The sequence below is a fragment of the Lynx rufus genome, unplaced genomic scaffold, assembly GCF_022079265.1.
Source record: "Lynx rufus isolate CCGP_SWC_20201006 ecotype Redwood Valley unplaced genomic scaffold, mLynRuf1.p SCAF_17, whole genome shotgun sequence".
In the NCBI taxonomy this organism is placed as follows: Eukaryota; Metazoa; Chordata; class Mammalia; order Carnivora; family Felidae; genus Lynx; species Lynx rufus.
The window spans coordinates 48,973,853-49,118,031 of NW_025814831.1; the positions used below are offsets into that span (position 1 = coordinate 48,973,853).

The following is a 144,179-nucleotide window of genomic DNA, read 5'->3' on the forward strand; positions in this document are numbered from 1 at the left end:
CCCCTCCCACTCTCAACCCCTGTCTCCAAACTTTTAACCCTTCCCACTATGCCCTCTGCAGCCACTATTCCATAAAAAATGCTTCCACATTTTTTCTTTACAATATTACTCCACCACCATAAATTGAAGCCTACCTTCTCCCAAAGGTGCATGGTCTTTTGCTTCCATCTCTAGTGGAGGCTCCTGTTTTTCCTGCATGTCTGGAAGCAGGGCTTGGGGTCAGGATTCATCCAGCTTCCTGGTGCTGCTTTTACACGATGTGCAAATTCTGCCAAAGTTTATGCCTCTTGATGCTACCATTTTCTATTTCCCATAAACACCGAAAATATAGATATGAGTTTTTTCATCATTCCCAAATCCTGACGTAATTCTGGGATATTTAAACATATATGTGGATGATTATCCAACACACTAGTGTTTAGTTTCTTCACCTTTTTGAGCCTCAAAGCTGAGTTAGTTACAGACTGGAAATGCTTGACAGTAAAGGATACCAGTCCTTCTAGCTCTCTCACTACACTCGCTCTTTGAGGGATTGATTACCAGGACAACATTCCTTTTCTTCCTTATTCAGTCCTTGTCAAAGTTTAACAAACATGAGAATCACCTGAAGGACTTGTTAAGACAGACTGCTGGACCCCAATCCCAGAATTTCTGACTCAGTAGGTCTGGGGGGAGGGGATCAATGCAAAGTTGCATTTCTAACATGTTCCCAGGTGATGCTGATGTGCTGGTTTGGGGGCCACATTTTGAGAATGCTCTGCTAATGGATGTGCCCAATGATTCCCAAATTACCTTCATATTAGAATTACCTGGGGAGCTTCAAAAAGTAATGGAGGTTTGTGTCTGCGTTCCAGGCCCTCAGACTGTGATTTAATTTACCAGAAATGTAGCTTGGGCTTTGAAGTTTTTAAGAGATCCTAACTGAGGTGATGCTGTGAACAGATAAGTTTGGAAGCAGTTGGTACCAAGACCTTCTATCTTCCCTTCCTCTCATATCCTTCCTGGTACATGTGGTTAATCATCCAAACTATACCTCCCACATGGATATTCCTCTGTAGCCTTGTATTGGCCTCCTCCTCTCGGGAAATGTGTGTCCAACCTATGTCAATCTATTTGCTCCTTGTTCCTAAATGCTAGCCGTCATGTGTGGCTGGAGAAAACCACATAGCTTTCTCATTCTGTAGCTTACCCTAGTTGTGCTCCCTCATTAGCTTTTAACTTATCCTTGATTCTCTCTAGTCTTCATCTCCCTCACTAAAATAATCATTATTCATAATTAATAATAATTTCAAAACTTAACCATTCTAATATCCCTATGTGAACTCTTCAGGTGACCTTCTACTTCATCAAGTAAAATTCATTCCATCCAGCATGATCTCTTTCAATTTTATACTCTATCCAGAGATCAAATTTATCTATAGCCACACCCTTTCATTTTGTTATTGCTTCATCTCAGAGGATGCACCCCTACTCCATTTCAAGGTCAACACTTCCACCATGCCGCACAAATCACCTCACCTCGCCAGCACATAGCATTGATTAATTATATGCTCTTTCCATATACCTTCGCCTTCCCCTCTCTGTTGGCTCTGGACCCTCTGCTTCAGTTCTTAGTCTTTCTAGACTCTGACTCTGCTTCCTTTCCTTATTGCTCTTTCATATACACCCCAGCTACCGTTTGTCAGCCCTTGCTGCCTACTGATGATTGATTCAAAAGTAGGAGTAAATCCTTCCAGATGCCTCCTTTACAGGCTTTTGAATTTGGTATTCAGAATTCTTGGTTTTGATGTTTTTTTGTTTTTTACGTTCCCCCTTGCCACGTGACTCTGCTCGTATTGTCAACACCACGCTTCTCTTATTTCTAGAACATAACTTCTTTGTTCAATATGCTAGGGACTAATGAGAAAGCTGCCTCAGAAGCATAAAGCATTGTATTAATTGTATTTTGCTTCCAACATGTATTTACTGCTCAACAAAAGGTGAGCATATAGCTCCTGTCAGCACAATGAAGAAACAACAAATCCAGCAACCCTGTGGGAATCCGGTTGTCTGGGGATTTGAGGGTCTCCTATTCACACAGTGACAACTCCAGAAGAGGCAGGGGGAAAAAATGAAGGAAAATGACAAAAACACACACAGGAAGCACAGTACAGGAAGGAAATCAACAAGGCAGACAAAAGAGTGTCTGTGTAGTTTTGTTTGCTCAGCTAATACAATTAAATCAACCCTGGTTCAGGAAGTGTGCTTGTATTCGTACTGTGGTCCAGGTGTCAGATTGGGTCTTCAGTACTAGGTGATACATAGTGGATTTCTTTCATCATGGCTGTGAAAAACCTTAACACTAATTTATAGCAGAGTACTACTGTTTCCATTCAAAATACAAAGTAAGTTAGGAGGGATAGCAGAGAAAGCTTTGGTACTAATTTTCCTCATAACATATATTTAATATAACATCAAAGATTACATTCACATAAAATTACATATTATACATATGATACTGAATGTTATATTTATGTTAAATTCCTTATTTTGACACAATATAAAAACAGTGGACATCAAAAGCATGATATTTAAAAGAAAAAACTGTTAAATTGGACCTTACCAAATAAAAAACTTCTGTGCTTCAAAAGACACCACTTAGAAAGTGAAAATATAAGCCACTAGACTGCAAGAAAATATTTACAACTCATGTACCTATAAAAGACTTGTATCCAGAATATATAAAGAACTTTTACAATAAATCCATAGAATGGAATAATATTCAACAATTAAAATGAAAGAACTACTGATTTATGTTACCACAAGGATGAAACTTGAAAACATTATTCTAAGTGATGGAGGCCAGATGCAGAAGAATGAATACTGTATGTCTGATCCCATTTACATGAAGTGTTTACAAAAGGCGAATTAATAGAAACAAAAACAGATCAGTGGTTGCCTAGGGTTGGGGGATAAGAGCTGTGAGTAACTGTAAGTGGGCATGAAGAAAGTTTCTGAGGTGATAGTAATGCTCTAAAACGAGATTTTTTAAATTTTATATTGATAAAGCTATATTTTATTTTATTTTTTAAAATGTTTATTTATTTTTGAGAGAGAGAGCTAGAGAGCGAGCAGGGAGGGGCAGAGAAAGAGGGAGACAGAATCCCAACCAGGCTCTGTGCTGTCAGCACAGAGCCCAGTGTGGGACTTGAACTCACCAACTATGAGATCATGACCTGAGCTGAAACCAAGAGTCGGACACTTAACTGATTGAGCCACTCAGGCACCCCAATAAAGCTATATTCTTAAAAAGTGACCAACTCATAGTTCTTTAAATTACCATTAAATCGAATTTCCATTTTTTTAAGTTTATTTACTTATTTTGGGAGAGACAGAGAGAAAGATCAAGTGCAGGCAGGGGACGGGCAGAGGGAGAGGGAGAGAGAGAATCCCAAGCAGTTTCCACGTTGTCAGCACAGCGCTCAAACCCATGAACCATGAGATCATGATCTAGCTGAAATCAAGAGTAGGACACTTAACTGACTGAGCCACCCAGGCACCCCCCAAATTTCCATTTCTAATTGCTAGAAATAAAACATGAGTAAAGACTTTTAAATATGGTATATAAAATAACTACCCCTCCCCACAACCCCAGGATCAGTCATTTACTACACACAGGAGAAGAGGCTTCTGGGAGCTTCCAGTAGTTCATGAAGATGGTTAACCCTGCTTCTGACCAGACCACTCATACTGAAAAGTCTGCGTTCCTCTGCTCTCACTGCCCCTTTACAAAGGAGAGGAAAGCCAGGCGTCTGGATAATCCACAAATTGGATCATGAGTCCTGAATAATAAGGTAGTCAACTCATTTTTTCTTTTTTTTTTTTTTGCCAGATGCCAGCTACTTTTCCCATGATTATATATTAACTATGGTTAAAACTTGTCATTTTCGTCCTTAAAGGCTGTTAAACAGCATGGAATAAATGTGCTTGCAATATTTTCTTATCTGGGACTGTACTGAAAGGTGTGGGTGAAGCACCAGGACCATCTTCAATATTTACCAAGTGTCTTTCACTCATTAGGCACTTAGGGTGATGGGCCACACAACGAAGATGATGCAGCCTCTCCATTCAGTGAATTTGTAACCTGTCTGGGAAAGAAAGCTAAGAAACGGTAGACAATTAGTAAATAATAAAAAACACTGTAAAGTCAAGCTGAAAATCTCAAAATGTAAGACAAGGGAGTTGCACTACAATATGTTTTGAATTCCATCCTGCTTGAACATTCTATCTTTTTTAGAGAAAAATCTGGATAGCTTGCATATAGGCTGTGTCTGGGTAACTTAAGGATTTGTTATGTTTCTGTGACAACTACTTATTTAGTGATGTTTTTTGGTCTGTTTTTTAAATTGTATGGATTACAAAATTGTTTCATTTCCAAGTCAAGATCTCATCAGTAAGGCTGAGCCAAACGTGTGCGTGTGCATTCTTATGCATGCAGCTGCAAAAATTTCTCTTCTCTTCTCTTCTCTTCTCTTCTCTTCTCTTCTCTCTCTCTCTCTCTCTATCTTGTTCCCTCCCTCCCTCTCTCTTTTGCTGATGCACTCAGCTCTGCAAAATGACAATGCTGATATTATTATTATGGGCTTACAGGCAAATTTCCTAGTACTGTGCAGGGGTATGTTAGCTTATCTTGGCCTACCAAACCACAGAGGTCCTTGTTTAGTGATGTTAACTGTTGTACTCAAGTTTCCCAACAAAATCCAGATCTGTTAAGTGAAGGCAGACCACCATCATATGTACTGAAACTCTTGGTCCTCTTCTGTGGTGAAGGGAATGGCCTCATTAGTGATTCCTTCCCTGCTGTTAAGTCACCTCAACTTTTGAATACATATGGAATTGCACATGTTAATGATGGCAGCCCAGATTTTTGCAGACAAATCTCCATTCAGTTTATGCAGCATTCCTATGGACTTTTCTATATTTAGCAAGTTATGGAGAAAGGAGTCATTGTTTAACATAAGATTAGGATTGAGGTTTGGGTATGAAGTAATGCAAATTAAAATTATATCTTTCCCATCTCCTTTTTTTCCCCCATCTCATTGTATTTATAGACCACCATAGGAATGGAAGTGCCCACAACATACCTAGGCATCTCTCAAATAATCCTTTTATGTGTGAATACTCGTAGGGTTGAGGGGTTCTAGAAATACATTCCTGCTTTTTCTATTTGCACCGGAACCTGCCTGGAAGGTACTTCCAGAAATGAGATTCTTCCTGCTTCCAAGATCTGTCTCATACTTGGCCTCAACCTGCCCCTGCCTCCTAGAATGCCATACTCTTCACTCATGTTCCAAATTATATTATAAGGTTTTATTTCATCAGAAACATTACCCTGACTTCCTTTTAACAATCCTGTCTTGAAATGCAATACAATGCAGAATATTATAATGTTATATTATTATAAATGATGCTTACCCAACTGCTTAACTCTTGGGAGAAAAAAATCAAGTTAGACCTTTATTTCTCATGACATGTAAAAATAAATTCAACTGGATAAAACTATTAAATATGAGTCCATCAAAACATAAATATACTAGAAGGAATGGTAGCTAAAGGTTTATATGATTTATGAATAGAAATGTCTGTGCTAGAAAAGGTTAAAATCAGCTGAAGAAATCAGAAAATAAAATAGTGAATTGACTACATAAACAGCAAAATCTTTATGTATGTAAAATTATTAATAAAATTAATGAGTAAACAATAAGCTAAATTATAGTTGTGAAAATATCAAGAAAAACTAATAGTTTTACATAAAAAACTTAAGCAGGAAAACTGTAACATTTCTATAAAAAACTAATATCCCAAAAATATGAATAAACAATGTTTAAAAGAAGCCAATTTGTAAATGGCCATTTTATTTTATTTTTGTCTTTTTTCATATTTACAGATTTTTTAGAGTAGATTTAGGTTCAAAGCAAAATTAAGAAGAAGGTACAGAGTTCCCCTGTATGCACTGCCCCCCAATATGCATAGCCTCCTCCTATAAATGGCTATTTTAAAATGTTGACATTTCACCCTCATTAGCAATGGAAGTAATAAAAATGAAGGCAATAGTAAGATCTGAATTTTTTTTTAAAGATTTGTCAACCTGGTAGACAATAACTACCTAGGGTTGAGGGAGAGGCAGCGAGAAATGCCTTCTCTTGTTTGTTGAGAGAATGAACTGGTCAAAACTTGCTGAAAGTTTTTGACAAGATATATCAAATGTCTTGAAAATATCCATATGTTTTGATAGATCAATTTGCCTGCTGCTAGGAATTTACATTATGAATGACACACAAATGTACGTGTAAGAATATTATATTATTTACAATAATTTCTAACAAATCACAAGTAGCCTTTAGGTCCAACATTAGTGGAGTAGTTAAGGAAATTAGGGAGCAACCATATGATAGACTATTATTCTGTCATTAAAAAATATTTGGAAAATATTTCAAATGACACAGGAAAATATTTCTGATTTCATAACAGCTAAAGGAATTTGCAACAGTAGAAAATGTTGTTCTGCCATGGAAAATTCATTTTTAGTAAGTATAATAAAACATGTACAATATTAACTACACCTTTGAGTAGTGGGATTATGGTTGATTGTTATTTATTCTTTATACTTTCTGTACTTATAAAATGATCTACCATCGGTAGGGATCCATTTATAGTAAGAAACAAAATTTTTTTCATGATTCCATGAATAACAATACAAACTATTGTATTATATTAATCTCAAAATAAATAAACTTTTTTTTTAAGTTTCTACACAGTAAAAGAAACAATCAACAAAATGAAAAGGCAACCCATGGAATAAGAGAAAATACCTGCAAACCATATATGTGATAAGGAGATAGTATCTAAAATATATAAGGAATTAATATAATTTAACAAAATCAATATGCTTTTAAAATGGGCAGAAGACCTGAATAGACATTTTCCCAAAGAAGACACACAAATGGACAACAGGTGCATGAAAAGATGCTCGACATCACTCATCAGAGAAATGCAAGTCAAAACCACAAGGAGATATCACCTCACACCTGTCAGAATGACTGTTATCTAAAAGACAAGAGATAACAAGTGTTGCTAAGGATGTAGAGGAAAGGGAACCTTTGTGCACTGTTGGTGGGAATGTAAATTAGCACAGCCACTATGGAAAACAGTATGCCAACAAACCCACATGCACGCGCATATGCACGTGCACGCACACATAATGGAATATTGTTCAGCCACAAAAAAAGAAGGAAATACTGCCACCTACAACAATAGGGATGGACTTACTTCAAGGGCATTATGCTAAGTGAAATAAATCAAAAAGAGAAATACAAATTCTATTTGATGTCATTTATAGAGGGAAACTAAAAAAGTCAAGTTCATGGAAACATGGTTGCCAGGGGCTGGGGGTGGGGGAAATGGGAAAAATGTTGGTCAGAGGATACAAACTTCTAGTTGGAAGATAAATAAGTTCTAGGGATCTAATGTACAACATGGTGACTATTGTTAACAATATTGCGTATGTGGAAGTTGCTGAGAAAGTAGATCTTAAATATTCTCACCACATTCACGCAATGTAATTGTGTGAGGTGATGGAGGTGTTAACTAACCTTATTGTAGTAACCATTTTGCAATCTATATGTATATCCAGTCATCACATTGTACATCCTAAACTTACACAATGTTATATGTCAATTATATCTCAACAGAGCTGGAAAAACATACTTCACGATATGAAAAAAAAATATGATATTCTTACTGGAAAAGCAGAATACAAAATTACAAGTACAGTATGATTATGCTTAAATAAAAATGAATTTTATCCATAGACGTGAAGATTTAAAAAATACCCAAATATGACTGTAGTTCAGTTTGGGTGGTGAGACGATAAGTGGTTTTTCCCTCTTTTCCATTTAGATCAAAATGTATTGATGAATTTTTATGGTACAAAAATGTCAGCCATTTGTCAAACAATTTATATAACAAACACTGATTTCATAGCTACTGTATGCCAGGCCCTATGTATGCCAGTTGCTGGAGATTCTGAAAGTGTTATGACAGAGTTTTTGCCTTGAAGAAAATCACAGTATAGAAAGAAGAAGAAACACATGATTAAAGACCTAGTCATAAGTTCTATCATAGAAGAAGGGACTGGCCACTATTGGTGCTATTGGATCCCAGAAGTAGGGCAACTGATTCAGACTGGCTTGGAGGAGAAGAGACAGCAGGGGAGTATTTCACAGGAGAGCCACCAAATAATGACATGCCATGATGGAAGGAAGGTTCAAAGAGGAGGTTAAGTAGGTCACATATTCAGATGACAATATCTTAATAAGGTGACTGTCACATGAAATGCTTACAAAAGAGAATTGTAGGATAACTTTCAGGCTTCTGGCTTAAAGGTGCTGGTGTCCTCTAAAAAGAAAGGAATCCAGGGGCACCTGGGTGGCTCAGTTGGTTAAGTGTCAGACTCTTGACTTGGACTTAGATCCTGATCTCATGGTTCATCAGATTGAGCCCTATGTTGAGCTCTGTGCTGGCAGCACAGAGCCTGCTTGGGATTCTCTTTCTCTCTCTCTATCTCTCTCTCTTTCGAAAATAAATCAAAAAATAAACTTAAAAAAAAAAAGATAGGAATCCTGTTTGTGGACAATATGTTGTCCCCAGTCTCAGTCATGTTGAGTTCAGTGTACCTGTGGGCTATACTAATGGAGATGTCTCATAACAGGTAGAGTTGAGAGACAGAAGCAGAGATCTTAGTTGTGAATTTGGCTGAAGGACCCAGGGAGGATGTAGAGAATGAGAAATGGAGCCAAGGACCTGGGACAGGCTCAGAGGAAAACACACATTTAAAGAGGCACCCGAGAAGAACTCAAACAAAAGCCAAGAGAAAGGTCCAGGAGCCAAGCGGGAGAGAGCTGTGGTTAAAGGTGCTGAGTGCTACAGAGAATGCCAGAAAATAAGAGCTGAAGTGCCACATCAGGAGCCAGACCTTGTGTCCAATCCATGTATGAGGGAAAGCAAGGTAGAAAGAGAAGCTGGAAAGGTGGGGAAAAGATGGGAGTTGGGGAGTGGGGGTAACAGCTGTTAAGGCATTGTGAAGGTCCAGGAAACTCACATGTGCCAGACATTAGGGTCATGGTATAAAGGTAAGTAAGACATATATCCCTGCCCTTACCAAATTTGTTATGGGAGACAGGAAACACCCAAATGACGAGCTAAAGAATAACTACTTTTCTTAAACTTCTTCCAAGCTTGACTCATGGTCACAGAATGGAATATGGCAGTTAGATGGCTCTCAGCAGGACCTGCCTGGCCTTCTGAAACCTGAGCTGAGAGCCCAACCAAACTCAGATGTCATTGCCAGAGGTTTTTGTCCTCTTTGTTACATTCAGTTGCACCTCAATGGCTCTGCTGCTACGCTCATTAAATGTTCTCTATTTCCAGCCACCTTGAACCCCTGCCAGGGCAATACTGTCATCCAAGAGCCTCTGAGACATTTATCTGTCTCAACAGAAAAGCAATTCAAGGGACAAGTAGACACAGATCTGCTCCCTTCAGGTATGCAAGCCACCTAGGCGTTGGCATGCTTCTCATGGTCCTGACATTGTTTTATGGTTTCTAGGGTATGTTTGGTTTCCCCATGTGAATTGTAGACCCTTGTAAAATTGGGAGATTAAGTCTAGTTTTTCATATGCCCCACAGACTCCAGCACTCGATACTTTATACAGCCCGTGCCCCTTCCCCCTTTCTTTCTGCTTTGAATCTGGACATGACGTACGGATCTGAAAGGGTGATCTTGGGACCAAGAGGTGAAAAACACAAGGGAAAGGTCAAAAGCATCACCAAGTGTCTAACCATGACATCATCAAGCTGCTGAATCAATGCCAGCATCCAGCTAACACAATAATTTAGGTTATGAGGGAAAAATACTTTTTAGCCTAATCTACTCATAAATTGAGTTTTGTTTCCTGCAACTACATGTTATCTACCCAGCATCCATCCTCCTACTTGTTCACTAGCAGAATACCGACTGTGTTCAGATATCCCTCCCTGCCTACTCAGCTAGGTGCCTCAGGTGAGACTGATTCCACCTCTAGTTCCAGGGGAGGCACTGACTGGGCAAGTGTAATCCCATTACCCTTGTCCTTGTCCTTGTCCATGTAAAGGAACTGGTGAGGCACGGGGGTGCTGAAATCTGGGGCTCTTGAGGAAAGCTCCTATGACAGAACAGCAAGAAGAGTCTGTCTCTCTCTCCTTCTGGAGAATAGTGCTGTGTCCAGGTTTGAGACCTTGAACTATTGCAGTCACCGTGAGGCTCCCCGGAGGAGGATGCCAACACAAAAGATGGTGGAGTGAAGACACAAAGATAACCTGGGTCTTTGTGGACATTGTTGCCCCCACCCCCCCCCGAGTTAACCGGCTTGGAAGCTTGCACTTCCTTGTACCACCACAATGTAAATTTCTGTATTCTTTCATGTAGTTTGAGTTGGGGAGGGGGGGGCAGGTTGTTGCTTCCCCACAAAGCACCTTTGCAGATAATGAGGTATTTTTTTAGTTGAAGTATGCTTTAATTTTATTATTATTTTTAAAATTTATATATTTAAAATAAATGTATTTATGTAAATTCAAGTTAAAATACAGTGTAGTATCGGTTTCAGGAGGGTGAGGGTATTTTTTAAAGTTTTGTTTGTGATGCTCTAACTCCAGCTTTTCATAAGAAAAGGTACATCATGCATCAGTGTGTGTATTTAGCATTTTCAAATGCTGAAGAGTATTAATTTCCGCCCTCCTGAAGGTAGAAACTTTGGATACAGACAAAGGTTGAACTCAACATGTGTCCTGAAGCAAATATTAATTTTATCCCTGGTCAGCCTGACCCAGCCAGAAGAGTGGTTTGATTTATTAAACTTGCCCAGCCAATAATAGGTTATCTTCTTTCTGATGGGGTTTTAGGGGGGAAATGAGCCAATGAGAAATAAGACTCTCACTTCTGATAAGACCTGAGGGAGAGAGACCAGTGATTCTTTCATCGTGGGATCTGGGGCTGGTGTAGATGGTATTTCCCTGACCCCTAACATTCCATTCCCTTCTGGGACTATAAAGATGGGAACCCCAGGGTATGATCTGTGGTTGGTGCAATTAGTACTAATTAATGAAAAGGACAAATAAATACTATGTCTCTGAGTCATTTCAACCCAAGGAGGAGAATGCCTTGAAACCTGCAAGGTTCAGACAGCTGGCACGGTGCCTGGCACATAAAAGGCACTTGAGACAATGTGTTTAATGGATAAATTAGGGAAGATAGGCAAGTGGAGCCATTTCTCTATCTTCCTCTCCCCGCCGCTGCATTCGCTCAATCAATTGTCCTCTTTTCCTTGTTTAGACGTTCATTGCTGAATATAGCTCAACTATGCACACAGGTGATTTAGGGAGACTTGGAGTAGCCTGCCTAAGGTCACTGAACAATTCCCAAAGCATTCTATAGCACAGCACCTCAACCCCTGGGCCAAAACTTTAAGCCCAGAACATTTTTAGAAGCTGTGGGCTAGAAAAGGGCCTTTCCCAAAATGTTGCTTAGGCACCCAGAATTTAAACACACACTCCAGTCCCCAAGTCTATCATGCTTTTCTGAGAAGATGGCTGCATGAGTCTGTCACCATCGCCATGACAGATCCTTCAATAATGAACTTGGAACGTTCCAGGGATATAGCCATGTCCCTCACCCACTCATGGTGAGATAATCTGGAGACTATGTTCCAGACAAAGCTATCAAATGTGCACCTTACCTTTGAGGCTCTTTTTTTTTTTAAATATATGAAATTTATTGTCAAATTGGTTTCCATACAACACCCAGTGCTCATCCCAAAAGATGCCCTCTTCAATACCTATCACCCACCCTCCCCTCCCTCCCACCCCCCATCAGCCCTCAGTTTGTTTTCATTTTTTAAGAGTCTCTTATGCTTTGGCTCTCTCCCACTCTAACCTCTCTTTTTTTTTTCCTTCCCCTCCCCCATGGGTTCCTATTAAGTTTCCCTTTGAGGCTCTTTGAAAGTCCTGTCTTCTTAAAGGGCTTAGATCCTACATTTATTTGAATGCAGGTTTCCCCTGCTATCTGAAAGTAGAGTATTCCTATGAAAGCTTTTGTGGGATGCTTGGATGGCTCAGTTGGTTAAGCGTCCAACTCTTGCTTTAGGCTCAGGTCATGATCTTGCAGTTACATGAGTTCGAGCCCCATGCTTGGGATTCTCTCTCTCTCTCTGCCCCTCCTCTGCTTGTGCTGTCTCTCTCTCAAAATAAATAAATAAACTTTAACCAAAAAAAGCTTTCATAAGCAGAAATGGAATAAAGTGAAGAAACAATTCCCACTAATTTACATGAAAATTTGAGCATTCCCAGACCCCCCAAATAACCTCTCATGCTTTTCTGATACCTTTGGATACATCTTGCTAACTGACTCATAAACTAAGTGGAGGTAAAGCCCATATGCTCAGAGACGCAGTTCAAAGCTAAGGGAGCACGATACTGAGATGCTGAGTATAGTCCCCAGGAAGGAGCTGGGTGGGAACACTCTCCCTGCTGTGGGTCCTCTGTAACAGCTGCTGCAAAACAAAACACTGAACGCTGTTATCACTTTTTACTTTTTGTGTTTTTGTAAAAGAGAAAATCTTCTTTGGATTTCTTTCAGTTAGTGAAAACAGGTACCATCTAGGTCTTTAGTAAAAGCAAAGTGGAGTAACTTGAACTTTCAAGAAGCAGAGGAACCTATATTAGACTTGCTAAATAAGCAGCTAAATAGGGCTGGTTATAAACCAGGCATGTACTCCCATTTTCAACCCTGAACAATATCATAGGGGACTAAATGGTTTCAACTTTCTCATATATATGTACCTCCTGTGAATGCCCATGATCCAGCATAATGAAGCATAATATAGTGCTCAATATAATTTGTAGAATTAATGAATAAATTTCATGGATAACTAGAGTGGAAATAGATATGGGAGATTCTTTCCTACTAAGTTCCTCACATTCAAAGCAATATATCTCTCAGGCAGTCTAGTTGACAAAGTGGATAAGAAATAATGGGGGTGCCTAGGTGGCTCTGTTGGTTGAGCATCTGACTTTAGCCTAGGTCACGATCTCATGGTTCATGAGTTCAAGCCCCACATTGGACTTGCTGCTGTCAGTGCAGAGCTCACTTTGGATCCTCTGTCCCTTTCTCTCTCTCTCTGTCTCTCTGGCATGCTCTCTGTCTCAAAAATAAATAAACATTAAAAAAAAAAAGAAACAATGTCATGGGAGGGAGGATCTAAATGCTGAAGCTATAAGGGTTTTCCATCTTATATCATCGTAAATAGATATAACATTTGTTGTTTATTCATATATATGTATATATATATGAATTATTGGCATCAGATTCGGTGCTACATGTATGACATTGCACGTTATTCTTACAATACCTGTATAGTGGCTACTACCATTGTAATTCTTGTTCTAAAGATGAGGAAAGTCAGGACCTAGGGGACTAAGTAATTTTTCCATAGCCCCATGGCTAGAAGTGTGGTCTGTGCATGCACTTGACTTTACAATCCCATTAGGAGGAGCAGGGTACCTCTAAGAAATTGATCAGATCTGAAAGAGGCTGCAAGAATAGAGAGAATTTTGAATCAGCTAGACACTGAAAATATTTCAAAGCTATAAAGATCTCTTTGGACTCTACTAAAACCCATCTTGGCATGGGTTAGCTGATATTCTGTCCACTTCTCAATGAGAAATTTTCAAGTCTTTCCCCATAAAAAATACGTCTACTGTTTTCATCCAAGTCATCAGCAACAGTAGACTGCGTATGAAGAAAAATGCCATGGAAGACGGATAGAAGGTAAATGCTTACTCTGAGCTACAGTGCTATCATAAGAGCAGTCTTCTCTAAGCTTCACAACATAGATACCACCCTGCTCCACAGGCTCACTCACACCACTTGTGCATCTTGAACTCTGTGCTGGAGTGTCCTTTCTCCCAGAGGGCCCCTCAGTGCCACCATCAGCCTACATTCTCTGCCATTAATGTTGGCTCAAACCTACTCACCATTCCAGCCTGCAGTGACAATTCCAATAGTTAGCACTTATTGAACCTGACTGTATGCCAGACCCTGCGATAAACACTTTAATGATTACTTAACTGCCACAACAATGCAATGTGGAAGGAACTACTGCTAGTCTATCAATGAGAAAATCAAGTCACAGAGCAGTTAAGTAACATCCCACAGTCATATAGCAAGGAAGTAGCAGAAGAGAAATCTCTTTTTTACTTGCTGGTCAACCATATTTTTTAAAAATCAATTTTATTTGGGGGCACTTAAAATAGCCCCTGGTGTTTTGTTTTGTTTTTCTTTTTTTCTACCTGGTGGTTGTCTTCAAGACACTAGAGAACCTAGATTCAAGGAAACACATCCACTACAGTAACTAGTGAAGTAACTCTCGCATGAATATACTGTCTTTTCGGCATTTCTGTTTTCAAGGGATGTGTTCATTCCATGGCATCATTATTTTTTTTTTATTTTTTTAATGTTTATCTTTATTTTTGAGACAGAGAGAGACATGAGCTGGGGAGAGGCAGAGAGAGAGGGAGACACAGAATCGGAAGCAGGTTCCAGGCTCTGAGCTGTCAGCACAGAGCCTGACATGGGTCTCGAACTTGTCAACTGCGAGATCATGACCTGAGCTGAAGTCAGACACTCAACCGACTGAGCCCCCCAGGCACCCCTGCATCATTATTTTTTTTTTGATACTCAACTAATGCCCTAATTCCTCCACAGAGCTCTAGCATGTAGCTTAATAGCTGTGGAATGGTTTTAGTTTTATCACAAAAGGTAGTTGTGATGCTCTGGAAAAGATTAAAAAATTTGGTTTCTGTAAATAAAAACATTAAATAAACATTAAATTTATTCTATAAATAAAAAATATTACAATAATGATTTTAAAGAACATCTAATGGCATGGAAATAAGTTCATGATATATAGTCTATAAAAGTATGGTATAATACCAAATACATAATATCCATCCGCAATTTAAATATAAAATATTCACCTATAGATATATATTTTAAAAACCTGGAAATAAGTACAATAAATGTTAAGAGTGGTTAGAATAATAGTGCTTTTCATTTTCTTCTTTATATTTTATTTTTCAGATCTTCTATGATGACCTGTATTGCTTTCATAATCAGAAAACAACAACACAAAAAGATTCTCCAGTAAAAGGCACTTTGGGGGAAAAGGCTGAGTCTGTGTCTAAGGCAGGAAAAGTACAAGGTGAGTCTTGACATATTGTTTCAGAAGAAAGAAAATGCATGCTCACAGGCTAATGGGAGTGTGTCAAAAGGTTTTCAGAACCAGATCAAAGGGCTCTCACTAGCCAAAGTCAGAACAATTAGAGCATCAGAAATAATAATGACTATCACTAATGGCAACACATGGAATAATAGTGATAGAAAAAAAAGAGAAAGGGAAACGAAAGGAGAGAAGACTTGCTGGATTAGAAAAGTTGACATAACGACAGTTACAAAAATAATCATTTTGCCACCTCTAATGTAATCACTGATTAAGGCAAGAATGATCAACAGATACTAAAACTATCAGGAAAGGTTGCTGGAGGACTGGTCACTGTCAGTGTACAGACCTTTTATTTATTGCAAAGAGAAGGTTGTTCCTTTAACAAGGAAGGGATTTGGCAGATTTTCCCTTAGACAAAAGATCAAACTTCACATCACTAAATGTGTGGCAATCTGACAGCATGTTCCTTCTGATAGGCTGCAACATGAAGCTCACAACATCTCTGAAGTATTCTTGCCAAAAATATTTAACCTGAATCCAATCAAGCCTCTAGACTTGAATTAAAGAGAAAGAAACAAGTCAATAATACCATGAGCAAATAGTAAGACAAGTTCAGAATATGATATACTCTGTAAGACAATTGTCTTAGTTTCTTCCAAACAATGGTATGATGAAAAGAGCAGGACTGTACTTTTTTCAAGTGTAATATACCTTGTTTTTTTTTAGAGCAGTTTTAGGTTTACAGAAAAATTGAACACAAAGCACAGGATTCTCATATACTGATATATGTGTCAGGTAGTCGTAAATGTTATGAAAAAAAAAAAAAGCATGGTAAGACAGAAAGTAACTGGGAGTGCAAATTTTAGGCAGGGTGGTGTGGTAACCTTGGCCCTGGGGGCAGAGCCACAGGTCTACCTTGAGCCACAGAAGATTATTTTCAGGCCTTGAAACCTTACTGGATTTTAATATTGCTTAGGACCTGTGGCTCCCTTCTGCCTTCCATTTTCTCCCTTTTGTAACAGTAATGTCCATAACCATTACCCTATTCCTGTCCCATCATTGTATTCTGGAAGCAGATAACTTTTCTAGTTTCATGGATCACATGAGAGGAATTTTGCATCAGGATGGATCATACACAGAGTGTCCCCCATTCCTGGTTTAGATAATTTAGATAATGAGATATGGGACTTGGAAGCTGATAAAAATTTAGATGAGATTTTGGCCTTGAATGGATGCTTTAATGAGTTGAGACTTGTAAATGTATGAATTGGGTACAGATGTGGGAGACGGACGCATCAATCTTTGGGGGCCAGAGGGCAAACTGTTGTAGGCTAAAAAATACTTCCCCCCACCAAAGATTCACATCCTAATTCCTGGAACTGGTTAATTTTACCTTATTTGAAAAAGGTCTTTGAAGGTGTGATTAAGGACCTTAACATAGGGAGACTATCTTGGTTTATCCAGGATGGGCCTTATATCCACTTATAAGTGTCCATAATGAGAGGAAGGGGAAGATGATTACATACAGAAGAGGAAGAGGCACAGATTGCAGTCATGTGGCTCCAAGTCAAGGATTGCTGGTAGTACCAGAAGCTGTCCAGGGCAAGGAACCAATTCTCCTCTAGATGATGAGCCTCTAGATGATGCACAGCCCTGCTGACATCTTGGTTTTGGCCTAGTGATCCTGATTTCAGATTTATGGCCTCCAGATTGTGAGGGAATACATTTATGTTGATTTAAGCCATCCAGTTGTGGTCATTTGTTACAGGAGCCACAGGAAACTAATCCAGGCAGTCAGGGAGGTCACATTTCAAGGGAGAGCAAGGGAGTGAGCCACAGGGCTATCTGGGAAAATGGCACTCCAGAAGGAGATAATAGCAAGTGCCTAGGAAGGCCCATGTTTACATAGCAAGGACGGCAGTGTGAATGACTGGAATAGGCAAAGAGAAAGTAATAGGAGATTAAATCAGAGAGCTGAGGATAAGGGACAGAAGATGGTTCCAGACTTTGCAGACAGGAAGGCACTAGAGAATCTGAGCAGAGGAGTGACATGATCTGACTTACGTTAGACTCCTTTTCTAGGTGCTGTGTCCAGAAACGACTATGGGGGACCAAGGTAGAATAGAGGACTAGTTAGGGGGCTCTTGCTAATGTGCAGGAATGAGGCGATGGTGACTTGAACATGGACAGTAAGCAGAGGAAGTAGTGAGAAGTGATTAGGATTAGGAAACATTTCACAGAGATCCGGGTTTGCAGACAGATTGTATGTGGAATGTGAGAGAAAAAGAGGAGTCAGGGATGACCTGGCCTGTTTTTTGGCCTGAGCAGCTGAAAGGACAGGGTCACCATTTCTTGAAATGAAAAGACTGTGAGAAGAGTACATGTGGAGGGGGAGGAATGAAGACATTAGTTCTGGGGATGTAAAGTCTGACACGCCTATTAGGCATTTGGGATGGTTAGGAGGCAGTTGCTTATCTGAGCATGGCATCAGGGGAGACCTCCAGGCCGGAGATACAAATCTGCAAGCCATCAACAAAGAGGTGGAATTTAACATGTTGGGACTGATTGAGATTAGCTAAGCAGTGGATTCAGATGAAGAGGAAAAGACATCTGGAGAACTTAACCGTGAGGCATATCAACACACAGACATCATCAACAAGAAGATAAACTGGCAAACAACAAGAACAACAAAAGAAAACAATACAAGATGAAAACCAAAACCAACCAACCCAACAAAAACCAGCCGAGAACGAAGGGGCTGTGAAATAGGAAAAGAACTAAGTAGTGTTCTGCACTAAAAGACAGTGGAGCAGTACCTGAAAATATCCCAGGGGAATGATTTTCAAACTGGAATTCTCCATCTGGCCAACGTGTCAACTGAGTGTGAGGATGATCTGCCAGGGAGTTGACCGCTTAAGAGGACATCATGAAACCTAGCAAATAGGAGGGCAGAGGGAATTCCTGGGAATCATCCCAGGGAGGGACCAGAAATCTCTGGGAGAAAGGTACTTTCCCTGGGGGGAAATGGAATTGACAGTTGTTTGATACACTTGCAAATGGATGTATGCAGGGGTGTGTGTGTGTGTGTGTGTGTGTGTGTGTGTGTGTGTTTGGAAGGGTGGGGACTAGGAAGGAGAGGATGAGCCAAATTTTTTTTTTTTTTAATTTTTTTTTTTCAACGTTTATTTATTTTTGGGACAGAGAGAGACAGAGCATGAACGGGCGAGGGGCAGAGAGAGAGGGAGACACAGAATCGGAAACAGGCTCCAGGCTCCGAGCCATCAGCCCAGAGCCCGACGCGGAGCTCTGAGCCCAGAGCTCGAACTCCCGGACCGCGAGATCGTGACCTGGCTGAAGTCGGACGCTTAACCGACTGCGCCACCCAGGCGCCCCGAGGATGAGCCAATTTTAATCTACTATACAATGGTGGGAAGTCAACTGGTGGGAAGTCAATAGGTAAGAGTTAAAATTGATAAATCAAAATTACAATTTAAGAATTATTCACTTAAATATTGGAAGAAAGGGCCAAAGAGGTGAATGTGGTTGCCACTGGGGAACAGGAATCAAGAGAGGGACTGAGTGTGATGATGGGCTTTGGTTTTTTTACTTACAAATCTTTAAGTACAAAATAATTGTTAAGTATGTGCACATAATACTTATTTTAAAACATTAATTTAAAAAGGGACAACTGGGTGGCTCAGCAGGTTTAGCATCCAAGTCTTGTTTCGGCTCAGGTCATGATCTTATGGTTCCATGAGTTCGAGCCCCACATCAAGCCCTGCATTGGGCTCCACGCTAATAGTGTGGAGCCTACCTGGAATTCTGTCTTTCTCCCTCTCTCTCTGTCCCTCCCCTGCTCTCTTTCTCAAAATAAATAATCTAAAATAAAATAAAATAAGCAAAAGATAGGTATTCTGTAATCAAGTGAACACAATTTCTCGAACTCACCAACTGTGAGAGTTAAAATCAAGAGCTGGACAGTTAACTGACTAAGCCATCCAGGCGCCCTGATGCACAAAAGTTTTAATTCCAGGGTAAACTTACCAATTTCCTTTGTGGTCTGTATTTAGTGTCCTCTTTAAAAGAGCATTCCTTCATTTTCCTCTAAAATTATTGTCCATGCTTCTTATTAAAGACCAATAAATTTGTTAAAATGAAGACTTTATTTTAAAATAAAAGATGATGACAAATTCTCTTTTCCCACAGTTCTCTAACTTCCTTGGACAAAAGGTCAAATCACTTTTTCTCAAAGAGGAGATATCTATCAAATATTTCCTTTTTGGAATGTCTCATGGAGTACTTTGAAACAGCCCTCTAGCAACTTTGAAATATGAAAGTATTCATTGTATTTTTATGGGATGATAGTTCTGTTGAAGGAAAGAACAATAAAGTATATACTGGTCTTTACTAATTATCAAAAATCTTTATTCCTGTAACTGCTGAATTATAACAGAGTTCCAGAACTGGAAATGGCTGCTTAATCCTTGGCTGCTTGAGGAGTGGTCCATGAGCTAGTAGCCTCACCAGGGAACTTGTTAGAAGTACAGAATCTCAGGCCCTACCCCAGACCTACTGAATCAGCATCTGCATTTTAACAAGGACCCCAGGTGATATCCATGCTCATGAAAGTTTGAAAATTGTGGGCTTAACCCACGAGACAGAGAAGTGCCCAAGAGACAAATCTCTAATAATTTTCCTCTTCTGAGTGTGGTGGTTCTCAAACTTCCTTGTGCAATGGAATCACCTGGAGAGCTTTCAACACCATTGATAGCTGAGGTCCACTCCCAGAAATTCAGATATGATTGGTCTGGAATGCACACTGGGCACTGACAAATTTTAAAGCCCTCTCCCCACCCCCACCCCACCATGTTCACACAAGGTTGAGAAGCCCTTCCTCAGAAAACCTATGAGTTAGAAATGCTCTGAGCTGCCAGTAATAACAAACCCTGGTAGTGGTGGCTTAAGCCAGTGGCTCTCAAACTTTGCTGTACATGAGAGTCACTTGTGGAAAATTTTAAACTCCTGATGCTTAGTTTACAACCCAAGAGATTAGTATAGTCTGATGGTAGATATTTACAGGCTGGTTTAGTAGTTCCATCATGTTAACTAGTACCCAAGTCCTCTTTCTCCTTCTGTCTTCGCTGAATGGAACTGTAGCTGGGATTTTCCAGCCCTCTTTGCAGCCTCTGTGGCCATGTGCCTAAGTTCTTGCCAATGGAATGTGAGTAAAGTGTGTGCCACTTCTAGATCAGCCCCATAAAACTTCTTAGATGTGCTCCTCCATACTCCTTCACCTCCCTCCTGCTGGGAATGGTCATGACCAGAATAACCTTAACTCCAGAGAACAATATAGATGGTTACCAGAGGGAATGTGGTGGGGGTGGGGGAGGGTGGAGGCAGGTGAAATAGGTGAAGGGGAAAAACAAAACAAAAGAAAAAACAAAAAAGAAGAGCCACCCACCAACCTGAAACTCCTAACATGAGCTGCTCTGTGAGAGAGAAACAACCATCATAGTATTTGTATTACTTAGGCACCATTTACCAACCATCACACATCAGACATCATCTGTCCCTATTTTGTAACACCCACAATGAGGCATACCATTATTTGCACTTTACAGGGAGGAAGGTAAGACATATCAAGGTGCAGTAATTTCTCACAGTCACACAGCAAGAAGGTGACAGAGAACAGACTTACAACCAAAGTTTTCTTATTTCAAAACCCAGGCTCTTAATCACACACCATGTATCTTCCCATGAATGTTTGAAAGTAAGAACACTCATCGTTGGAAAAGATAAAGAGTTAATGGAGTCTATAGTTAAGGCAGAAAACATCTGTGCCTTAAAGATGGAATATTTGATTCTGCCTTTTGTGGCTTCTTGCTCAGTAATTTTTAACTGCATGCTTTTGGTTCAGCAATCAGGTCTTTCTTTCTTCTTCTCTCTCACATGTGTTCTGTATGTTCACGTCTGTTCCATATGCTGCTGCTATGTTAATCTTCCAAAAAAAAAAAAAAAACCAAAAACAAAACAAAACCAATCTCCTCATATCACTTCCCTCCTCAGAAATCTCCAGAACCTACCAGCTACAGTTCCAATTCCTCGGCTTGGCACTGAAGGCCCTCCTCATCTGGTCTCAACTTACTTCTCGGTCTGGCACTCTGCTCCACCCAAATATGCTTATCTCACTTCATGAGCCATAAACTTTCAGCGCAAGAAGGAACTTTAAGTTCAAGTAATTCAATAACCATCTGTATCAGTTGCTTGTTGCTGTGTGACAAACCATTCTAAAACTCTGTGCCTTAAAACAAGATTTATTATTTCTTACTCTATCATGGGTCAACTGGGTGGTTCCTCTGTTGGTCTCACTTAGAGTTACTCACATGATTCCATTTGGCTGGCAGCTGGGCTGCACTCGAAGTCCATGAAGCCCTCTCTCACAGGACTGGGGGGGGGGTGCTTGGTACTATCGGCTGGGGTGCCTCCTTCCTCCTCCACATGGTCTCCCCTCCATGAGATGTTTCATTCTCCAGTCTTCTCCACATGACCTTTCTCTCTCTAGCAAGATACTCTGGGCTTCCTTACATCTGACTTCCAACAGGAGAAAGGCAGAAGCCACTAGGCCTCTTAAAACTTAGGCCTGTGTCTCATACTACGACCCTTGTGCCACATTCTACCAGTCAAAACAATCACAGGGCCAGCCCAGATAGACTCCATATCTTGAAGGGAGAAGTGGCAAAGAACCTGCAGCCATCTTTGATTTCCTGTGTCGTCTCATTTCTTCTACTTCATCCTTCCCTTATTCTCACCATCATTGACCAATATTCCTTCTTAGTATAGCCACACCACAGCCTTTAAGGGGTGAGCTATGTTTGAATCCCAGCTCTGCCACCAATCTACAACCTACAAGGAGTCACAATACCTCTCTGTGTCTCATTTTGTTCAGCCATAAATGGGGCAGAAGGGGGATGTAAATCCTATGTCATTGGGTTGTTGTGAAACTGAAATGAGTGACAACAATGTGTTGGAACAGTGGCTGGCGTTAGCACAGGCTTCATAAATGTGATCTGTTGTTGGTGTTGGTTGATACAGAACACAAATGAGTCAGACTAGGCCTGGGGTTTAGGCTCCAGGCCAGAGCATATTAGAGAAAGGGATATATATAATCCCTAAGGAGTCATCCTTGCACCAAAATGCCTTGACTTAATTGATCATACGAGGAATATATTTTTTGTTTGTTTATTTTGAGAGGGGCGGGGGCAGGCAGAGAGAGAGAGAGAGAGAAAGAATCTCAAGCAGGCTCCATGCTGTCAGTGCAGAGCCTGATGTGGGGCTCGAACTCACTAACCATGAGATCATAACCTGAGTCAAAATCAAGAGTCAGATGTGTAGCTGACTGAGCCACCCAGGCACCCCAACTACAGGAGGAATATTTTAGGAGAAGGTGTATAGGCTTCTTTCTCAGTTTCTAAAAGTGCTCCCCCTAAGATAGAACCCCTATTTCTATAAAGTTGGAAATCCACATCCTATGCCCTAAAAGGTAACCTCAAAATCATCTGAAGTTTAGTTTTCCTGATTGAATAGTGCTTTAGAATTCATCCTATTAAGACTTAGATGCCCCTCCCCCCCCCCAGTATTTCAATGCCTTTTTTTTAAGGGTACTTTTTAGATCCAAAGAAGCCTGCAGCAGAAGCTTGTCTGCGGTATTCTAAATATTGGCAGTTCCAATGTCGGCACACAGCACACTCAGCCCTGAGCAGCCATGATTTACAGCAGCAGAGTCTGGGCAGGGAATCCAGCGGCTCTCGCCACACATGACAGAACGCAGAGCCCAAAGCACACAGACCATGTGGCATGAGGACCGGGGCAGAGGCACAAGAATAAATGGGGAGCCAAGGACAGAGCTCTGTGGATATTGCTGGTCCCTTTCTCTGACCATTAGTCATGCTCTGTGGTCATGAGTCTTATTTTTCCAGTTCCAATCTATCACAAACAGGTTAATCATTGCTTTTCCTAAGAGAGAGAGGAAGAAGAAAAATGATTTAAATTCACCCAGAGGCTGAGAGTAATCATACTAATGCATTAGTTCAGATGTTATTTTGGGGCAAGATGGCTATTAGTCTGCCATAATTCATCTGAAAGGTCTGTGATAAGCTTTCCTGACATTATTTATTATTTGTTTTACAGCACAAAATATGCAAAGTGTAGTCTGAGAAATGAAAGTGGTATATAGAGCTTGTGCCTAAAATTCTGGAGTAAATTTATTTAGTGTCTTTATTGTCTTCAATTCAAGTAATATTTTTGGATTACCAAGTATGGGCAGAGCATCGTGGTAGGCACTGGCAAGGGGATGGGATACAGGAAAAAAGAATCAGATGTTTATTGAGCCCATACTCTGGTCAAGGCAGATAATAGGGAATTTCTTTTTAAGTTTATTTATTTATTTATTTATTTAGAGAGAGAGAGAGAGAGACAGCACAAGTGGGGGAGGGGCAGAGAGAGAGGGAGAGAATCCCAAGCAGGCTTTGTGCTGCTCACACAGAGCCCAACGTGGAGCTCAAACTCAGGAAACCACGAGATCATGACCTGAGCTGAAGCCAAGATTTGGACACGTAACCAACGGAGCCACCCAGGCGCCCCAATAATATGGGTTTTCTAATGGCTCCTGGGAGTCACAGACTGTCTTTAATACTCTAAATGTGGACATGGCACCACCAGACATGAATGGGTAACATTTTTTCCCAGCTTTACTAAGATATAATTGCCAAATAAAAATCATATATACTTCAAGTGCACAATGTGATTTGATGTATGTGTACACTTTGAATTGTTTAATCAAGCTGATTAACATACCCATCATCTCACTATTACTACTTTGTGTAAGAACAATTAAAATCTGTTCTCTTAGCAAATTTCAGGTATACCATACAGTATGGTTAACTACCATCACCATGCTGTATCTGAGCTATTCAGAATTTACTCCTCTGGCATATCTGAAACTCTATGCCCTTCAATGAACATTTGCTCATTTCCCTCACTACTCAGCCCCTGGCAACCACCACTCTGCTCTCTGCTTCTAAGAGTTTGACTCCTGTAAATTCTACACAGAAGTGACATCATTCAGTACCTGTCTTTCTGTGTCTAGCTTATTTAAATTTTTTTTAACGTTTATTTATTTTTGGGACAGAGAGAGACAGAGCATGAACAGGGGAGGGGCAGAGAGAGAGGGAGACACAGAATGGGAAGCAGGCTCCAGGCTCTGAGCCATCAGCCCAGAGCCCGACGCGGGGCCCGAACTCACGAACTGTGAGATCATGACCTGAGCTGAAGTTGGACGCTTAACCAACTGAGCCACCCAGGCGCCCCTGTGTCTAGCTTATTTAATTAACTTAGCATAATGTCCTCCAGTTTCATCCACATTATTGGAAATGATGAGAATTCCTTCTTTTTAAAAGCTAATATTCCAACGTGTGTGTGTGTGTGTGTGTGTGTGTGTGTGTGTGTCTGCGTGTGTATTACATTTTATTCGTTCATCCATCAATGGACACTTATGGTGCTCCAGTATCTTGGCTATTGTGAACAATGCTGCAATAAATAGGTGAGTACAGATATCTCTTCAGCATTGTGATTTAATTTTCTTTTGGACATCTACCCAGTGGTGGAATTGCTAGACTTACAGCTCTATTTTTACATTCTGAGGAACCTCCATACTGCTTTCCATAGTGACTACCAAAAGTGCACAAAGGTTCCCTCTTCTCCACATTCTCAATACTTACATTTTGTTTTTCTGTAGCAACAGACCAACAAATATGAGGTATGTAGTTTCATTTGTATTTCCCTGGTGATGAGTCACATTGAGCACCTTTCCTATACTTGTTGCCCATTTCTATGTCTTCCTTTGGGAAATGTCTATTCAGATCCTTTAACCATTTCTAAAATTCAGGCTCTTTGCTTGCTTTGAGTTGTCTGAGTTCCTTATAATATTTTGGATATTAACTCCTTATGAGATACATGGTTTGCAAATATTTTCTCCCATTCTGTAGGTTGCCTTCACTCTGTGGATTGTTTCCTTTGCTATGCAGAAGCTTTTTTACTTTGATGCAGCCTCAGCTGTCCATTTCTGTTTTCATTGCCTATTGCTTTTGGGGTCACATCCAAAAAAATCAGTGCCCAGACCAATGTCAATAAGTTTACCTTTATGTTTTCTCCTGGTACTTTTATAACTTTAGGTCTTGTGTTTAAGTTTTTAATCCATTTTGAGTTGATTTTTGTATATAGCATGAGATAATGGTTCCATTTCATTTCTTATGATATGGATATACAGTTTTCCCAATATCACTTGTTAAAAAGGTCATCCTTTCCCAATTGTTTGTTTGTGGCACCCTGTCAAAGATCAGTTGACTATACGTGCATGTATTTATTTCTGTGCCCTCTATTCTGTTCCATTGGTCTAAATGTCTGTTTTTCCATCAGTACCATACTGTTTTGATCACTATGGCTCTGTTGTATACTTTGAAACCAGGCTGTATGATGTCTCCAGCTTTGTTCTTCTTGCTCCAGATTGCCTTTGCTGAAGGCAACATATTCAGAAATACTTTGAGGCTAAATGACAGTGTGGGTTGTAAGCATCAGCTCCCATTGTCATGGAATGCCTTGCCCAAGGAGCAGTGCCCTAGAATTTGAATATAATCTAGAAGCATGGGCTCAGCATCCAGATTCAGGTTCTGGCTCTACCAGGTACCAGCGGTGTGAACCTGGCCAGCTACTGAACTCCTCTGTGCCTTGGTTTCTTCATCTGTAAAACGGACACGAGTGACATCTACCTCACAGGGTGGTTGCGAAAAGTAAATGGAAAAGTACTCAGGCTAACCACACCACGAGTGTCATTCGAGTGTGAGATATCAGTATTCTTACTGTTTTATGGGCACAGAGGAAGGAGGAGCGACATCAAAGGCTCATGGTAGAAGATGACAGAAGCCATCTGTTACAGGACAGGAGTGACGAGCACGGGGTTGTCAGTCTCCCACGCTCCATCCTTTTGCTCACTTGGCTCTTGGAAACGCAGTGTGTGGGCAAAGAGAAATGAAGGGGGGTGTGGGACTTGTTCTAATTGATCTCTTGTGTTCCCTTTGATACTCTTCAGGAGGTTCTGGTAGGGTTTGAATCGCTTTTCAATTATTCTTGCCCTCTTACAGCTCTTTATATAAAGCTGAAATGGGGTAGAGACTGTCAAGAGGGACTCCTGGCTATTTCCTCCTAATCTGAAGCGATCCCAGCCACATCTGAACCCTGGGGCCACTTTGCTTGAACTACATTTTTAAACTCTTGCTTAGTCTGCAACATAGTATGTTCACTTCTGCACATATGATATGCCTCTGAAAAACCCCATAAGGGTTAAGGCTAGGCCTTATTTGCTTGGCATTCTGACCACATTCCTTTACAGAGTAGCGTTTCATAATCATTGTTGAAATAAGGAAAAGAGTATTTTCTAGGGTCAGTGATAAGACCAACTACTTGGAAAAGAAGGTTCCAACCTTAAATAGGGGAGGTCCTAAGAATTGTATAATCCTAATCTTGAATGGGATTTCTATTCATTCCAGAAACTGAACAGACACCTTTAACCTGAAAGCAAAAAATGTGACCACTTGCTTTCATTTCAGATGCCGGCATTGGACAGAATCGAGAAGCCTCAGCCAGCCCTGGTTTCCTCCCAAGGTATGGCACTTGATTAAGAATGTGCTAGAGCTGAGGCTGTAATACTGTTAATGCATTTGGCTTCCTAGTCAGGTAGCTGTGAGCAGAATTTGAAGGCAGGGCTAGATATTTTCAGATCAAGTGCACTTTCAGACTGTGGTGCTAAGAAACCTCTTCGTTGTACAGTGTTTACAAAGCAAGTCATAATCCACATCACGGTTCAGAAAGTATCACAGGAGAGAAAAAGATCCAGATAAATTTTGGATGTCAATTATCCTTCCCAGTGCTATTATTGCATAAGACATTCTTATAATTCAAAATAGAGGTTTAGAGAAATAGTTCCACATTTATAGCATTTCGTTCCACTCTTTCCCACTAACCCCCAGGCCAGTGGGGATTGGCGATGAGAAGGCAAGTTTCAGGGTGGGTCCACTGAAAGAAGGGGTTCAGAGAAATAAGAGGTACAAGGTAAATCTCATTAACAAAGCAGAGCGTGACCTATTTGTTAAATGCCGTTTTGAGGCTGCAGTCTACAAAACAGTGGCTTTCAATCCTGGCTGCCCATTAGAGTCATTATGTTTTTTTCCTGCTTGTTTTTATTTTTACTTTGTATTAAAATATGACACATGTTCAGCGAAGTACACTAATCTCAAGCATGCAGCTTTGTGAATTTTCACAAGGCCAACTACCTGGGTACACCATCAGATCAAAATATAAAACATTTCTAGGACCCCAGAGGCCTCCCCAGAGGTAACCACTCTCTTGATACCTATCACCCTGGACAAATTTTGTCTGCTCTTAAATTTCATTTAAACAAGATCATACAATATGCATTTTGTTGTTTTTTTTAATTAAACAAAAATTTTTTGGTTAATGTTTATTTGAGAGAGAGAGAGAGAGAGAGAGACAGAGTGTTAGCAGGGGAGGAGCAGAGAGAGGGAGAGAGGGAGACACACAGAATCCGAAGCAGGCTCCAGGCTCTGAGCTGTCAGCACAGAACCCGATGCGTGGCTCGAACTCATGGACTGCGAGACCATGACCTGGGCTGAAGTTGGACACTTAACCGACTGAGCCACCCAGGCACCCTAAAGTGTTTTTAATATTTATTTATTTTTGAGAGAGAGAGAGGGAGGGAGAGAGAGGGGGAGAAAGGGAGACACAATCTGAAGCTGGCTCCAGGCTGTGAGCTGTCAGCACAGAGCCAGATCCGGGGCTCAAACTCACGAGCTGTGACACCATGACCTGAGCCAAAGTTGGATGCTCAACCGACTGAGCCACCCAGGCACCCCCTCATTCTGGTTTTTTAACTGAATATAATGTCTATGTGATCCATCTATATTGTTGCATGTACAGTTTGCTCTTTTATATTATATGTAATATATACATTATATGCTAGGTAGTATTCCAACATATGAATATATCACAGTTTATTTATTCTACTGTTTGCTTTTTTTTCCCGGGTGAAACAGATGGGTCTTTCTGTGCATGAAATATCTCTGGAAGACACTGTTAACAATTGCTCTGGGAAGGGAAACCAGGTGATTACAGGGCAGGGATGAGGCGGAAACTTACTTTCCACATACAACTCTCTATAGCTTTTTATTCTGTCCAGTGTATCTGCTATAGATAATACATAAATTTAAGTAATAAACATTTTCTTTAAAATCAAGTCCTTCTTGTGTCTCAACTCTAGAAATTCATTCTACTGTTGATGGCCATTTGGATTGTTCCCAGTTTTGGGTGATTACAAACAAAGTTTCTGTGAATAATCTTGTACATGTCTTTTGGTGCTACAGACACCCAATTCTCTTGGACATATACCTAGGAGTGCAGTTGCTTGGTTGTAAGGAAGACATTATGTCAAGCATTTTCCAAGATGGTTATATTAATTCATATTCCTACCAGCAATGGATGAGAATCACAATTGCTCTAGCTCTTCTCCAACAGCTAATGTTACTCGATTTTTAAAGGTTTAGCCTAGGGAGCTTTATATGATACCATCCCCAGAGAATCTTCCCTAATTCTTCTGGTTCTGGGGCAGCACTCGCACATGGGTACTTCTGGAAATTCTCCCAGGCTATCCCAATGTGCAGCCAGGGCTGAGAACCACAAATTTGAATAATGTCCTTACTTGACTGGCCATCGGAATCAGTGGGAGAACTGGAAAACATACAGGTTCTTGGGTCTTGTCCCAGACCCACTGAATCAGACGCTCCAAGGGAAAATCTGTGGTCTGAACTAGCTCTTGGAGTGATTTGGATGCAACTGGCCCTACATTTGACAACCACAGATTTAAGACATGTTTATTAAAAACTTCAGCTACTTTTTTTTTTCACTGAAGAAGACACACACAGTTAAAAGCAAAGAGAAAATAAAAGCAGTTCATTTGCATACACAATGGAAAGGAAGCTTCTCCTAACCTAGACTCCTAGGGTCCCTCTACAGAGGTGACTGCAGGGTTGGTTTTCATGTTTTGTGTGTTTTCTAAAGATTTGGGGAACATACCATATTTGTTAAGATACTTTATGTTGCAAGTCATTGAAAACTCTTCACATACTGGCTTCCATTTTTAAAAGAACATGGAGAGAATTCATTTCCAGAACTGAATAGTTGGATTTAGCCCTGGCTCTGGGTACACTAAGAGCCCGAGACTCAAACTCCGAGTCTCAGGTTTTTACACCTTTTGGCTGTTCCTTTATCATCAGGTCCCTTCCCTTAATGGCAGCAAAATGGCTTCATGGCTGTTTCTGGCCTGAGAACCTCGCCCCTTCACACTGTGCCACCATTTTCTGGTCCTTTTCTCTACAAATCCTGGCATTTTCTCTGTCTCACTGATCTGAATTGGATCACGCACTCATCCCTGAACTAATCACTATGACCACAGGAAATGGAAGGTATCCCCTGGCACTCAAGACTAGGTCATTTTACCAAAATATGTGATTATAGATGTGAATTTATGTCCCAAAGGAAAATCGAATGAATGTTCACAGGGTAGTCATGGCTAACCCTTAATATCATTTACTATGTAACAGCATACTCTATCAAAAACCCATTTCAGAAAGCATGTTATAGACCTTTGGTCATGACAGATTGTCCCAGGAAGTCTGGCCTAAACCCAAAAAGGTCCTTGCAATGTTTTTTTGTTGTTGTTGTTGTCTTCTTCCTCCTTGTCTTAGAAGCAGGGAAATGGAGGGGATGCCCAGGGGCAGAAGCTGGGGGAATCGTGGAAGTGAGGGACGGTTGGTTTGTGGAGTGCGTGCTCACTCTTGTGTTCAGGCCTCCTTCCCCCCCCCCCACTTGGAAATGAGTTAGCTGAATTCTATTTATTTCTTAATTAATAGGCATTCACCTCTTTCTGAAGTTGAAGTTAAGCTAGCTTCATTAACAGCTGGCCTTCATACACATGCTCTTGAACAGCTTCACCATTGACAGTATCCCCTGGTGTGGCAGGGTTAGTAGAACAACTCTGTGACATTAAGGGTTAGCCTTACGCTCCCATTTAGCTCCTCCAGACAGTCTCCCGGTCACCTTTTGTTAGGACGGGTTCATCCTTAAGGTCATCCATTAGGAAATCCAGGGGTCTCCTACCCCAACACTGATGCTGGACAGAACTATAACTGACCAAAGCAAACCAGCTTCTATTCTAATGTTTGTTTGTTTTGAGAGAGAGAGAGCTCAGGGGAGGGGTTGAGAGAGAGAGAAGGAGAGAGAGAAAATCTCAAGCAGGCTCCACGTCATCAGTGCAGAACCCTCTGCAGGACTCAGTCTCAGGAAGTGTGAGATCATGACCTGAGCCAAAATCAAGAGTCAGGTGCTTAACCAAATGAGCCACCCAGGTGCCCCAAAACGGCTTCTATTCTAAATGATTAATATATGTCCTAGTAACGACTTACTTAAGACTTACAAGCAACTCTGAAATTGTAAGATTTGTATAAGCAGTCCTAAAAATGGTTTCCTTCCTATTTCTATTTATCAGTTGTGATTAGTATATTAGGTGTTATCTAAAATTAGAACGGAAATTGTATTACTTTAAATAGATTAATAAACAGCTTTGGGGAGGGTGCAGAAGGGTTTGTAACAATACTGTAAACTGTTGTGTGTACTACAAACTTCCTTATATATTCATTTTATGACCTATTTTTATATCATAATGCTTTTGATAGACATAACTTATCCCAATGGACTCTATTATTACTATTAATTATCTTTATAAATTTGTTTAGTTTTTCTCTACCTTAACAGTAGTTTTCCTCTTTTAACACTAATCTAGAAGAACTTTCTAAAAGTGTTCTTACTTTCTGACAGTATCAGAATGTTTTCAGCCTATCTTGCTTTTTCTCTAAGACTGGGTCCAATATCCACCAAGGAACTCTGGCTCCTTTTCATGGAAAATAGTGAGATGGGTCAGAACATGGAGTCTATGTTGCACTGCAGACATTACTGTGACTTTTGGAAGTAGGAATGGCAGAACCAAAGATACAATATACCATAAAGCATGGGTCTCAACCTGGGGAAATTTGTCCCCCACAAGGCATTTGGCAAAGTTTGGGGCCATTTTTACTTGTCATGACTGGGGAGAGGAGACTTGGTACTGGCATCCAGTGTCTACACACTAGATAGCCAGGGATGCTGCTAAATTTCCTATAACACGCAGGACAGCCACCACCACCAAAGAATTATTTGATGCCAAGTGTCAATAGTGTTGAGGTTGAGAAACCTTTCCGTAAAGCATTAGCTCATGTTGATGCTTTCAGTTTACCTGCTTAAGTTCCTGCCCTTTGTTTTTGAAATATCTTATTATAAATATTGGTAAGTTTCCTACCATTTTGTGCATACTCATGCATATATATACACATGATATATACACACATGATATATACACATTATATATATATCCCTATATATATACATGTATATCCCTATATATATACATACATGATATATACACACATGATATATACACATTATATATACATATATATATATATATATATCTCCCTATCAAATTTGACATTTTGTGTTCTTTATTATCACCCCCCAATCCTGTATTTGCATTACAGTGCTGCAAAGAACAGCGCATATCCCCACTCCCCATGTAAGAGCATTTATGGTGCTCTAGCGGCTATATTTTAGGTTTTAGGGTGATTAATGTGATTTACAAACAGAATACACACGTGGAAACGTCGTGGGAAAGCGTCATGGCCATGATTTGTTTTTCTTCTTTTTTCTCCCTTCCTTCTCAACCCTTAGTTAAAAATCTGTGAGCTGATTCCAAATAATGCAAAGTCTGTGATGTGCTGGTTGATACTATCAGAGAGTAGCACCAGCTGTCAGAAAAGAAAGTCAAGGGGCGCCTGGGTGGCTCAGTTGGTTAAGTGTCCGACTTTGGCTCAGGTCATGATCTCACGGTTCGTGGGTTCAAGCCTTGAGTTGGGCTCTGTGCTGACAGCTCAGAGCCTGGCGCCTGCTTCGGATTCTGTGTCTCCCGCTCTCTGTCCCTTCCCTGCTTGTGCTCTGTCTCTCTTTCAAAAATAAATAAACATTAGGGGCGCCTGGGTGGCTCAGTCAGTTAAGCGTCCGACTTCAGCTCAGGTCACAATCTCGTGGTGAGGTCCAGCCCTGCATCGGGCTCTGGGCTGATGGCTCAGAGCCTGGACCCTGCTTCCGATTCTGTGTCTCCCTCTCTCTCTGCCCCTCCCCTGTTCATGCTCTGTCTCTCTCTGTCTCAAAAATAAATAAACGTTAAAAAAAATTAAAAAAAAATTTAAAAAATAAAAAAAAGAAAAGAGAAGTAAAACCCAACCTCTCTCAAGAGGACCGTTCCTCAAGGGAATCTTAAGGGCGTGCCACTCCTAGCATGACAAGTAGAGGCCCTGTTGTGGAACCCATTTTTATACTTCCCTGTTAATAGTGTCATTTTCCTTCCCTCCTTATTTTACTTACGTACTTACTTATTTCCTTTTTTAATGTTTATTTTTAATTTTAAAATTTTTTTATTTATTTCTGAGAGGCAGAGAGAGAGCATGAGCAGGGGAGGGGCAGAGAGAGAGGGAGACACAGAATCTGAAGAAGGCTCCAGTCTCTGAGCTGTCAGCACACAGCCTGACATGGGGCTTGAACCCACCAACTGTGAGATCATGGACCTGAGCTGAAGTCAAGACACTCAACTGACTGAGCCAACCCAGGTGTCCCAATTTCCTTTATTTTATTTTATTTTTTTAAGATTTTTAAATTTTAAGTAATCTCTACACCCAGTGTGGGGCTCAAACTTACAACCTGAAGATCAAGAATTACATGCTCAAGGGCTCCTGGGGGGCTCAGTCCCTTTAGCATCCGACTTCAACTTCAGCCCAGGTCATGGTTTCATGGCTAGTGAGCTTGAGCATGTCAGTGAGGAGCCTGCTTAGAATCCTCTGTCTCCCTCTCTCTCTGTCCCTCCCCCACTCTTAGGCATGCTCTCTCTTTAAAAAAATAAATAAACATTAAAAAAAAAAGTCGCGGGCGCCTGGGTGGCTCAGTCGGTTAAGCGTCCGACTTCGGCTCAGGTCATGATCTCGCGGTCCGTGGGTTCGAGCCCCACGTCGGGCTCTGTGCTGACAGCTTAGAGCCTGCAGCCTGTTTCAGATTCTGTGTCTCCCTCTTTCTCTGACCCTCCCCTGTTCATGCTCTCTCTCTGTCTCAAAAATAAATAAATGTTAAAAAAATTAAAAAAAAAAAGTCACATGCTCTCCCAACTAAGCCAGCCAGGTGTCCCTCATTCCTTCCTTATTTTTAAAAAACTTTTTTGAAATACAATATACATACCGGAAAGTGCACACATCTTAAGCGTGCTACTTGATGGATTCTTTTTTTTTTTTGTTAAGACTATTCATTTATTTTTATATATATATATATGAAATTTATTGACAAATTGGTTTCCATACAACACCCAGTGCTCATCCCAAAAGGTGCCCTCCTCAATACCCATCACCCACCCTCCCCTCCCTCCCACCCCCCATCAACCCTCAGTTTGTTCTCAGTTTTTAACAGTCTCTTATGCTTTGGCTCTCTCCCACTCTAACCTCTCTCTTTTTTTTTTTCCTTCCCCTCCCCCATGGGTTCCTGTTAAGTTTCTCAGGATCCACATAAGAGTGAAACCATATGGTATCTGTCTTTCTCTGTATGGCTTATTTCACTTAGCATCACACTCTCCAGTTCCATCCACGTTGCTACAAAAGGCCATATTTCATTTTTTCTCATTGCCACGTAGTATTCCATTGTGTATATAAACCACAATTTCTTTATCCATTCATCAGTTGATGGACATTTAGGCTCTTTCCATAATTTGGCTATTGTTGACAGTGCTGCTATGAACATTGGGGTACAAGTGCCCCTATGCATCAGTACTCCTGTATCCCTTGGATAAATTCCTAGCAGTGCTATTGCTGGGTCATAGGGTAGGTCTATTTTTAATTTTCTGAGGAACCTCCACACTGCTTTCCAGAGCGGCTGCACCAATTTGCATTCCCACCAACAGTGCAAGAGGGTTCCCGTTTCTCCACATCCTCTCCAGCATCTATAGTCTCCTGATTTGTTCATTTTGGCCACTCTGACTGGCGTGAGGTGATACCTGAGTGTGGTTTTGATTTGTATTTCCCTGATAAGGAGCGACGCTGAACATCTTTTCATGTGCCTGTTGGCCGTCTGGATGTCTTCTTTAGAGAAGTGTCTATTCATGTTTTCTGCCCATTTCTTCACTGGGTTATTTGTTTTTCGGGTGTGGAGTTTGGTGAGCTCTTTACAGATTTTAGATACTAGCCCTTTGTCCGATATGTCATTTGCAAATATCTTTTCCCATTCCGTTGGTTGCCTTTTAGTTTTGTTGGTTGTTTCCTTTGCTGTGCAGAAGCTTTTTATCTTCATAAGGTCCCAGTAATTCACTTTTGCTTTTAATTCCCTTGCCTTTGGGGATGTGTCGAGTAAGAGATTGCTACGGCTGAGGTCAGAGAGGTCTTTTCCTGCTTTCTCCTCTAAGGTTTTGATGGTTTCCTGTCTCACATTTAGGTCCTTTATCCATTTTGAGTTTATTTTTGTGAATGGTGTGAGAAAGTGGTCTAGTTTCAACCTTCTGCATGTTGCTGTCCAGTTCTCCCAGCACCATTTGTTAAAAAGGCTGTCTTTTTTCCATTGGATGTTCTTTCCTGCTTTGTCAAAGATGAGTTGGCCATACGTTTGTGGGTCTAGTTCTGGGGTTTCTATTCTATTCCATTGGTCTATGTGTCTGTTTTTGTGCCAATACCATGCTGTCTTCATGATGACAGCTTTGTAGTAGAGGCTGAAGTCTGGGATTGTGATGCCTCCTGCTTTGGTCTTCTTCTTCAAAATTCCTTTGGCTATTCGGGGCCTTTTGTGGTTCCATATGAATTTTAGGATTGCTTGTTCTAGTTTCGAGAAGAATGCTGTGCAATTTTGATTGGGATTGCATTGAATGTGTAGATAGCTTTGGGTAGTATTGACATTTTGATAATATTTATTCTTCCAATCCATGAGCAGGGAATGTCTTTCCATTTCTTTAAATCTTCTTCAATTATCTTCATAAGCTTTCTATAGTTTTCAGCATACAGATCCTTTACATCTTTGGTTAGATTTATTCCTAGGTATTTTATGCTTCTTGGTGCAATTGTGAATGGGATCAGTTTCTTCATTTGTCTTTCTGTGGCTTCATTGTTAGTGTATAAGAATGCAACTGATTTCTGTACATTGATTTTGTATCCTGCAACTTTGCTGAATTCATGTATCAGTTCTAGCAGACTTTTGGTGGAGTCTATCGGATTTTCCATGTATAATATCATGTCATCTGCAAAAAGCGAAAGCTTGACTTCATCTTTGCCAATTTTGATGCCTTTGATTTCCTTTTGTTGTCTGATTGCTGATGCTAGAACTTCCAGCACTATGTTAAACAACAGCGGTGAGAGTGGGCATCCCTGTCGTGTTCCTGATCTCGGGGAAAAAGCTCTCAGTTTTTCCCCGTTGAGGATGATGTTAGCTGTGGGCTTTTCATAAATGGCTTTTATGATCTTTAAGTATGTTCCTTCTATCCCGACTTTCTCAAGGGTTTTTATTAAGAAAGGGTGCTGGATTTTGTCAAAGGCCTTTTCTGCATCGATTGACAGGATCATATGGTTCTTCTCTTTTTTTTTTGTTAATGTGATGTATCACGTTGATTGATTTGCGAATGTTGAACCAGCCCTGCATCCCAGGAATGAATCCCACTTGATCATGGTGAATAATTCTTTTTATATGCCATTGAATTCGATTTGCTAGTATCTTATTGAGAATTTTGGCATCCATATTCATCAGGGATATTGGCCTGTAGTTCTCTTTTTTTACTGGGTCTCTGTCTGGTTTAGGAATCAAAGTAATACTGGCTTCATAGAATGAGTCGGGAAGTTTTCCTTCCCTTTCTATTTCTTGGAATAGCTTGAGAAGGATAGGTATTATCTCTGCTTTAAACGTCTGGTAGAACTGCCCTGGGAAGCCATCTGGTCCTGGATTCTTATTTGTTGGGAGATTTTTGATAACCGATTCAATTTCTTCGCTGGTTATGGGTCTGTTCAAGCTTTCTATTTCCTCCTGATTGAGTTTTGGAAGAGTGTGGGTGTTCAGGAATTTGTCCATTTCTTCCAGGTTGTCCAATTTGTTGGCATATAATTTTTCATAGTATTCCCTGATAATTGTTTGTATCTCTGAGGGATTGGTTGTAATAATTCCATTTTCATTCATGATTTTATCTATTTGGGTCATCTCCCTTTTCTTTTTGAGAAGCCTGGCTAGAGGTTTGTCAATTTTGTTTATTTTTTCAAAAAACCAACTCTTGGTTTCGTTGATCTGCTCTACAGTTTTTTTTAGATTCTATATTGTTTATTTCTGCTCTGATCTTTATTATTTCTCTTCTTCTGCTGGGTTTAGGCTGCCTTTGCTGTTCTGCCTCTATTTCCTTTAGGTGTGCTGTTAGATTTTGTATTTGGGATTTTTCTTGTTTCTTGAGATAGGCCTGGATTGCAACGTATTTTCCTCTCAGGACTGCCTTCGCTGCGTCCCAAAGCGTTTGGATTGTTGTATTTTCATTTTCGTTTGTTTCCATATATTGTTTAATTTCTTCTCTAATTGCCTGGTTGACCCACTCATTCGTTAGTAGGGTGTTCTTTAACCTCCATGCTTTTGGAGGTTTTCCAGACTTTTTTCTGTGGTTGATTTCAAGCTTCATAGCATTGTGGTCTGAAAGTATGCATGGTATGATTTCAATTCTTGTAAACTTATGAAGGGCTGTTTTGTGACCCAGTATATGATCTATCTTGGAGAATGTTCCATGTGCACTCGAGAAGAAAGTATATTCTGTTGCTTTGGGATGCAGAGTTCTAAATATATCTGTCAAGTCCATCTGATCCAATGTCTCATTCAGGGCCCTTGTTTCTTTATTGACCGTGTGTCTAGATGATCTATCCATTTCTGTAAGTGGGGTGTTAAAGTCCCCTGCAATTACCACATTCTTATCGATAAGGTTGCTTATGTTTATGAGTAATTGTGTTATATATTTGGGGGCTCCAGTATTCGGCACATAGACATTTATAACTGTTAGCTCTTCCTGATGGATAGACCCTGTAATTATTATATAATGCCCTTCTTCATCTCTTGTTACAGCCTTTAATTTAAAGTCTAGTTTGTCTGATATAAGTATGGCTACTCCTGCTTTCTTTTGGCTTCCAGTAGCATGAGAAATAGTTCTCCATCCCCTCACTCTCAATCTAAAGGTGTCTTCAGGTCTAAAATGAGTCTCTTGTAGACAGCAAATAGATGGGTCTTGTTTTTTTATCCATTCTGATACCCTATGTCTTTTGGTTGGCGCATTTAATCCATTTACATTCAGTGTTATTATAGAAAGATACGGGTTTAGAGTCATTGTGATGTCTGTATGTTTTATGCTTGTTGTGATGTCTCTGGTACTTTGTCTCACAGGGTCCCCCTTAGGATCTCTTGTAGGGCTGGTTTAGTGGTGACAAATTCCTTCAGTTTTTGTTTGGGAAGATCTTTATCTCTCCTTCTATTCTAAATGACAGACTTGCTGGATAAAGGATTCTCGGCTGCATATTTTTCCTGTCTAGCACCCTGAAAATCTCGTGCCAATTCTTTCTGGCCTGCCACGTTTCAAAAGAGAGATCAGTCATGAGTCTTATAGGTCTCCCTTTATATGTGAGGGCACGTTTACCCCTTGCTGCTTTCAGAATTTTCTCTTTATCCTTGTATTTTGCCAGTTTCACTATGATATGTCATGCAGAAGATCGATTCAAGTTACGTCTGAAGGGAGTTCTCTGTGCCTCTTGGATTTCAATGCCTTTTTCCTTCCCCAGTTCAGGGAAGTTCTCAGCTATTATTTCTTCAAGTACCCCTTCAGCACCTTTCCCTCTCTCTTCCTCCTCTGGGATACCAATTATGCGTATATTATTTCTTTTTAGTGTATCACTTAGTTCTCTAATTTTCCCCTCATACTCCTGGATTTTTTTATCTCTCTTTTTCTCAGCTTCCTCTTTTTCCATAACTTTATCTTCTAGTTCACCTATTCTCTCCTCTGCCTCTTCAATCCGAGCCGTGGTGGTTTCCATTTTGTTTTGCATTTCATTTAAAGCGTTTTTCAGCTCCTCGTGACTGTTCATTAGTCCCTTGATCTCTGTAGCAAGAGATTCTCTGCTGTCCTGTATACTGTTTTCAAGCCTAGCGATTAATTTTATGACTATTATTCTAAATTCACTTTCTGTTGTATTATTTAAATCCTTTTTGATCAGCTCATTAGCTGTTGTTATTTCCTGGAGATTCTTCTGAGGGGAATTCTTCCGCTTGGTCATTTTGGATAGTCCCTGGTGTGGTGAGGACCTGCAGGGCACTTCCCCTGTGCTGTGGTGTATAACTGGAGTTGGTGGGCGGGGCCGCAGTCCGACCTGATGTCTGCCCCCAGCCCACCGCTGGGGCCACAGTCAGACTGGTGTGTGCCTTCTCTTCCCCTCTCCTAGGGGCGGGATTCACTGTGGGGTGGCGTGGCCCGTCTGGGCTACTTGCACACTGCCAGGCTTGTGATGCTGGGGATCTGGCGTATTAGCTGGGGTGGGTAGGCAAGGTGCACGGCGGCAGGAGGGGCAGGCTTAGCTCGCTTCTCCTTAGGTGATCCACTTCAGGAGGGGCCCTGTGGCAGCGGGAGGGAGTCAGATCCGCTGCCGGAGGTTTGGCTCCGCAGAAGCACAGAGTTGGGTGTTTGCGCGGAGCGAGCAATTTCCCTGGCAGGAACTGGTTCCCTTTGGGATTTTGGCTGGGGGATGGGCGAGGGAGATGGCGCTGGCGAGCGCCTTTGTTCGCCACCAAGCTGAGCTCTGTCATCAGGGGGCTCAGCAGCTCTCCCTCCCTTTGTCCTCCAGCCTTCCCGCTTTCTGAGCAGAGCTGTTAACTTGTGACCTCCCAGACGCTAAGTCGCGCTTGCTGTCGGAACACAGTCCGTCAGGCCCCTCCGCTTTTGCAAGCCGGACTCGGGGGCTCTGCTTGGCCGGCGAGCCGCCCCTCCGCCCCGGCTTCCTCCCGCCAGTCCATGGAGCGCGCACCGCCTCACCGCCCTTCCTACCCTCTTCCGTGGGCCTCTCGTCTGCACTTGGCTCCGGCGACTCCGTTCTGCTAATCCTCTGGCGGTTTTCTGGGTTATTTAGGCAGGTGTAGGTGGAATCTAAGTGATCAGCAGGACGCGCGGTGAGCCCAGCGTCCTCCTACGCCGCCATCTTAGAGGGAATCCACGCTACTTGATGGATTCTAAAAACCTGATCACACCTGTATAACTAGCACCTAAACTGAGATGCTAACCAAGACTAGCACCCAGAAATCCCCTTGCATTCCCTTTCAATTACTGCCCCACCTCCCAACCAAGTCACCTTTGTAACTTCTAATAGCATAGGCTAGTTTTACCAGTTTTGATAATATAAATAAGTGAAAGCACACAGTATGTATTCATTTGTATCTGGTTTCTTTCACCCAACAGTGTATTCGTGAGATCCATGCACACTGTTGTGCGTTAGTTAGTAGAAGCCTCATTGTTACTGTGATTCGGCATGTGAATGGTGCGCGAACATACCACACTTTCTCCGCCTTACTGTTGAACATTTGTGCATTGAGTTTTCATTTGGGGGCTATTTGAAATAGTGCCGTTATAAACATTCTTGTAAATGTCTTCTGGTGAACATATGTCACACACGTAAGCATTGCTGTTGGTTCCTAAGAGTGGAATTTTGGGGTCATAAATACACACATGTTTAACTTCAGTATATAATGCCAAACAGGTCTCCAAAGTGGTTGTGCCAATTTATACACCTGTCATTAGTGTAAAAGGGTTCCATTGGCTCTACAATGTCACAAATACTTGATATTTTCCATCTCTTTTCTTTCCAGCCACACTGGCATGTGTGCAGTGGTATCGCAATTGGTTTCAATTTGCATTTTCCATATGATGAATGCAACCGAACACCTTTTCATACGTTGGTCGGTCATTTGGATATCAGCTGCTGTGAAATATTAATTCCCTATGCTTTATTTAAAAAATCTTATGGGGGGCACCTGGGTGGCTTGGTCGGTTAAGCGTCCGACTTCGGCTCAGGTCATGATCTCACAGTCCGTGAGTTCGAGCCCCGCGTCGGGCTCTGTGCTGACAGCTCACAGCCTGGAGCCTGTTTCAGATTCTGTGTCTCCCTCTCTCTCTGCTCCTCCCCTGCTCATGCTCTGTCTCTCTCTGTCTCAAAAGTAAATAAACGTTAAAAAAATGTTTTTTTTTTAAATCTTATGGTATTCTCCTCCCCCTTCTATTTTATTCCCCTTGCTGTGTAAAGACCTTCTCCCTCCCCTCACCCTGGGGGTGGTCATTATAACATTTGAATTTTTAAGGTAATGTTCTCTCATTTCATTTTTAAGCCTGTGCTAATTCACTCTTTGTTCCTTTTTCCTTAGGAGCATTTTAATGTATTTTACTGATCAGTTGTTAGCATACTAAAGATATAAAGGACTTCATTTGTTCAGAAACTGGAGATGTAGAAGTAGAGCCTAGTAGACAAGAGAAGTCCCACTCACGAGGTTGGGTTTCTGGAAGCTGTTTCAACTTTAAGCCAAACCAGCGCCAAAGAAATATGTAGTATTGAGGGCTTTCTGATAAATCTTTAGTTTGATTAATAAAATGTGATTAAAATGCATATCAAGATTTTTTTGGGTGAAATGCATAAAAGATTACAGAATACAAGATTACTTTCTTAGAAAGCTTGCATAGAATGATTTCTACTTAAGCTTTCACAAGGTAATCTGAGTTCATAATAATTGGTTACAAAAAAAATACACGTGGAGATAAATTAAAGCACATTTCAGTTAAAATTCCACCTTCATATCATATTAGTTCAATTTTACCAATATTTGGCACATCATTTTGAGCCATATTTTTTTAGTCTCTGATATTTTGTATAAGGTTCAACAGAGAACGACTATACTGTTTTGATATAAGTATCCGTTTTCTGCATCATGATAATATACTGTGCCTGGAATCCCCCTAATTTTACATTCTGTGGGAATTGTACATTATATAGTTATCATCAATAAACTTTGCTAGTAGAAATGTATTCCCAATTTCACATGGACTTATCTTTTTAAAAAGTTTTTTAAAAAAAATTTATTTTATTTTGAGAGACAGAGTGTGTGTGTGAGTGAAGGAGGGTGAGAGAGGGTGAGAGAGAGAATTCCCAGCAGGCTCCATGCTGTCAGTGCAGAGCCCAACACGGGGCTCAATCTCACAACCCATGAGATCATGCCTGAGCCAAGATCAAGAGTTGGATGCTTAACTGACTGAGCCAATCAGGTGTCCCTGGACTTATCTTTAAAAATCCCTCATAGAGGGGCTCCTGGGTGGCTCAGTTGGTTAAGCACCTGACTTCAGTTCAGGTCATGATCTCATGGTTCATGAGTTCAAGCCCCACATCAGGCTCTGTGCTGACAGCTCAGAGAGTCTGCTTTGGATTCTGTGTCTCCCTCTCTCTCTGCACCTTCCCCCACTCACACTCTCTCTCTCTCAAAAATAAATAAACATTAAAAAAATCTTTAAAAAGTCCCTCATAGCGACCCAGAAATAAAAATCACACATATATGGTCAATTAATTTATGACAAAGGATGAGAAAGGATGGTCTCTTCACTAAATAGTGCTGGGAAAACTGGATACCTACATGCAACACAGAGAAACTGGACCACTGTCTTACATCATACACAAAATTCAACTCAAAATGGATTAAAGACTTGAACTTAAGACCTGAAACCATAAAACTCCATAAAGAAAACATAGGGGATAAGCTCCTTGATCTCAGTATTTGCACAATTTTTTGGATGTGAAAACTAAAACAAACAAGTGGGATTACATCAAACTAAACAGCTTCTTTAGAGCAATGAAAACCATCAACAAAATGAAAGGGCAACCTATAGAAGGGAGAACATATTTGCAAACTATATATCTGATAAGGGGTTAACATCCAAAATATATAAAGAACTCATATGACTCAACAGAAAACGGACAATTTAATTAGAAAATAGGCAAAGGACCTGAATAAACATTTTTCCAAAGAAGACATCCAGATGGCCAACAGATACATGAAAAAGTGCTTACCATCACTTATCATCAGGGAAATAAAAACCACAATTAGATACCACCTCACACCTGTTAGAATAACTATTATTTATTTTTTTTAACGTTTATTTATTTTTGAGACAGAGAGAGACAGAGCATGAACAGGGGAGGGTCAGAGAGAGGGAGACACAGAATCTGAAGCAGGCTCCAGGCTCTAAGATGTCAGCACAGAGCCCGACACGGGGCTCAAACTCATGGACTGTGAAATCATGACCTGAGCCCAAGTCGGACACTTAACCGACTGAGCCACCCAGGCGCCCCTAGAATAACTTTTATAAAACAAGACAAAAAGTAACAAGTGTTGGTGAGAATGTAGAGAAAAGGGAACCCTTCTGCACAGTTGGTGGGAATGCAAACTGGTGCAGCCACTGTGGAAAACAGCATAGAGGTTCCTCAGAAAAGTCAAAAATAGAAGTTACCATATGATTCAGAAATTCCACTTTTGGGCATATATCCAAAGGAAATGAAATCAGTATCTTAAAGAGGTATCTTCCCCCTCACATTCACTGCAGCATTATCAACAATAGCCAAGACATGGAAACAACCTAAGTGTCTACCAATGGATGAATGGATAAAGAAGATGTGGTGTATAGATGCAAAATATAATAGTTAGTCATGAAAAAGGAGGAAATCCTGTCATTTGCAACAACATAGATGAACATAAGAGAAATAAGACAGAGAAAGACAAATACTGTACGATCTCACTGATAACACGGAGCTAAAAAGAAAAGCCAAACTCAATAGATACAGAGAACAGGCTGGTGGTTGCCAGAGGCAGAGGGTGAGGGAAAACACCGGTGAGGAGGTCAAAAGTTACAAACTTCCAATTATAAAACAAGTAAGTTCTGAGGATGTGATGTACAGCCTGGTGACTATAGCTGACAATACCGTATTATGTATTCAGAGTTGTTAAGGGAGTAGGTCTCAAAAGCTGTAATCAAAAGAAAAAAAAATCTGTAACTGTGTGGTGATGGATGTTAATTAAACTTATCGTGGTGATCACCTCACTATATCTACGTATATTGGTCACTATGTTGACCAATTGATACACCTTAAACTAATATAATATTATATGTCAATTATATCTCAATTAAAAAAATCTTTTAAAGCAAATCCCTGAACTGAAATATACGAGATTTTTTTAAATTGTTAGAGTATTTGTTTTTTACCATCTTTTAATTTCTAATTTCTAATTAAATTTCTAATTACCATCTTTTAATTTCTAATCAGTAGTTTCATAAAACAACAACAAAAACGGGAAACAAAGTTGTCACTCTTCCCTGCCCACACTATAGCTTAGCAGGGAAAGCACTGACCTCAGGACAAAATCATAAAAACTTTCAGTTAATTAACGATCGCTGGTAAATTTCCATTTAAATATCTTTGCCTTGTTATCTCTGGTTGCTTTTCAAACTGTTAGGTCACTAAAGTCTGCTTTTGAGACAAAGACTATTCCTGCCCCAAAAGTCAGGGGAAATATAAAAAAATGAAATTAGTGATTAAGGATATAAGTTAATTAATGCAATCACTTTGGCTTAATCATTTGAAGTCCAGTTTTTTTTTTCCTCCAGCACACCTGAAAATACACTATCCCCCAGCTATCAGAATTACACCGAGATCTGTAATTTTTCAATGATGAATTTATAGCGCTCACATACACGAAGAGAAGAAATAGAATCTGGAGGGCGAGTCATACAAAATTATTATATGCTGACATATATATGCCAAGTTTTGCATACACATGCTCCTACATATTTTTAAAAGATTGGTTCTCTAATACTAACAATAAAATTTTTGCTCCAACTAAACAATTTTGATAATTCTTTTGAGACACATTTACCTAATGAATAATCACCTTTTAACCTTATACTCTTTGAACACTAATTTTCTTTTTACCATCTTACCTGTTTTTAAGCGTTCAAGTCAATGACATTAAGTATATTCACATCATGCATCTCCAGACCTTTTTCACCTTAGCAAACTGAACCTCTGTTCCCATCAAAGAACTCCCCATTACCTCCTTCCCCCAGCACCTGTCAGCCAGCTTCCTACTTCCTGTCTCTATGAATTCGACTACTCTAGGTACCTCGAGTAAGTAGAATCATACGTTTGTCTTTGTGACTGGCTTAATTCACTTAGCATAATGCCTTCACATTTCGTCCATGTTGTAGCTTGCGCCAACATTTCCCTCTTTTTTTACGCTGAATGATATTCCGCCGAATGGCCGTTGCTAGACCTTGAGATGGCTCTGCCTTCCGGCTATTGTAAATAATGTCGCCGTGAACATGAATGTGCAATATTTGTCGGATTCTCTGCCTTCACGTCTTTGAAAGAAGTAAAGGAATCCCAGAGGTGGAATAATCGATCGCGTGGTGATTCTATGCTTTCTTTTTATGGGGAACTGCCGTGAGTTTTCCACAGTGGCCGCATCATTTTACATTCCCCCACAGCAGTTCACGAGGTGAACACTACATTTTAAAGCCATACCTCTGAAAACCTTGTGTAAAAATCATGTGACCTCAAGATGAGCATTTGTTTTTTTTTAATGTTTGTAATGTTTATTTATTTTTGACAGAGAGAGAGATGAGGGAAGTGGGGGTGGCAGGTATCTCTCCCTAGCTCTGTAGCCAGAGGGGCATTGCTCAGCAAGTCCTGGTTACCCACTGTCCTAGGTGATGGAGACCTGGCCCCTTCTAGAAGCCTTTTCTGTAGGCTCGTAAGTGTATTCTAGAAGTGGTCTCCAAACAGCACTGCCCAGAATGACTCCATTTGCAATTTCCTTCATCTTTGATAATCTCATTGGATTCTCCTCTTTTTTCCCTTGTCTAGACTTCCCATTAATTTCATCTTTAGCCTTTTAGTATTTTTGCCAGTACATGTCTGAGAATTCCTCCGGGTTTCCCTCTACCCAGATTTTTCACACCCTCAGCAGGAAGTTGCTCTCTGAAGGGCTTCTAGAAGATGATTACGTTTTGATTGGGATTTGTGAGGTATAATTGTTGTGACCATCAGAAAGGCAAGAGGGGCTTTTATACCTGAAATACGTGGTCTGTAGAAGTGACTTTTGTCACTTAGGGTTAGGAAGAGGTCATGGAAGAGATGGAGGTGACACAGAGGTTCGTCCTCATGGGAGAGAGGGAACTTCTGGAGTTTCACCCTCATATGGTGCCTGAGGATTCTCCTGTGCATCCTTCTCTAGCTTCTCCTGTATCTTCTCAAAGATCTGTCCTCTAAACAGGACTGTGGCAAGGACTGGGACTTAACAGTGATCATGTGTATGTTTCAACGCTGTCCTCACTGACAGCCACTCCTGAGTCTTCTGTGCTAGATCCCATTCCTCACAGTCTCTAAGAGGTAAGGTGCCCTGACCACTGTTCTTTTCTTTTTTTTTAATTTTTTTTAATGTTTATTTACTTTTGAGACAGAGAGAGACAGAGCATGAATGGGAGAGAGAGGGAGACACAGAATCTGAAACAGGCTCCAGGCTCTGAGCTGTCAGCACAGAGCCCGATGTGGGGCTCAAACTCACGGACCGAGAGATCATGACCTGAGCCAATGTCGGCTGCTTAACTCACTGAGCCACCCAGGCACCCCTGGACCACTGTTCTTAGATCTCTTCTCTGCCCTATTCACTTTCCCTAGGTGATTTCTACCAGTCCCATGCATTAAATAGATCTTTATGCTAGTAACTTCCAAGTGTATATATCCCATTTTGTCCTATTCTTAAAACTCTAGATTTGTTTATTCAACTTCTATACAGTTATCTCAAAATGGATATATAAGAAGAATATTAAATTGAATGTATCTAAAATCAAACTCTTTACTTTTTCCACCCACGTTAATTTTCACCTTCTTCTGTCTTTCCTAGTTCAGTAAATGGCTCCAGCACTTACCGGTAGCTCAGGCCAAAAATCTTGTCATCTTTAACTTTTCATTCTCAACTGTTACATCGAATTCAATCTGTAAAATCCTGCCGCTTTTACATCCTAAAGTCTACCCGTTCTCACCTCCTTCAGTGCTAACAACCTTGCCTGTCACCATCACCTCCTTCCTGGATCCTGCCGTGGTCATCCAACTGCCCCTCCACCCGCTTCCAAGCTGGCCCCTCTACAGTCTCACCTCCCTAGTGTTCCTAAGGCTGATCTTTCATCACATCACCTCTGTTCTCAAACCTCTCAGTGCTTCTCATTTGACTCCCAGAATAAAACTCAAAGTCTTTGTCATGTCCTGTGGGTCACATGAGGCCCTATGTCATCTATATCTGGCTGCCACATTCATCTTATCTCATACTGTTTTTGCCCCTGTTCCTCTATTGTATCCACACTGGACATCCAGACCTTCTTCACACACGCACCCAGAATTCCCACCTCAAAATCCTGAACTTTGCTTTCCCCTAAGTCTGGAACACTCTTCCCACCATTTTTACATGGCTCCCTCCCTCCTTGCATACAGGTCTCTGCTCATATGCCACCTTCTCTGAGAAGTCTTTTCTCATGACCTTATGCAGAATCTCCACTCTCCCCACCCCAACAATACAGATGGTCATACCACAGAAAATGGCTATCCTTGTAGGTCAAAATGGTAGAATATTGTCAATTTCAATTGGTCTAACACACACATACATGTTATTGTGCTTACCTGTCATCCTTTATGTTTTTATGGTTTTACTATTTATTTATTGGCTTATTTTTTCTCCTCCCCGGGAGTGCAAGTATCTTGAAGGCAACAACTTGGATGGCTCACTTCTAGATAGTACCTGAAACAAAGAGGCATCTATACATCACCATCTGCTGTACACTTCTCTCATCTTTGGCCGAGCCCTTTGATAAATTAAGTGCATTAAACGGCTCTCTGTACAGGCGCACTGCCATTTTTGGAGGCTGATCCCTTTCACTCCTTATCAAGAGCCATCCTCTTCTGTTCTCAGATTCTCAGTTTTGAGATCCTGTCATCCCTCTTATACTGTTTTCTCTTTCAGATTGTCTGCTTATAGGATCAGATTGTACTTTCCTCTGAATTTCTGAAAGCTGTGTGCTGACTTTAGGATTCATGTCACAGTCCCCCGAATGGTTTTTTCCAGGCATTTTAACCTCCCCCCCCATGTGAAAGATTCCAGCCCCCAGCTTCCTACACTTCTGCTTCAATTACCAGCTCTTTCTCAGAGGTCAGAATTAAATCTAGGAGAGAAGTTCCTTGTGTTTCTTTCTCTTCCTCTGCAAAATGAAATTATCAGCAAGACAAGGTCAAAAATATACTGTATGTTCTGCTTTTACAGAAATGAGATTTCCAGTTGAAACTCAGTGGCTGGTAAGTTCCCACTACTGCTATGACTTGCAAATGTGTCAATTCTGTGATCTTTTTAGGAACATATTAATCAGAGCTCCATCTTATTTAGCTGAGGCTATTATATTCACTTATATTATGCCAGGTACTTTCCAAACCATTTAACAGTGGATGGAACTTCAGTCATCAATATGATAATGTTTAGGACCTACTCCAAGGGATGCACCCAAAGACTATAACTTGAATCTCTACTTATACTTGATTCAGAGTGTTTTTTGAATGCCACTGTTGATGAAAAAAATTAATGATATTTGTTGAAGATGATGGAAGACTTTATTTAGGAACATCATGAATATATGGAGACCACTGCGATGAAATTTCACAGGGAGAGAGATTGGGCTCACCTCTGAACACAGGATGGGCAAGTGGGAATTTATAGCCAAGGAGCACAGTGGGGATCAGTGGATGAAAAATTACTGAGACGAAACATCCAGGGTAAGGGTGGGAGGGTCCAGCTAAAATGACCTAACCGGGTTCTTGCTGAAGACAGGCCAGGATGATCAGACATCCGCTGGGGGGGATAGTGGAGCATGAGGAACCTGATCAGTTATGAACGGTGGAGGGCTCTGGTTAAACTGACTTAGCACGGTTCTTGCTAAAACTAGGTTTTATAAGGTGGTGCACAGGAGAAAGAGACTGAGTAAAGTTTGATCAAAGTAATGTATTTTTGCCACAAGTAGCGAAAGGGGGTGGGTGGGAATAGCACAGAGTAGGGATCAAGGGCCTGGATTTGGAGTCAGACATACTTGATTTTGAGTCCCAGTGTTCTATGTATTAGGAAAACAGAAACCAAACAAGTAACTTTAACAGAAAAGAATTTAACGGAGAGAATTGGTTAAATGGGTATCGGAGATGCAAAAAGGTAAAGAAGGAAAAAAAAAAAAGAGGACACTGAGGCACCAGAGGGATAATGACTTTAGGAAGCAGCTTCTTCCCTAGGGCTAGGGGACCAAGAGAAGAAGATGAGGGTATCAGAACCTCGAAGCTCAGAGCAGGGCCCTTTATAATTGGGACCCAGACCTCTGGGAAAGGGGTGCCCATTGACTACTGCTGGTATTTGTGAGGTGCTGGTCTGGGAATGTGGAAAGTTACTGCTGCTGAGGTCAAAACCACAGCTGGGGTGAGGCTGACCATACCAGGAAGCAAACAGGAAGAAGCAGTCCCTACTCCCTTGCCCAGCCTTACAGTCTCCTGCCAGCATGCCAACAGAGCACCTATGACGAAGCAGAAATGCGGTTTGCAGAGTCCCAGACTCAGCACCTCGGAGAAGATTGGTTTTGAAACAGAAAGAGATCACCTAGTAACCGGGATAATGGCCTTCAGGACTTAGAGAAGCTCTCTTGGCCTCAATTCCTCTACCTGTGTAACGGAAGGAAATGCCTCCCTTCCAGGTTTTGGTGAGGATAAATGAATGGTGAATATAGATTGCCCAGCAAGTGCATCAACAGCAGCTCTACATGTATGTTCCTGACACCCCATCTTCAGCCTCAATCCAGCAGCCAGAGGGTAACCAGGAAAGGTAGAAAGAAAGATGGTAAAGAGGGAAGAAGAGAGGAAATGAGAGAAAGAAGGGGCAGGGGGAGGGGGAGAACGGAAGGCAAGTGAGATGCACCCCAGGCTTGTGTAGCCAAGTCTAGGGGGAGATTTTACACCACCGGAGGGAAGGGCTGAGGCTCTGTGGACCATCCCTGGTCTTCTTGGGCGGGCTTTTCCCATTTGGAACAGATTACGTGCTCCAGGTGCTTTTAATGACTCCTGGGTGTTGTTATGATTTCTGCAAAATCAAGGGAACTAATAAGGGTAGTTGGAGGTATGTGACCATTTTCTAAAATGTGAAGGCCCAGTGGCGTGGCAAAGGATGACAGCAGGAGGTCTTAATGAGTTAGACAACACATTAATCCTGGCTTGTTTCTCCTTTTAACTGTTTTTTTTTTTCTTCCTTGTGTGTCTTTGGCTGGCTCTAACAGCTGTTCCAACTGTGTAATTAAGTCATTTCTAAAAGAGCTGAGCAGCTGGGTCAGTACTATATGTTCCAGTGATCATTGGCTGTCAGGCTCAAGCTTAAATTAATATTCTAAACAGTTATTGAATTTCTGCTGCCCCATCTTCATGGAAACCAGCAAGTGGGATGAGACTGCTATTCAGGCTTCTACTTCTATCAACAAATTCAAGGAGGGATAAAATCCAGAGCCAGCCTGCTATGTCCAACAATATTTCTTAGACTAGCTGTTGATGTGAAAAGTAGATAAGACTAAATTTAGTCTGAGGAATTGGAAATGTGGCTGTTCACTGTAGGCTGACAGGACAATCATCACTCCACCACGCTGAGCTGTCTCTGTTTGCCTCTTGGCCTCATTTCCTTCCTGGATAATAAACATAAATTCCTTATAATGCAAAAGGGTTACTTTCTGGAGGTGCAAATTGAAATTTGCTAGCTGTATAAACTTACGAAATTAGTTTTGCTGGTGGAAGAAATCTTAATTAAAGGACTACTTTGAAATAATGGAGAGTAATAAAATATTTTTTGTTATGTTCACCTTGGCACCAGCCACATTCATTTAATGATCTACTTTTCTTATTTAATGGATGGCATTAGATTAGCTTTCCCAACAGTTTCATTTCCAAAAAGTTAATGAAGTCAAAAGCTAAGTATATATAGTAGATCATTAGGTTTTCTGCTTTGAACAACCAATATTTGGGGCGCCTGGGTGGCTCAGTCGGTTAAGCGTCCAACTTCAGCTCAGGTCATGATCTTGCGGTTCATGGGTTTGAGCCCCGTGTCATGCTCTGTGTTGACAGTTCAGAGCCTGGAGACTGTGTCAGATTCCGTGTCTCCCTCTCTCTGCTCGTGCTCTCTGTGTCTCTCAACAATAAACAAATGTAAAAAAATAAATAAATAAAAAGAACCGCCAATATTCCATAGTTCTTGATTCTGCTTTGTGTTTTGGAACAAGATGAGATTTATTAGAAAAACTAGTCCCTCTTTTTATTTTATTTTTTTTTAATTTTTTTTCAACGTTTATTTATTTTTGGGGGACACAGAGAGACAGAGCATGAACGGGGGAGGGGCAGAGAGAGAGGGAGACACAGAATGGGAAGCAGGCTCCAGGCTCTGAGCCATCAGCCCAGAGCCTGACGCGGGGCTCGAACTCACAGACCGCGAGATCGTGACCTGGCTGAAGTCGGACGCCCAACCGACTGCGCCACCCAGGCGCCCCTAGTCCCTCTTTTTATACTAAATGCTCTATACTAGGAAATCATTTTAATGATCAGAATTGCAGAGGAAACAGCATCTCCTCCAAATAAGTAAATTGCCCAAATATCAGGTGTTTTTTGTGACTTTTCATAAAAAGAATTGAATGAAAATAATAGATTTAATGTATGAGAATCAAAATTTGGGAATGTAAAAATTGATGTGTCACAACCCAGTCTTACCAGGGAGCCGGGGACAGGGTTTTAAGCATTTACTCAAGGCAGTAACAGGAGTAAAATTTAACTTTTTATAAAATCATTTTGTTTGCTTGTTTTCTTTTAATTTTTTTAATGTTTGTTTGTTTGTTGTTTTTTTTTGAGAGAGAGACAGAGACAGAGAGACAGAGCACGAGAGGGGGAGGAACAGAGAGAGAGGGAGACACAGAATCTGAAGCAGGCTCCAGGCTCTGAGCTGTCAGCACAGAGCCTGACATGGGACTCGAACCCACAAACCGCAAGATCATGACCTGAGCTGAAGTTGGATGCTTAACCGACTTCAAGCCACCCAGGCAGCCCTTGTTTGCTTGTTTTAAGGTGGGACTATATCCACGTCTCTTCCATCAGGCTTCTTAAGGAAAGAGCACAGAATTTGGGTTCAAAGGCCTCGGTTTGCTAGTCAACAGGGACTAGATTTACAATTCCTGCCTGAAACAACCAAAAAGCAAAACAAAATAAAACAAAACTCCAAAAAAAAAAAAAAAAAGAAACAATGGTCTTCAAAAATTTGAACACTGGGGAACAAAGGATTGTTACTCTTGAGACATGATAAAAAGTGAAGTGAGTCTTACAATCTATGTAAAGTCAGTGCTATCTTACATAAAATCTCAGATGTTTTTCTCGTAGAAATCAAAAAGCTGATTCTAAAATATGTATGGAAATGCAAAACAACAAGAATAGTCAAAATAACTTTGAAAAAGAAGAGCAAATTTGGAGGACTTATACTACCTGATTTCAAGACTTATCATAAAGCTGTAGTAATCAGACAGTATGGTATTGGCCTAAAGATAAACAAATAGATCAGTGGGATGGAATGGAGATTGGAGAAACGGGGTTACATATATCTGACATGCAATTGACAATCAAAAAAGGTGCAAAGAAAACTCAACAGAGAAAGGACAGTCTTTTCTATAAATGATGCTGAAAAAATTGGCTATGCATTTGCAAACAAACAAACAAATAAGAAATTCAGCACACTCTCACATCATGTAAAAATTAACCAAAATGGATCAGAGGCTTAAATCATAGAACTTCTAGAACACATAGAAAAAAAAAAAGAATCTTTGTGATCTGGGGTTAGGCAGGCTTCTTAAATATGATCCATAAAAGACAAAATATGATCCATAAAAGACACATTTTATAAATCTGACCTCATCAAAATTTAAAAGGTCCACTCTTCAAGAGACATGAAGAGGAGAACGAAAAGACAATCTACAGAGTGAGAAAACTATCTGAAAAATCACATCTGATACCCAAAATATTTAAAGAACTCTCAAACCTCAATAATTAGCAAATAACCTAATTTTTAAAATGGGCAAAAGATTTGAATAGACACTTCACTAAAGAAGATGTATGAATGGCTAATAAGTGCATGAAAAGATACTTACAGTCATTAGTCATGGAGGAAATGCAAATTAAGACCACAACGAGATCTTACTACATGTGAGAATATATAAAATGGAAAAGACTGACCATAGCAAGTGTTGGCAAAGATGTGGATAAATGAACTCTCATACACTACTGGTATGTAAAACATATAACCACTTTGGAAAACAGTTTAGCTATTTCTTAAAAGTTAAAGTTTTTTTAGTTAAAGTTAAATAAAGTTAAACTTTATTTCTTAAAGTTATATGATGTACCTATCATATAACCCAGATATTCCATTTCTAGCTATTAACCTAAAAGAAATGAAAGCCTATGTCCACGGCAAGGACTTGTACATTAATGTTTATAACAGCTTTATTCATAATAAACCCGAAACAGAAATAATCTAAATTTCCAGCAAAGAATGGATAAGTTGTGGTATATCCATACAAAGGGATATATGTCAACTATAAAAAATGAACCACGGATGCACACAACATTAATGAATCTCAGGATAAGTGAGATGAAGCCAGACCAAAAAAAAAAAATGTGCACACTGTATGTTTCTATTTATATAAAATTGTATAAAATGAAAAGCATAGTAATGGAAGGCAGGTCAAAGTTTGCCTGGAGATGGTAGCATAAGGGTGGACAGGAAGGTGGGGTGGGGCAGGGGAAGGAAGTCTAAAAGGGCTGAGGGGAGGCGCCTGGGTGGCGCAGTCGGTTAAGCGGCCGACTTCAGCCAGGTCACGATCTCGCGGTCCGTGAGTTCGAGCCCCGCGTCAGGCTCTGGGCTGATGGCTCAGAGCCTGGAGCCTGTTTCTGATTCTGTGTCTCCCTCTCTCTTTGCCCCTCCCCCGTTCATGCTCTGTCTCTCTCTGTCCCAAAAATAAATAAACGTTGAAAAAAAAAATAAAAAAAAAATAAAAGGGCTGAGGGAATTTATGGGGCTGATATGTTCATTATCCTGATTATTGTGATGGTTTCACCATTTTATACATATCAAAACTTACCACATTTTACTTTAAATATGTGCCGTTTGCTGTAGTTCAGTTACATTTCAATAAAGTTGTGTTTAAAAAGGCCTATGTTGGGGCATCTGGGTGGCTCAGTTGGTTAAGCGTGACACTTGGGCTCAGGTCATCCTCTCGCAGTTTGTAAGTTTGAGCCCTTGCCTTGGGCTCTGTGCTGACAGCTCGGAGCCTGGAGCCTGCTTCAGATTCTGTGTCTCCCTCTCTCTCTGCCCCTCCCCTGCTCCCTCTCTCTCTCATTCTCTCTCAAAAATGAATAAATATTAAAAATTTTTTGAATAAATAAAAATAAAAAAATGAAAAGGCCTATGTTCGAGTCATAGTTATGTGATCTCGAACGAGTTTCTTGAACAAGTGTACCTGAATTCCCTTCGGCGGCAAAGGAAGGCAGTAATAACAAGCATGTCACAGAGGTGAGAACCTGTAATGACAGCCCTTGCTTGGAAAAGTACTACATCGATGGCGGGTACAGCATCTTGTCCTCCCTGTAAAGAACCTGATTTTACAATTAATCCCTCAGACAGTGTTCTCTCTCCAGGCTGTATCTTTTATCTTCAGAAATCAAAGGACATGATTTTTGAAGCAGAGGTAGTTCAATCTCTTAAAATGCCTTTATAAACCAAGTCCGATGAGGAGAAATGAGAACACACAGGAGATTAAAAAGCAACAGCATAGCATGTGTAGCACTCAGGTGGAAATCACACTTGCCCGATCATCAATGCGCACAATAAATTCAAACCATCTGGCCTAGGTGTGAGCCACCCCCCCTCCAACTCTCCCACATTCATATGACAAAAAAGTATAACAATTAAATAAATAAATAAACAAGCAAACAAATAAATAAATAATAAAGATCGTATGCTTTGGAGTCAGACTTCAGATCAGATCCTGACTCGTCACTCACTGAGTCTGTGATTTGGACAGCTCACTCATTCTTGCTGAGTCTCAGTTTCCTCACTTCTTTTTTAAAAAAAATTTTTTTTAACGTTTTATTTATTTTTGAGACAGGGAGAGACAGAGCATGAACAGGGGAGGGTCAGAGAGAGGGAGACACAGAATCTGAAACAGGCTCCAGGCTCTGAGCTGTCAGCACTGAGCCCGACGCGGGGCTCGAACTCACGGACCGCGTGATCATGACCTGAGCCGAAGTCGGCCGCTTAACTGACTGAGCCACCCAGGTGCCCCTCAGTTTCCTCACTTCTAGACCCATTACCTGTATGGCTGGCTATGAGGAAGAAACATGAAAAATACCTTGGACAGCACCTGGCACAGGGGAGGTGCTCAGTAAAAGTTTAACAGACTGGACAGTGGTAGATCTTGAGTAGCAATCTCCTGGCCCCAGTTCAATACTCCTTCCACTATCCTCTGCTGCTAGTTTCCTTTGCTACTCTGTGGCAGAGGGGCAATCAGATATCAGGAGTCTTAGCTCTCAGTCTGGCTTGTTACTGTGCAAGGTCATTTTTTTACACCACCATGAATCGGAATTCATTTATTAATTAGGGAAAAGGGCACGTAGAGATAAAATCATATTAGTTGCAGGAAAAAATCCCTTTGGCCTCTCGTCCAATGCCATTAATTACCAGCTCAGTTCCCAGTGTCTCTCTACTGAAGCATTCTCTGACTGCTACTGCCCCTCTGAGCCACAAGCCTTTCAACAGCTTTACACCAGGTAGCCCTGGTGCTGGACTGCAAAGGATGTTCTTCAGGTGCATAATTGCTGCTGTGGCAGCTCTCAACCACTAGATGGCACACAACTCTCTCCTTTCAGATGAGAAAAGCTAGCGAAGCCATGGAAGGAAGTCTGAAACCAGGCATATTTCAAATCGGGTGAAAATGCATTTATTTTAAAAAGTTGCCCCCTTCGCTTTCAAATATGGCCAGGACAAACCAAAGAGCATGGAAGGAGATCATGCTAAGGCCTGAGAGATGACGGGAGAAGGGAGGCTGCGTTGGGGACACCCAGGAGGGTTGGCAGAAGAGAGGATGTGTCTTATTGGTGTTTGCACCTGGTCTTGTTGCCTCCCTCCCTGCTCATATGCTGGCCAGAGCTCCTAACTCCAATATGGGTTATAGGGTTCCCTGTCCCTGACTGAGGGTCTACTTGAGCCTTGACGAGACGTCAAGGTTCCTGAATTCCTCTTCTACTCCCATAAAGATGTGTTCCTTACCTCTTTTCCCATAATGGCAAGGACATGGTTTTTACATTTTCCCGCATGTTCTCTGCTGCTGAGCAGCCACTCCAGGTAGAACTTATTGTTGTTGTTACGCCAGTACAGGGATACACGAGTCTATTTTATCTGTATTTCACCTGAATACACCCAGGCCCGGGCAGCAGTGGTCCTGCCCCTCCTACCAGCCACAGCTCCCTGCAGCCCCCTGCTGAGAGGGTCAACATCTTCCTTCCTTGTCCTTCCTCCTCCCTCAGACTCCACCAGCTGGCAAAAGGCGTATTATGGAACCCAAAGCATTTGTAATACCTCCCCCAGGAGCTCATAAATCTCACTTGCAAAGAAGAGAACATTCCCATTGCCTTAAGTAATTCAAAGCCCTGCACTTAAATCTGGTGTCATCATCTTTCCTATCAAACTTTGAGGGAACGTGGTACGGACATACAGACAAATAATTGCAACATAAACCTGAGGGAGTGAGGAGGGCAGGTTAGAGATGATCACCAAAGCCGAGTGAGTGGGAGTTACCTAGTCCCTAGGCTGAGGAGAGGGGCTGGGATGAGGAAACACGTTCTCCTTGGACACAACGGCATGCGGGCTGGAGGCAAGGAATGGCAAATGCAAGCAACGGGCACAGGCAGTATTGTTGTGCTAGAGAGTGAAATGCAGACAGTCACTGAGGAAGCAGCCCCTGCGACAGGCACTTGCTAGATAGAGGGCCTCTTGTTCCAGAGGGAAAGGCTAGGCCTCTGGCTCTAAGTGGTGAACTGAACCACCGAAGAGTTTGATAAGGACAGTTTATATTCTATTTTTTAATTAAAATTTTTTCATGTTTATTTATTTTGAGAGAGAAAGAAAGAGAGAGAGAGAGAGCAGGGAAGAGGCAGAGAGAGAGGGAGAGAGAGGGAATCCCAAGCAGGCCCTGTGCTGTCAGCACAGGGCCTAATGTGGGGCTCAATCTCACGAACGACGAGATCATGATTTGAGCCGAAATCAAGAGTCAAATGCTTAAGCGACCGAGCCACCCAGGCACCCCACGACAGTTTATATTTCAAATAAGCTGCTCTTCCCCTAAGATGAAGGACAGATTTAGGAAAGATATTCCTGTGTCCTGGGAAACCAGTCGGGATGCTACTGCAGTAATTCAAGCAGGAGATGATGTGGCCTGAACTAGGACAGTGGTGAAGGCAGAGAGGAGCATTGAGAAGGTCCATATAAGAGGACCCCATCAACCAACTGAATGTGAGGGACCAGGGCAGACCCCTAAGTGTCCAGCTTACAAGAGTAAGGAGATGTGGGATCAAGAGGGAGAGCTGATTTGGAAGGAAGGTGATAAAATAGGACGTGTGCATGTTGAATCTGAAGTGCTCAGAGGACATCCAGCTGGAGATGACCAGCAGGCAGGTGCAGGCAAAACCTGATCAAGGGCCTGGGCCAGCAATATTTATTTGGGAGACAGCAACAGATGAGTGTGGTTAAAACCAGGACAGTGGATGACCTTGTTCTGGCATGGAGTGAAGAGGAAGAAAAGCAGAGGGTCAAGGAGTGGGTCAGTGTTGATTCCTTTACCATTGACATTGAGGGGATAAGTAGCAAAAGAGAAGCTATTGGAAAGAGAAATCCATAAGGGAGACAGAGAAGAAATGGCCAGGGAGGTGTAAGTGGGAGCAGGAAAGTGCTTTGCAATAGACTCCAAATGATTAGAAGGAAGGAGTCAATGCATTCAGTGCAGCAGAGAGGCCCAGCAAGGTGAGGAGTGTGGACTCTCCACACTGCCTGGTGATGGGGAGGCTGCAGAAGACTGATGGCAGTGGACTGGAGAGCCAAGGGAGCTTGAGAAAGTGGAGACAGCGAGGGCAGATTACCTTCTGGGCGCACTGGCTGAGAAGAGGAGGAGAGAGGTGGGCGATGGGGTGGTGGCCATGGGATGGGGGCCTAGCAGGGCTGAACTGAATATAAGGCAATGAAGCTTCTGTTACTTGCTTGATTTTAAAGTACAGGCATTTATTTTTTACCTTGTCTTTTGAAATCATTATAGATTCACAGGAAGTTGCAAAAACAGTACAGAGAGATTCTACGTGTCCATCACCCAGCTTCACTCAATAGTAACAGCTTACTTTGCTGTCGTATATATTACCAAAACCAGGAAATTGACATTGCTAAAACCTATAGACCTTCAACAGTTTTTACATGCACTTATGTGTGCATGAACAGTTCTGTGCAACTTTACCATCAGTATAGATTTGTGCCACCACCACCGCAATCAAATACAGAACTGTTCCAGCACCACAAAGGACTCCCTCAAATTGTCTAACCTCTGGTGACCATGAATCACTGTAATTGTCATTTTGAAAATATTAAAGGAATGCCATTACATCGTATGTAACATTTAGAGACTGTCTTCTGTCACTCAGTCTAATGTCCTTGAGACCATCAATGTTGTTGCAGTTATCAAGAGTTTGTTTCTTTTTATTACGGGGTAGCATGTGTATATGGGAATATCACCCTTAGTTCAGCCATTTACTTCTTTGCAAGGCATTTGGGGTGTTTTCAGTTTGGGGTTATTAAGGATAAAAGCTGCTGTGAACATTGTATAGAAGTACGGGAGACATTTTTGTGATATTAGTTTACATTTCTCTGAAATATTTGCCATATTTGTATCGTATGTTAAGTGTATGTGTAGTTTTATAAGAAACATCAAACTATCTTCCAAAAGACTATACCATTTTGCGCTTTCAATAGCAATTTGTGAGTGATCCAATTTTTCCATATTCTCACCAGCACTTGGTATTGTCAGTATTTTTCGTGTTAGCATTTCTAATAGGTGTAGGATATAGGAAGCTTTTGTCTGTGTTGTGTTTTGTTCGTCTGAAGTTTTTTTAGCAAAGGTGAGCCTTCGGCATGTCTGTGGGTGGAGGGGAAGCAATGAGCAGCGATAATGGATCGGAGGTCCAGGAGAAAGGAGATGAGCGGATGTAGTCCGGAGAAGAAGGAAGAGGCGGGGCGGGATGAGCTTGGACAGCAGGATGTGAGCCTTACTCTCTGACACCACAGGAAAGAATGTCAGGATGGCTAAGTGGGTAGAGATAAGCTGTAAGTGAGAGGGTGAAGAGTTGACTCTAAGCAACACGGCAGATGAGACAAGATTAGAGGTGGAAGGCCCTGGAGAACATTGTCACCTGGTGGGTAGCAGCGTAGGCTCTGGAGTCGCGCTGATCTGGACTCCAATACCAGCTCCCCCAGCGCTCACCAGCTATGTGACCTCGGGCACACTACCCGATGTCCCCAAGTACTTGGTGTCCTCATTCATAAAACGGGGCAGTAACAGGCCCTCTCTTATAGGACTACTGAGAGAACTGAGTAAGGTTCTCTGCACCCTACCAGTGTAGAGTGGCAATGATGATGGTAACGCAGCAAATCAAAGAACTAAATACGCCAGAGAAATTCATGGTCCAAACAGTTTGATAATTCGGGGTTTCTCTGCCTTTCTACTGCTTCTCACAAACTAAAAATAACTTGAGGGTAGGCAGCATATGTCTTCCTTTTCTTTGTTTCCTAAGTATCCAGTTCAATTCATTCCTCCTAGAGGGCTCTGAATAAAATGCGTTAGGTGATGGAATAAATGGGTGGCAGTCATCCGGGCAACAGCTCAGACTCCTGACTCTCAGGCTGCGTTCTCTTTCCACCACACCACCCCTCCTGGTGGGGCTCTCACTTCTGTGGTTGCTACCCCCAACAGACTAATCTCTCTCTATGATCACCAGACGAATAATGAGCCCTTGAACTGGGTTCTAGATCAGTTCTGAAAATGCAAAACTCTATTATTATACACGATTAAAGTCAAGTGACCTATTTGTGTTGGTTACAAATTACCCAGTATTAAAAACGAAAAAGAAAAGACAGATTGTTGGACAGACTTCTTTGAAATTCCTGTTTTTTTTGTTTTAAGTTTATTTTGAGAGAAAGAGAGTATGAGCAGGGGAGGAGCGAAGAGAGAGGAAGAGAGAGAAAACCCAAGCAGGCTCTGCGCTGTGCGGAGCATGGGGCAGGGGGGGGTCTCCAACTCACAAACTCGTGAGGTCATGATGTGAGCCGAAATCAAGAGTCCCACGTTTCACTAACTCAGCCACCCAGGAGCCCCTTGAATTACCTGTTTTTAGGACCACTTGCATCCTGGGAGGGCTTTAACTTCAGAAAGTTCAACAGGTTCAATGTCCGAGGGTTGAGTAGACCCAGCTCGCTGGGTTGCATCCTCAGTGGGTTCAGGTGCGCAGACAGGTGATGGCCGAGTGCGGTCTAGGCCAAGGAGAGAAAGGCCGCGGCCGGAATATGGCCGCACCCATGCACACCTGTGTCCTGTGTCGAGTTACGTTTCTTCAACCTTCGTCCCCACCCCAACCTTCAAAAAAAATAATGTCTTGTAAAAACACCCAACTTCCTGTCCATCTCTCTCTCTCTCTCTCTCTCTCTCTCTCTCCCTCTTCCCCCCCCCCCCCCCCCCCCCCCCGCCTCCTCCCTCGGATGAGATACATAGAAATGCAGCTAAAATGCCGCCTGCAGGCGTTCAGGGGAGAGGGGCTCCGACAAAACGCGTAAGCAATGGAGGCAAACCAAAGAAGTTGGAAAATCCACAAACTGCAGATCATCCCCTCCTCACGACGTTCCAGTCTTGGCAACAGAGGCTCCGCCGGCGGAGGTGGAATTTAACTTTTCCCGGGACTCTCTACAGCCCAAAAGCACCGGGTCCTGCCCAGCAAACCACTCACTCTGGCCACCAGGGGTCAGGCTGCGGCCGGGACACCCCGGGCTGAGCTCCGCCCCCCCGCTGTCCCCCAGGCCCCGCCCGCGTCCCGGAGAGCTCACCCACACTGGGCCCAGCGCGCCCAGCCCTGGCCTGTGGGATTCCTTTCCCGTTTGTCACAGAGGCTGCCTGGGGTTGAGTTAGGTCCGCGAGGGAATCGTGCCCTCATTTCCATTTAAGTTTGAGAACCACTCACCTAAGGATCACGTGGGGCGGGGGAGGGGGACGGAGGCGGCGCTTATTCTGGGTCCTGCTTGTGGAGGCAGACTCGGTAGGAGGGTTTGGGCCCCAGAATCTGCGTTTTACGCAAACTCTTTTGAGTAGTTCTGAGGCGGGTGGTGCAGGGCCACACTTTGACAAGACGCTGCTTTAAGCGATTGCTCAAACGAGGGCAATCCCTAAGTGGAGGGATTTTGCTCTGTGCCTTGCCCTGGACTTAAGTAGGCAGGTGGGATGAGGCATCAGATGTGTGGTCTCTGGCCACTTGAATAAACACCCAAGGTGAGGGGCGCCTGGGTCGCTCAGCCTGTTGGGCGTCTGACTTTGGCCAGGGTCATGATCTCGCGGTTGGTGAGTTTGAGCCCTGCGTGGGGCTCTGTCCTGACAGCTGGGAGCCTGAAGCCTGCTTGGGATTCTGTGTCCCCCCCCCCCCCCCCGCCCTTCCTCTGCCTGCGCGCTCTCTCTTAAAAATAAATAAATAAACATTAAACACACACACACACACACACACACACACACACCACCCAAGGTGGGATGAAGGAGGGTGAGGATGAAGGAAAATTCTTACTCCCTGGTGCCAGATGAAGACCACCACTGCCGCTGGCTCTTGCCCTCTCCTGATGTCCTTCATGGTCTGTGTTCCTTCTAATTTCCGGGCACCGGTTTCCTTGTTTCATCCCCTTTGATGTGCCTCCCTCCTCCTCATTGCTCAGCAAAAGCATCCTGGATTAGAGGCAGCCAAGCTCTCTGCTCAGGAAAATGTGTGTTGTCCTCATCTGGTGCTAAGATACAATTTGCTCCTGGAGCACCCTGATGTCCTAACTGCTTTGCAGGGCGGAGTGGGGGGTGAAATACAGCATCAAATATGCTCATCCATGGTAAGATGCAGCCCAGTTCCAGAAATCAATAAAAAAATATATATGTTTTAGAATTGAGAGAAGTTTCTCTCTTCTCATCATCTGATGTTACTGTATTCATTCAACTCAGATTCACAGAGTACCTTCTGTGCCAAGAAGCTGCTCCAAGCGCTGTGGGAGAGTTAAGCCAGATTCATAGTGTGGTTGCCCTCACACGGCTGAAAATGAAAGAATAATAAATGAATTAGTGAATCAGAGTTGGAGGTTGTGACCGGTGCCATTAAAGAAATAAATAGTATTATGTGGCAGAAATGCCATGGAGGGACCCATTTCAGCTGGGTGTTCAGGGAAATTTCTGCGGAGGGGTCATGGAATTGAGGTTGAAATGAGGAGAAGGACTTGAGGTAGAATATTCCAGGTAGAGAGTACTTTCTTGCGGTTCCAGCTAAGCTCACCCAGCAGCTTGGCCCATGGTGGCAGAATTTCAACTCATTGCTTAACATGTTTTGACCACATGTTTTGAGTCACATGATGCTAGTTTGTCAGGATGCAGCTGTGAGCAAGAATGCCGTGGTTTCTGCCCTCCTAACGCTGATAAATTGGTGCAATTTTTATTTATTTATTTTTAAGTGTTTATTGATTTTGAGAAAGAGCTTGAGAGAGCAGGGGAGGGGCAGAGCGAGAGGGAGAGAGAATTCCAAGCAGGCTCCATGCTCAACGCAGAGTGTGGGCTCGATCTCAAACTGTGAGATTATGACCTGAGCCGAAATCAAGAGTTGAATGCTTGATTGACTATGCTACCCAGGCGCCCCTAACCTGGTGTAATTTTTTAAATTTTTTTTTTTTGAGAGAGATTATGTAAGCGGGGCCGGGGCAGAGAGAGAGGGGCAGAGAGAGAGGGGGACAGAGGATCTGAAGCAGGCTTTGGGTTGACAGCAGAGACCCCAATGTGGGGCTCGAACTCATGAACTGCAAGATCAGATACTCAACTAACTGAGCCACTCAGGTGCCCCACCTGGTGTAATTTTTAAAGGTAAGGTTCTGCTGATGTTCAGTTTCTACATTTACCACTTATCTTCTTCATCATAGAAAATCTATTTTAGTTTGGGACAGTGTGGCCCTTCTGGGGAGGCCTTTGTGACTACAAATACCAAAACCCGATGGGAAAACCATCTGTTGGAGATCTCCAAGAAACTGAATACAATGTCCGGTGACTCATATTAAAGAAAGAAAAGCCATGGATCACAACCTGCCCATTTTGGGGGGAAGAAAGCTTTTCTTTGCTCTCTAGCATTCCCTTCATACCATCCCATCTCACCAGTTCTGGGTGAGAAGAAGAAATGGGTTCCCAAAGTAGAGCTCATATCTTCCATAACTGAATTCAGCCCATTCAGGCATTGTCATTTTGGGAGCCATCTATTGGAGCTGAGCAAAAGCACAATGGCCACGCCTGCCCAGACTTCTCCGACCTCAGAGGGGAAAGAACTCTTTGCCTTTGAATCCCTCAGTTGCCTTTCTGAGTTTCTGACTGAAGATAAGTGATGGGATAAAAGTAGCAACAATCAATAGCAGAGCTTTGTTCCCACCCTTCCCAGGAAGCCCCGGCTTCTCCTACAGCATGAATTGGTAACTGACAGGTGCTGTCAGCCCCCTGGCAAAAAGCAGATTTTTACCTCTGGGTTTCCGAAAGTTCCTGCTGCTTCTGAATTGCTAATAAGGAAGAAGAGAAAGCTGAAGTAGGGAGAGGACTGCCCTGAGGCCACAGGCAGGCCAGGCTTGGTCTGGAACTGGCACAGCGGGGCTTGTGGGGGTGGCCGTGGTGGAGGAATGAGTGGGAGAAACAGAATCCTGGGCCTTAAAACGCCTGCAGGTTCTGATCAGCTGGTGTGCTGCGAGGCTTGGGAATAAATCTATCTTAAAAAAAAAAAAAAGTCTTTGGAGCTTCTGAAAATCATTCAGGTTTGTAAACACTTGAACTAGGGGATAGACTGATCAACAATCTCCTGCTTATCATTGTCTCCCATCCAGACAGGCTCCGTGTCTCCACCCACTCCCTCCGAATACAAGACCTCCGGTTCCATCTTCTGCCCCACTTTTTGTCTTAGCCCCCTGAGCCTGGAGGCTGAAACCTGAGTCAGCCCCAAGCCCATGCCAGGTGGAGGAATTGCCTTGGTCCGTTTCAGTAAAGGCTTTGAGTTACTAGACACCCATCTGCTGGCTGTTCTCACCAAGGAAACGGCAGCCAGATCACTTTCACTGGGCATCAACCCCACATGTCCCAGTGTGCAGGGAGGAAGGGAGATTCGTCCCACCTTCTGGCGCTTTCACTACAAACAACTCCCATGTGGCTGCCCAAAGCCTTTTTCATTAATAGGCCAACACCTCCCAGAATAGCCTGCAAGGCGTTATCAGGAAGAGTCCATGCCCAAAGGAAAAGCCTCCCTCTTCCATTCTACCTCCTGGGCTCACATCCATACCGTGTTCATTGGAGATAAACTTAACAGCCCGTTCCTCAAAATGAAGACTGACGCCCACCACACTTGCTTCCATTTGCTGATTCTTTTCTCTTTATGGTCTCTGGGAACCCAGGGTTCTGTGCTAGTGACTGAAATCACTTTTTAAATTCTTAAAAAGAATTTAAAAAAATTTTAAGTTAATAAGTCTACATTATTTGAAAGTGCTATCATGCCTCTAACAAAAAATAGCAGTTTCCTCTTCCCTCCCCAGATGCTAACCCTTTCAGTTCTTAAGGTGGTTCTAGAAGTAAAGTATTTACCTCCATGTTTTAAAGTAACATTCTCACAAATATTTGTACACTGCTTTTTCAATTTGGAATGTTCTCTGTCAACTTCTTGTTATGAAAGATGAGAAGATACCACTTGTATATACATTCACTCTCTCTTCTAACACTGAAGGTTCTCTGGTCCTATCCAACAGAGCTTAAAAAGCAAGCCTTTAAATATTGAAAGAAAAGGGCTGTTCAGTACTATACCCAGCAAAAATCTCTTTCAAAAACAAAAACGAAATAAAAAAATAAAAAATGGAAATCTTTCAGGCAAAAAGAACATACCAGATGAAAAACTTTATCTGCACAAAGAATGAAGAGTCCTAGAAATGGTATATATGTGGGCAAAGATAAAACACAATTTTTTTCGTATTTTAAATCTCTTTAAAAAATAACTGACCATTTTAAGCAAAAATAAGAACAATGTATTATGAAGTTTATGACATACGTAAAAAGTCAAATGTACTGCAATAACAAAAAGACCCGTATAAATTTCTTATACTATATTTGAAGTGGTGTAATATTATTATTTTTTTAAGTTTATTTTTGAGAGAGAGAGAGACAGAGCATGAGTGGGGAAGGGGCAGAGAGAGAGAGGGAGATACAGAATCCAAAGCAGGCTCCAACGGTCCGAGCCATGAGCACAGATCCCGACGTGAGGCTCGAACCCATGAACCATGAGATCATGACCAGAGCTGAAGTCGACGCTTAATTAACTCAGCCACCCAGGCACCCCTGACATAGTGTAATATTATTTGAAGGTGGATTATGATAGCTTAATAGTGTATACCATAAACTTTAAAGAAACTACTAAAAATAAACAAAGAGGCATAGGAGAGAAAATGAAATAAAAACCACAAAGCCCAAAGAAGGCAAAGGGGAAAAAAAAAGAACAAAGAATAGGACAAGTGAAAGCAAAGAGAACATTGGAACATTTAAACCCAATCATATCAATAATTAAGTGCAAAATTGACCAGAGACATTTACAAGGAATAGCCTAGAATTTTTTTTTTGAAATACAGACCCAACGAGAACACGTTCACTTTTCCAGATGCAAATTTCCAGATGCAGAATTCCTGTTATTAATGGTAGTGATGACGAATTGGCAAATGTTTTCTACAAAGGCCGAACAGTAATATTCAGGCTTTGCGGGCTCTATGGCTCCACTGACGGCTACTTCTCTCTGCCCTTGTAGCCTGAAAGTGGGCCTAGACGATAGGTCAGCAAAGGGCTGGCCGAGTGCCGCTGAGGAGGGAGAGAAACCAGTGCTTGCTCTCTCCATTTGCTCTCCCTCTCCTGCTTCTTCCCGCTCTGTGCAGCTCTTTTCTGGGACTCAGCCCTGTGAACTCTAGCTACCTTGGCCTCCTCAAATTCCCACCCTGTTTTCTCAATTCTGGGAGACCACTGGGGTCTGCTTGGTTCCTCTTCCCGCATTGAGGCCTGGAAACCCTCTCCGGGCCGTGAGCTGGGGCAGTGATAACTTTTTGTTTGTCCTTCTGGGGCTTCCTCTACCGTGCTATGGTAGAAGGTTTAAACATTTTTTCATACATATTTTTTCTCTTTTTAAAGTTGTTTAAGGTGAGAGAGTAGCACTGCTCCTATTACTCCATCATGGTTACGATGTTTCATCATTGGGATTTTGATTGAAATTGATGGGAAAAAATGATATAATTGAGTCTTTCCTTTTAGGAACAATGGGGTATTAATTTAGGCCTCTTTTAAATTTCCCCAGTAGCTTTCGTGGTCTTCCACACGCACTTTGCTGTTGCCTTTAAAGGCCCCGATAGAGTCTCCTTTGCTTCTCTCTTAGCATCTTATTTATACCCTGTAGCAATGCAGGGACAGAGTTTCAATAAGACCCTGGGGCTTCTGCTTCTTCCCACCTGTAGATCAGAAGAAGGTCTGTGACTTGATCTTAGGGGTTGGCTTCATTCCAGCTGACTCTGATGATGGCAGAGCAGGATTGAGCAGCTCTGGACCAGGGCCTGGGTTGTGGATGGGAAAACCCTAGAAACATCCCTCGTGGAACCGCAAGGCAGAAACTGGCTCAGAGCTGCTTCGTTTTGGCATAGCTTACCTGAAGCCTTTTTCTACTTTTAGCTACAGTTGGGCATGGATGTACCCTGAGACGTAAAACCTGAAGATTGAATTATTGGTCTACTGGGAGTGCTATCTTCTGTATCTGGTTGTCGGGTCACTCCATCTATCTTATTTATACTCTGGGCCTCTTTGTTGGTGGTTACTAATGCACAGGAAAAAATCATCTCTAATAATATCTCTGGGATAAACAGGCATTTGTGGGCTAGTTAGGGAACTTGGCGACGTTGTGTTCTAAATACCAAACAACCAATTTAGAAGCAAACTTGGAACATAATTCCTTTCTAAGTTGGGAACTATCTGTTTTTATAAAATCCATCTCTCGCCATAATAACAGTAATAAAGTGAGGAGACCTTCACAGACTAGGGTTCACACCAGATGGGTAAACACCCATCGTAAGTAATGAGTTGGTTAATTATAGCTGTGCCCTGTTTATAGACCTTCGATTAATCTCTTGAGTGTACATAACTCCATCACCCACAATGTCTCATAGCATTTGAGGAGGACTTTCCAGAGGTCAGGCTCCTCCATTAATTCAAAATGAATGTGTTAAGAATCAAAGAGCTAGGTGGAATTTAGCTTACTTCTTTCCATTATTCTCAGTAGCGATCAACTCATACAAAGCATCAGAGGAATGACAAGGCAAATGAAAGTGGCAGGGAGGAGATCTGGAAGTATTTTACTGTACTCACATAACCTCCACTCTCATACTTAGCAAAATAGTTATGTGTAAGTAACGCCCAGCTCTCTAGAATGTGGGTGTATTCAGACTTCCTGGGATGGTGAGTTCAGTGCCTCGCCTGAACGTTGGTCCACTCTCTGACCTCTTTATCAGTAAAAACATTATCATTCTCACAAAATGCAATATGCTGGGACACTCTGGAGACCCAATGCACCCCAAGTGTGGATCATGCTAGTTCAGAGCAAGTAGCCTGCTTGGCCTGTATTGCTGGGGCTCACTGTAGACCAGTGGGTGCACATTAGCCTCCCTTGCTGAACTTTTCCTAGTACCGTATGCCCACCCAGACCAAACAAATGACAAGCTCTGGTCTGGGCCCCAGGCATCGCTGTTTTAAATTCTCCAGGTCAGTCTTCTGTGCAGCCCAGCTTGAGAACCTATAGACTAGAGTAGTTGTGGCCATTGTGCCAATTTTTGACATTGGAAGCATCTGTGCAGAGTAGATTGTAATTCATTCTATAAAGCAGTAGTGAGCTTTCTGGTCTTCCCAGGGACGTTGCCAAGTATGGAAACTTGCCTATTTCTCCAGTATTTAGCTTAGAACGTAATGTGTGTGTGTGGGTGAGAGGGAGATGTGAGACAGGAGGCGGGGGGGGGGGGGGGAGAGAGAGAAAGAGAGAGAGGTGAGGGAGGCATAGCTACATAAGTTTTGAATCTTTCTTCTCCCTGCTGCCACATCCTTGTTCAGATCATCATCTCTCCAGTCCTGCTCCCGTGCCTATCTTCTACTGGCACTTATCCCATTATTTCTCTCAAATAATGTCTCTCAAACATGTCTCTTTCCGTTTATAACCCCCTTCAATGGTTCCCTGTCCAGAAAAAAAAAACAAACAAAAAAACTCAGTGTCCTCCTCTGGGCACCCAGAGCCTTTCACGACTAGTCTGGAGAGAGTCGTTACTCAAGCTTAAAGGCCCCTGAATGAGCACTGTCATCCATGGCTTCTAATCTTTGCGTGGACAGTTTGTACCTCACCCCCATCTGCCAGAAGGCCCCCTTCAAGGCTCTTCTATGTTCTTCCCACCTCCCACTCCCTACTACCACTCCCCAGGTCTCCACTGCTTCTGTACCAGAGTACTACCCAAATAAAGCTTCTATAGGTCTGGCATAGGGGTGCTTTAAAAAGGTGGGCAGGGGTGCTTGGGTGGTCAGTCGGTTAAGCATCTGACTTCGGCTCTGGTGGATGGTTGAGTTGAAGCCTCACATCAGAGCTCTGTGCTGACTGCATGGGGCCTGCTTGGAATTCTTTCTCTCTCTCTCTCTCTCTCTGCCTCTCCCCTGCTCATGCACTGTCTCAAAATAAAAAATTTTTTTTCTTTTTAGAAGTGTGCAGGGACACCTGGGTGGCTTAGTCGGTGAAGCATCGGACTTCAGCTCAGGTCTTGTGGTTCATGAGTTCAAGCACCACGTCGGGCTCTGCGTGGACAGCTCAGAGGCTGGAGCCTGCTTCGGATTCCGTGTCTCTCTCTCTCTCTGCCCTCCCCTGCTTGTACTCTCTCAAAAATAAATGAAACATTAAAAACAATGTCTCTCTCTCTCTCTCTCTGCCCTCCCCTGCTTGTACTCTCTCAAAAATAAATGAAACATTAAAAACAATTTTAAAAACAGTGTGCAAATAAATGTCATTTATCACATTATCCAAATCGTAAGTCTGTCTTCCCTATCAGATTCTGAGCTTTCTCTGAGTGTAATGGATAACGTGGTATGTGTAGTAGAAAAAGCAAAGCTTTTGGACATGGATTTGGGCTTAAAACTCTGCTCTCTGTTTACGAACTGTAGGATCTTGGGGAAGTTTAACCATTTCCTCAGCTGTAACATGAGTTGACTACTTGAAGGGCTGTGAAGGTTAGACTTGACGGGTGTAATGGCAGATACAGAGCAGGTGACCAGAAATGTTCTTTTCCTTGACTCCAATTTACTCACAATTTACCAGATATGCTGCAAAATTCATGAGTTTACCCCTCAGCAGAAAGCTTTTGTTTTGGACCGGAGGCTTCCGAATGGCCACATGGCTCAATTCTACACAAGTTAAAGGCTTGTTAGAAGATCAGAAAACACCCACCCTCCTTTCTCCCACCTTAGTGATCAGGGGCATGTTATAACTATTACGTTATTAATCCCCCAAATAGTCCTTTGAATTATTAATCCCACGAGAGCCAAGAAAACTGGAGTAACGAGAAGATAATGGATGTTCTTTCACAAGGACAGCCAGGCTTTTCGGTGCTTTCGACGCCTGTCTACTGACCGCCAGCTCCAGCCTCTCCCCCTGATGCCGCTTTGCTCTCACGCCCAGCCTTGCGATAGGCATGCTTTTAAATGTAACCACTTACTTTTTTAAATTTAAAACTAACATGCCAATGATGATTATTTTGAGGGAAAAGTTAAAGTAGTGATTTTAATTTAAAAAAATAAAATATTGTATCTTATCGAGTGCTTTTAGCCCCACAGCTCAGGCCTGCACAGCGGCTGGCTGCCACTGCCTCTCTGAGCTTCGGTTCCTTCGTCTCTAGGTCGAGAATGAGAACAGACCCCGCCGTATGCAAACACGAGGATGAAGGAGTTAATATGTGAACTCCTCACACACGCAGAGCAGGAGCAGGGGCAGCTCAGTCCCCACCAGCTTCGCCACGGGGGGCTCCGGGCTCAGAATCCTACCACCGTGGACCCTTACATGTTCCTCAACATGGCCTATTATAAGAAAGAAGAACATAAAGAAAACATTCACTCTTTAATGCTTCTTGCTTAATTGAGAACTCTTAAAAAAAAAAAAAAAACCGGCACTTTAAAGACAAATAAAAAGTAACTTTATTGACTGCTAATCTTACCATGAAATGCCTATAAGAAATCATTACAAAAAAATGCAGTTTTCTTTTACACACTTTTGGTATCTTCCTGATATGATGATCCTTTCACAGAAAGGATTATTTACAGTTTATGTAGATATAAAGCTCATTGTTGCAAATACAAATGTCGCTGTATCGAGGCAGTATATACCAACTGGTATACCGACTAGTGATGATATTAACAAATGCAGAATAAATAACAGCTTCGTACGTTTCTTTTCCTTTTTTATTTTTTAAAACAATTTCCAAATACAAAACGTAGATAACCAAAATGGATTTTCATATACATATATATAATTCTGCCACAAATAGAGGATCAAAAAGCAAAAATGTTCCTTAGCATGTTTCATTTTTGAAAACCCACAAGACTATGCATAAACCCAATTAGAAAGAGGGTGTGCAAAACCACCAATAATGCTGGCAAAACCCTGAAGACCTGATTCTGGCTGAAGCACAGAGAAACTAAAGCACTACATACTGAATTAAATATGCTTTTGCCTCGATGTTGCAAGAAACGCTAAGAGCTAGGGAAACGCACCACATTATGATCTGGGCTCTTGAGAGTTAAACTTCCTAGGATTTGTCCCTTAAGCATCTATAAGAAATGGTGGACTATTTAACGACTTACTTATAAGTGAAGCTGTCATTAGATGATCCTTCTACCCTTTCATACAGAAGACTGAGACACTTGTACATTCTGGTATCTGAAAACTTTGGTTCTTTTAAAACTTTTGATAAAAACAAAATAATCGCATGACTACAAAACTCTATAGAACTTCTGTTCCTTTTTCCAAGTGTCGGGTTGAACTGATTCGATTGGGATTGCAGTGTCCACACTGGCCTGCCCCATCCGCACGCGGGCATCCGAGCACAGCACAGGTGAGGCTTGTCCACACTCCCCTTATGTTCATAATACTGACTCCCGCCCCTGGGGAACACTGCATGTTCTGCTGTACCCTAAATCGATTTCTTTGTTACCTGAAAACTTAATTTTGTATAAAAATATGACTGTTTCTCTAGAAAATAATATATAGTTTTTTTTTTAAGAAAACCTGGCAGATAGAAAAAATGGTGTATCAAAATATGGTAAACAAATGTCGTTAAATACGAAATCATTACAAACATCTCGTAGAAAGACATTGTGCTAAAGTTCTCTCCTGAAGTGTGAACAACATTGTTTCTGTACATCTAAAGGTTGATCAATTCACTCTCCTGACGAGGTTTCATTATATATCCTAATAGCAGTGGCAGTAACTGTCTTAAAAATGGTCCTTTCTCAAACACTGACATTTTCTGTATACCTTAACTTCAAAATTAAGAAAAAGACACCCTCTGGAGCAGTGGTTTTAAACCCTGTAGCATATTAGCTCCATCTGGAGAGCTTTAAAGGAAAAGGCAATTCCACCTGGACCTCACTGCAACAGACTGATTTTATTGGTCTGAAGTGGGATCCAGACAGTGTTATTGTTTTTAAAGCTCCCCAAATAATTCTAGTGTGCAACCAGGGTTGAGAATCATGGCAAAAGACACATGGGAAAACAGTTGTTCTTAACTCTGCATATATTAACTGATTGTCTGTAGGTATCATTCATTCAGTGACACCTCCTCCATATTAAACAAGAATGACTATGTACACAAAACAGTCATGGAAGCCAAAATGAAGCGTTAGTAAGCTGTAAACACATATAAACACATACAATCTCAGGTATTTATATATGTATAACATATATGTATAGTTAGGGTGTTTTGCTTAAGCAGAAACAAGCATTACTACAATTTGTTGTTGATTTAAAAAAAAAAAACAAAACAAAACACCAAGCACAAACATTTTCTAAGACGTTTCCATAGTTTTAACAGAAACTGGTTTTACAAACTCTACAAAACGCACGAAGACGTGAACACAACTGACGAGTTACTTGGACGAGAAACTAGCTGGGTCCCAGAGCTTTCGCGAAGAGCAGGAGGAGGACAGGGCACTGACCAGGCATGAAGGAGTCACAAGGCATCACAGCACACATAGCCTTCTGGTTATTGCTTCATTCATGTCTTCTTGGCCCCGGGCTGCATTTCTGTTATGTACATATCTTTGGCTTGCTAGAACTACAAGATTTTGACCAGTTCATTAGTGTTCACTTTGGGACAGCCCCAGCGAGGCGGCAATGGCTATGTACCAGGCAATGGTTTCTCCCTTAAAAGGAGAGACTCTCCTTTCTCTCCTCCCTCAAGCCACGTGCATGAGGGAGACACACACACACACACACACACACACACACACACACACACACACTTACAAGCAAACAAATCAATCTAATAACATCTTTCACATGATAAAAAATGTGATGTCGTATGATCAAACTGAAAAACAAAACGAGGGACAAACACACCACAATTCAATATTCTGAAGGCTTGGTAACCAGTAAAGCACGTTTCCTTCCAAAGGGTCACGAACTTCCGGGCACTTGTCTTGCTGTACCTTCTCTGCAGTTCTTTTCTCTCTGTGTAATACTTAAAGTGCAATTGTCCCAAGGCTTTTATTTCCATTGCAAATATCATAAGGAAAGAGCTATGTGGTGGGGTGAAGAAAATATGGCACGATACTTAAAGAGAGAACCCGTGGCTTCTCCGGCCTCCAGCAGACAGCAGGCTGCCTGTGTGGCTAGCTACACGCAGACGTACTTTATACAACGAACTCTGGAACTTCGTCATGAGTGAGATCCAGAGAAAAGTACTTGCTGGTTCTTTTGACTGGAAAAGCATCTTGGATGTTGACACACTGCTGAGCCAAGCAGCTGTTGCAGTAGAGGCCTTCCTCATCCAGTTCGTGGCCACACCCGAAAGTGTAGCTCTGAGCAGTGTCTTGACATAGACCTGCAATGCGCAGGAAGTCTTTCTGGTAAAGCCTGATGTCATCAAGGCTCAAGCTGTGTCGATCGGTGGAGGTCTTTGGTTTTCGACATATGGTCTGCAAAATAAAGTAAGGTTAAAACCACGTCAAGAGGATGACTGAAGTGACAGGTTAGCGCTATTTTGCCCTTGTAAAGAGCGACACTGCAAAATCGTAAAAGGTTATGGAATCCTTATACGTTAGAAAGTGATTTCCGGTCTGAGGTCCTGCAGGGAAAACAGCACCACTACCAACAGTCAGAGTGGCTAACATTTACTGAGTCCTGATTATGTGCAAAGCTCTCACCTAAACACGATATTATATATTTACTTGTTTACTCTTCCCATCTGCCCTATGAGCCCAGTGCTATTATTCTCCCCATTTTACAGATGAATAATCCAAGGCAAAGGAAGTAAATGCAACAGAAGCCTGTCTCTAGCATCTCAGAAGTCAAGAAAATGTCTTAAAAGGAGGCTAGATACGTACAGATATAGTTTCTTTTCCTTTTTCTTTCTACTAGAATATGACAATCAACATATTCTATACAGTAATACTTTCATGCTGAGCTCTATTATTATTTTCATAAGAAATGCGGAAATGAGCCAATTACTCAAGGAATACAATTTGAAGAACGGTTTTTTGGGGTTTTTTTTTTTTTTTTTTTTAATTTTTTTTTTCAACGTTTATTTATTTTTGGGACAGAGAGAGACAGAGCATGAATGGGGGAGGGGCAGAGAGAGAGGGAGACACAGAACCGGAAACAGGCTCCAGGCTCTGAGCCATCAGCCCAGAGCCCGACGCGGGGCTCGAACTCACGGACCGCGAGATCGTGACCTGGCTGAAGTCGGACGCTTAACCGACTGCGCCACCCAGGCGCCCCTTTTTTTGTTTTTTTTAAAGCTAGAGTTCTTGGATAGAAAAATAATACAAAGTACGGAAAGGTTGGGAGGCAAGAGGCAGCTCCCAAACACTGTAGGAGGTGCTGTGCCAAATACTCCACACAGCGGGCAACAGACTTACAGAACTCATTATCCCCAGAAGTCGTACTGGCTGAAAACATAAATAGGTTAAAAAATGGCTCAGATAATTACATGAATGAAAGATGCTTAATGGGTTATTTAAGGAAACAGGGCACTGTACCTCTCAGCTTTTGCTGCTGAACACCACAAAAGCCAACCTCGTTAGAATAAGAGATCACGTTTTGCTAAAGGCAAAAGCACCAGGAGGAGAGAACAGGGTCTGAGCCCAAAACCATTTTATTTGGAAGTATCACATCCGAGCACTCCCTGAAGAAGATCCCCTGGACCCACACGGCTTCCCAGGTGCCAACGGGCTTTCCCACACAGAATTCATTAGGTCATCCTCACGAATCCACACAGCAGGCACGCAAATGCGCTTCCCATTTTGCAGGTGTGGAATCTGATCCTCAGCCGTGCACCACAAGCACTTACGTACAGGAAGATCTAACACCGGGTGACAGAACTGGGTGCAAACCCGGGCAGTGGAACCTTGGATTTGTAATCATCATGCTACACATACTGCTTTAGAAATTATTCACTGGAGTATTCAAAAAAATATGTAATAAAACATCATGTGCACATAGAAATGAAAAAGAAAACAGGGAAGAGAGAAGCACACACAGAAAGCAAAAAAGACACAAAACCCAAAAAAGACAGAGATGGACCAAGAAAGAGAGTCATAAAGGAGAGAGAAAGAGAATACACAGGAAATAGAGGTGAGTATATCAGCTGTGGAATAGATCCAGACGCTACAACGATGAATTTCAGAGTATTTTATCTTTTGATATTTTAATAGTCTAGCAAGTGATCACAGGTTATCAGTCTCACTCAGCATACTTTGAAAACGCAATCTGAATGGAATAATCAGCGTGGAAACGTTTCTGCCATAACACGCCTGACAAGAAAATTATTCTCTCAGTTGTTGAGGTTCACACACACAACCTGAAGTCTGAAGTTACACACTTCCCACCTCTATAAAGTGGGAAACAAAGTATATAATTTATCCAAATGAAAATCAACTCAGAGATGAATGGAACTAGCAAACACAATGGTTATCAACTGAGGATAAAGCTAGAATGTACCTAAGAAGAATCACTGCCTTATGGTTCTTAATTTTTGCTCATTTATATAAATATAAACGTTAAGTTCCAATTTAACATTTTCTGTAACTTCAGTGCACAACTTAAACATTTCGATTCCTTCTGTACCTGTGGAAGAGAGTCCGTACTCTGGCCACGAAGCTTCACAACTGTTTCTGAGGAGCTAGAGGTGGAAGAACCAATTTCTTTCACAATCAACCCTGAAGTAAAACACAGAAAAACAACAACAATGAAGACTTCCTTATTCATACTTTTTGCCACCTATCTGACACATGCTACCACCAAGACTGAAAGGTCAAGTATTAACCGTTCCTGAAAAATCTCACTGTGACTCATCCGTGGTAGACAACCAACCTAGGACACATCCCATCTCCTGTCTCACAGTAAATAGGGGGGAGAGGGATAAATGTGGGGTCAGCGTACAGGAAGGAGTTTAGAGTCTGCCTTTTCTAAGGTGAACTACAACTTCTAAATTAGTAACAAAAACAAAGACTGTAGATGTAAAGCAGTCTCCCTCCTAAAGCTAAACTGTGACACGGCTGTCTAGGTTTGGGTCCCTTTAGATGGATGGTTAAAGTGTAGTGTGGGGCTTGACCTCCAGAGTCACACGGATCTGAGCCGGAAGCAGGCCCAGAAAAGTAATTAACTGTGTATGCTGGCCAGTGACTTAGCCCCCCTATGTTTCGGTCTCATAAAGTGGGCCTGACAGCAGTGTCTATCCAACAGAGTTTAATGACGACTGAGGAGTAAATGCATGGAAAGGGCGAGGTACAGGGCCTGCACATGGGACACACCCAGCTCAGAGCTCCTCGGGCTGACAGGGGCCCTGTGGCACTTGCTTCCTACAACAAATCCTGCTGGGGAGAGGCCACGAGTGGGAGGCCACCGTAAGCATTCAGTTCTGGATCTCTGAGAGTGACAGGGCCCTAAATCACCCCAGTGCCCAGGAGTCACCTCCTAATATTTTGGAAACAGAAATCCAGGGCTGAAACTTCCCTCTGTGGCTCTAGCATGTTGAGTGAAGCACCAGAAAAAAATGTTTCGTAAGATAAAACTGCTAACAAGAATTGGATATGGAAGTGGAGATCACTGACATTTTTCTTGCAAATAGATGAAGCAGGTCAGTCAAACCCCAGATTCTTAAGGCCAAATGGCTTCTCAGATAAAGCACATTCTCACCTTATAAAAAAGGAACCTGGAGTGCAATGTGATTTTTATTTAGCTACTTGCTGATAACCTCAGAAATGGCCTTTTGTGTTTTATCCCTTAACTCTTTAGAAATGACGTCTAACGATTCAGTGACGAGTATATACCTTGTATATATTAAGTGTTTGATATTTTGTTCAATTGAAACATGGAAGGAGGACATTCTTGGTTTACATGTAGACAGTTTAAAAGCCTTCAGGTGGGTACTTATGTTTTGGGGGTTGGTACAGACTGCTTTAGTAGGGGGTCTTTCTTGAGAATATCTTTATCTTTTAAAAAGCTTTAAACTTTTAACAAATCTTCAGAGGATGACGTGGACTGGTGTCCTTGGTTGGCACTTGGCATGGGTCCTTCTGGACTTCCTGGTAAATGTGTCCTTGGCCACCATGTCTGTAAATTATGTGCTCCCAAACCCAAACTCTGCATTAGACAAGTCAGCAGCAAGTCTGGTGCTGAGAACACTAACCTGACTTGTACCAAACTTCCATCGCTATTTGATCTCAGCTCCATGCTTGAGAAACAATGTTTAAATGCTCAAATTGTAGGGGCACCTGGGTGGCTCAGTCAGTTAAGCATCCAATTTCAGCTCAGTTGGGCTCTGTGCTGACAGCTCAAAGCCTGGAGCCTGCTTCGGATTCTGTGTCTCCCTCTCTCTCTGCCCCTCCCCTGCTCACGCTCTCTCTCTCTCTCTCAAAAATAAATAAATGTTAAAAAAAAGTAAATGCTCAAATTGTAGAGAATTTGGAAGAGGAGGATGATGCGAGGAAGAAAATAAGATCATCACAACCCCATCATCCAGAGAAAGGCTATTCATATTTTTATGTATTTTTTCATATACATATATACATTTTTGTAATTTGAGATCATCCTGATTATACAATTTGTGCTGTTTTTCTTACCTATCTTTCTTATATTATTAAATATTCTTTAAAAGTGTCATTAGTTAATGGCTGTACGATATTTCACTATATGGACAGCATATAACTGCTCATTGTTAACCATTCAGGTTCTTTTTCAATAAATAATATTTCAAAAAGCATTTTTTTTTTTTTTTTTTGTATAAAAACCTCTTTAAACAGCCACCCTAGGGGCGCCTGGGTGGCGCAGTCGGTTAAGCGTCCGACTTCAGCCGGGTCACGATCTCGCGGTCCGGGAGTTCGAGCCCCGCGTCAGGCTCTGGGCTGATGGCTCAGAGCCTGGAGCCTGTTTCCGATTCTGTGTCTCCCTCTCTCTCTGCCCCTCCCCCGTTCATGCTCTGTCTCTCTCTGTCCCAAAAATAAATAAAAAACGTTGAAAAAAAAAATTAAAAAAAAAATAAACAGCCACCCTATTTATTTAAATTTTATTTCTACTTAAAATTACAAAATCTTACCATAAAAATTAAACATAGAAATATATAAATAAAAAGCCAAAGTCTGTTTCCCTCATCTCCCCTCCTCCCATGGACACTTCGGTGTATATGGTTTGGACAGTTTTCTTTCCACAAAAATACACATGCACATATCGAGTGAGAGCATGATATCCATGTACATATAATGTGCATAAAATTGTAAATTTATATTTAATATATGTGTTAAAATGTATTTGTGAGGGAAGACATCTATGTAAGAAAGTAAATGGGCAAAGAAATGGGGGTAAAGTTTGGTTTGAGAACTCTAAGCCTGAAGCATGACCAGAGCAAGCAGCCTGACGAATCTGTGTTTGCTTAGGCAGAGCGGTTCTCTGTAACCACTGGCAGGTCTATTCCCCGCAGAGCATCTGGAGGCCATGCTTCTGCTAGGTGAGCAGAGGAAATTCTGCAATAAAAGGAGCCTTGTGCTCTTACAGATTCAATGCCAGGATGAGGGGACCATGTGTACTGTGGTCTTGTTTCTCTCTCATTCCCAGCACCTGTTGCATGGGTGAGGCTCACTTATCAGGGACCGTGGGTCTTGACACAGCAATGGCAGGTCACCCCAGTTGTAAACAGGGTCTTTCACTCAAAGCTCAAAGCGGCTGACCAGTAAGTACCTGGGCCATTTCGACTTCATTCCTAAGGTATGTTTTTTAGACAGAACGGAGACCAATTCATAAAATGTGGCGAGAGCAGTTAGGAGTGACTGAGGTTTAAAAACAAAACCTGGGGAGCCTGGGTGGCTCAGTCGGTTAAGCGTCTGACTTTGGCTCGTGGTCATGATCTCGTGGTTCGGGAGTTCGAGCCCTGCGTCAGGCTCTGTGCTGACAGCTCGGAGCCTGGAGCCTACTTTGGATTCTGTGTCTCCTTCTCTCTCCGGCCCTTCCCCTCTAGAGCTCTGTTTCTCTCTCTCTCTCAAAAATAAATAAACATTAAAAAAAAATTGAAAACAAAACCCATACTGTGGTTTTTTGCAGTTAATATTGAAGGGTGATATCTTTTATTTGATAGAAATAGATTATTATATATCGTTATTATATAATCCCATAATAGGTTTACAGTGAATGCAAATGTCCTAGTAGAGTTAATCAAATACAGAATATAATAGGAATGCATTTTTACGCCAACATTTTTTGACACTTTTTCCTCCATACTCCCATACCCACTCTGATCTAGTTGGGGAAAAGCAATACAAACCAAACTCGGAGACCTGCCTTCTGTTTCTAGCCACCCAAGCGTCTGTCCCCCTCATCTATGGGTTTTCTCATCTGTAAAAAGGAGGTCTCCGAGGTCCCTTCTAGGTGTATTCTAGGATTCTCTGATTATCATTTGTAATAGCAAAACAAAACAACAGCAACAAAGATAAAACTGTGTTTTACCACTTTGTGCTGAGCACAGGGGAGGAGATGCTAATTCCCCATCCTAGATGCTTCTCCCCTTCTGTTCTCTTTCTTCCTCACGAGGTACTCGACCCTGCAGTCTATGGCACTGACTTGGAAAGGTTCTGATTCCAGCCCTGTTTGTGATCGAGAACCCCACCCTGACCCTTCTGTTTTTTGAGGCACCTGCTCCTTAGTCCAAGACCATCCACTAGCTCAGGAGAAGAACTTCCCACAAGAGCTCACCAGAGTGTCCATTCAGCTTCCGTGACATGAGCATGTCCTCGGTGATGTAGATGCACATGTCTGGGCTGACTTCCAGAGACTCTTCATTCATCTGTTCCAGGTCCCTGGGGTCATCAACCAACATCTCTATTTCTGACACAGAAGAAGAAAAAGACGTTTAGTGACACGAAGGGAAATGGATGCCAGCATTCGTAGCCACACTTTGCGGGAGGCTCTGTAATTATTCAGATTTTAAAATACATTTGCTAATGAGAATCTACAATAGGAAACTCTAGGACAGTTCTCAACTAGATGTATTTGCTCTCTTTTTCACAGGGTTGCTGTGTTATCTACATGTCTTCTAATGCCACGATTGAATTGTGTTATTCTTTCCTCTGTGAGAAAGAAGGAAAGAGCTATACCACCTTGCTGAGATGACAAAGGGCAACTGAGACTGATGGGCCACATGCCTAAACCAGAGCAGACTGCTGTCACCTGCACAAGGAGTAGTTCATGAAGCTCCCCATTTCCAGACCTGCCTGCCCGCAGGGCATTCAGCTGACTTCACTAGAGATCCACATGAATTCTACAGTAAGCAAGCAAATGGGCTGTCGTTTTCCTTAATGAAGTCACTACCCTTTCCCCAAACCCGAATGCTATAGCACTTGAGGCATAAAAATAATAAAAAAGATGCCCACATATGTTAAGTTTGGCTGAGACAGTCTGGTTTTTCTCTCCTTAACAGAGTTAAGCATCCAGGTGCTAACTTTCTTTTACATTCCCAGAGTTCTGGCTGCATAGGAGGAATTGAAGAAATACTAAATAACCAATGGCCTGGGCTCAAGTCTTGTTTTTTTTTCCCTCTGCCAAGTTTAAGACATTTCTGTCGCTATCACTGCGTCTCTGCTGTTGTCCTCACCGATGCCTATTTAATCTGGGAACCAGAAATGCAGACACGAGTGCTTCGGCACCGATCTCTCCTCTACTTGGGCTAAACCGCCAGGACTCAGCCTCCACTGGCGTCCAACCCTGTGGCGGCAAAGGATCGTGACCAGAGGGATGCTTTGTTCACCGACACGAGCAACTCCCCCAAATCACGGGGGAAGGTGCAGGACACCTGTCCATTACTACCCCCCGGCTGTGCCCTACACAGCAGTTCTCCAGAAGGGATGCTTGGGAAAAAAAAACCAGAAACAAGACGAGGCAAGAGAAAGAAGGGGGCGAGCGACAGCGGCTCACCGCTGCCAGCTTGGAAAGCCGCGGCGAGCGGCTTACCGTCGTCCTGCGAGTCCTCTTCCGGCCGGTCCTTGCCGCTGCTCTCCACCCCAGAGGTGTGGGAGCTGCCGTGGCTGGTCGTGGAGCTGCAGGTCTTCAGCTTGCGGTGGATGGCGCTGCCAGAGTAGCTGTCCTCCGGCCCTGCGTCCCGGGGCTTGGTGTCCGCCTCGATGCCCGACGTGTGCGAGCTGCCGTGGCTGGCGGTGGAGTGGCGGGACAGGCGCTTGTGCTTGGCGCTGCCCGCGCTGCTGCCGCTGGCCCGGGACCGCTTCTCCAGCTGGTCCACGTCCAGGTCCAGGCTGTCGCTGATGTAGGACTCCCGGTACTGCTTCTTCTCTGCGAGGTGAGGAGCACATTCACGCAGGACGGCGGGCGGGGGAGGGGAGAGGAGGGGGAGACACGCCTGGTTAGCCTACAGGACACATCAGGCTAAGAACGCGTGCAAGTTCACACCCAGGATCTAGTTCAGCAGGATCACACCCAGGATCTAGGCGCCGTGAGGGTTCTGACCCGGGTGGGTGCGAGGGGGTCAACTTAGGAAGATGAGCAAAAACCAGTACAACAGATTTGAGCGAGTCCTGAGACTACTCAAAGGGTTTTGACGTTTCAAAACTCGGAAAAGTGCTATTTGAAGTAGAGTCGCCAGACCACCTCTTGTCTGCAAGTTGTTATTGGTCCACACCGATGGAAGCTCAGTAAGTGAGAATAAATACTTAGCGATTTTCAGAGCAACCTGACAGTGCCGTGACAGCCACTAAGGTGATTTTGTATTTTGTAAAAGTATCAGTCCACGGTGGATGAGGAATGTTAAAAATCTGGTCCTTCCCCACAAATAGTTTCAGAAGCACTGCTATGGAAGACTGTTTGATAAATATAATTACACTAATTGCCAATGATTTCATTTATTCAATTTGGCCCATTCAGTAGCTCAGTTCTGACTGCTGAATATAATTTAAAATAAAACTATTCTTCTCTAAATTTCCCTCAAAGAGTTCTAACATTTAGTTTTTCATTAGTGAAAACTGTTTTTCTCCATTTGGGGTGTGAACTAGTGAGGTTTTACCATCTACTTAGAAAACACAGTCATCACTACTGGTTTGATGATTTATACCTATGTGGCCTCTGACTGACAAAACTGTTCTTTGATTTAACATGTCAGTGCCATTCTTTAACACCAAGACGCAATGTTAGAAAGTCCCTTTTATCAAATGCTAAAGCAACGATCACATTAAGGCACAAAGTTACAACTGAGTTGCAGGTATACAATACTTTTGTGTCTCAGGTCAGAACTGTAAAACAGAGAAATAGTTTAGATTCTTTGTAGTCTTAATGCTGATGACAAATAACACATTAGAACAATGTTAAAGATGGAGAATGCATTTGAGGAATGTTAAATTGATATTATTTCAGAAATTGCTAACTTGTAGACTAATTGGGTTCTCAGAGGCCTGCTGATGATTTTAATTGTCTTGTTTCTTGGGTAAGTGAAATCACTTGCACTCCTGGTGTCTGAAGTATAATCTACACAGCTTCCTCAGGGAGGGAAGAAGCATTAGCAGAAAGAGAAGATGCGCTCTCCAGGATGCAAAATGCAAAAATGCTTGCAGAAGGCGATGTGTACGTTTTTGGGCTCCAGCCATTCATGTCAATTCTAGGGAATCAGGCTGCATCACAACAGCGAGAATGCACAGTCACACAGAAAGCAGACTGGGGCAGGACACCAGAGCCCAAAACACACATCTGAGACAGATGTGCATCATCTAAAATCCATGTTTTAGGGCTAGACTGGGTTATAAACATTCCTGTTTTCTGAAGACAACAGGGGTTGAGATGAAGACGGAGAGATAAAAGGGTTTGCAAAATTCTCATACAATTTCTATTCACTGTGGTTTCAAAATACTAGCCACGTGGCACTTGGAAAGGTGGAAAGTGAAAAAACAGTTTTCTAAAAAGTTCTTTAGGGTGCCAGAGTTCTAAGACAAGTGGGAATTGTGGCTCTAATAACTTAAAAGCTTTCTGCCTCTTTACAAATAGCCCTTTTACTCCCAACCCTTCCCAGCAGGTTGGGAGTCTATTACGGTTACTCTAGTAACAGAAGGCAAGCGCTTGCCTAACTGTGGTCTACCTCACAGGAGCCTAGCGTTAATCTGCTTCGTGTCAGCGTGTCAGCACGGCCTTACTGTTCTACGTGGCTGGCCAGTGTTCCCTTCCCAGAGCTGTATCACTTAGACCTGGTACAAATAAAAAGTGTCATGAAGGAAATGCTGACGTGATTATGAAGTTTATTCTGAGACCTGGGAAATGCAACCTCTTAACTCCCTAGTAATCACCGGAGTCAACAGCACAGATTACCAATGTGTTGGTATTCTTTGGATTCCCTCTGTTGTAAAAGCCCAGAGACCACAGAGCTTTTCATATATTATTTTGGAACAGAATGCAGTGTGACCTCTTGGAATATGGCCTAAGAATAAGCTCCCACTGTTGAATAAAGTTGGGTTAAAAAAAAAACTTTTGTTTTTAAACTTTTTTAATGACAAAGGCATTCTCCCCCTTCTAAATGCTATGGAATAATTCTTGTGATCATCTTCTACCATAAGATGCTAAAAGAGTATCTCAGACAAGATGGATCTAAATTAAATTTAAGAAAAATACACTCTCTTTCTGTGCTGTTTTTTTGCTAAGAAAAGGGCTTTATCGTAAAAGTGATGAAGACTTTAAGCGTAAGTGAAATAACTGGCATCAGGCCAAAACTGGCCCAGAGAAACTTAATTTTGGGTGTTCTTTAGACTGTGAGGGATCTCTACGTAAAAGAAAAGACGTATGTTTTCTTTAGAAGAAAAAAAAGAGATATCCGCCCAAATCTATCTACATTTACCCAAATAACAAATACAATCCACACCTTTATCATTCCTTCATTGCCCTAATCGCGAAAGCCCCCAAATGCACTTGATACTACTAGGCGTGGTAACAGACAAAACCCTGCCCTCTAAGAACTGAAAATTCTTTGTCATTTTACCTGAGAACCTATAGGGCTTCTGGAATTCATTCAGGCTCTAAAGGGCTCCCCTTACGGTCATCTAAGCAAGAATCTGCTAAAATGCTGGCAAAGGTGATGAAATAAATAAACTTAAGGCGCTATAAGCTGGCCATTTAGGAATGTGACCCATTTGGCACATGATGGGCTCTGCACGTAAGTCGCCTATTCTTACAAGTTCCCTTGGCGCTTCTGTCCCATCTCGAGTCCTCCTAATAATCATGTCAGCATTGGAGAGAGGTGCTTGTTATGGCAATGAGTCATCATGGGGAAGAAGGGGCAGCCTGGCAGCAGAGGAAGCCCATACACCTGGTGGTTATACACCAGTTCCCTCCAAAGACAAGAAAGCAGTTTGGTGGCAGACCGTGCAAAATGATTCATGTTCTAATGGCTACTTAAGATGCAGTGGCATCCCCAAACTGGGTCTCATTTAGTTAGAGAGATAGGTTTTGAGAGAAATTGATTAGATGTGCAAGCTTCTTTCAGGTTTTTTCTTAAGAGGACAAGTATTTGTGTTTCTGTGAGAAAGCTGGGGTCTGAGAGGTCGAAATCTGTTTCAGATAGGGACCTAAGGATATGAATCTGCATCCAAATGTTCATGCAGATATCCTAAATCTAATCCAATTGAATTATAAAAACTACCACAATGGGAATCTACAACACAAATGGAAGACATTGAAATAGGCAGGGGCGCCTGGGTGGCTCAGAGCCTGGAGCCTGCTTCCATTCTGTCTCTCTCTCTCTCTCTGCCATCTCCCCACTCATACTCTATCTCTCTGTCAAAAGTAAATAAACATTAAGGAAAAAAAAATTTTTAAAGAAATAGGCAAATGAGCACAATAGCATTTTGGGGGATCAGAAGTTCGTGTGTGTTAAATGGAATAACCCTGGGTGCCATGACTTAAGATGAAGGGCTAACCAGTAGAGTTGAAGCCTGCTCTTAGAGGCCCCAATCCCTGCCTTCCTCTTCCTTACCGTGACTCATTCTCCTTTTCAGGGGCCCCAAATGTATCTCAGCAAAGCCCCCACAGGACTGGCTGATATAATCCTCAAATGGAAACTTCTTTCAGGGCACTTAGGTGGCTCAGTTGGTTAAGTGTCGGACTCTTGTTTCAGGTCAGGTCATGATCTCACAGTTTGTGGGGTCGAGAACCGCGTTGGGCTCTGTGCTGTCAGCGTGGAAACTGCTTGGGATTCTCTCTCTCTCCTTCACTTTCTGCCTCTCCCCCGTTCTCCCTCTCTCTCTCAAAATAAATAAACATTAAAAAAAAAAGAAGAAGAAAACTTCTTTCTCCTTTGTCATTCCTGCTGACCCAGACCTGGGGTCCTCTCAGCAGTCAATAAGAGAGACTGGAGACATTTCTGTCTCCCACCTTTATTGTTACTTTAACCTAAGGAGTAATTGCACTGGAAAAAATTCCAGATTCCAAGGTGCTCGGAGTCACAGATAAATCTTGCCCTGCATCTTCATGTGGTGGCTTTTTGCAAGGATCTTCAAAGCAAGTGTGGGGAAACGTTAAAGAGACTGTACTCGGGGATAGCTAAATGATAGGGATGACCTCAGGTATTTGGGACAGGTGCTGGGACAGTGGTGAGATGTGAGGCGGAACACGGCCCTGAATCTGGAGAGGCTCAGCCCTCGAATCCCATTTTGCAGGGGTCTAAAGCCCCAACTGATGGCAGCTACAGACTAAGGGGCCAGAGGTGGCCAAGGCACCGTGTGTGCTTCTCCCCCCCAACACTGCCATACCTTCGTTCTCCTCCAGCTTCCGGATGTGGCGCAAGACAGGCTGCAGATTCATGTAGAGGCGGTGGCTGTTACTCAGGAGCTGGAGGAGGTGTCGGGAGCGCATGGGGCACCCTGTGTAGTAGATGAGCTTCCTGGCGGAGGGCAAGCCATCTGGCAAAATCTCAAATTTCTTACCCTGTGGAGCAAAAGCACGAGTCAGCTTTTGGAAGGTAAGTCTCTAATTTGCCAAGGTCCCCTTCATTTTCTCTTTAGTAAGGAGAAGTGCAGATTCAAAAAGAGATGTATAAAGCTGCATTCAAAATTCAGCGAGAGATAAATTGCTGTTTTCCTTTTCAAAAATGTCCCAGGACAAGGATTACCAAAAACTCAGGGAAGTGTCTAGCCAGGGTCATCCGGTCGACACACAGTGGAGGAGTATCTTTGGTTTCTCTGGCTAGTCAGGCCATTTATACAATGGAGAAGAGAAGGGCTCATCATGAAAGCATCTTCAAATGCAATTCCAACACCCTAATTCAGCAAACAAGATGACATTCTAGAAGCGTGATGCATTCAGATATTTGTTAAACACTAGGTACCAAACACTGTGCTAGTCACCAAGAAAATAACAGTGAATAGGACAGACAAGGTCGCTACCTTCACAGAAATACATTCTGGTGGGAGAGATGGCAAATAAACATAAATATATAAGATAACTATAGTTTGTGATAAACTCTGAGGAGGAAATAAATGAGTTATAAGAGCAAACACTATAAATACCTTTTTAGGGTTAAGAAAATACGGAAAACTTCTTCAGCTGGATAACAGAGGGAGGCTGGGAGCGGGGCACCTGGCTAGCTCAGTTGGTAGAACATGAAATTCGTGATCTCAGGATTGTTAAGTTCAAGCCCCACACTGGGTGTACGGTTTATTTAAAAAAGGTGGGGGGGGGGGTGGGAGGGGATAGGTGGAAGCTAGAGGGACAGCTCAAGGGATGAGACAGGAAAGAGAAAGGAAGAGATATAAGTACCGTTAAGTATTTCTATCAAGATACCAGGAATCTCATTGTTTAAGTTTGGGATCATTAACATAAAGTTCATTAACATAAGCTGAGGGTGAGAGTTTGGCAGTTTTTTATAGTTATGGAAAACTGTAAGTTTATTTATTTTGAGAGAGAGAGAGAGCACACAAGCATCTGAGCTAGGGAGGGGCAGAGAAAGAGAGAAAGAATCCCAAGCAAGCAGGCTCTGCACTGTCAGCACAAAGCCTGGCCTGGCGCTGGACCTTACAAAACTGTGAGATCATGTGACCTGAGCTGAAATCAAGAGCTTAACCAACGGAGCCATCCAGATGCCCCAGAAATGGAATTATCAATTCCTTCACCTTTCCTATGAATGAACTGGGCAGCAGGATTGCATAAGGAATACTGCAGACATAATGCTTCTCAGCCAGAAGGGAGAAGTAAAGCAGAGAGAGGCATCTTCTAACCACACACTTAAAGTCAATAAAAAACAATATGGCTCTGTGTATCTCGGTTGGGAATGGATTTTTCACCTCTCGATTTTTCATTTTAAAGGAACCACCAGTGGATCCCAATGCTAGAATGGTAATAACTGACACTGAATGAGCACTAGGCAGGTATTGACTCATTTAATCCTCAGAATCAGTCTATGGGGGAGGACCAATTATCTCCATTTGGGAACAAAGAAACCAATGCACAGAGGTTAAGTAACTTGCTCAAGGTCACACGACTGGGGCAGGACTGGGCTGGCTGTGAGAAGAATCATCTGGGAAGTTCATTAAAATAGATGCCTGGTCCTCAACCCACACCCTCTGAATCAAAACTCTCTTAGGGGAGGAGGATGAGGCCCAGAAATCTTTATCTTAAACCAACTCCTCAGATGAGACCGATGCAAAACTAGATTCAGGAACCACTGTGTCCAGGACCCTTAAGACACTCAATTTCATAAATGCATTTTATGTCTACTCAATTTGGGACATGACTGGGGTAATGGGCTAATAATTTGCTCATTTTCATACAGCTCAGATCCTTTCACAAAGGGCCTAAATGAGAGAGAGCAAGTGAGGAGGAAGCAGGTAGGGCCCCATTTGATGTATGAGTGAAGTGAAATCAGATTGAACTGGGCCCAAGTAATTAAAATAATGTAAAGTCAGGAACAGGTCTTTGACTTCACAGGGCAGTATGGAGTCAGAACCCAAATGCTCTTTGGCAATACAGCCCTTTATTTATATAGGCCATCTTCTTTACTTGTGTATGTGTACAAATCCTTATCTTCCTCCTTTGTGTATTTTTTTCCAACAATTTCTGAACAAAGAAAAAAATATGGATTTTAATGACCACCAGATATACATATTATTAACTGTAATTCTTTGAACCCTGCCCCAAACCGGATAGAGCCGGCAAAGTAGAGAAACAGCTGGGAAAAATCATGAATTTGCTCTTATAACAAAAAAGAGGATACTATTCTCAATATTCTAAAAATAACACCATTTTTTTTTTCCTGTTAAGAATTGTAGACCTTTCTTTATAATGATGAGTTTCAAAGAGTTAGATATTAATAGAAACATCTTTTTATATCACTCTTTATTCTTTGCTCAAAAGAAGTAACTTCCAAAAGAACTGGCCTACCCCCACGCCAAGAGTAATTTATCCTGTGAAAATTATGGCTTTCCGTTTTCTGATCCCTCTGATGTAGGCTTTTGAAAATCATTCTCTTTGCTGAAGTCATCTTGCACATTCCCCCACTACATTTCTTCTGCAACTAGAACAACTTAGGATAGCACGGTGGGGACCAGACTCACAAATTAAATAATTTCTTTTGCTGTAAAATTCCTTAATTTTAGATTCATGACCTATGAATGGCAACGAATAGAGCACATACATAAGAATATAAGAAAGTGAGTTGTCTTCATTTTCAACTTTTAAAAAAAAAAACACCAGCTTTTGTGCCTGTCACAGCATTATTTTTAAAAACAAAACAGGGAACAACGAAAATCCACAAAAACAAACAACTGAGCAATTTTTCTTTAGTCAGTTACTTTAAACTTACCACAAATACCAACTTTCCAACATTTGTCCAGGGGAAATCATAAAGTAATTGTTTCTCTTCATCTAAATTCTGTGGAAAAAAATTTTAATGCATACAGAGTTACTGAGGAAACTGCCAGACACTTTAAAATGGCTCTAACTTCTCTCCCAGAAAACTAAAATACAGTAATTAAAATCTGAAAGAGGTCCTCAACTCTCTTTGGAGATGTTCAGACAGTAATTAAAAGATTAGTGAGACAATTCTGTAGCTTTGGGTTCCTGAGTGACTGCATTAACTGGCCTTTCAAGGCAACCTTTTCCCTTTGAGCCTATCCATAAACTTAAATAAAAAATCCAAAAAGACTCAGGCATTGGAGAGATGAGATAAGGCACTCAGACTTTCATAATTGGATATTGTGCCTACATCAAGATAAGAGATTCTTATATTCTCCCTGGTCTCACAGAAAGAGGGATTCTCTCTTTCTTGTTGATGGCTGTGGTATAATACCATCCCACCTGCAAAAGCGTGACAGGGACAGGGGACAGGCTGTATTGGAGAAGTGTAATGAAAATTAAAATACAGTGGTCTGCCACTGTATTAAGATGTCATTTTTTTTTTCTTTACACAGTTGTAACGCTCCAGAGGAGCATTATAATCAGGATATTTAAAATCAGTAACACACAAAGAAAAATGTTTGGATGTTAATGATCTGTTAGTGATGAACCTGAGCCAATCTTGGGCTTATTACTTTCTATTCTAGAGGACTTATTACTGTCAAGGTTTGGACTGTATCACTTCATTTATCCTACATCATCCCCATTTGTACTAGACAAATAGGAAGTAATGGCCAGTCGATGGCCAGAAATGAACCAGTGAACCTGTCCAAGGACCACACAGGTACACTGTCAACATGAGACATGGCGGATGCCACTTGACACTCATTTCTCATTTACTGACCTGAAAAATCTGTATTCCCCGCATGGTCAGTCCAAGCATCAGAGAAGCTTCAATTTCCCTTTTATCCTATAGAAATAAAATCATATGAAACAGTAGTGGGGTTTTTTGTACAATGGACAATTAAACACCAAAGGGAAAAAACAGAAGGAGAAATCTGATTAGAAAATTTTTGATTTAAAATAACTTCATTCAGGGGCATCTGGGTGGCTCAGTCCATTAAGGATCCGACTTCAGCTCAGGTCATGATCTCACAGCTCCTGAGTTCGAGCCCCACATCAGGCTCTGTGCTAACAGCTCAGTGCCTGGAGCCTGCTTTGGATTCTGTGTCCCTCTCTCACTCTGCCCCTCCCCCTCTCGTGCTCTCTCTCTCAAGAATAAACATTAAAAACAAAATTTAAATAACTTTGTTCATCTTTTTGCATCCCTAGCTTACCATAAGCTTTAAGAAAATCATGAGCACATACACACGAGCAAGGATATATTCTACTTTTTAAACCACTGAGATTTCAAAGGATTAGTGTTTTTACTATATTATATACACTTTCATATCTGACAATATTCTAAATACCGCCATCGCTGAAAACTCTAGTAAACAATACTATTTTTGCTGCTTATTTATTTATTTATTTATTAGTTCTCTTCCTTTTCCCAGATGTCAGAATCTTGAATCTAATATCATAGATATATTCTGAGATGCATTAGATTTTATAGGTTTCAAACTATGTAACTCTCCTGCCTCTGAAGCCAAAATCAGAGGCACGCCTAAATATTTAAGACTGTCATCCCATGAGGATAAAAAACTGTAAAAGCTTTATATTCAGTTTGTTTGGAAAGAAAATACTTATTTCTAAAAAGTTCAATTGTCACTTGCCAATATGATATACATTCTACCAGCTAAACTATAAAAAATCAACTAAAATGAGTGTAGGGGACAAAAACCCCTGAAATGTTCTCTGAATTTTAAGTGTACTCTGAAATTTGACCACATCTTTGGAGTGCTCATATGTAATAATGGGATATAAGGTATGAAGTTCAAAATAGAAGATAAATAAAATCACAAAGTAACTAAAATATTTTCATTATGAAATTCCTCAATAAAAATAAATGAGCATGTTTAGTGCCAGCGTTCCCAAGAATATGGGAAGAAATATTTTTAGAAAATGCATCCTCATCTGGTATAGTAAAGACAAGATATGGCCTATTTTCACTATTTGGGCTGTTTTTCCAACTAATATGTTTTTACATCAAGAAAGGCGCATACAGTATAGGTTCAGCAGGAGAAATCAATCTATCACTGTGAGTTTAGATCAATTTCCTCTTCAAGGCTACTCTGACTGCTTCCTGAAATAAGATTGTGCTCATAAAAATGCTGGCTGTGCAGGCACAAGGCATGTACTACTGGGAGAGGGACACAGAAGTTTTTCCCCCCAGAATGTTTCCTGTCCTCTGTCTACCTTATTTCCACTTTACGAGCAGTTTTAATGGCTGCCACTTGATTTCTCTAAAGAATGAAAACTCCGCCCATGAGGTAACAATATGTATTTGCCCACTTCATTCAGTTTCACTATTATTAATTATCTTGCTTTAAGAAGATAAGAGAGTCATTTCCTTTTTTTAAAATTTTTTTAACATTTATTGATCTTTTGAGCGAGAGAGAGAGACAGCACAAGTAGGGGAGGGGAGAGACAGAGGGAGACAGAATGCGAAACAGGCTCCAGGCTCTGAGCTGTCAGCACAGAGCCTGATGCGGGGCTCGAACTCATGGACTGCGAGATCATGACCTGAGCCGAAATCCAACACTTAACGGACTGAGCCACCCAGGTGCCCCAAGAGAGTCATTTTCTATGCCATGTAGAAGTACCACATCGTAAGCAAATAAAAGGTAAATCTTTTAAGCAAAAGATAAATTCCTAACAGGATTCTTTAAAATACTATGTTTCCCTATCAAGTGAGAAGCACTTGGTATTTATTGAGCACTGATTAATGTACCAGACATTCCACCTGGTTATTTCAGATTCATTACATCATAGAATTTTCCCAACCTCGTGAGATGTATTGAACCATTCCTACTTAATAGATGGTCCAGAATTATAGTTGTATTTGCCTAGGATCCCATAACAGTGGTGATGCAGGGTTTCTGATATCTGACTCTAAAGCTACACTCACTCCTTCTTATACACCATTCATATTTCCTGTACATTTTAAAATATAAACTGATTGTCAAATGCCATTTATTTGCATTTTCTCATATAAACTGAGGTGTCACAAATGAAATCTCTCAAGGAAACAAACAAACAACTCCGTCCTTCAGGAATTTGGCCAAAGAGATCTTATAGAACTCAATTATGCCTCTCAAGGATGACAGGACATTAACAATTTCATCTCTTGGGCACAGAAGTGAGAAAAAAAAAAAATACCATTCTTTGGTACCTAATTAAGTTTTCTGAACCAGACAAGAAGATCATCCAGTAACATATCCAAACTACAGCCTAGTCTCCAAAGGTCTAGTTATGCTAAACTTACCACAAAGGGTATAGTAGTAATAAGAAGCACATTAATAACAATGATAATGGTAACAACTTAACATCATTCTTAACATGTGCTGGGCACTATTTTTATCCACAAATTCCTTTAGTCAAGTAGACCTGGGTTGAATCCTGGCTCTGCCCCTTGCTAGTTTTGTGGTCTTTGGTCTGTTTCCTCATCTGTACAATGAATATTACAGCTTCTATTTTATAGAACTGTGAGGATTTAAAAAAGAAAATAAAGCGTGCCCCATAAAAACAATACTCAGTAAACACTAGCTGTTGTGGTCGTTCTTCTAATTAATGGATACAGTGCAGGTATGGCTTCACTTAGAGGAACATTAAAAATTACTGATCAAAAAAGTTGCAAATGTTAGTCCCCAAGGCAGAGATGCAGATTTGGAAAGGAGAAAAATAACTATTTCATAGTCACTGAAAAACCAGACTCACAATTTGAAGCCACTTGGCATCTCAGTATTAGAACCATTATAAAGGGACTCTATCATGCTCCCAGGCCTGAGGAAAAGCATCATTAACTCGAAGACTGAACTACCACGAGAAACAGTTCACATGAATCCTTTTTTTAAAAAAAAAAAAGCCCACTAAAAAATGATATGACAACTTTTAATAAAAGCTTCTTCAAATCATGAAGGTATTTTGTCTTCAGAAGCTGCAGACTTGGTTCCCCGGGTGGCTCAGTGGGTTAAGTCTCCGACTTGGGCTTAGGTCATGATCTCACAGCTCTTTAACGAGTTCAAGCCCCACATGAGGCTCTTTGCTGTCAGCGCAGAGCCTGCTTTGGATCCTCTGTCCTCCCTCTCTGCCCTTCCCCCGCTCACTCTCTCTCAAAAATAAACAAACATTTCACAACAACAACCAAAAGCTGCAGGCTGACTGCAGTTTTGTACCTTATACAATCTGTAGTAATGAACGGCAACATCATCCAGTCGGACGGCTTCTTTGATGTATTTAAGATGAGCCTCGGAAGCTGTCAGCGCAAACTGATCTTTGTGCATGTTTGGAATGTGTTTCAGGATGTAGTCCTTCCCTCTCTTGGAAACAACCTGTTGGAATACAATGGGTATGCACTGCCACATCTGTTGGAGTGATGGGAGTCCTACCCTTGTCCCCCAAATGATGAAAGGACAAGGACCTAACATAGGTCATGGAAACTGGCTAATTTCCACCAGGAAATTTCCCACTTGTATTCTGTTTTCACCATCTGTTATGTTACTAGGCTGAATCAGCTAGTACTAGAAGCTCCAAAGTCAATTTAGCTGTATATCTGAGAAGAAAAAATCACAAGAAATGAGAAAAATATGTTCTCTTGGCTTTAAACTCACCAAGAAAAAAAAACATGCAAACTTGCAAAATTTTGTACACATCACTGTTTATACTTGCAAAATTATTGGTACTATGAAATACATCTACTGTCAACACATCTTCAGGTTCTGGATCCTACTTAACTCTTCTAAAATTACAGCCACAGAGTGGGAGGTTCTAAATGTTAATCCAAAGAAGGCAGGGGACTGGGAGGAATTCTCTGAAACATTTTTGGTTTTCGCATAAAAGGCTGATGTGAACACTCTATTTGAGTATTTGTGAGGAAACAATTTCATTCAAACATTCATTGCAATTCACTATGGCTTAGTTTTTCAACGGACAGTAGCCTGGGCCTTTCAATGCCCAAAACATATAGTATCCAGCAGCTGCAGGCTAAGATTAGCTAAAAATCTTAGCCGAGGGGCGCCTGGGTGGCTCAGTTGGTTAAGCGTCCGACTTCAGCTCAGGTGATGATCTCACAGTCCGTGAGTTCGAGCCCCAGGTCAGGCTTTGTGCTGATGGCTCAGAGCCTGAAGCCTGCTTTGGATTCTGTATCTCCTTCTCTCTCTGCCCCTCCCCTGCTGATGCTCTGTCTCTCTCTGTCTCAAAAATAAATAAAAATATTTAAAAAATTGAAAAAAAAATCTCAGCCGATTTCATAAGGATTATAAAACATGGAAAGGATTATGCAGAGAGAGCAAAAAGAGTAGTGCTTAAAATCATCAGAATAAAAAATAATTAAAGAATTTTTAGTTTTAAATGTTTTTATAGATATTGACATTTTGTTTCTTCCTATTGTTTAAACATGATAGATTGCTGGCTATTTAATATTGCTGAGAACTCAAGTTACAGATTTTTCTTTCAGACTCCTTTTACGTGGAGATCACCTAAATTAGTATTTGTTAACTTTTCTCGGCTCAAAGAACACACAGAAAATAATATTTGCAAGGGCACTGAAGTAAGTGGCTTTGGTGATCCCAAAGGTTGAAGAAACTTGTATCTCAGTGCTCTGGAAGCTATGGCGCACTGACTGGGAAGATCTGATTTAAAAGAGCGAGATTCAGCAAGTACGTGATGACAACTTACCGGATGTAAACATAGGCTAATTTGGGTTCCACAGACACTGATATGTAAAAGCTTGATACCTTTTGTGGTTTCTCTTTAACAACTGACATGCTGGCAATAGTTCACAAAAATTTATATTGAGCACCTCAATGTGAAGTGCTGAAGAAACAGAAAAGGTATAGTTTAAGCCTGCCCTTTAGAATATACTAATAAACAGTTCACTGGAGGCAAAAGATAAACAGAAAATAAGATGTAAAACACTATGCGTAGCGGGGGCTTCTAGAGCCCAGAGGAGGGGCACTGGGTACCTAGCCAGTCTGCCCAGAAGGAAATACATCTGAGCAGAGTCTTGGAGAATGAACAGGAGTTGGCCAGGTCAAACAGGGAGAGGGGTTCTGTTGGCTAAGGGAACTTCAGGAAGAAAGGCCAGAAGTGCAAAATACCACAGGGCATTTGGAGACATAGGGATTGCTGGATGTTGTTAGAGCATAAAATTCAAGGTGCGGGACAACCTGAAAGGAAGCTGGAAAGGCTGGCAGAGATCAGATCCTGGAAAGTTCCTCGGTTATGTGTGGGAGCCTGGCTTTCACTCTGTAGGTGAGAGGGAAGCCCCTGAAGATTTAAATCAGGAGCAAAATCCACTCATCCGCAAGCTCTAAAGACAGAGGCAAAGACAACAAGCCCCCTCAGCAGTGCTGCTGAGTGCTGATGAGAGCTGGAACCTGGGGGACGGGAGGGAGCAAGGACGCTGGGGAGGGCACACGACAAACATTCAGGAAGTCTACCACAAGGAAACTTCAAGAGAATTTGATTTCTTAAGCTGGTGACGGGTAATCAAGTATTTTATGTTCTAGGTTGTTTCGGTTGGTTTGGGCAGGCCAGGGAGAAAGAAGGGTGATGGGGAGAGCTCTGCAGGAGACTCAAGTTTCTGGGTGACTGGGTGGATGGCAGTGCTACTAGCTGACATTAGGGGCACAGAGGCAGGAATACAGGAAATCAGGTGGGAGAAAGATGAAGTTGACTTGGGACATTTTGAGTTTGAGGTGCCTATGGGTAAACAGCTGTCTCACGGACACAGAGGAGAGAAACAGATTTGGGAGCTACTGGCACACAGGTGGTTGTTAAAAAAAAGAAAAGCATTCGTTTGGAGGAGATCTCCAAATGAGAGTGGTTCTATGTCAAATGCAGCTGAGAAAAGAAGTGGAAAGTGTCCACAGAATTCGGCAACTTAAAGGTCACTGGTGACCGTAGGGACAGCATGAGGAGTGGAGGGGAGCGTCGGGGACAGAAAGCAGATGGAATTGTGTTGAGGAGTGTATCTGGGAAATAAGGTAAAAAAATCAGATTTTCAACAGAGGCCTGGAGGAAGGGTGGGCACAGACATGGGCAGGGTTGGGCGGAGAAAGGACAGTTGAGACAGTTCGAATAACCTAAATTTGCCTGCTGCCGTAAAGGCGTGGTTCCTCTCTCGAGAGTGGAGGAGATGGCGGTCAGGGCAAAGTGACTATTTAATTTGTTTTCTCAACATAGGAAAAGCTGTGAATGATCTTACTTTTCAAAGTGTAATGTTTTTCTCCCTTCAAAGGGAGGAAAATGATGCTTGAATTAAGAGTAAATAAGAAAGTAAAGACCAAGCAACTGCCAAAAGAAGGCTGGTAAGTTCCAAGTTCCACCACATTTAGGATGGACAGAAATCTTCTTCCCCTTTAACTGGAAGGAGCAGATCAAATATATCAAGAGATCATGTGTACAATGCTCTTAAGTGTTAAACTTCTATCTGGGCATCACGAAGGGTTTTACTGGCCACAAACATCTGTGTTCCCATTTCTTGAAGCAACCTGAGTAGCAGCATAATGAACTAGAAATGTGCTAGAGAAAACACTTTAAAACTTGAAAACAGTGCCTACCCAAGATGGGAAGTAAGCCTCCGGCTCAAAGTATTTTCCATAGTGCTTATTCCTTTTGAAGTTCCCAAGATCAGCCTGCAGGGCAAAGGCTGCCAGCAGGAAATAGGCCTCTTCTCGGAGCACACACTGAGAATGAAGAACTTGTTTTCTCAGGTGCCAGTAATAATAGTATCTTGCTGCTCTGTCACTAGGAAAATAAAAGAAAACAGAACTCACATTTGATGGAACAATCCAATGGCGTGTAAACAGAACCCAAATCCTGCTATCCATCTGGTGACAAGAGCTCTTCTGTTTCTGTTCCCTCTTCCTGCCTCCACACTCCTTGAAAAAAAGTGGGTGGGGGGTTGAGGCTAATACCTGATTGCTGTCTCACCCAGGTTGCAGGGAGGTAGGACTCCACGTCTGACTGCCCCAACAGGCAAAAATAACATTTCCTGAGGCCTATAACATTTAATTCATTCAGAGAATGGAATCATCCATTCCAACATGGTAAATATTTCACTGAAACAAGTATTACTCTAGAAGCCTAGGCATTTGTTGTCTGCGTTAAAGTAACTTTGCTGCAATAATGCGGCACATATGACAGAAACAAGGACAAATCTGAGGGGACAATCCTGGCTTTAATGTTTTGCTCCTCTGTTTTGTTTTGTTTTCCAGCTGAGCACATTACAAATACCCTAAGGTCCTTATAAAAAAATTTCTGTTTAAATGCCCATTAAAAAAAACTATAGTGTTTTGTTTTCTTTCTCAGAATGAACTGGAAAAAAAAAAGCTTGCTTTAAATCTCTCTCTCCCTTTCTCTTTTTTTTTAATTAAGTGGATGTTACTTTATGGGTGTGGTTTTATAGGAACATGTTATGACAGTCATGATACTCCTCACAGATGGAAATCCTACTAGTGCACTCATTACAATCCGTTGAAGTCAGAAATAAATATAGTTCCCATTAAATACATTGAATAAGAAGTGCTGACTGGGGAAAAACATGGTCAAGCTCCAAAAAATGTCACAGGCAAATGGGATGCCTTTGTGATCAAAGTAAAAATGCAAGAAAAAAAAAAAGTGTGTGTGTGTGTGTGTGTGTGTGTGTGTGTGTGTATTTAATGAGCTTACTTGCTTCCCCTATTAGTTTAAGTCAAAGGTTTACCTGAGATTTATAATGCATTAGCTGATGACAATAAAAACATGAGTTTATTTTAACTAAGATCATGTTTGAGTATGATGAGTTTAAAAATAAAGCATTTATGTAATTTTTTCCCCATGGGACAGAGTACTTTTCAAGGCATTTCTTTTTATAATGCTGACCACACAGTGTTTGGACTAGTTCATCCCTGGGGAAAAGAGCAGAAGTACAGGGATGAATTAAACATTCATTAGCCCCAGGGGGTTAATTTGTGGCTAAATAATGTATTTTTCTTCTTTTCAGCACATTCCATACTTAGTAGGTAAACTGAGCAAAAATTTTACATAAACTCCAAATAACTAAGAAAGTTTCTTGGCCTTTAGAAAAAATTATTTATGGGCTAATATTTTTTACTTTTTAATTTACATGTGGCAATAACACAAATATTAAGAGCAGATCTCACATATAACTTATTAGCCAAATGTATCTTTGTATCTTTTAATGGAGTTTCTCAGAGTTTGAAAGTAAATAAGGAAAACAGAGTTCACATTTCTAGTATTTTCCATCAGCATTTTCTATCCGTTAACAAAACCAACTCTGAAAGCTTTCCAGCACTGAATCCTCCCATACAAATGATAAACTGAGCTTTTGAAATGGTAAATTCTGAGTCTGTATCAGTAGCATAGAATTGCTCATGCACCCACCTCCAGAAGAAGAATCAATTACCTGCCCTTGCCAAACTGCATCTAAGATTCTCACAGGATAGCTCCACTGGGTGTAATCTTAGCTTTAAGGCCCCTGCCAAGAACAGAAGCAAGACCCCAAAGGTGGAAAGAAAACCAGGCTATATCGACACCATTTTTACAGGAGAGAGTTCTTGCTGCTGCCCTACTCCCCATCTCACCACCAGAAAAGAATACAGTCCTTTAATTAATTTCTCCATTCTTCACAAAAGTGCTAGTTCCTTCTTGAATGAAATATCTTCTTTTTGGTGAATGACTGGTTATCGAAAATGGGGAGTACAGACAATGTGAGGCAGTGACATTGTTAACATTTTCATCAATAGTCTAACATTATCATTCATCCATTCATTCATTCATTCCACAAATATTTAGAGCGCTTACTGTGCCTCTTTTCTAGGAACTGAGGATACATGAGTGTACACAAAGATTTCTTTTAAAATCCTTGCTCTTTTGAAATGTGTATTCTAGCAGATGGAGACAAACACACACAAGAACTTTATTTGGTTATGTTAGAAGGTGAGTGCTTGTGGAAGTGAAGGTTTAGAGTCTCTCCCTGTCCTCATACCTGATCAATCTGCCATTTTCCACATAGTACTGCACACGGAAGTGAATGATCATAGGAGGTCCAAATTGGTCAATACCCTGAAACAAAGACACATGTAAAAAGAAAGCTATTTTTAGTAACTGCAAAACGGGTTTTAAACGCAACCAAATACCATTATTTACAAGATACTTTTAAACCTTGAAAGGTTTTATCTACTTCTAATGGGGCTGGGTGGTGGTGGTGGCTGGGCAGAGGGTAGACAGTTGTCCATTATGGATATTAAGTTCATACAAAACTGGGAAGTTATAAAGCATCATCATGTATTTGATACTCATTCACTGTAATGCCAATGACAACATAAGGGAAGATAAAAATAAATGCCAGTGGAAATTTCTAGTTGAGATCCAGTTCCTCTCTCAGCTCTATCCCCTGTGGTGACCATTTGCTCCTCATTACAAATGTTCTCTTGTTCCTCTGACATTCCACATACCAAATTCTAATATGCTGTTTGTTTATTTAGACTTTAATGTTCCTTACTTTGTAGTTAGCTTCCAAGTAGCCTTCCCGTTTATTCCAAGAATTCTTAAATACGAATCGGAGGATCTAGGATTAGACATTGGGGACTTATTCCTGATTAATATGGTGGAAACACTAGGCAAATTCCCTGTGAATGATGCCCCATGTAAATGGAATTGATGTTTATTAAATAAAGGCACCAGTATAATTTCCTACTTTTAATAAAGTAATAAAGTATCAAAGTACAGTAAAAGTAGATTTAAAAACTATGAATAACTTCTAGAACATCAGTTTTGATGGCTAACATAGCCACAGAAGAGAAGCAAGTTCTTTTTCCATGGTTCTCGTTTCAAAGTATTATCCCCAAATTACTAGAAAGTTATTATCCAACATGATTTAAACAGATACCCGAAATCTATCATACGCTATAAGCTATTAATACTTTATTAATGTGACATTTTAGAACTTACACATTTCCCTTTTCCATTCTCTACTTCATAGTGTTTTTATGAATTACAATTTAAAAAATTAAATATTTTTCTAATGTCTAATAGCTAAAATAAACCTTTTAAAAAAATCAAAATAGTTTTGCTCATAAATGTAATCTCACCCAAGTGACTTCGTATTGTCGTACCTTGCTGGCCTCTTTCTTCCATTCTTTTGGACAGTATTTATACAGCTTTTGTGACAACTCCATATAGACATGTTCATTATCTGCACATTAAAAAAGAAGGCAATATGATAAAGAAAAGATGATTTTTTTAAAGAAAATACACACAAAAACGGGTTCTTTAAAAAAGCCTCAATTTGTGAATGTGCTCTGAGTTCACATACAAAACGTGAACAATCAACAAGATACTAAAAGTCAAAAAGTTGGCTAGACATTAATGAGATTCTTTATAAACTATTTTGCGTTAGCAATACAGAACACATCTTATTAAAAATATGTGGTATTTAGAAGAAATACTAGCTTCCACATCCTGCTTTTACTAAGTTTCTATGGTCAATCCTAATGCATAGTCAAACTTCCAACTCTGTGCTTACTTGCTCTTAGAGAAACATGCTTTTGCTTAGCTCACAGAGGACTCCTGTCATAGCTGCAGAATAATGAAACAGGGCAGAAACACCATCCTAACTGCTATGTAAGAAATGAGACAACATTGAGGATAATTGCCTATTTCCAAGTGACGGGTCTGACCCACGCTTTGTGAAGAACATCCTTTAAGACAATTTCTTCTCTGTGTTTTCCACATAAAACACACCCTGGTAAAACACACTGTCTTTGGACTGATCCCATGGAAAGATGAGAAGAATCTCATGCAAAAAAAATAACGCTAAAGTATTTCTTCAAGGAGATGATGTTCTCAAGATGAACAGAAACCATGATTGCTAAAAACCCATGTAACAATGATCTAAACATATGAAGACAAGCTGTTAAAAAATATTAAAATTTTCAGATTTCCCCAAGAGAATATTTTAAAAGAGAGATATTTCACAACAGAAACCTTCAGCATTCCTATCTTGTACAAAGTTGTAAATCTTTTTAAAATAGTTTAGTCCTTTTTCTCTAACCATCACTAAGGCAGCTTCCTCATGGAAAGCTCTGCATAAAAATGTACTCAATCTGGAAGGGAAGGGTGTCTCTTTGACTTCTCCAAGGATAACAGACCTGACTACACTGTCACTCCTGACTGAATGCTGGAGAGGTTTGCTTGAAAAAGAGCCATAAGAGAACAGGAAGGGTAGAGTTTCTCTGTCTATAAATGGCATATTAAGCCAGCCAATTTGAATGAAAGGGATAAGAGGTCCCAGAGACCAAAACAAAACAAAAACAAAACAAAAAAAACCAAAAGGATGCTACTTAAATCCACTTATCAGATCAGCCAAATTATCTCCCATATCTCACATGCTACCAGTTAAACATGAAGTGAACAAGACCAGACAACCTTCCTGTTGAATATGGTTTGTGTTTGGCTTGAATTCCCATCTGAAGAAGCAATATAATGAACAGAATGGAGACTGTTCAGCGTAATAGCACATACTTTTAAACTACCACCGTATCTCTGCCATCTGACAGTCTGATCATGGCTTTATATTTTAAGAATTCTAAAGCATATATCAGAAGTCTGCAAAGTGGGTGAAGTAATCTCCAGCTGACACCTGAGAAAACTGAAGTCGAGAGAAGTCAAGTGACATTTCTAAAGCTACATAGCTAGCTAGTGGTAGAACTAGAATTGGAACAAGGTCATCTGCATCCTTTGCCAATGTTCTTTTGCCACACTACAATCTCTCTTTTAAAAAAGAGATCTTAAAAACTCATATTTTGAAATCTAAGGAAGCCATAAACTGGTTTTATTAGACTGACTTGTTAAACAACACAGATCAACAATCTGGCTGTCGTGGCAGTAAGAAAGAATTAATTTTGAGTTTAGAATAAAAGAAACAATTTTTAGAATCTATAGAGCATCTTATTTCTCCCAAACCCTTCCTCGAAAGAATGACTGAGGGATGTACTAATAGAAACACAGAGCTAAGCATCTGTGCTTTTATTGCTTTAACTACTACAGGAAAAAAACTGAAGAGCAAATGGTTGATTCGTTGGTTCCTGAGGTGTTCCCTGCTCCAAGCTCTCTGGCTTCTCCTAAAAAGACAGCTGAAGATGGTTCATATTTTGGAGGAGAAGGGCTGATCATGATACACTTTCTAACTTGGCAGATCTAAGCTTTTTATGGTATTAACCAGATTCTCAAGATGTCATAAGCCTTTAAATTTAAGCCGATTCCAGTAGTAGAATATGATTCATCTACAAGTATAAAATGTAGTTAAATACATTTCGCACAAAAAAAGTATTCTTGAAAAACTGAGCAAAGATAGAAAAGGTTTTTTGCATAAGGGTAAATTAGAGAAATTTAAACATATGACTTGAAAGAAAAAGCTTATAAGGAAAGGCTGCAGGTAAACCCTGGGAACTTAACTCTAAGGTATTATGGGAGTGGGCAGGTGGAGGAGGCTTCATGTGAAGAAAGCCTTCACATAAAGTAAAAGTAGAAACTGATCCCCCATCTTTAAGTCTTATAGTCTGATTGGAAGAAAAGGAGAAGGTGTTAAGAGGGAAAAACAGGAAACAAGAGCAAATTAATAGATCACTTTGTTATACTATATGGTCAACAGCAAGAAAACTTGAATAGACGAAAGCCATTTTTCTTATGCCTAAGTTTTTTAATGTCAAAAATTATGAAACACATTACAAAAACATGCAAGATAATTTCCTACTAGCTCCAGCTGTTCCCTGAGTGCAAGGAAACAAAAATCAAGCATGGTTCATAAAAACAGAAAAGAACAAATACAAAATTTAGACTCCTGAAAAGGAACCGATTTTTAAGTTCAAACTATGATACACGGCCTAAAATTCTAAGTCTTGTAAGAAATACACAACAGTTAAGATCAAAACACGAATAGTAGACTAAAAATGATGATGAATTTATGGGTATTTTGCCAATCACAATCTTATCACAATACGCCCAAATCAAGTCACAGCCAGCTATAAAATATCACTTCCTTGGTGACAGTTGGCTAAATCTATCAGAGATGGGACTAAGACCTACTTTGTATAACACTGAGTCCAAACAGGTGACAGTCCTTTAGCCTGAGTAAGTCACACACCTGGACCAGCAACTGGTGACACAGAATTTTAACCTGTAGAGAAAAACAAGCACACAAAAAACACAACTTGAGACAACAAGTCACTCAAACCCAAATACTGAGCCACAATCAGGCAATTTAATACACCCTGAATATATGCCTTGAAAGGACAAGCCAACACTAGCAAAACCGCTGTTGGTTCATGGAAATTGCTTTAATCTGCGTTGTGTTTCAATACTGATTATCACAATATGAATTTTTACAACATGGCAATAAAGTACCAATGCAATCTTGTACAAGACTCATAAATCTTATGACACATTGACGAGGCCTTAATTCTAAACCCATGGCGCATGGTAAATATTTCAGAAGGTACCCAAAACAGCCTACTCAGATTATCAGAAGCATGAATTAGGCAGGTATCTTTACAAGGAAGGTTTTCTTCTTGATGGTCTAAGCAAAATACTTAGATATTATTACAATGAGTGAATGAGTGAATAACTAGCTTTTATTTATCTTACTTTTATTGTTTTATACCTTTTAAGTACCTAAACAAGGGTCCTTTCTAAGTCCTAGTATAATTCAACCATAAAAAATCATATTAATTTGGAACTCTGAATAGGCTATCCTGAAAAGTCACATGTTGAATAATAACATAGTCTTTAACAGACACAGTTTTAATGATTTCTCCAATATTTAATAAAGTATTTTAGGGGACAGTAATTCTGTTGGGTCTGTCTCATTGAATTCAGAATCACTAAAGCCTAGAGCTGACTTTAAGAGACCATACAGGTCAATTTCTTCATGTTATGGATGATTTCTTCATGTTATGGTCAATTTCTTCATGTTATGTCATGTTCTTCAGTAGGTTAAACGTCCAACTGGTGATTTCAGCTCAGGTCATGATCTCATGGTTCATGAGTTCAAGCCCCGCAACAGGCTCTGTGCTGACAGTGCACAGCCTGCTTAGTATTCTCTCTCTCTGCCCCTACCCTGCTCTCTCTGAAAGAAAGAAAAAGAAAGAAAGAAAGAAAGAAAGAAAGAAAGAAAGAAAGAAAGAACCCACAAAGCTTAAAGTCATATAAGCTAGTAATGGCAAAAGCAGCAACTCACAACTTTGCTCATTTAAGTATTAAAATATTTCCAAATGTGTATTTTAAAATATATACAACATGACAGTTTATCATTTCAGCTATATATATTATGTGGGGCATTTGTCCCTCACTTGTACTATACTTGCAATGATACTGATGCCACTTGCAGTTTTAATGATAAATTCTAAATGAACTCTGAATTCATGACTTTTCATCATACCTTAATATGTGATTCAGATTCAGAAAATAAGAGACCCCTGAAACCCCTTGATAACTGAAAGCCAAACAATGCAGAATGGTGATAATTCCAAGTGAAGGTTTGCTGCTCTTTCCACATTATTAAATGGCAACTAATCTAAAGCACCTTATCTAATGGAAAGAGCAAAAGGTATTTATTTAAGACCAAGAGCACCCATTCCGCTGCTTAGAAGCACCAGGAACTCAATGAAGCTGGGATCGTGTCTTATCTTATTTTTAGGATATATAGTTGGCACTCAGTAAATGTCTGATGGATAAAAGCAGGTGTCTGATGCCCATTTGGGCCTCTTGCTTTTGTTCTGTTCCAGGACTATGGGCTAGTCTCTGGCCCACTGAGCACATCACTTTATGAATGTGCCACTGAAGAATTTAGGGAAAATGAAGAATTGCAAACTCACAAACACCACTGGGAGACTACATTTGCCAATAGGAAATCATCCTCTTTGTTCATTAAAAAAAAACTGTGTATTTTTGAGTTCTATATTGTCCTAATTCTACTTTACAAATAAGCTTAACCAACATGATAAAGTAAGGGGAAAACTATCAAACGTTATATAAAGTTGAAATACACACTGCAAATTTGAGACTTAAGATGCCATACCATCTAGGATACCTTTAATCCTTAGTTTTTACTGTATTTTAAAATGTTATAAACAAAGCAACTGGGATAAAATGTGATAAAAAAAAGTTAGCAGAAAACTTCCAAACCACAAACTATACATAAAACAAACCATGTTGTAACTGTAACTGTTGTTCAAATAATGCTGTACATTTCTCCCATATATCCCATATACTTATTATTTTTCTGCTAATTTAAATCAAGTATTTGGGGCCTACTGATAAAGCTCTGTAACAACTATGGAGTAAGTAGTGTTCTTGTTTAAAATTGTGGCTCTGAAGTCTTACTTCTGTGAAAAAAGGCTTGAGTTTTTTGTATTTGCATATTATGAGTCTTGAAGGCTACATTTTAGCTGATTGTGAAATTTTTCAAGTTCTTTAACCTTCAGGAGCAATGGAGCTTTAAAAAGTGCTATAGGGTATATGAAGTATTAAGAATAAGAATTAAAATATTATCTAAAAATATCCTCTATATGGACCTTTTTAATAAAAAAAAAGCATTTGGTCCTAAATGTCAATGGTTATTGAGCAAGCACATTTAAAATATATTCCAGGGGCGTCCGGGTGGCTCAATTGGTTAAGCATCCAACTTCAGCTCAGGTCATGATCCCGTGGTTTGTGGGTTTGAGTCCCACATCGGGCTCTGTGTGGACAGCTCAGAGCCTGGAGCCTGTTTCAGATTCTGTGTCTCCTCCTCTCTCTCTGCCCCTCATGCTTATGCTCTGTCTCTCTTTCTCTCAACAATAAATAAATGTTAAAATTTTTTTTTAAATATATTCCAGATAAAAAAGAATTGTTTACCTTAGTTTTAGTGAACAAGTATAAACTCTTGGCCACTATTTATATCACTCAAAAATTTTGTGGCTCTAACATTTACCATAATTTTATTTCCAAAATTTTCCAAGTTTCCATATTTAGTATTTATCTGATGATTAAAATCATTTAAAACAGCCCCTACTAGTTCAACCTCATGGAGAAACTAGAATGATCAGATACTAAATATACCTCACATGTAGAAAGACAACATTCTATCAACTACACGTCAAGGAATAAACCATCTTTGTGTAAAAAATATTTAGAAATGATGAAAAAAATGAAACCGTTGATAAAACTGGTTTTGTTACAGTTAATTTGCTATGTTACAGCCATGCAAATAACAATTACTATTTTATGAATGCAGAGATAACACTTTGAAGGAAAAGGCAGAGCTCTGGCAGTCCTGCACTGGTTTTCCAGCAATGAGGGGCCTCCATACTACTTAACTGAGTCCCTCCTCCCTCCTTTGTTCAATCACTTGCTAGAGAAGGGTCTGGACATGGCAGCGGGGTCTACATGCCCTGGAATAAGAAGATCTCAACAGGCCCACAGAGGGTTCGGATTCTCTATTTGAGTTTCATTAACAGAGCTCCCAAATGAAATGCACAAACATAGCTCAAAGAAATGAAAACAAGCGCTACTCTGTTAAGTGCTCACGTACTGAGCAATGCTCAGCTGAGATTTTAGGACAAGTTAATCTCTTTGAAAATTCTAGCCGGCTCTCGGTATTCTTCATGAAGCCAGATTAGTCTTCCTTCCACTCACCTGAGGTCAGTAAGGTTTTGTTCCGTATCCTGTATGTGCGCATAGATGCACACATGAACACAAGGATATACAACCCTCTGGGTGGGAACATATAAATGGAACTGAGAGAAGTTTCTTAACTTCTTATAGCTTAGGCTATATGCCCTGGATTTTGAATTTAAAAAAAAATTTAGTATCTCTTTATATAACTGTATATAAAAACTGAAATAGCATATTCACCTGTATAAGCAAAATTAAATTTTATATATTTTGACCATGACCACACTGAAAAAGATAAGCTGCCAAGTTTTATTAGATTAAAAAAAAAAAAAACCCAAATGTTGTAAAAATGATAGCCTATCACTTCACATACTCAAAAACAACTTTGGGTACCCTGAATAGCAATGTTGCTGATGAACAGAAATTCTGCCCCACAGATGATAAAATTCATCCAAGAGGTAGGTTTGATGCTCAGACAATTCCTATAAGCAAAAACGAGGTTATATTAGTAAATCAAGAAACTAAAACCCAGAAACTGTGGTGGTTGTCAGAATAAAACCAAAATAATTACGGTGATAAGCAGAGCCATTTCCTGTGTAAATTTTGTAATGAAGCTATTTAAATGCCATATATATTCAGTATAACACTTACAAATATTCTTTTATATAGCAATTGGGTTAACAAAGAAAACTAAGGGGTGCCTTGGTGGCTCAGTAGGTTAACCATCTGACTTTGGCTCAGGTCATGATCTCGCAGTTTGTGAGTTTGAGCCCCACACTGGACTCTGTGCTGATAGCTTGGAGCCTGGAGCCTGCTTCAGAGTCTGTGTCTCCCTCTCTCTCTGCCTCTCCCCTGCTCATACTCTGTCTCTGTCTCTATCAAAAATAAAGATCAAAGAAGAAAAAGAAAAAGGAAAAAAAGAAAACTAATTTAAGGCATTGCACTGAGGCAATATTTTTCCTAATTCCATCTGAATACAATCAGTAAAAGGAAGAATATGAAAGTCGGTAACAGGGAGAGGAGCTGAAAAGTGCTAGGCATGATTCTGATTACCATAAAACTGTTTGGCAGTGTCTACCAAAGCTAAACACAGGTATCCTTTATGATTCACAGTTCTGCTCTTAGGTGAGGCTCAGAAATGTATACACATGTGCATACACATAAAATGCTCTCAACACTTTTACTCATAGTAATAGCCCAATACTTACAACAACCCAATATCCATCAACAATAAATGGATAAACAAATTGGGCATATTCATAAAATGGAATATTACACAAGAATGAAAAAGAATTAGTGTTATGTGCAATAACATAAGTGAATTTCATAGGCCAAGTTGACTGAAAGAAGCTACATATAAAAGAAAACATACCATGTAATTCCAGCTGCATGAAGTTCAGAAATAAGCAAATTACTCTATAGGGGAGGGAATACTTATTACGCTTTGGGTAGAGATGACTGACAAGGAGAAGTCATAAAAGATCTTTCTGGGGTGCTGGAAATGTACTGTATCTCAAGCTGGATGATGGTTATAGGGGTGTATACACTTGTAAAAATTCTCTGAGCTGCATGCTTATGATTCCTATACTTTGCTGTATGTAGATTATAACTCAGTTTTAGAAGTTAAGAAAAACAGTACCATATTCCTCAATATCCAGGTCAACTAAGAGAGTTACCCTTGACTCATGAACCATAGCAACAGCTTAGTGCTCAAGTGCACAGCCTGTCCTTAAAATTGGCTAGACTTAGGCTATGATTAATGATCAAGATGCATATTAAGAAGCTAGCAATTATTACCATATCATGTGTGTGACAACTCAAAAACATTTAAAAAGCAAAATCATACTATAGATTAATAAAAATTTATATTTCAAGACACAGTTTTAAAATAGCAAGGTGTTTGTTTTTCTATAATATAGTAACCAAAATTCTGTAATTCCCCCCCCCCACCAGGTGAAAGAATATTGAGGGCAGTTGCTCTAAAGCCATAATTCAAAGTTTGTAGACAACTTTAACCCCCCAATTCTGTCACATTATTAATGGTCTCATTCTGTAGCGCTCTCACCCTTCACCAGGTAATAACTTGAATGTGGCCACTGGTGGGAACAGGACGTTCAAACATTTCTAAAGTCGAATCTACTTACATTTATGATGATGTTCAGAGATTCATCGTTGGGAAGGAAGATACACACACTCCGGCGGTCTTGCATGACTCTGTTGTTGTGGAAATTCAATTTGTTCATCGTGTTGTGGGCTCTCCAGTGGTCAGGGCTGGGCTCCGAGTCCTCGGCAATTCCTCTGGTTCCGAGCACTCCAAAGCCAAACTCTGTTCCTCATCACACGCCCTACGGGAGAAGCAGCGTGATGTTCCACTACGTAGGTTTCATAGCTGTAAAAAAGCCCAAAAGCCATCCATAAATGAAGGCAGTGAGATTGGTGAGGAGAGAGACAGGGACATGAGCAGCAGCACAACTGTTTCTGTTGGCACAAAGACAGCACGTCTCAACGCGAGGGCTGCCTGCTTTAATAAATGAGAACTCACTGAAATTCATTCTGTATTTTGCCCACTATCAACTCTTTCAAAACTTTCATTCATCGTCATGAATTAAACATAGAGCCAATGAGCGCCTCATACATTCGAGGCTGTGCTGTGCACTCCAGGGCTCACAGAAGCAGAGAGAGCCTGCCTTTGAGAAGTTTCCAGTCTCGCATGGGAGATAACAAAGGGTTCCATAAACAAACAGAATGACAAACCAGCAACAACAACAAAATTCTCAATCTTTTTTCCCATCGCAAACTCAAATAAATGCCTTGGCTCTTACATCACATTCCTTCTTTAACTGCTGTGGTCTGGCTTTCACTTCCTTCACTTCACCACCATGGCTCTGCCAAAGGAAGCCAGTGACCTCCAGACCATCAGCAGAATCTGGGATTCACTTCAACCGATCTCTCTCTTACCAAGGTTAAGCCCTCCTGACAACTTTTTTCTCCCTGAGGTTTTATGGTGCTGCTCTCCCTCCCGATTCTTTAACCTGACAATGCAAACAATTTTTCTGTTTCTTTTCACCAACGAATTAACACCTAGAAATAACAAAACTGTATCTATCAAACCATGTTTGTATACAAAAGAACTGTGGATTTTGTAGATACCCTCTCATATCTATTCAGTTTATTAAACACATTTTTTAATTTCTCTCAGGTTTTCAATATATGCAATTTTTTTTGCAAGTAATGAAGATTTTATTTCTAATCTTCAACACTCACACCCTTTGTTTCATGTCTTATTGCATTGGCAAGACTTTGCAGAATAATTTTAAAACAGTGGGGGATATAGTCTACTTTTAATGGGTGTGTCTACTTTTTCATATATTATTGCTAATATAACACTATTCAACCAAGATTAAGACTAGTTGCTTCTCAAACAGTAATTATTTTTCCCCAATAGTAATTATTTATATTGTCTCTTTCCAGCTATATTTGTATAATGCAGAAAAGAATTTCTCAGAATACAAAATTGTTTTGCCAGAGAGTATAACCACACGTTTTTCTTTCTTTTTTTGTCATCACTTATATTCAACACCCAGTACTCATCACAAGTGCCCTCCTTAATACCCATCATCCATCTAGCCCATCTCTCACCCACCTCCCACCATCAACCCTCTATCATTAAGAATCTCTTGGGGTTTGTTTCCCTCTCTCTTCTTCCCCACCCCCCCCTTCCCATATGTTCATCTGTTTTGTCTTTTAAGTTCCACATGAGTGAAATCATATGGTATTTGTCTTCCTCTAATTGACTTATTTTGCTTAACATAATACATTCTAGCTCCATCGACGTCATTGCAAATGTGTGTAATACACCCCCCCCCACACACACACACCATCTTCTTTATCCATTCATCAGCTGATGGACATTTGGGCTTTCTCTGTAGTTTCGCTATTGTTGATAATGCTGCTGAAAACCTTGGGGTACATGTACCCCTTTGAATCTGTATTTTTGTATCCTTTAGGTAAATACCTAATAGTGTAATTGCTGGATCGTAGGGTAATCCTATTTTTAGTTTTTTGAGGAACCTCCATACTGTTCTTCAGAATGGCTGCACCAGTTTGCATTCACACCAAAAATGAAAGAGGGCTCTCCTTTCTCTGCATCCTCACCAACATCTGCTGTTTCTTGTGTTGTTAATTTTAGTCATTCTGACAGGTGTGAGGTGGTATCTCATTGTGGTTTTGATTTGTATTTCCCTAATGATGAGTGATGTTGAACATGTTTGCATGTGTCTGTTAGACATCTGGATGTCTTTTTTGGAAAAGTGTCTATTCGTGTCTTCTGCACATTTCTTAACTGGGTTGTTTTTTGGGTGTTGAGTTTGGTAAGCTCTTTATAGATTTTGGATACTAACCTTTTATCAGATATGTCATTTGCAAATATCTTCTCCCATTCCATAGGCTGCCTTTTAATTTTGTTGATTGTCTCTTTCACTATGCAGAAGGTTTTTATTTTGATGAAGTCCCAATAGTTCATGTTTACTTTTGTTTCCCTTGCCTCCAGCAATGTGTCTAGTAAGAAACTGCTCTGGCCAAGGTCAAAGAGGTTGCTGCCTGTGTTCTCCTCTGGGATTTTGATGGTTTCCTGTCTCACATTTAGATCGTTCATCCATTTTGAATTTATTTTTGTGTATGGTGTAAGAAAGTGGTCCAGTTTCATTCTTCTGCATGTCACCGTCTAGTTTTCCCAACACTATTCATTAAAGAGACCGTCTTTTTTCCATTGGATATTCTTTCCTGCTTTGTCGAAGATTAGTTGATCATATAGTTGTGGGTCCATTTCTGGCTTTTCTATTCTGCTCCACTGTATCTATGTGTCTGTTTTTGTACCAGTACCATACTGTCTTGATGACTACAGCTTTGTAATATAGCTTGAAATCCGGGTTTGTGATGCTTCCAGTTTTGTTTTGTTTTTTTTCAGGATTGCATAAACTGTGTAGATTGCTTTGGGTAGTATAGACATTATAAAAATGTTTGTTCTTCTAATCCATGAGCATGGAATGCTCTTCCATTTCTTTGTGTCCTCTTCAATTTCCTTACGCATAAGTATTCTATAGTTTTCCGAGTACATAACCACACAGTTCTAACAGAAAAGCTACTGTCAGTGCTCACATAAATCAACGCGTAAATGAGATATAATCTGGTCTATTTGCTTAAGGTTAAATGTCCATCTGTTATGAGCAGGAAGATGGGAGAGAATATAATCTTATATGGCACTATGAGTAAATACAAACTAGCATTTCTTTTTAAAGTATGAATAAAATGCCACCAACAAGGAAGCTACTTAAATTAAATAAAAACAAATGGTAATCTTACATACAGTATTTCCTTATTAGGAAGGTGACTGAAAGCCCCCTTACAAGTATTCTGTTTTTCTTAAAGGAAAAACAAATAACCCAGTGAAGAAATGGGCAGAAAACATGAATAGACACTTCTCTAAAGAAGACATCCAGACGGCCAACAGGCACATGAAAAGATGTTCAGCGTCGCTCCTTATCAGGGAAATACAAATCAAAACCACACTCGGGTATCACCTCACGCCAGTCAGAGTGGCCAAAATGAACAAATCAGGAGACTATAGATGCTGGAGAGGATGTGGAGAAACGGGAACCCTCTTGCACTGTTGGTGGGAATGCAAATTGGTGCAGCCGCTCTGGAAAGCAGTGTGGAGGTTCCTCAGAAAATTAAAAATAGACCTACCCTATGACCCAGCAATAGCACTGCTAGGAATTTATCCAAGGGATACAGGAGTACTGATGCATAGGGGCACTTGTACCCCAATGTTCATAGCAGCACTCTCAACAATAGCCAAATTATGGAAAGAGTCTAAATGTCCATCAACTGATGAATGGATAAAGAAATTGTGGTTTATATACACAATGGAATACTACGTGGCAATGAGAAAAAATGAAATATGGCCTTTTGTAGCAACGTGGATGGAACTGGAGAGTGTGATGCTAAGTGAAATAAGCCATACAGAGAAAGACAGATACCATATGGTTTCACTCTTATGTGGATCCTGAGAAACTTAACAGGAACCCATGGGGTAGGGGAAGGAAAAAAAAAAAAAAGAGGTTAGAGTGGGAGAGAGCCAAAGCATAAGAGACTGTTAAAAACTGAGAACAAACTGAGGGTTGATGGGGGGTGGGAGGGAGGGGAGGGTGGGTGATGGGTATTGAGGAGGGCGCCTTTTGGGATGGGCACTGGGTGTTGTATGGAAACCAATTTGTCAATAAATTTCATATATATATATAAAAAAAAAAAGGATAATAGCAATTGTTTCACATTAAGATTGTAGCCAGCATATCACCCTATAGGGTCACTGGAGGTCAACACTGAAGTTTATCTCCAGTATGGGATGGTTAGCCCATGTGTTATATGACCACAAACTAAGTACACGCCAAATCCAATCACTGGTCTGACAGATGCACACTTTCAGTTCAACAGTTCCAAAGCACCAATTGGAAGACCCATTTTGGCTGCATCAGAATCACTTCAGTGTCTGTAAGAAATACAGAATCCTGAGTGCAGTGACATTTCTACTCACTCAGAATCTCCCAAGTCAGGACTCAGGAATCTTAATCTTTTAAAAAAAGCTCGCAGGTATTTCTGACACATAGTCATGTATAAAGACCGCACTTGAGTTAACGGAAGGAAGGTACTGAGCAAACAGTTGAATATAATACTTTCATAGCATACACTGGGAAAACATCATGAGGTACAGAATGAGGAATAAGCAACATATAAGGACTTCTGAAAAGTACTCAATATTTTCAAAGGTATAAATTCCTAAAACAGGTCAAATTTTTGTATTAGAACACTTCCCTGAAAAGTGTTACTAGGTGACCTAGGGATAAATAAGTTGGAGAAACAGGGGACCCTATATATACCTTCTCTGAAACAAAGTGTTAAAGGCTCTGAGGAATACTGCAGGCAACTTCCTAAATCTGTTTAACTTAATATTTCTCATATTTACTTGGTCACCGAATACATTCCCCACCTCTAAGACTTATCTATTAAGGTCCTATAGAATAATATTCTTAAACATACTATTTGAGAAATATGGTTGTAAAACAATTTCCTTGTCAATTTCATGGCAAATTTTTTTCCTACATATTGATCTATTCTAATACTTAGGTCTCCTCTCTGCTATTAAAATCTTTTCAAGAAGAAATACTAAGCTATGACTAAATGCATCTTATTTAAATTCAAACCCTTAAGTTATATTAGTCCCAGTGTAATTCTTCTTATTTAAATCTACACTTCAAATTGAGTTATTCCTATAATTTTCCATTCCTAATTAAAACAATTAAAAGAGGGATATTTCTACTGACCTACTTTCTAGAATTTAAAAAATAAACTAAGGAAAAAAACATCTTCTGGTGTTTGAGATGTTTCTAGAGCTTCATTAAAATAATTTTCAAATTTCATTTGAGTACAATTTTTACTTATTTTATGATTCAAATAATGTAATAAAAAAAGGACTGGAAGAGGATTACTGAAGAAAAATTAATGAAAAGCAGAGTCTTTAAGAAGCAGCACTGCCTCGTTGCTGCCTTTTCTGCTTTGAGGATGGCAAACTAAAATGTCCTAAAAGAGAGATAGGATTACTTTTTTATTTTACCCAGGACTGCATTAAAACTGATTAAAAGATTCCAGTGAAACAGCAAAATGCCTATGTCTTTAATACACTCCAGTATAAAATTTAATCTGAAATTGGACATTCCTAGGGAAAAGAATTAGGCTAAATTTATACCTATTTGAGTTGTTGAAATTAGCCTGTGAGCCATTGGCTACCTCTGCTGTGTCCTCAGCTAAGTCCCAACTCCGCCCCAGGAGGGCACATTTCCTACTCCAGGCAGTCCTTTTCTGCCCAGTGATCTTAGGATAGATTACTGATTTTAAGACAGGTATCCATGAACATACCATGTTGTAGGATCAGATTTCCAGGCAACAAAAACACACCTTTAATAATGATCAAACCCCACATCCTGTCGTCTTTATTAATACCCAACTTACAAATAAAATTTGTTAAGCTATTAGATTCCCCCACTTGAATTTTAAACCCAGGTTATTATAAGTCCCTTACTTCCTGATAAACTGCACTGGGTAGTTACTTTGTTTCTTTTAAGAAACAGGAAGCTACCATCTGGTATGTGTGTACAATGAATAGAGATTTTCATTTTTTTTTTTTTTTTAGGAATTATTAGAATTAACCTTTAAAACTGGGTCACCCCAGAATGAAAGTATGACCTTTAGTTTATTATCATGCATCAATAATGGTTATTAGTTGTGATAAATATAGCACACTCATGTAAGATGTTACCAACAGGGGGAAGTGGGTACATGTGGGTATGCAGGGACTCCTATACTCTTTGCAACTCCGATATATTTGAAAGTATTCTAAATTAAAAAGGTTAATTAAAAATAAAAGAACTAGGTTACCAGAAATTTCCAACACACATAATATAGTCTCACTTTGAATGGAAGCAAAGGAGGATTCTCAATTCTGAGACTGTCACCCTAAAAAAAGTGAAAGGTGGTAATGTGTTACAGTGATTACTAGAAGGCAAGCATGGTTAGTAGTCATATTTCAACGGTCAATAAGGTATCTTTACTACCTAACAAAAACAAGATGAAAAATTATCTTGGAAAGCTGGATCACAAAGAGCCCTTTTAATTTAATGACTATACATTTAGGAAGCTCAAGTTACACACACAGTATTGTATTTATTTGCTGAAAAGCAGAATACAACGGCAATAGAAGACGTGCCCCTGTATCCTTGAGCTTGAAATCTAGTCAGGAACATACCACTGCCAAGAAACTTAAGATGATGATATTGCCTCTGCTTCCCAAGAACACACGTATCCTGACGGATAACTCTCATGGGATGACATAATAGCGGACAGCATTAAGTATATGAATACTGTGGCTAGTATTATTTTGGCATAAATAGTATATGGTCTTTCAATGTATGGTTTCCTAAAAGTGATATCAAAGTGCCTTTGGTAAAATGAGTTGGGTTTTTTCCTCATTCATTTATTCATTCATTCATTCCATGTATATACATTGAACACCTACAATGTACTGTTGTCGTAAGCACTGAGTATATAACACTGAACAAAACAAATATCCTGTGATGATGGAGAAAGACAAATATATAATGTAGATGGTGATATGTACTGTGAGGAAAAATAAACTCAGAGTAGATGACAGAGTTGATGGAGATAAGGTGGTAGTGTAGATGCTATTTCATACAGGGTAATCAGGGGAAGCATCTCTGGTAAGTAGATATATGAACTGATAACAGAATTAAGAGAGGGATGCCATTTTCTTCCTTCCTTCCTTCCTTCCTTCCTTCCTTCCTTCCTTCCTTCCTCCCTCCCTCCCTCCCTCCCTCCCTTCCTTCCATTTATCCATCCATCCATGCCTCCATCCATCCACCTCGGGAAGACTTTTCCAAATAGAGGAAACAGCAAATGCCAAGGTTCACCTACTGTTCAGAAAAGGCACTGATTATAGCTAACATTTAGTACACACTATGTACCAGGTGCTCCTGTTAAGGACTTATGCTATATTAAAGAAAACTGTTAACTCTTTGCCATGCTTCCCATTAAGAGATGGGATCTATTTCCCCTTCCCTTGAATTTGGGCTGGCCCTGTGACTGACTCATATTCAGTTAGAAATTCTGCTTCATGGATGACTCATTTGTGCGAATACACTTTGTTATTCCAAAGCACTATCTTTACACTAACAGTTCAGTAGCTTATGTTTCTTGTCTGTCTCCCCTACTCAGACTTCATTTAACCTCCGATTGGCAGGTGTAGTATATGCTCATTAAGTGAGGGATGTTTCACTTACTACATACATGTCCTTGGACAAGGAAGATTCTATAGCAGGGTTTCTTAACCTTGGCATTATTGACATCATGGGTAAAATATGCTTTGCACTGTGGGACATCCTGTGCATTGTAGGACGTTCAGCAGCATCCCTGGCCTCTACTCACTAGATGTCAGGTGAATCCCCCCACCTCCCAGTTGTGACAATCCAAAATTTCTTTGGACATTGTCGAATGCCACCTTGGGGAAAAATCCCCCACTGTTGAGAACAAGTTTCCTTAGAGTCATTACTTTTTAGCATCCAGTTGTTTTTAAAATACATACACATCTTGTTTTATTGCACTTTGCTTTACTGGACTTCACAGATGATGTTTGTGTGTGTATGGTTTTATTTGCTTGTTGACAAATTTAAGGTTTGTGGCAAATCTGGTTGGCACCACTTTTTCAACAGCACTTGCTACCTTTGTGTCTCTGCATCGCATTTTGGTAATTCTCACAATATTTCAAACTTTTTCATCATTATTATATTTATAACGGTGATCTATGATTAAAGATCAGTGATCTTTAATGTAACTATTGTAACTTTGGGGGAGGGGCGCCATAAACTGTGCCCAGATAAGACAATGAATTTAATCAATAAATGTGGGTGTTCTGACTGCTCCACCAACCAGCCATTCCCCATCTCCCTGGCCTCTCCATTCCCCATGAAACAATATTGGAATAAGGACAATTAACAATCCTACAATGGTCTCCAAGTGTTCATATGAAAGGAGGAGTTGCATGTCTCTCACTTTAAATCAAAAACTAGAAATGATCAAACTTAGTAAGCAAGGCATGTCAACAACCAAGACAGGATGAAAGCTAGGCCTCCTATACCAGTTAGCCAAGTTATAAACGCAAAGGAGGAGTTATCGAAGGAAAAGTGCTATTCCAGCGAACACACAAATGATAAAAAAGCAAAAAAGCTTTACTTAGAGGTCTGGATAGATCAAACCAGCCACAACATTCTTTTAAGTCAAAGAGTAATCCAGAGCAAGGCCTTAACTCTCTTTAAGTCTGTGAAGGCTAAAGGAGCTGAGGAAGCTGCAGATGAAATGTATGAAGCTAGCAGAGGTTGGTTCATGAAGTTTAAAGAAAGAAGCCATCTCCATAACATAAAAGTACAAAGTAAAGTAGCAGGTGATGATGTAGAGGCTGTAGCAAGTTATCTAGAAGATCTAGCTAGGTGGCTACATGAAACAGATTTTCAGTGTAGACAAAACAGCCTTCTATTGGAATAAGATGCCATCTAGGATTCTCATAACGAGAGAGGAGAAGTCAATGCATGGCTTCAAAGCTTCAAAGGACAGGCTGACTCCTCTCCAGGGGCTAATGCAGTTAGCAGGTGACTTTAAGTTTAAGCCAATCCTAATTTAGCATTCTGAGAATCCTAGGGCCCTTAAGAATAATGCTAAGTCTACTCTGCCTGTCCTCTATAAGTGGAACAACAAAGCCTAGATGACAGCCCATCTGTTTACAACATGGTTTATGGAATATTTTAAGCCCACTATTGAGACCTACCACTCAGGAAAAGATTCTTTTTAAAATATTACTGCTCATTGACAGTACATCTGGTCACTCAAGAGTTCTGATGGAGACGTACACTGAGGTTAATGTGCTTTCATGCCTGCTAACACAATATCCTTTCTAAAGCTCATGGATCAAGGAGTCGTTTCGACTTCCAAGTTTTATTATTTAAGAAATACTTCCCATAAAACTAATGTTACCATGGATAGTGAGTCCTCTGATGGACCTGGGCAAAGTCAACTGAAAACCTAGAAAGGAGTCACCATTCTAGATGCCATTAAGAACATTCGTGCTTCATTGGAATAGGTCAAAATATCAATAAGAACAGGACTTTCGAGGCAGTTGATTTTAACCCTCATGGATGACTTTGACGGGTTCAGTGGAGGAAGTAACTGCAGAGGCAGCAGAAATAGCAAGAGGACTAGAATTAGAAGTGGAGTCTGAGGATGGGACTGAATTGCTGCAATCTCAGGATAAAACTTGAGCGGATGAGGAGTTGTTTCTTATAAATGAGCAAAGAAAGCGATTTCTTGAGATGGAACCTATGCCTGGCGAAGATGCTGTGGAAATGACAACAAAGTATTTAGAACAGGATACAAGTTTAGTTGATAAAGCAGCAAGAGGGTTTGAGAGGACTGACTCCAATTTTGAAAGAAGTTCTACTGTGGATAAAATGCTATCAAACAGGGGCGCCTGGGTGGCACAGTCGGTTAAGCGTCCGACTTCAGCCAGGTCACGATCTCGCGGTCCGTGAGTTCGAGCCCCGCGTCGGGCTCTGGGCTGATGGCTCAGAGCCTGGAGCCTGTTTCCGATTCTGTGTCTCCCTCTCTCTCTGCCCCTCCCCCGTTCATGCTCTGTCTCTCTCTGTCCCAAAAATAAATAAACGTTGAAAAAAAAATTTAAAAAAAAATGCTATCAAACAGCATCGCATGAGACAGAGAAACTGTTCATGAAAGGAAGAGTAAACTGATTTGGCAAACTTCATTGTCTTATTGTAAGAAATTGCCACAGTCACCCCAACCTTCAGCAATCACCATGCTCATCAGTCAGCAGCCATCAATGCAGAGGCAAGACCCTCCAACAGCAAAAGAATTACGACCTGATAAAAGCTGAGATGATAATTCGCATTTTTTTAGCAATAAAGTATTTTTAATTAAGGTATGTATATTTTTAAGACATAACAATATTGTGTACTTAATAGACAACAGTATAGTGTAAACATAACTTTTATATGACCTGGGAAACCAAAAAGTTCATCTGACTCACTTTATTGCAATATTCGCTTTTCTGCAGTGGTCTGAAACCTAACCTGTGATAGCTTGAGGTAATGTACGAGTAATATACAAGTTAGAATAACTACATTTGAAATGTAGTTATTGAATTGATAAAAATGATAAGCTTGTAAAGTGGGGATATAGTAAGAGGTAATATGATGTGCTACTTAAGAGCATGGAGCGACTGCCTGGATTTGGATCCACCTGAAACACCGGAAACCCAGGTGCCCGTGGGCAAGTCTCTTTACTTCTTCGTGTCCATTTTTCTCACCTCTGAAATCAAATTGTCATGAAGATTATTAAATTGGCTACTCATTTACTACCAGGTAACATTATTGATATCATATTACGGAAAGTAAGTGGAAGAATGGCTTTTTGTGTAATACGTGGTGTTGAGTTCTAAAAGAAATCGTGTTCTTCTCTTGTTCATAGCTAATAGATTATTTCATTTCTGTATTTAATGATGACATTTGCTAGACACACCGTGGGGCTGGGAATGGCAAAGCACCTTCCAATTAAAGTGGACTTGAATTGGTGCCAACTAATACTTACCATACTCTAAGGAATAAAACTATGCAGCCAGTCCTACAAATGTTTGTACCTTTGACCCAATAATCTGACTTCTGGGGACAAAATGTGTAAGAAGGAAACAACCAAAACACATCACACTTTTGATCAAAATTACTCACTGAACTATTATCCATCAGAGTAAAAACTGGGAAAAAAACTAAATAGTCTAACAACAGGAATGGATTAGTAAATTATAGTACATCAATAAAAGGTACCATTTATTGAACACATTCTTCCCAAATCACAAATACCCACTGTAGCCCCAAATTACTCTTTAACTACATTTTCAGAATAGAACTAGCAGGAATAAAGAAAGCCCCTAAATCAAATAGGTACAAAGAAAGACAGACAGTAAAAAGACAGTAAGACAAGGAAGGAAGGAAAGAAAGAGAAAGAAAGATAGAAAGAAAAGGAAACAAAACAAAATGAAACAGGGAGGGAAGGGGGGAGGGATGGAGGGAAGGAGGGAGATCCAGAGTATTCTGTTAGTCAGACAGCATGTAAACTAACTGGAATTTGAGTCCTCCAGCACTTTGTTTAAGTATACTCCTTCTCGTCTCTCACATCATTTCTAAATTCTGGCCTTAGAGACCTTATAATCTCTATTAACACAGTAGGAACAATAGGAAGTAATACAATTGTATTTTAAGTTAAATGCTAAAGTGTGTGGTAAAAAGAAGGCTGTATCTGGATTTGTGGAAAGGCTGTGAACAGAGGGAAGTGCAGCACAGAGGAAGGTAAAATGGCTTGTATGCAGTGGGGAGAAAAAGAAAGGATTACAAGGGTGTAAAGTCATACAGATAAGGGCCCCGGCTAGGGAGGCAGGACAGAGGACCGAGCCCCTCAAAAATTCAGTGTTGCTGTCCCATGATGCAAACTCAGACTGGACAGATGAGAAGAAATCAGGCTGTGGAATGTTCCCCTGAATGATAAGGCATTTCCTTCAGTACCCTGACCAGGTTTCTGAGGAGACTCAGAATGAGGAAAAGACAGTCTCTTCAGTAAACAGGGCTGGGAAAACTGGATGGCTATAGGCAAAAGAATGAAACTGGGACACTTTCTTACACGATACAGAAAAATAAACTCAAAATGCATTAGAGACCTAAATGTAAGACCTGAAACCATAAAACTCCTGGAAGGAAACTTAGGCAGTAATTTCTTCAACACTGGATTTAGCAACATTTTTCTAGATGCCTCCTAAAGCAAGGGAAACAAAACAAAATTAAACCATTGGGACTACACCAAAATAAAAAGCTTTTGCCCGGTGAAGGAAACCATCAACAAAACAAAAAGGCAACCTAATGAACGGGAAAAGATATTTGCAAATGATATATCCAGTAAGGGGTTAATATCATATATAATGAACTTGTGCAACTCAACACCAAAACCCTCAAATAATCCAATTAAAAAATAGGCAGAGGACCTCAATAGACATTTTCTGAAAGAAGTCATATAGTGATGCTCAACATCACTAATCATTAGGAAAATACAAATCAAAACCATGAGATATCACCTTATACCTGTTAAAATGGCTAAAATCAAAAAGACAAGAAATAACGAGTGTTGGCAAGGATGTGGAGAAAAAGGAACCCTCATGCACTGTGGGCAGGAATGCAAACGGGTACAGCCACTGTGGAAAAGAGTATGGAGGTTCTCAAAAAATTGAACATAGAATTACCCTATGACTCTGTAATTCCACAACTGGGTATTTACCCAAAGAAAACAAAAACACTAACTCAAAGGGTGCAGACATGCACCCTTCTGTCTGTTGCAGCACTATTTACAACAGCCAAAATATGGAAGTAGCCCAAGTGTTCATCCACAGATAAGTAGATAAAGAAGATGTGGTACATATGCATACAATGGAGTAAAAGCCACAAACAGGGATGAGATCTTGCCGTTTGCAAAAATATGGATGGACCTCGAGCATATTATACTAAGTGAAGTAAGTCAGACAGAAAAAGCCAAAGACCGTATGATTTCACTTATGTGTAGAATCTAAAAAACAATACAAACAACCAAAAACCAGAAATAGATCCAAAAAATACAAGAACTGGTGGTTGCTAGAGGAAAAGGGGGTGGAGGAATGGGCAAAATGGGTGAAGGAACATGGAATGAACAAGTCACAGGTATAAAAGGGACAGCATACCGTAAAAGCATTGTATAGTGACAGAGGATAGCTATACTTGTGGCGAACACAGCATAACGCAGAAACTTGCCGAATCACTATGTTGTACGCCTGAAATAATGTAACAATGCATGTCAACCATACTTCAATTAAACAGAAAAAGTAATGGGATCTTTACAATTACTTTAGATATTTCAAAACCCCTGATAAATGCTGGTATATTTATCCATGGTAATATTTCAAAGAAAACTAAAAGATCATTCACTTAAGTCATTTTCATACCAGTTTTCAAGTGCTTATTTTGATGGCACATTTGGTTTTACCCGCCAGATTTAAAAAATGAAAATTCACTTTGACAGACAATCTTTTCATAAGGCCCAAGGAAGGTGGGGGAGAGGAAGGGCGACAAAAATGATCCCAGGGGTCGAAAGGCTGTGATATAGTTGCTACATATACACTTAAAAATAATCTTAGTTACAAAAAATGAATATATATTCTTCCTGTGTCTGGTCTACCATTCTAGTGCCTTTCTCCTCTACCATACATCGTCACTGTACTCTCTCCCTTGGATTTCTAGCTGTTCGGTCTTGTTTCACTCTTCGAGTCCGCCACCCCCTCAATGCTGCCAAGGTGACCTCATGAAACTGCACATTCAATTTTGCGTCTCACATCCCAGCTCACACATTCTTTCATGCCACAGCACTTCCACAGGACAACTCCTAAACTCGAAGGCACAACCTTTCACCTTCGCGTTGTATCCAGCCCCAACGTGGCCGTTCTGTCAACTCGTGTTGTACATTACTACAGTTGTTTTCCTCAGAGTTCTCTGAACAAGTCTTACTGTCATATGTCTATGCTTTTGCCCATCCTGTTCCCCCTGCCTAGATATCCTCCCTCACATAGTATTCACCCACGTCCAAAAGAACAAGAACAAAATACTGTATCTTCGTTCTCCCCAGAAAACTCAAGATACTTGTCCGGGAAGCATGCCTCCACATGGCTAGGCAGCTGAGGGGCATTTCACTTGCACTCTTATCACCCTTGTACTTGTTGGCAAGTTGTCCCCCCCACAGAGAACTGGAATGTCCTCCAGGATAGGATGAATGTCTGTGGTAGGCAGAGACACTGGGTCTCTAATAGGCACACAGCAGGACGCAATGAGTAAATTATTTATCAATTCACCAGAAATGTGAATTCTCTAGCAATTAAGATTAAAATTATGTTTTTAAAGAAGCGCTCTCCAATCCCCACCCTAGAAATGGGAGTCAGTATTGGTCACAGCTTCTTGAATATTTTCTGCATGTTAGTTACAGAAGAAAAGGTGCGTATTTTTCCTCATCTTTAAATGTGATAGCCAAACATAAAAGAAAATAATCTCCAAAACTATCAACAAAATACAGTTTCTAGGAAAGTCTCCCTGTATATCAAGTTAAGCCAACTTATGTGAAAGCAAATATATAAAAAGATACATTGGGTGGGATGCATTATATTGTAAGTACCAAAAACATCAAACTGAAACTTGAACTCTGTAGCCAAATTGCCTGGGTCTGACTATTAGCCATCTACTTCCTAGCTATGTGACCTTGGACAAATGCCTTTGCCTCTCTCTACATCTCAGCTTCCGTATCTGTAAAATGGGAATAACAACAGTAACTACTTTAAAGGATGATATAAGGTATATGGTATACACTACAGACATGTTAACTATTAGTAGTTAGGCTAGTTAAATGCTATAAGGGAAATTTATAAAAACCAAAGTAACTTGAAGGCAACAAGCAGGATGAAAGGGCCCGTGGGTGGTTTGATGTGATAGTTTGAGATGTCATCCAGAACCTAGTTTCCTCTTGGTACCTTGGAATCACTCCACTTTAAGGCTTGCTTCTCTCAGAGTCGCCAAGTAAACCAGAATGCGGAGGCAAACAGGAGTAAAGATATTAATCCTAACTGAATGTCTCAAGTCACCAGCACGCACCCCCCCCCCCCCACTCCTGACACACACACAATATAGGGCAGGGGCCTGCATAGATTAGCTGAGGCCACCCAGGGCTCACCTCTAGAGCTAGAGGTAGGATCAACTTCCCCTCAAGTACATAGACATCAAAACAAAAATCTGAGTACATTTGGAAAGCCTGGGAGATGAGGGGAGATGCTAGATAGGCAACCAACAAGAAGAACAAAGTCAAGGGTAAAATTCATGAATTTTAAGCCAGAGAAACTTGATTTTGCATAGCCATCTGTATTCAAAAGTCATATCGGGTTTAGCAACCAGGCACAAAAATTCCTTTCAACCAAGATGGATTTCTAGCATGACATCGCCAACAAAAAGTGCTGTTCTCAGGGAAAATCCTCCAACTTAGAAGCATCTGCTTCTAATTTCCACAATGAAATCTTTGATTCCTTCATTCATGGGACTTGCGCTCAATTCTCTCTGACAGTGGAACTGCAATTTTCTTGATAATGATTTTGCTGTGAAATTCTCATTATCTGGTAGAAATATAGAAATCCTTATATTACATAGGAACCTTAACATTAACTTTACTTATTTTTCCTCTGAAATATTTTTTTTTTCCAAAGAGACTTTAGTACCCCTAAGAAAGACTGAATTAAGGATTTGGAAAGTTTCTAGCTTTAACACTGCAGAAGGACTTTTCATGTTATTAAACAGTTCTTAACAACAACAAATTAAACACACATATCAGAGAGGCAAAAGTCCATTGACAGAATAAATAAAATATGGTACATTAAGGCAATTCAGCAGTGAACATTAATGAACCACAGCCACACGTGAACAGCTGTGAATCTCAAAGACAATGGTTCAGTTAAAAAACAAGTTACAAAAGAATATATACAATTCTTTCCTGTGAATAGAAGTTCAAAATCAGGTGATGAAACAATAACTCATTCAGGGATACAGAATATATATTGGTAAAACTGTTAAGAAAGGTAATGAGTAAGTTCAAAATGGTGCTGGATGGGGTAGTCTGGGAGCAGGAGATGTCTTCAGAAAGGGACAGGAGCTACAAAGGAGCTAGAGAATTATTTTTCTTATACTTGATAGTGGATATAATGGTGTTGATTACTATTACTGTTTAAAATGTACACAGACATTATAGGCATTTTTCTGTGTGTGTATTTCATAATTAAAAAAAATTATCAGAGGTACTGTTGTTGAAAATGCTGTGAACAACTACATATTGGTGACTAAACTTGAAAAAGATATATAAAGTACGACAAGTATGCAATCCTGTTAAAATAAATAGCCTGTTACTTTTAACATAAATTGAATCCTTTGAGGATCCTATGCAAAGACTTTACAGCAAACTAAAATAATCTTTATAAAATATTATTGTACCCACTACATAAGTGTTTTCATGGCCCAGAAGTGGGAAAAAGCCTTAGATATTCTGGTGTTGTTAATGAATTTTTACAGTATTTACAAGTTAGTAGTAGGCATATGTATTAATTTCTAAGATTCTATCTACTACTAAATGGAATAATAACGCAATAGAAGAACAACCAAATGAAAATTTGACCACTGTATCAGATCTCACAGATGATCTACTCCAATCCCTTAATTCAATTTTACTTTGTAAGTTTATTCATTCATTTTCGAGAGCCAGCAAGCGAGAGTGCGCACAAGCGAGGGAGGGGCAGAGAGAGAGGGAGACACAGAATCCGAAGCAGGCTCCAGGCTCTGAGCTGTCAGCACACAGCCTGATGCAGCACTCGAACTGACAAGTTGTGAGATCACAACCTGAGCTGAAGTCGGACACTTAACCGACTGAGCCACCCAGGCGCCCCCCAACCCCATAATTTTATAGGTGAAGAAACCAATGTGGTGAGAGAATGATCTGCCAAGATAATACCAGTTAGTTTTAGGTACCCAGTACCCTTTTTTCCCCCCCCAGGATTTTTCTTCTCTAAATTCTGTTCAAAAACTCGCATGAGTAGGAAACAATTTAATTTAATCTAGTCTGTCTTCAAAAAGTTCATTTTTGATATGAAGTTAAGAAATATGTTAAAACGATTTACTAAAGTGAATGTACTCAAATGCTAATAAGACCTGCCTTCCACCCTGACAGTTGTAGCATTATATGTAAAGAAGTTTATGAAGCCAGAAAAAGAGTTTGAGGTGCTAGGAATCCAATTTTTACCTTGATACACATAAATGATGGGCTGCAATTACTTTGTTAACCAGACACACCCGAAAGAGTAGCATTCGCATCAGGGCACACCCTCACACATGTGCCCATACTGTTCATGTGCCAAATGTGCAGAAGGGCGTGAAGTAAACCTCATGGGTCCAGGTACTCTTTACAGTAAAAGATCAAAAGCACAATCTACAGACTTCAAAGTAAGCAATTCCTCTGGACATTCTAACAAGGCTTGATACTGCTACAAAAGTTCTTATTCAACACCTCTTTGGGGGTTTTGCTGTGAGTAAGGTAGAGACAAAGTTGTCACGTAAACTTATAAAGATATCTGAAAATACCAATTTTAAAGAGTCAGAGAAAACAACTATTACTATTATTATTATTATTTTTTTTTTAGTGAGAGAGAAAGAGAGAGCACACATGTGCATGCACAAGCAAGGGAGGGGCAGAGACAAAGAGACAGAGACAGAGACAGAGACAGAGAGAGAATCCCAAGCAGGCTCCATGCCCAGTGTGCAGCCCAATGTAGGGATTGATCTCACGACCACAAGAGCACGACCTGAGCTGAAATCGAGAGTTGTATCCTCAACTGACTGAGCCATCTGGGAACCCCAACAATGATTATTTTAATCATTAAAAAAAAAAGTCTAAAACTCTGACTTACAGTTTTAAAAGTCCTTGCTTAAGAAAACTGATGAAAATGTTCATTTTATATAGGGCTTCCCAGTTATATATAGCTACCCCATCCCCCTGGGGCATCATCCAGTCATTAGCTAATCTTCTCCAAGGAGACTGAGGTGATTTGTGCTATTCTGGAGAAACACAAATCCAAGACTGTTAAGACGGATGTGAGGAACATCACTGGGAGCCACGGCTGCATCCCTTAGGTTTTCCCCAAGGTAACCTTCAATCAGAAGTTGGCTCTCTTGTATCCGTCATCCAGCGTTTAATTCCCTTAGCTTACTTGTAGAAGATAACCACCATAAATTTGCCAGGTCCATCAAGTGTGAAATCTCATTTTCAAGTAGTATTTAGCTATATAGTAATATTCTATTTCCCATACACCAACTCACAGACCTTGTTTCTAGAACTCTTCTCAACCAGGTTTTGAAATAAGAGACCAAAGCCAACTTGAGTGTCACCTTATATCCCAAAGAGAATAGAAATAAAAGTCATTTAACAGTGAATCTCTGCACTCTCTGGTGAAGTCCACACTGTCCAACAGTGAGTCACTGAATAGCCCAGTCAAGTTGTCTCCATTTGACCTACCTGTTCATCGGATTTTCTGGTTCTGTGATGTGCATCCCTCTGCATACCGCCAAAAGACAACATTCCTCCTGATACTAATCATCCTCTAATGCTGTGAGAGAGACTTAAAAGCCTGATTTTTAAAGGGTGTGGAGGAAGGAAATCAGAATTATAAGTTACCCTACAGTGACAGGGTTAATCCTCCATGAAAAATGGAACCACAACTCAACGTTGAAGTTAAAAACAAACCAATCAAACAAAAAACAGAAACCAACCTATCTCTGTTTAGTATTGCTTTTTTTTTTTTTTTAATGGCTCTAATCATCCTGGAAAGGCAGCTAGTCTTGAGGCTGACCTACAGACTATTATCCTGAATAAACCAAAAGAGCAGCCTACTCCAAGGTCAGCCATTCTTCATGGCAGGACTACTGCCCAATACCAGTGGTCCATCACTGTCCTCCTACTGCCTTAATTCTACCAAGAAAATGTTATATACTGCCAACAAATGCCATAGAATCATTATGACCTCAGATCCAGAGGCAAAACTATTCAACTATTCAAAAAGTCCTCATTAAGAGATGAGTGCCTATTTTCCTTCATGACCTTCACATTTGGAAAAGTGAATTAAGAAAATACGTTGTTGGTACTAATCATGGGCTCTCTAGGGAAAGCTGGATGAAAATTCTTTTTCAGATAAGATTTGGAAAGTTGTAGGTTGTCTGCTGGTAACCCTCGATACAGTTGGCGATAATGAAGACACAAAATCCTGAAAATCCTTCTAAGGAGTCTTTCAGAAACATCTTCCAATTGCGTTACTCTGTCTGGAATTTGGAAATTACTTGCTCCTAGAAGTCATGACAGTTTAAGAAAAATCTACAGTTAATATTACACTTAATGGTGAAAAAGTAAATGGTTTTTCCCTAATATTGGAACAAAGCAGGTATGTCTGCCCTTTTGACTCAAATTCAAAGTTGGAAGACTTAATATCTGATTTTTCAGACTTACTGTAAACAGTACATACATTACTTAAAGCAGTGTATATTTTTACTTTTTTTAAAGTTTATTTTGAGAGAAAGAGAGCATGTGTGCATGTGTGAGCAGAGGAGGGGCAGAGAGAGAGAGAGAGACAGAGAGACAGAGAATCCCAAGCAGGCTCTGTGCTGTCAGCATGGAGGCCCATGTGGGGCTCAATCTCACGAACTGTGAGATCATGACCTGAGCTGAAATCAAGAGTCAGACGCTTAATGATAGCCACCCAGGTGCCCCTAAAGCAATACAATATTGGCCTAAAGATATGTCAGTTGATGGAATAAAGAGTCCAGATACAAACCATATATCAAAAGTCATTTGATTTTTGATAAAGGTGCCAAGGTACTTTACTGAGGGAATAAACTTAGAATGGATTTCGACCCTAATACAAAGATTAACTTGAATCACAGATCCAAATATAAAGGCTAAAACTGTGAAACTTACAGAAAACTTCTAGGAGATCTTTGTGATCAAAAATTTTTTTAAAGGAAAAATTGGACTTCTTTACAATTAAAATTTCTGCTCTTTGCAAGTCAGTTTAAAAATGGCAATGCAATCCTCAGACTGAAAAAAATATTTTTAAACATTTATCTAATTAAAGACTTAAATCCAGAATACATAAATAGCTCTTACTAACAGAAGAAAACTCACTTAAAAATATGGCCAAAAGATTTAAACAGTCACTTCTCTGGAAAAGATACACAAATGGCAAGTAAGCATTTGAAATGATGCTCAATATTATTAGTCATTAGGAAAATGCAATTAAAAACTACAGTGAGGGGTGCTGGGTGGCTCAGTTGGCTGAGTATCTGACTCTTGATTTAGGCTCATGTCATGATCCCAGAGTTGTGGGATCAAGTCCCACATTGGGCTCCATGCTGAGCATGGGGCCTGCTTGGGATTGTCGCTCTCTCTCCCTCTGTCCCTCTCCCATACTCACACATGTGCGCTCTCTCTCTAATAAAAAAATAAAAAACAAACTACAGTGAGATACCACAATGCACACCCCTAGAATGTTTAAAATTGAAAAGACAGAGAATACCAAACCTTGGTGAGAATCTGGAGCAACTAGAACTCTCAGACACTGCTGGTGAGAATGTTAAATGATATAACTACTTTGGAAAACAATTAATAGCTTCTTATAAGGTCAAACATTCATTTATCGTAGAACTCATTCTTAGGTACTTGAGTACGATAAATGAAAAGATACATCCACCAAAGACTTACACTTGCAACCCTTATCAAAATACCAATAACACTTTTCACAGAACTAGAACAAATAATACCAAATGGAACCACAGACTCCAAACAGCCAAACTAATCTTGAAAAAGAACAAGGCTGGAAGCATCACCATCCCAGATTTCAAGATATACTACAAAGCTGTAGTAATCTAAACAGTATGGTACCAACATAAAAACAGGCACATAGATCAATGGAACAGAATAGAGTCCAGAAATAAACACATGCTTATATAGTCAATCTATCACAAAGGAGGCAAGAATATACAATGAGAAAAAGACCATCTCATCTCTTCAATAAATGGTGCTGAGAAAACTAGAATGTTACATGCAAAAGAATGAAACTGGGCCACTTTTTAACACTATATACAATAGGACTAAGGACCTAAATGTGAAGCCTGTAACCTTAAAGCTCCTGAAAGAAAATATAGACAGCAGTTTCTTGGACATCAGCCTTAGCAACATTTTTCTAGATATGTCTCCTGAGGCAAGAGAAACAAAAGCAAAATGAAACTACTGGGACTACACCATATCAAAAGCTTTTGCACAGTGAAGGAAACCATCAACAAAACAAAAAAGGCGACTTAATGAATGGGAGAACATATTTGCAAATGATATACCAGAGAAAGAGTTCTATCCAAAATATACAAAGAACTCATACAACCCAACATCAACCCCCCAATAATCCAATCAATCAAGAATGGGCAGAAGACATGAATAGCTATTTTCCCAAAGAAAATATGCAGGTGGCCAAATGACACATGAAAAGATGCTCAATGTCACTAATCATCAAGGAAATGCACATCAAAGAAATATCAGCTTACACCTGTTAGAATGGCTAGATTCAAAAGACGAGAAGTGTTGGTAAGGATGTAGAGAAAAAGGAATCCTTACGCACTATTGGTGGGAATGCAAATTGGTAGAGCCACTGTGGAAAACAGTATGGAGGTTCCTCAAAAAGTTAAAAACAATTGGGGCGCCTGGGTGGCGCAGTCGGTTAAGCGTCCGACTTCAGCCAGGTCACAATCTCGCGGTCCGTGAGTTCGAGCCCCGCGTCGGGCTCTGGGCTGATGGCTCAGAGCCTGGAGCCTGTTTCCGATTCTGTGTCTCCCTCTCTCTCTGCCCCTCCCCCGTTCATGCTCTGTCTCTCTCTGTCCCAAGAAAAATAAATAAACGTTGAAAAAAAAATTAAAAAAAAAAAAGTTAAAAACAATTAAAAAAAAGTTATTATGGCCCAGTAATTCCACTACTGGGTATTTACCCAAAGAAAACAAAGACACTAATTCAAAAAAATATATGCACCCCTATGGTTGTTGTAGCATTATTTCCAATAGCCAAGTATGGAAGCAACCCAAGTTCCATCCATAGATGAATGGATAAAGAAGGTGTGGTATATGTGCACAATGGACTATTACTCAGCCATAAAAAAAAAAAAATGAAATCTTGCCATTTGCAAAAAGTATAGATAGACCTAGAGGGTATAATGCTAAATAAGATAAGTAGGACAGAGAAAGACAAATACTGTGTGATTTCACTCACAGAGAATTTCATTCATGGAATTTAAGAAACAAAACAAACAAAGAAAAAACAAAAAGAGAGAAACAAAAAACCAGACTTTTAAATACAGAGAACAGGGGAGCCTGAGTGGCTCAGTCAGTTAAGCTTCTGACTTTGGCTCAGGTCATGATCTCACGGTTTGTGAGTTTGGACCCTGCATTGGGCTCTGTGCTGGCAGCATGGAGCCTGCTTCGGATCCTCTTTCTCCCGGTCTCTCTGCCCCTTCCCTTCTCTCTCTCTCTCTCACTCTCTCTCTCAAAAATAAAGAAACACTTAAAAATAAATAAATACAGAGAACAAACTGGTGGCTGCCAGAGGGGAGGTGGGTGGAGGGATGGGTGAAATAAATACAGGGAATTAAAAGTACACATATCTTGATGAGCAATGAGAAATATATAGAATTGTTCTATTATATTGTACACCTGAAACTAACATAAAATCATATATTATACTTGAATAAAAATTTTAAAAATATAAATGAACTGGTGTGCCTCAAATTAAAAAAAAATTTATACATGAACGTTCATAGTAATTTCATTCATAATAAACTTCCATTCCCAACTGGAAACAATCCAAATATCCATTAATAGCAGATGAATGAACAAGTTGTGACAACTTAATATTACCCAATTAAAAAAAAAAAAACTTGATATATGCAACAAAATGCATGAATCCAGAAAGCATTATGCTAAGGGACAGAAGCCAGATACAAAAGCAAAGCACAAAAAAACTACAGGTCACATGATTCGATTTACATGAAATTCTATAAAAGGCAAAACTAAAGATCAGTAGTTGTCATGGATAACTGGGGTGGGAGGAAGGAGAAAAAGGAGAAAGTGGTGGAAGAGAAGAGGACTAACTAAAAAGGGGCTGAAGAAAACTTTTTGGCATGACAAAAATGTTCTATATCTTGACTTTGACACTGGTTACATAATTATACACATTTCTCAAAAGTTACCAAATTATCTACTTAAAATTTGTGAACTTTATTTTTACTGCATGCAATTTATATAACTAAAGATTTTATTTAAACAAATTTAATGAATCTACATGTTCATTGAAGCGCCTTATGTGTTTAAGTAACACCACATTACTTCAAACCCTTTGCTGCATGATGCAGGTATTATTACCTAAACTGGCTAAACCCATGGCTTCCGAAAGTTTAAACTTGACCTTAAAAATTGAAAGGTAGGAATTCATGGTGGTTTGGAAAAAAACACTACAATTTTAAACGATACTAAGTAAAACCAAAAGTTAGGGCCTTTTGATGTTTACCAATGGTATCACCTGGTAAGAATTCCGGAGAGATAAAAGAAAATTTCTTGTTAAACAAAAATAGCACAGCAGAGTTTTAAACAGGTAGCATTTCACATATCACATGGTTTAAGTGTTCACTGGTTTGTCTGTCTCCCTCATCAACCAGGCTCTAATTTCCAGAGGACAGGTCCATGCCTTGGTCATCACTGAATTTCCAGCAAAATGCTTGGCATATAAATAAGAGTTGAATGAAAGAAAGATTTGCAGATGTTCTCATGCTAAATTTGGGTTCATTTACACAGTCCACATGTCTAAAACTTCCTACAGAAAGGCCTGTAGTATGTTTCCATAAAACACTAGCACTTAAAGATTATAATGTTCTAAAGGGAAATCAAGCAAATGTATTTAATGTGTCACCTTTAAATGTACGATGTGCCATCATTCCAAAAACACCTTTATTCTGATTTTCCTTTATTAACCAATCCTACAAATTACTAGAGGTTTTTTCAAGGTAACAGCTGCTCTGAACAAAGGATTAATAGTGTGAAATTTTATGCATGTCTTGCTGTCTTCTAATAAAATCCAATGATCAGGAATTTTGTGTGAAGTTAAATGCATTATCACAGGAAGTACAATATGTTTGAAAAGACTACCCTATCTAGTTTGGACTGACACAAAAAATTCTCTACGGCAACATCAGTGTAAGCTAATTAAGGAACAAAAGTTGATTTAGTATCGGGCAGAAACCAAAATTGACTTAAAAAAATACTAAAAAAAAAAAAAAAAAAGAAATCAAAATGTCACACTGTATTTTGCAAATACTCTAGAAATATTTTATCACCAGGATGACTGGTAGCAAGAAAAAAGAGCACAGGCCTCACAGTCAGAAGAGTATCATGTTCTGGTTTTTCACCAACTGTTTCAGGTAAAGTTGTCAAGTCATACAAATTATTTAACCTTCTCATCTGTAAAACAGGGACTACTACTCTGAGGATCAAATAAAGTAACCTACAAAATGTCACATAGAGATAAATTATGATGATGCCGGAATATCTAGTTAAAGGAAAGACATGCTCACCTTCCTTTAATTTTTGAGAAAGGTAATATATACAAATCATGGTTCTTAATCTGATAAATAGCATGTATCCTTGCCCCACAAGTACGCATCAATGTTTCATTTTCCAGTGTCAGAGTCTCCCGCTCACCACCTGCAGTCCAGGGTAAACGCTGTAACAATCGCTTCTTTCTCCTGCCCACACCTATGGGTAGTAAATGACCACCCAGATAACATCTATGATAAGACCCTGAGGTGTCTCCATGGGATACCACATTTACAGAGCACTTTCAAATGCATTATTTCATCTCAGTAGTATATCCCATTATCTAACAATACTTTAAGATGTGTGACCTTGGCATCTGTGTGGCTCAGTGGGTTGGGTGTCCCTCTTGATTTGGGCTCAGGTCATGAGATTGAGCCCGGTGTCCGGCTCTGCACTGAGCATGGAGCCTGCTTAAGATTTTCTTCTCTCTCTCCCTCTGCCCCTCTCCCCTGCTCATAAGCTCTCTCTCTCTAAAAAATAAAAAAAAAAAAATCTGTGACCTCACTCAAATATCAGATGTAATTCAACTTCTCAACAATGATTTATTATAATACCAAACTCTAATGACAGAATTCTTAATCATGCTGTATAGCTACATTTCTATCTGCATTTAGGTAGAAAAACCTTATCAATTAATATACATATACCATTCTGAAGATCTATTATTTTACTTTACACTTTAGCATCTCAAAGAGAATTGAGAGAACACTATTTATAGTTATTCTTATGATTACATAATTATTCCCATAATCAAATACATACATATATATATATATAAATTATCATAGGAAGCTAATCAATGACATCTTGATTTGTTTCTTTGAGGAAAATGTCCTATTTTATAACTACACTCTATTGGTAATTTTCAAAATTCAATCTTTGTTTAGTTTTTGAAAACTTTAAATTTATATTTTTCACAGAGATACAATTTATATTTTTCAGTGTGACATTAAATCTAACTACATATTACTGTTATGAAAGTTGTATTTTGTTCATATGTCAGATTTGGGAGATACACAACATGGATTTTCATAAACACAGTTTTTAGTTTGTTTTATGGATCAACTGCTCCTGGCCTGTGAAAGGTTTAAATTCATAAAGATACTTATAAAATAACTTTATTAATATCCTCAGGGGAAGCACACACACACACACACACACACACACACACACACACACAATTTGAGTAGAAAAGAAACTAGGAAGGAGTAGAATCTCTGTACATGATTTTAGTTAAATTCTTGTCTGTGAGCCTTTTCATCCCATTATAGAACATACGACATGCAGAGTTGTTTTTTTCTTTGTAATAGGGGATACATAGGCGATCAGATGAAGCAGGAACAGAACACAGAACGGTTGAAGAAACAGAAGGCAGGGGAAGCTAAAACTCACATCCATAAGGAGGTCAAGACAACAGCAAAGATGGGTGGCGCAGCAAATATAAAAATTTCATTTAGAAATAATCGCAACTTTTTGACCCCACCCCCAATATGAAAGTAAGATAAGACTAATATCAACTATTTTATAGGAAATTATGAGGTCCGTTATCATCTCCCTCCTAGGCACAGGGCCAAGCACATCAACTCAAATGGTGGGAGGGTGTCATTTCAGGACTACCTCCTCACAGGCAATTCGATCATCACAACGAGGGTGGACACCACCACATGTCAAACCAAGGAGGAAAAACTGCAAGAATGGTTGAATGGGCGTTTCCAGTGGATTAGGCTTGTGTCTTGGGCCCCAGTGCGTGGTGTACCATCACTAAGAAAACATCTGGCATGAGGAAACAAGAAACGTTGTTCTGATGCAGGCTGGGAGGAAATCCCTAATTGAGGTATTTCAAGAGACCTTGTTTTCTTGCACTGAGAAATCACAGATAATTTCTATTGCTGCATTCTACTATTAATGCTTAAAATCCAATCTTTATTTATGGTCTTTTGAAAGTTTATGGAACAAAATTTGTATTCTTCATGGCCTTTTGAATGTTTAAGCAACAAAATGTGTATTTCCAATGCCAATATTAAATATGAATACATGTCACTATTGTGCTATTGATATACATCATTTATACATCAGACTCAGGAGATACACACAAACACAATTCTGTTAACTTTTTTTAATGGGTCAGATGCTTCCTGGACTTGCTGAAGGCTTAAATCTAGATGGCAGCTCTCTCACATCATACAGATCAGAAAGAATAAAGCCACAACGCTGTTGGGCTGAAGTCAAGAGTCAACAGTTTTATAGGAGCTATGAAAGAATTCAAGAGAGTAGAAATCACCTCTTATGTGTCCTCAAACATTACTGCCTACCTGGGAAGACATGACTAACGTCCATAACACAGACAATAATATCATACCAGAAAAAGATACACAAACTCAGTCACCACTGCAACATGTCTGGTCAGGATTCAAGCACTAGAAAATGGAATTCAGTTGACCACAACCAGGCTACACAAGCCCCCAAACATTTCAGAGCCTTTCCCAACCCCTTGGCAATTGAGAATTTGTTTCAGGCCCCTCAACTGAAAATAGTTCATACATTAAAATGCATTAATTTAGATCCTTTATCTATAATATGGTGACTACAAATTTCCTGAAAACGTATTGGTCAATTACGAGTCTAGTTCAAAAATACATAAGCCAACCAATCATTAAAGGCAACTTTGTTTTATAAGTTAACTAACTTTCATTGGCTTTCCCTGCTAGTTTTTACTCTACAACTAAAATTCATGAAAACTTCTCTTTATATTTCTGTAGGCATCAGTAAAAGCACATAATTTAGTAAATAACATATCATCTGTTAAACACCCTCTTCACAACTTAAAACTGACATGGGCTCAGTTAATGAATACTTAAGGTTAAAAAGATTTATCTGGTACTTATTTTAAATTCTACATGACATTTGACATTTCTTAAAAACTATTTCCTGATCTGATTTCCTTAAATTTCCTTAAGCTCACATCTAAAAATCTTGGGTGAATTTGAACTAAAACTTCCTTCAGTATGTTAATTTTTCTGAATCTCTTTCTATAATTACCAGTAACATGAGTTTCTCAACAGAAATTTCAGACATGGCACCACTACAGCTGACCTTTGTTTCAGTGTGATGCTAAGCTATGCAAAAAATTAACTTTACCACTATATTTAGATGGATTTAGTTAAGTATAGAACTCTATTTTCTTTGGGGGGAAAAATGCCTAAAGCATTTCTGATTGCTGTTAATAAATATATACACCACACAAAATTCCACTCTATTTTTTGGCTCACATATGCTACTAACTTTACCTCTGAGGTTTTTCATAATACCCTATTACATCACTCCAAGATCATACTAATAAACTATTAGTATTTTTTTTTTCAACGTTTATTTATTTTTGGGACAGAGAGAGACAGAGCATGAACGGAGGAGGGGCAGAGAGAGAGGGAGACACAGAATCGGAAACAGGCTCCAGGCTCTGAGCCATCAGCCCAGAGCCTGACGCGGGGCTCGAACCCAGGGACCGCGAGATCGTGACCTGGCTGAAGTCGGACGCTTAACCGACTGCGCCATCCAGGCGCCCCTTACTATTAGTATTTTTTAGTCACAGGCTTGGAAAGATAAAATAAAGGTACTATCCACTACTCACTCTTGAGGGAATAAGTCAGTTTATTTTTTATATCCTACTTTCGGAAGCCATAAGAAATGTCCTCACTGTAAACATCTTTAAAATAATTACAGTTTCATAAAATAAAAGTTAGTTTGCGAGTTAGCTATATCTGAAATTTCTAGCCCAAATTCCTTTTTGTCTTTCATTTACTTATTTATTTTTTTATTTTTTTTGCAATGTTTAGAACATTTTATTAAAGTACAAAATTGTTGAAATTAAGTGAAATAGAAAAACATAGTAAATATTTACAAAAACATTGATAACACCACTCAAGTCACACAACATGTAAAAATGCAGAAAGGCCTTAAAAAGTTTGTAAGTTGAAAATTATAGAGATTTCCCAAAGTGGATATAACTGCTCCTGAGTATGGCACTCATAGAAGATCTTTGAATGCTGTCCTCCACTTTTCTGCAATCCAGTGCTCCCTAGACATTTGTTCTTTGGGAGATTTGGACTTGGAGACAGCCCAAGGGGACAAGTCAAGAGCTGAGATAGTCACATAACTTATGGTCTAATTTTCTTCATCCTATTGACTGTGTTGAGGTTATACAGACACAGCCAAGGTGTTTTCTTCAGCCACTGCTAGTATTCAAAAGGATATAAAGAATATGAGTAATTTTCTTATTGCTTGAGCAGAAATTCAGCACATAAAAGGCTGAGTGGGGAGTATTTGTATTAGAACTATAAAGTTCTATCTGATGGAAAATTACCTAAATTTTAAGGTAAAACAGAATTAATCATGCTCTATCTCATATTTACGAAAAGTAGGAAATTGAAAGGAGGCAGAATAGACACTTTTATAACAATTTTAGCTTAATGAATGGTCAGTAAACTGTATTATGCTGAAGTGACCACACAACTATCTCTAGAGTCCAGAAGAATTTAAAATCAGATTCTAGGGCGCCTGGGTGGCGCAGTCGGTTAAGCGTCCGACTTCAGCCAGGTCACGATCTCGCGGTCCGTGAGTTCGAGCCCCGCGTCAGGCTCTGGGCTGATGGCTCAGAGCCTGGAGCCTGTTTCCGATTCTGTGTCTCCCTCTCTCTCTGCCCCTCCCCCGTTCATGCTCTGTCTCTCTCTGTCCCAAAAATAAATAAACGTTGAAAAAAAAAAAATTAAAAAAAAAAAATCAGATTCTAAAGACAAAAGAAATCATTTACTGATTCAAATAGAGTTCAATTCAGGTACCAAACAAAGTAAACTCTAGAGTTATAAAATATAATTCATTCTTCATGGGGCACCTGGGTGGCTCAGTCAGTTAAGCATCCGACTCCAGCTTAGGTCATGAGCTCGCAGTTCATGGGTTTGAGCCCCACGTGGGGCTCTGTGCTGACAGCTCAGAGCCTGGTGCCTGCTTTGGATTCTGTGTCTCCTTCTCTCTCTGCTCCTCCCTCACTTATACTCTGTCTCTGTCTTTCTCTCTCAAAAATAAAGATTAAAGAAAATAAATAATTCATTCTTCCTCATTAAAGTAATGACTGTAGCCAATGGTAAGTTCCTTAGAGATTTTTTTAACTCTTATTTTGTCACAGAAATTACCACTTAATTTATTTGTTTCTAAGGTTAATTTTTTTTTAATTTTAATGTTTATTTTTGAGAGAGAGCAAGACAGAGCATGAGCAGGGGAGGGGAGAGAGAAAGACACAGAATCTGAAGCAGGCTCCAGGCTCTGAGCTGTCAGCACAGAGCCAGACACGGGGCTTGAACTCACGAACCGTGAGATCATGACCTGAGCCAAAGTTGGACACTTAACCAACTGAGCCACCCAGTGCCCCTCTAAGGTTAAATTTTTACATTTAGAATACTTTATAAACTGCTATGGCATTATGAGAAAGTCAAGGAGTTTAGAATTCAGTTATGTTATACTCCCTATTACAGCCCCACCCTCAGACCAGACTGCTCTGTTAGGAGGTCTCAGAGAACCCCCCAGTTCTTGGTAATACTTACCAAAATTAAACAATTATACATTCTGTTTTCTGATATCCGCCTTTCTGGCTAATGGGTTAAAGCTTCAGGAGAGCAGGTACCATCATGCCTGTTGAATTCACACTATCTCCAGGGCCTTCTACATAGGGTACTCACTATTTGTCAAATGAATGAAAAAATAAGACATTTAAAACAGTATTAGCCTTAGAAAGAAGCATATCTAAAATTATAAAATGGTATGTAATAAAGTTCCCCTTGGGGCGCCTGGGTGGCTCAGTCGGTTAAGCCGCCGACTTCGACTCAGGTCATGATCTCGCAGTCCATGAGTTCAAGCCCCGCGTCGGGCTCTGTGCTGACAGCTCAGAGCCTGGAGCCTGTTTCAGATTCTGTGTCTCCCTCTCTCTGACCCTCCCCCGTTCATGCTCTGTCTCTCTCTGTCTCAAAAATAAATAAACATTAAAAAAAAAATTAAAAAAAAAATAAAGTTCCCCTTCTTTGGAAACATCATCCACCTACATAACAGAATCTAAACAGGCAATACATGAGGTGGTGACTTAATACTCAAATAAATGATATAAATTTTGCTACAAAGAAATCGATATAGTAAATTAAGATTGCCCTGTCTGAGGAAATAGATTTTATACGAGTTTTGGGTATTTTCTAATCCTTCTCAAGCATCACTATAATTATATATTACCATTACTGGAAGGTAACTCTAAACAATAATTAATCTAGTCAATCTAGAGTAAATTTGCTAGGCACTAGTAAATAAGATATGGTTGTTGTCCTCGAGAAACTTCGAGCTGGTAAGTTAGAATATATAAAAAGATGACAATATAAAGCAGGATGTACTAAGTTCCAGTGAAGTGACACAAGCATTCTGCAGCTCACTTGAGTGCAAGGAGAATAGCAAGCATGACCCAGACTAAGTATGTATGTCGTAGTTAGCCTGGTAATGGAGACAACTGGGGACTACGAAGAGAACTGGGATAGACTGACGGATCTGTGAGATGACATGTAAGAATCCAAGTGACTACAACACACGGATAGTCAATTCCCATGCCGACAGGGGCAGGCAAGAAAGGAGTGAAGCCTGAAGGACGAAAATGCCGACAGCAATTTGGTCTCAACGTTGGGGTCAAGAGGATCTCTTCTGGGGAGTATGGTGGGCTACAGAGTACAAACCCCATATAAAAGGGGAAGTTGTTACATTGCTCCCCAAAACTCATTGCCAGGCCTTCCGGCTTTTCAAAAGAAGATATAAAATTCAATTTTTTTAAAGTGAAAAGTTTCAACTCTTAAAAGTTGGCAAATAATTATTTTCATGCTATGTTAAAAACCAAAATACGTCTGTAGCCAGTCTTCCCGGTGGGCCACAGATTTGGAGCTCTGGTTTGGGATATTGAATTCCATGCTCAAGAGATCTGGACTTTATCCTGTAGTCACTGACTTAAGAGACTTAACGTTTATTCCAAAATTTGCTTAGTTTTATACCTCTGCACACTCCAGTATTTACCACGTACAACTCTCAACACTGCCAAATTATTTCACATTGGTCTTGTGTATTTCTCCGTTACAAGCCAATTATGTTCATTTAACAAACTGTAGAGTGACTTATAAGTTTCAGCTGAAAAAACATTCAAAATGATACTAATAAAGCAGTGTTGACAGAGCAGTGCCTAAGAGAATGCTGACATTATGTTACACCACAACCCACTAGAAACACACACACACAGTCCCTGGAGCTCCACTTCTCAAAAAACATGTACCATAATCCAGTGCAAAAGAAGTCTTTGCTCTTTCCAGCATTTTCCCATACTTAGCAACTTTCTAAAGATCACCAAACAACACTCGAACACATGTAGCAAAGTTTTAATTCTACCATTCACTGTAAGCTTTTAACTATCCAAAAACAATATTTAAGTACTAAAGGCCGATGTGTTAACATTTTAATAAGCTTAGGGAAAGAAAAGATAATTAGTATCAGAGACTTGTTGATTCGTTTTGATGACAGTATTACAGAAAGTTAGCATTATAATTCAAAGGTAATTCCCAGAAGAGAAAATTCTTGGTGCATAATTATGATATACAATACAGAACTATGAAAATTGCTTAATCACATGCTTTGAAATAATATTCAGAGTGGAAGCTATCAACAAAGTATAAAAGAACTACTAAACAAGCAATGTTTCTATTACTTAAATTCTTCTGGCTCTTGGGAACCCCTACCCTGAGCCATCCATTCTGTGAACGAAGGCCTCCAGGTTCGTGGGGCACTACGATGTGTGCCTGGTCAGCTCAAATCTATCACCATTGCCGAAAAAGAGGCTAACTCAAAGCACATGTCTCACAAGGGCTCTCTTATACCCTTTTCATGTAAAGGATCAATGGGTTGAAGTAAAGAACACGTCTTTACTAGAAACAGAAGTCTCAACACAAAGTGACAGTGCTTCCAGGATATGGTTCTTATCTAAAGGGATGCAACATAGAATAAAGACACTGCATTACAACTGATTTTCTATTTCAAAAGAAACAGACTACAATCTATATGCTGGGAGCTTTCCCAATAATAGCCAGAGGGAAGCTCAAAGGCTCCCCATTACCCCCATCCCTGTCAGAGCCTGCTGAAGACCCCTCATGGCCTCTAGTATTCTGAAGTCCTGCCCCACATTCTATCAGACATATTAAAAAGTACTCACATTCAATACTGTTTATAAGAAACTGAACAGAAAATAAGAATTATCAGGGTACCTGGGTGGCTCAGTGGGTTGAGTGTACAACTCTTGATTTCAGCACAGATCATGATCCCAGGATTATGCCATCCAGCCCCGTGTCAGGCTCCCAGCTCAGTGTGGAGCCTGCTTAAGATTCTCTCTCTCTCTCTCTCTCTCTCTCTCTCTCTCTCTGCCTCTTTCCCCTGCTCTCATGCTCTCTCTCTAATAAATAAATAAAAGGAAAATTATAATTCTCTTTCATAAGCTTTTTATTCTCTCTTGAGCCCACTCCAGTCACGTTTTGCCCCCACCCCTCCACTAACACAGCACTTGTTAAGGTAACCAATGACTTCCCTTGCTAAATCCAATGAGCCACTCGGTCCTCACCCTACCTGACCTCTCAGTAACCTATGACGCCACTGATTCACTCTCTCCTCCCTGAGACACCTCCTTTACTTGACTTCAAGGATATTCTTCCCATTTCCCTCCTATCCATCTGGCTGCTCCTTCTCATTCTCCTTTACTGGTCCCTTCTTACCAACTCAATCTTTAAAGGCTGAAACACCTCAGGTTCAGCCCAAGTGCCTTATCATAGAAAAATAACTCTCAGTTCATTCTTCCCATTTTGTGGGTCAACAGAAATAAGAGTATCTTTTAATAATAACACTTAATGGGGCGCCTGGGTGGCGCAGTAGGTTAAGCGTCCGACTTCAGCCAGGTCACGATCTCACGGTCCGTGAGTTCGAGCCCCGCGTCAGGCTCTGGGCTGATGGCTCAGAGCCTGGAGCCTGTTTCCGATTCTGTGTCTCCCTCTCTCTGCCCCTCCCCCGTTCATGCTCTGTCTCTCTCTGTCCCAAAAATAAATAAACGTTGAAAAAAAAATTTAAAAAAAAAAATAATAACACTTATTTAGGAAATGGAGACAATTAGATCCACTATGTTAGAAATGTGTGCATAATTCCTATGTCGTAAGATAATTTCTTAGGATATTTCTTCTCTTCTTCAACAAACTGTAAATACTAGCATGACCCAAGGCTTGGTCCATGGACTGTTTTCTCTGTCTATTCACATTCCCCAAGGGATCTCATCCAAATTCTCTCGGCCCCTTCCAAATTTGAATCTCTAGCCTGGGCATCTGAAACTCCAGAATGCTATCGAACAACACACTCAACCTCTCTACCTGGAAGTCGAAGATAACGTGTTTACAACAGCTCCTTGTTATCTTTCCCAAACCAACTCCTCAATCAGATCCCCACCTCAATTCATGGCAACTCCATAATTATGCAAAAAGCCTTGATGTTATCCTTACTCTGATCTCTCTCATATTCCTCAAACAGCTGGCCAAGAAATCTAGGTGGTGTCATCTACAAAATAAACCCTGGTTATTTCTCACCACCTCCTCCACTGCTATTGGCATTTCTCAACTGGATTGTTATCAACAACTGCTAACCTGTATCCCTGATTCTGCCCTTGACCGACCACCCTGCTCCATTTTTCTACCTCAACACAGCAGCCAGTGATTCTATTAAAATGTAAATCAAACCCTTACTCCTCTGCTCAAAGCTTTCCAATGATTTCCCATTTCACTCAGAGTAAAAGCCTAAGTTCTTAAAATGGTCCACCAAGCAGGCCCTACGTGACATGCCCCCTAAACTTCTCTGACCTCATCTATTACTGTTTTGTGACCTTCTCATTGTTCCGGGAACACACCAGGCACACTTCCACCTGAGACCTTTGCCGGTCTCTCTGCTGAACAATGTTCTCCAGGTATCTCTGTGTGGCCAACTTCCTCTCTCGAGTCATCTTCTCGGTAAGTCCTACTGTGGCCATCGTATTTCAAATCGCCAACACGGTCCCGGGATACTTCGTAGAGACATAAAACCTATTTCTGATGGGCTTAGGAAACGTAATGTTTTAAAAACGTTCACTAAGTTCAAGATATTATTCAACACATAACAAGCATGGGTTATGCAGGGTAGGTCCTGCTTTTAAAGAACACAGTGGGGGGCGCCTGGGTGGCGCAGTCGGTTAAGCGTCCGACTTCAGCCAGGTCACGATCTCGCGGTCCGTGAGTTCGAGCCCCGCGTCAGGCTCTGGGCTGATGGCTCAGAGCCTGGAGCCTGCTTCCGATTCTGTGTCTCCCTCTCTCTCTGCCCCTCCCCCATTCATGCTCTGTCTCTCTCTGTCCCCAAAATAAATAAACATTAAAAAAAAATTAAAAAAAAAAAAAGAACACAGT

At 40.5% G+C, this 144,179-nt stretch overlaps 1 protein-coding gene and 1 long non-coding RNA gene across 3 annotated transcripts; both read right to left on the reverse strand.

Annotated features, from left to right (window-relative positions):
• Positions 1–47,335: 47,335 nt before the first annotated feature.
• LOC124512111 (uncharacterized) lies at positions 47,336–60,816 on the reverse strand. The gene is made up of 3 exons (XR_006962066.1): positions 60,753–60,816; positions 60,292–60,437; positions 47,336–47,522 (listed from the first exon to the last, which is right to left on the reverse strand). It is a non-coding gene; the product is annotated as an uncharacterized LOC124512111 (long non-coding RNA).
• A 9,638-nt stretch (positions 60,817–70,454) lies between these two features.
• On the reverse strand, positions 70,455–109,031 carry FRMD6 (FERM domain containing 6). 2 transcript variants are annotated; one of them, XM_047079662.1, is made up of 13 exons: positions 108,790–109,031; positions 103,079–103,169; positions 100,108–100,187; positions 98,979–99,055; positions 96,550–96,736; positions 93,163–93,318; positions 89,730–89,795; positions 88,794–88,862; positions 85,747–85,921; positions 80,963–81,298; positions 79,709–79,840; positions 75,593–75,684; positions 70,455–73,443 (listed from the first exon to the last, which is right to left on the reverse strand). In XM_047079662.1, the coding sequence occupies exons 1-13, from the start codon at positions 108,886–108,888 to the stop codon at positions 73,159–73,161; spliced, it is 1,845 nt and encodes a 614-aa protein (XP_046935618.1). In that variant the 5' UTR covers positions 108,889–109,031; the 3' UTR covers positions 70,455–73,158. The 2 variants fall into 2 exon arrangements, with proteins under 2 accessions (XP_046935618.1, XP_046935617.1); XM_047079661.1 differs by having other exon boundaries at positions 100,084–100,187.
• Positions 109,032–144,179: the final 35,148 nt, after the last annotated feature.

Excerpts from the sequence above, each read along its gene's own strand:
- FRMD6 (XM_047079661.1), bottom strand. The coding sequence starts at position 108,888 with ATGAACAAATTGAATTTCCACAACAACAGAGTCATGCAAGACCGCCGG. Across the intron at positions 81,299-85,746 it reads GAAGCTGGAGGAGAACGAAG|AGAAGAAGCAGTACCGGGAG; the intron begins GTATGGCAGTGT and ends CTCACCTCGCAG. Across the intron at positions 75,685-79,708 it reads GAAGCTGAATGGACACTCTG|GGTTGATTGTGAAAGAAATT; the intron begins GTGAGCTCTTGT and ends GTTTTACTTCAG.